At 38.7% G+C, this 144,179-nt stretch overlaps 3 protein-coding genes across 4 annotated transcripts; 1 reads left to right on the top strand and 2 right to left on the bottom strand.

Moving 5' to 3' along the window:
- Window positions 1-57,188: 57,188 nt before the first annotated feature.
- Window positions 57,189-101,878, bottom strand: EFNB2 (ephrin B2). The gene is made up of 5 exons (XM_015851459.2): window positions 100,782-101,878; window positions 79,591-79,874; window positions 62,924-63,016; window positions 62,051-62,164; window positions 57,189-60,498 (listed from the first exon to the last, which is right to left on the bottom strand). Exons 1-5 carry the CDS (start codon window positions 100,907-100,909, stop codon window positions 60,116-60,118), a joined length of 1,002 nt encoding a protein of 333 aa, XP_015706945.1. The 5' UTR covers window positions 100,910-101,878; the 3' UTR covers window positions 57,189-60,115.
- A 374-nt stretch (window positions 101,879-102,252) lies between these two features.
- Window positions 102,253-108,685, top strand: LOC116652749. The gene is made up of 2 exons (XM_032442010.1): window positions 102,253-102,708; window positions 103,122-108,685. Exons 1-2 carry the CDS (start codon window positions 102,459-102,461, stop codon window positions 103,421-103,423), a joined length of 552 nt encoding a protein of 183 aa, XP_032297901.1. The 5' UTR covers window positions 102,253-102,458; the 3' UTR covers window positions 103,424-108,685.
- On the bottom strand, window positions 108,118-119,888 carry ARGLU1 (arginine and glutamate rich 1). 2 transcript variants are annotated; one of them, XM_015851458.2, is made up of 4 exons: window positions 119,022-119,888; window positions 112,486-112,711; window positions 110,034-110,117; window positions 108,118-109,013 (listed from the first exon to the last, which is right to left on the bottom strand). In XM_015851458.2, exons 1-4 carry the CDS (start codon window positions 119,375-119,377, stop codon window positions 108,849-108,851), a joined length of 831 nt encoding a protein of 276 aa, XP_015706944.1. In that variant the 5' UTR covers window positions 119,378-119,888; the 3' UTR covers window positions 108,118-108,848. The 2 variants fall into 2 exon arrangements, 1 of the variants encoding a protein (XP_015706944.1); XR_001552577.2 differs by having other exon boundaries at window positions 108,122-109,013; window positions 110,550-112,711.
- Window positions 119,889-144,179: the final 24,291 nt, after the last annotated feature.

Genomic DNA, 144,179 nt, shown 5'->3' with positions numbered 1-144,179 from the left:
TCACTATCACTCCCAACCAAAAGTAATTCCTTCAGCTCCATCTGTTATGGAACCAAGAGGGTTAAGGAAGCTGTAATTTATTTCTACCAAATGAATAGAAAATTAGGATCTCTCACTTTCTCTCTTTCTCATGCATCCTTAAGAAAAAAAAAAAAAAAAAAACTCACTGGAAATTATGATTTCATCAGCTGAACTGAAAATCAAGAAATAGACCACTTTAAATATTCACATCATCTTGATTAAAGCAGGTGTCTCCAAGCCCTATTATTGCGAAGTGATTGTCAGAATTTCCATTGTAAATCTCTTCCCTCCTTTTCAGTGGTTTTATACTTGAGCCTTGGCTATAAGAGCACATTCCAGACTGGAATTTAGGCTGTCTGATTATTAAAAAGAAGAGAATTTTCCTTTATAAATGACATTAAAAGAATTTTCAAACTAATAAAATATTGGCTTTCCAGAAAGAAGGAAAGACAGGGCATGTTTTTCTATATTGATCCAAAACTGTAGCCACAATCTGGCAAAGAAAAGCAGAACCGAAAAATTGTCACATTTCCCCAGATGGTAAAGGAATACTCTGAGTTGGTAACCCATTTTCCTCCTTTATTCCGATTCATTCCCTGTAACTCCTGGAATGGAAAGAAAAAAGAAAAAAAAGAAAAAAAAAAGAAAAAAAAAAAGACAGGAAACATAAAAGCATGCAGTTATATTCTCTAACACAAAAATCATAGGTCTCACTATCATATTCCTAGTCTTTAGTGTGTTGGTTTTCCTGAGATCACACAAAGTGAAGAAGTACTTCTGTTTAGTTTTAGATGTGAAATAAAAACAAGAGTTTTTCGCCTTACAAACTCTAGGTGGAACATAAAGGCACTAGCCAGATATTTTTGTGTATTCAGTATTTAAGCTATGTTCACACTAATAATTTCAATTGTCCTAAACGATATGGTCCCAAGAGACATAACTAAACATAGAGAGCCACCTGTAAATGCTGTTTGAGTACTATTGTCACAACAACCTGTGACATGTTTTCAGACTATGACAATTAGTACCTTCCCAAGGAAGTCTTAGACATGACTCAGGAATTAGCACTGAAAGTGAGAGAGTTTAATGGTATTGGCATTAGTTGTTCCCTGTCAGCTGGCTAGAGAACAGTCCCAGACATGTTTGATTTACTACTACAGAAGATGCCAGAATGGTCAGAACTAGCTAGCATACGGCATGGAAGCCACATCATTGTACTGAGTGATGCCAAAGATAGCAGAGCTTTTCTCAGTCTCAAAAATTAGAATATCCTCCCTAGTTGTTATATTTTGGAGTACTTAAACATAACTGTGAGTATGGTCTTCTTCGCCCTCCTTTCCAACTATGTTAAGATTATATACACATTATCAGTATTGCAGGAGTTTCTAGTGCTGCTCTGCTGAGAGAAAAATTCACATGCATTGATTCTTTTACAGGAGTAAGAATATAATTGCTCAAAGGAATTGGCTGTAAGATGCAAACTGCTTTTTCCATGCACGCTCTGTAACAACATTTCATAAGTATTTTATCCTCTTTTAGTGAAGATTTAATGTTACAGGTCCATAAAATGAAAACATGTGTTCTCCTTAACGTGCATTCAGAGCAAAAATCACTTTACTCACATAAAACCTAATAATTGGACCTTCTGTGGGGAAACTCTGGGGAGAAAAAAAAAAAAAAGAGAGAGAGAGAGAAAAAAAAAAAAAAAAAAAGAAAAAGAAATGAAGTCTCCCGTGAGGTGGCACTAAAGATGTTTCACAGTCCTGACACCAGCCACAAAAATGTCTGAGCCATCATCCTGCACTGGCCTGGGTAAACACTTCATTTTTTCTTTCATTCACATGCATAAAATGCTAGGACATTTATCTACTTGCGACTGAAATAGGTTGTGTAATGATCTATTATTAATGAAATCCACTGTTCATTTGTTTATTTGAAAATTATTTTCAGGCACTGGTTTTCATTATTTTAATAGTATGTGATTAAATTACATTGGTGCCATTGATTTAAATATCTCTGTTGAATCCTTTTTATGTGTCCAAAACCACAGAGGAGGGAAGTGTACTTCTCTTTCCTAAGAACTCAAACTCCTACTAAAAACTTCCCATTCTTGCATACATTAGAGAAATGAGACTTGGATTTTCTTTTTTAATGCTGGGAAAGTTCGGCATGAATCAATGAAGGAATTTGTGTTCTGGATTCTCCATACAACTTGGTTACATACCCTTCATTTTACATTAAGCTTTAACATTCCAACCTGCAGTCCTACCAATACTGATGGGAAGCTTTTATCATTCTAAGGAAGTTGAGCCAAACACTGACTCAGAAACAGCTTTCAAAAGGAACAGAATGAAAGTGATGTCAAATTCAAGCCCACAATCAGCTCCAGAAGACTGCTTATTTTTTCATTCTCCCCTTTAAGATCTATAACAAGTGGTACTAAAAGTGCTTTAATGTTTAAAACACAGGTTTGTTTCAAACTCCAGCTTTGAAGGTAGGGGGCTGCAGATTCTGTAATGTCATTGAAGCCCTTCTATGAAACCACTGTGGAAATGTTGAGGGAGCAATATGTCTCAGTAGGATTACATCCTGGTAAGAAGCAAAATAAAATACCTGATGTGATCCCACTGTGTGCTAATCACATAGTTAATTTGTTAAATTTGCATTTCAATTGTTTCTGCAGCTTGGCAGAATTTTTATTGATAAGGTTTCTTTTAATTGTTTCGTTTTGGTTTTGCTTTGTTTTCCTTTGTCTTCCAAGAGATTCTGTGTTGGTCAATCTGTTTTCTGTCCTGAACTCCATAACAATTAGTGACTGAATACATAGCTGAGTAAGAAGAGTTAATGATAGAGCATAGTCTTTTTGTAGTCTCTTATTGTGTAATTGTTGCTTTTCTGGGTTCATAGGTTGCATGCAATTTGCTTTGGTTTTGATCTTATTTTCTTGTGAAATTGCTTTAAGATAAGCCTCTTTCAGTGATTTTTCAGACTCTTTCTTCTTTGTTTGATTAATTTTCATCCTCTTGATTTCCTTATTTTCTTTTATATAAAATGAGTGGGGTGGGAACTCTTGTATGGGGACACTAGAAGAATCCGGCTCTCTTGCTCCCCCCAGCTGCTAAAGAAAAATAGCAACAGCAATATCAAGCCCAGAAATGCATCCATTTCTCTGCCCAGTCACCTTGACAAGTTAAAAACAGTCAATTCTGAAAGAGAATGAATAAATAAATTCTGCATTGTGACCTAGACACCCGGAAGTGACAATTTTCTGCATTGCAACAACATTAGTCCTGTGATGAATCCCAAGTAATCCCTCAATCCAAAGGAAAATCTAAAGCTAAACCAAGAATTTCTTACGCAAATTCCTACAATTCAGTGCAGCCAATTATTAGTATATTCTTGGCTAGATCACAGTCTGTCTAAAATGTAGGATGCTGTAAACCTTTTGGAGTAGCTGAAGAAGTGATAGTTAGAATACAAATCGGCTAGAGTTTTGAACTTCATAGTTGATATAATGAAATATCCTTCAAAGAAAGCAGACAACTAGTCCATGCTTGTGCATGTGGAATCCTCTAGAAGTATGTATTTCTAAGTACCCTTTGTCTTACAGTGAAGTACCAGTACTACATTTTGCACTGACTAAAAACTGTAACAGCTTTTCAAAGACAGATCCAAAGAACAGTGTGCCATATAATGAATTATCCCTCAGGTATGGATAAAAATCACACAGGTTTTGATTGGAGCAGAGTCTTGGGTCAAATATTCAGCGGGGGGTGGAAAAGGAAAACTAATTTTCAGTAGCAGACCTAGTGTCTCCAGGTCTCATAGAGACTTTTGATTTCTCCTTTTTTTCTCTCTGCAGGACAATCATACATCCCTGAAGTTTTTTGTTTTTTTTTCAGACAGACTAAGAGGTGTCATTTACATCCTCAGTTCATTGTGACTGAAGGAATCTCTTCTGAGTAAATACAGGGTTTTACCTTTCAGTTGTTTCAGCCTTCTCTTGCAATTAGCTTCACCGCTTCACTCGTTGACATTCCTTCTGACACTCAAGTTTCACTAATGGATTGGCAAGTTCATTTTCAGTAGGCTGAACTGTATTCCCACCCAAAAACATTTTACAACAAAGAAACCTACAGAACTCAACACTCACTGTTGAGTCTGGAAGGGTGAAAATTGCTGAACTAAAGTCCCCAGTCAAAGCCATGTTAGTTCTTAATCAAGGGTGTGAAAAATGGGGAAAACTACTTCCTTCTGAGGAAGGAAGATGTTCCTCTCTGTATGTATGGCATTCCTTTATTCTCTGGTATGACATTTGCCTTCAGGAGATATTCTCTGCCAGGAGAAATCCTTCAAGAGGATTCTTCAAGAATGATCTGAAAGGAGACTTAAATATACAACAAAGGTCTAACAGTGTTCTTGCAAGGGAATTGTGAACTGAGAAAAGTGCAACAGCGAGTGCACTGATCCTGTCTTTTCTCATCTTTCTAGAAAGAAGGTAAGTGGTTTGGGCTTTGCATTGTCCTTTACAGAATAATATCCACAGTGAACCAACTGTGGACATCTAAGGCTGCAGTATCATTTCTGACTGGCATACTTTCCAAAGCAAACATGGTTAGGAAACAAAAGTGTTCAGCATGGGGAGCAGAGCTTATAAGGCTTTTTCACTTTCTGAGAGTGAAAAAGCAACTTCTAATAGAAGTCAGTGCAAAAACAACAGCAGGACAGTACCTCAGTGTCTGCAAGATCAGGTGATAAGTCACGTAAACCATATTTGACAATCTGGAGTAATTATCTTCTGGGTTCAATGCTAACATTGGTTCAAGATATCTTTTAAAGTCAAAGCTGATAAAAATCAGACACAAGTTGTAAAAGGTGATTACTTGAAAATCTGGTGCCACATTTTACATCAGTCTTTGAAGAGTGACTGCAGTGTACCTGGTGTTTCATCCCCTGTGGATACATCGATCTTGGACCCAGGAGTAAAGATCTCTCCAAGAAAAGCATTGCTCTTGTTCATAGAAAATCCAATTAAGGAAAGGATATTCTAAAAAATAAATGTGAGGAAGATGTCACATTTTTGTCTCTATTAGAAAATGTCCTGTAATCTCAACAGTGGATCCATTATTTTAATCATTCTGTAACAAGGGACTTGCTATAGAGATACATTAAGAGGGAAAAAAATTAGTCCAGTAGTGTCTGCTCTTTGTGAACTTGTATCTTTTCTACATAGAAGAAAATGCCCTAAAGAAAACTCCTAAAAAAGTGGTTAATTAACACATAAACCACAAATGTTGGAGTATTATAAATATTCAAGTAGTGATGGATAGTGGGATAAACCCTGAGTGCATGCCGTAAGTTTTTTATCTTCATAGATATCTTGAGTTGGATATTTACAGTAAATTACAGCTGCACATGCTTTACTCCAGAGCCATATGTTTTATTATTCAACCAGATGTAAGCCATAAAACTGTTTTATCTATTTTGTGGTTCAGCCTAGTACTAATAAAATAAACTACAAATACCTGACTTAAAGCTTTGTTGGCATTTTTGTGATCCAGTGAAGTGCAGCGCCAATGCCTCATGCAGTGAAAGTGATCTAAGAAAATCATATGTTCTTCCCATTCCTTAAACTTTCACAAGGACCTTAAATATTTGAATGAACAGCTATAACTTGTTCTTTTACTGTTTTTCATCACGCAGACTATCACCGTCACTGATAGTTCATGTATGTTTCCTGCTGATTGTAAAGGACATTGCAAGGGGGCTGTATTTTATCTTAGCATTTACATCACTGATATTTCTTAAATGTTCCTTAAGGGTAGCATCAAATTACAAAAATAATCAGCTAACCTAGAAAGGAAGTATTTAGTTATATAAAAGAAAGATAATATTGCAATTAACGGGACATTCCTCTTACTGTTTTTTGGTGCTTTTTTTCCCTCATGTTTAATCTTGGACTCAATAATCAAATAGTACTAATTTATCTTACTGATATTTGGGGAGCAAGAGTCTTTTAAGCACCTGTGAAAGCTGTCCTAAGTGCACTGACAAATGTTTTCCATTTATGTCAAAAGTGGTGGAAGACAAATTTGGCTTTCTTATTGTTGTTTTAGCCAAAAAGATTTCTCAGAGGTCATAAAATCCTATTTTTGGTGTGGAATGTGACCATAAGCAACACAGTGTATCACGGGGGTATAGAAGACAGAGAATTTAGTGAAAAGATCACAAAATACAGTCAGTTTTAGTTATACTAGTGGCCGTGGTCTACTATGCTCAAACTTAAGGTTGTCGTGGACATCTGCTAATAAGCCTCCTTTGCCAAACAACATTAATTTCACCCTCAAAATGCATAACCCTAGCGAACTAATGAGGAACAGAATCCTGTATGTTTATCAAAGGGGACTCTATTCCATTCCATCCACCTCTTGCATACTTTCAAAGAATTAATCTATTTTAACAAGGGACCCTCTCCCTATTCTATGGCCTCAATTCAATCCCCTAAAACAGGGGATTAAATCCAACATTCTGCCAGTTGAAATTAAAGTGGTTTTACTTGTTGTTTTTCAAGCTACTCTGAGTGTTAATTGGGGTAAAATCTGCAGCTCCTGGATTACCATTCACATTTCTATTAACAGAGAAGAAAACTGCCTGAAGTACCACAATTACTAAGAAAGTCCATTAACCCTTTCTCAGTGTAATAAGCAGATATCACACAGGCAATTTGAAATGTTTTCATTACTCCAGAAGCAATAATAAAATTGAAGGGGAAAAAAAAAAGTACTGTGTCATTTTTCACTCCTTAAAATACTTCAGATTTCACTATGATTGATTAGAAGGAATTGAGCAGATGTTACAGGCAGGAATGCTTTTAAACCCGTTGTGCTGAGATTTAAATCTAAAATAATACAGATAAAGGAAGTGTGAAGGATTTCAAACCACGGTCCCATAAGCATTTGTAAAATATAAATGCTGGTTAGATACTTTCTTATGCCTGGTACTTTATCATTTTTATGCTGCTGCTGAAAGGATAAGGTCTCAAGTGTGAGTTCCTGTGATAAACACATTTTCTTTCGGCTCATGAGTCATAGACAATGTAAAAAGTCGTTTTCCTCTCAAAACGCCAATATTGTGAACATCTGGTTGATACCCTTCTTAACAAAATTTGTTCCACTGCTCTGTTACATATAAACATCTGTCATTTATATCAACCAGTTGACAAATGCTCTAGCGTGCATTCTAAGAACCATCATCCTAGATCATTAAATATCATTTTTATACAAAATGAAAACTGTTTTTGTGTGTTGAAGACTGAATCTTATTCAATCAAAGTGACTTCTTTACCAAAGAGGAAAAACAGTTAAGTTTATATTGATAATCTACTTTTTCTTTTTTTTGTTTTTCTTCCAACAACAATATTTAATTGCTCTAACTCACTCTCCACATAAAGGACGATGACATGCATATTTTGTGGCAATACATGGGTACTGTGTCATGAGCAGGTTTATCTATCTGAAAGTCTGAACGTTTTAAGAAGCTCCAGACCTTCTTAGTTTTCCAGATATGTATGATTTGAGATGTAATTTATTTAAATACATTTATATATAGCTTTCCACTGATTTTGAGGTTAACAGGCTGCTTTTGTTTTTGTTTTGCTTTGTTCAAAAGGGACAACCATAGCCAGGAGGAGAAGCAATACATTCCAATAAACACTGTTCCTTTTAAAGAGTTTCAAAATCAATTCTATCTTTCATTTTTGAAATTTCAAGGAGTGTGAAAGCAAAATCTGAGGGTGCTATCACTGATTCTTAGTCTGCTAGCTACTACTCAAGCAAGAGGAGATCGGCTGAGTTTCCTGAGACCAAATAGCTGCTGTGTGGTCCATTCTGTGTTTAGGAAAGAGAGAACTCTTCCTTGGTAGGAGGGAACAAAATCTCAGGAGGCTTCAGTCAGAATCTCCACAGGGTCCTGTCTGCTTGAGTATTTAAAGCTGGAACAGAGGCCCAAATAGGAAGGATTTTCTGTAGTTTTGTGATTCATGGCTCCAAGAAAATTTTTGTATGACCTCCAAACCAGCTGTATTAGGTAAAGAGTCCACTATTAAGAGCAAGTCAAGATGTGTAAATGAGGTGTCTCCTTCTCTCCATTGACTGTATAGACTAAACAGAGAGTCACCTGGCAACAATTAATAGAAAAATGGATTGCATTTCCAAAATGAGGTGCATAAAGTGGGCAGTCTGCACCTGGCTGTATGAGCTTTAAATTTGCCATCCTTATTCAGATAGTATGAAGCATTTTTCATAGCTTTTCAGGACAGACATTGCACAAGACATTTGTAACTAGCTGAAAACAAAGAAACCCTGTGATTCACTGAGAAAAAGGATATTTAGCTAGATGCATGACAGAGCCAGAGGCAACTTTGGAGCTGCAAATGCAATTACTGCTAGCCAGAGGCATTTGCTATCCACTTAAGGAAAGTAAAAAAAAAAAAAAGAAAAAAAAGTCTATTCTGATTTCTCTGATTTCTGACCAGAGAAGAGCAGCATAAAACATGCTCAGTCTTCAGAGAGATCTAGAAAATCTTCCCTAAGAGAAAATATCTGGAAAAAGACCTACATTTGTAATACAAAGAATGTACTTTCATCATCATCTTCCTTCCCTTGCCCTCTTATTAAAATAAGCTGAACGTTACTTACTTTGTGTAGGATGGGTGAAAAATATGGGACAAGATGATGTGCATCCTATGCTAATGATGAGAAAGCCAAATCTAGTGTCCTAATGAAATTGAATACAATACAAAAATCGTGTTTATTAATAAGGCAGAACATTATTAGATTTTCTTATTGAGCTACACAATTTCAAGGCCATTTGGTGCAGGGAGAGAGCAATGCCTTTACAGTACATTCTTTGTTCCTTTAACGGTGATCACCTGTCACACTTGATTCCCACAGTGGACTTTTTATAGCAATTTGCTATTCTGACCTTTGCATACATTTTTTGCAAGCTTTACTCTGGGACTGTTTAAGTTGGGATGGGTGGGCATATACTGAGTAGGGCAGCAAAGAAATGGGGAAGGATTAAATTTCAGTTGTGAACTAGCTGCATCTCTTGAACCATTCGTTACCAGATTCCCTAATGTTTGAGTTCTCAAAAGGTGATGAATTTTTGTATGGAAAACGGTATTTTGTTGGCTGGACTCCACTGAAGCATATTTTCAACATTAACTCCCTATTGGCAGCAGTTTCTGCTTATGATTTGTTTTAATGAACACCAGTTTAAACTGAGCTGATCATAATGCCTCCTGGAGTAAGGTTAAACTGCAGTGTATTTTCTGAGCCTGACCCAAGCAGAGCTCATGCTGCAGATGGCAGCCATGCAAAATGACATTTTTGAGTGTAGGAATTAAATCTATACAGGATATGATTAGAATACATAGGGGAAATTAACATTTTTCCATTTCTATTTTCTTCCTTTTACCTCAGTTCCCCATCTCCCTAGTCACTGCATGTACCCATCACCTTCTTTCTCTTTGACCTTGTCCATGTTTCCCCTATGCCTACAACCTCTTCTACATCCCCCAGCTACCTCAGTTCCCTCATGCTCAGTTTGCATCCTCTCACTGTCTTGATCTTACTGCTCTCATCATCCCTCTGACAAATTTTCTCAGCCTCGCACCTTTCTGTGATTTCCTAAAGCCTACTTGTCATATCTCAAGCCAAACAGCTGTAAAAAGAAAAAACAACAGGTTCTAATTAAAAGCCTCCAATAGTAAACCTCATACATTTAACATCACTGAATCTCTATGAAATGTCCATAACTCCCCTTGAAAATACTGAAAGATCTTCTCCCACCAAAGCTCACAGAACAGAACCAAAGCAAAGTTATGTTTATTACTGATGTCACGAACTAAAAAATCATCCTTCATTAAAACTAAATAATAACCAAATATTATAGCAACAATAATTTTAATCCGCGTTTATCAGGCTATTAAGAATGGAATGTAAAATGAAGAATTTCTGAAGAAAATACATCATTCTGATGAAGTATGGGAATCAGCAGATCATCAGCATTGCAAAAGGACATCAGCTCAACCAACATGGCTACAGTGCCCAAAACACTCTAAATCTGGTCTGCCTCCATTTTGCTTCTACTGCTCTAGAAGTGATAGGGATGAAATATTCTTTTCTTTAGAGGTGTCTGCCAGTGTTTCACATATTTTGGTTAAAAGCAGGTTAAAATTAACATGAATCATAGTAGAATGATGAAAATTCTCCTTGGAAATAGTATCCATTGCAAATTGGGGACAAAACTGAATTGATTAAGCTTTAAATAGAAAAGGCTAGATCCACATATAGCATAAATTTTTATTGCTCTTCCACCGATGTCATTACAGTTGTATTGATCAAGCCCTCACAAGAATATCCTGAAAAACAGTACCACAACCCACTGGCAAAAGGAATACTGAAAAAGGAATACTGTCCCTTATCACAGTACAGTTTGCTTACAGTTGAAAGTTTTTTCTTTGTAAATTTTATCACTGGAATATTTCTCTCAGAACTACCTTCAACTCCCTTGGAACCTATTCCATTTGAAATGCATCGGACTCACTGTTTCATTATTGCAAGGAACAATAACATTATGCAATTTACATGTATAACTAAGCACTTGGATTTCAAACCTCAAGAGAACAGTATCAGAATAGTAAAAGTTCCATTTAGAATTCACAGCCCATTTTGATTATACCTACAGTAACTTCATTTAGTTAAGAAAATAAAGAAACATTTTATTTTTGGGTGTGCTATTTATTCTACTTCCTTCTTCTTTCTACTGCAAATATCTCTCTATGTATTGCTTTGTTTAGTAACACTAATAGATAAGGCTGTGGAAGCTGGAAAGCTGGAAATCATGCCTTCAGGATAGTTTAAAAAAAAAAAAAAAAGAAAGAAAGAAAGAAAACAAAACAAAACAAAACAAAACAAAACAAAAGAAAGGCTAAAAAAGACTCAAAGGAAGCTGAGAATATGGAGACCAAAGACAAGATTTCTAATGTATCAAGCATGCAATTGCATTAATTCAATACAACTATTTGAAACAACAGAGGTGCAAGAAATCATAGTGGACCAAAGATTGATAAGAAATGGGTTGGTGAAGGAAATAGGTTTGGAATATTTTGAAGAGCTATCTGTGGCTCTGAGGAAAAAGATAACATTAAAATACAACACACTGCTATGTAGTGTTGCTATTTTGTTATTAAAGGAAGACGTCAGAAAACATTATGAGAAAGGATAATTTAAAGATTTCATTTAAAGATTTTTAAGGAAAAGTAAATAGTTCAGTTTCAGTTCAGATATCAGTCCCTCAGCTTACATACTTGAATTGAAACAGTGGAGAAAAAATTCTGAAAGACCTAAAGTCAGTGGTGTATTTAAGAAGTCATTGAAGGATCTGTAAAATATTTCCGCATTAGCACCACAAACCTAATGTTCAACCCAGACAGCTAAATCACGCAACTTAATTTTCATGTCTGCAAAGGATTCCTTGTATTTAGATTTCTTCCTGACTAAAGTGTCTCCCTCAAAATTGTAAAAAGCAAGTCATTACCATAATCCAAAAGCTCGTTATTATCACCAGTCTTGAAAATCAACAGCCAAGCACAGGAACCTTATTTCTCATTTCCTGTCTTTGTTGGTTGTGTTCATATTAGTGCTTTGTTCTGAAAAGAGGTAGCCCAGAAACAGAGTGAGGAAAGTAAGCTCCCAAGATAGCTGATATGTGGTTGAGAATCATTGTTTCTGGTATGCAGAGGAACTGGTAATGAAATGCCAGTGTCTCTGGAGAAGGTAACATGAGACTAGTATGCTATCAAATTCACTTTTCATTTCCTAATCTTTTTGTGGATATATGTTCACTGGACTACGTATTAATGTGGATGTTCCCTAAAAAAAGTATTTAAAGGATTCAGCAGAAGATGTCTACTGCATGAGGAGGGAGGAGTGGGCTAATCCATGACAAAGGTTTACAAGCAGCCACTGATAAAAATGAATTTATGTACTAGCAGCTGCTACAGGTAAGCATTTGTATTCCAAAAATTATAGCTGCACATCATAAAACTTCTTCAAGAGTCTACCAATGGACAATTGTCTGAATCTGCATTTTTGTTGTGAAATATGACTGCAAATAATGACACCAAATAATCTTTCTTCCATTATTCATTTCTTTCATTATTCATTTTACAAATTTCCAGTTGCTTCAGATCTTTTAGAATACACTTCTCTAAAAACACAGTGGATGCAAACAATACCTTGGGGTTGTTGTTTTTGTTTGTTGGTTGGTTGGTTGGTTTTGAACTATTTTACCATCAGATGTTTAAGCTGCTACTGTAGAATATGGTAAATTCTACAACCTCCCCATGAAAAGAAGAGTAGAAAGAAAAATAGCATGATCTATAATGAAAAAATATTACACAGAATGCCAAGCAATGATCTCAGTTTGAACCTGCTCAGGGCAGCTTTTTCTATGTAGGAGAATACTAGATCTGTGTTCATTTTCAATGCTTGTTTTAAGCCATATAGCCCTATAATGTCTTCCTCAACACCTTTCAACAATCTGAACTAGATATTCAACTTTTGCCATACCATACCAGACACCAGAAATGGGAAGTGGTATCCAAATGTTTCCCTATGTCCCTTCTGTGGTTGTCTGAAGAAAGAAAGTCTAGTTTTGTCTCTTGGCTAATTTTAGCACTCCTATGACTTTTACACAATTAATTTATTTACAGCAGCCTAAGGAGCTTCTCCAATGGCCTGTGTTTGCATTTAGACAATAGGTCTTTCATTTCGGTCTCTATTCTCCTTGCAGAATTCCCCCAGATAACATCACCTTTCCTTCACTTTTTGTCATGTTTTGTGGCCCAGTTAGTGCCAAACTGCATCTCAAAAAAATCTTAATCAATTTCCATATACCAGTGCTGATTGAAAGGAGAAGCTATGGCTCACTGAGCCAACACTGTTGCTTTCTGGCCTATTTTAACATCTCTTAGAAGTAGAAATCATGGCCCCACACCATGTTTCTTTTCTGAAAACTGAAAGGAATACATCACAAAATAGCATGGTTGCAGTCAGAACGGTTGCGATGTGTGGCAGAGGAAAGGGAGATGTAGTTCTTAATATTATGTTTATACTCCAAATTGCTTATATTTGGAGCTTTCTTGTGCTTAGCTCCTTTAATCCCCCTGCTTGAAGAGCTGCATAGAGGAATACTTTCTTTGCATATAATTATTTTCCTCAGCAAGTTCCCCTCTGAAATTTGCAATGTTGAGTCCTGGATATTCTACATAGTAGTTTTATTAATATCTAGAGGAGTACCTCCAGAAACAGATTAAAATGTCTCTTCACAGCATCTCATTTTCTGTCCCTCTGGTCATCCAAGGCCTAATTTCAGCCACCAGTAATTTTATGTTTTCCCAGTTTAGCAGCATGTGATAGAACACCTGGTGTAGGGAGAATGGAAAGTATCTAGTGAGCAGTATTGGTCTGCATGTTTCTGTTAAATGGATGTATCTGTCTTACCATCACTCACTCTAGTGGCAGTGTCTGGGAAGTAGACTTTCCCTCAATACTAATTTACTTTAAGTTCAATGGATCGAGGGAAGATTTTGGGGATTGAGGGAAAGACTCCATACACTTGATTTCTTAAGTCCAAGCAAAGTCAACATAATATGTACTTTTTAATCAAAAATTTATTGGAATATTAACTTTCGATCATTTCTCCATGGGAATTTCTACAGGCAAGAAATCTTATAACACGGCAGCACACACACGCACAAATATATAGATACAAATTGTTTTCAGGTGATGTATTTATAAACATTTAGCTGTTACAGTTAGAATCATAATCTTTCTTTTTTGAAATGTATTTCCCAGCTCTTGTGGAACTATCAAGGCAGTCAAAAGATGGACTTAATGGACTGCCCAGGGAGGTGATGGAGTCACCGACCCTAGGGGTGTTCAAGGAAAGACGGGATATTGTGTTGAGAGACATGGTTTAGTGGGAGCTATTGGTAATAGGCAAACGGTTGGACTGGATGATCTTTTAGGTCTTTCCAACCTTGGTGATTCTATGATTCTAAGATGCTGCGGTGCTGAATGAGAGTATGTTATATTTTAAGACTTTTTTTTGCATTTTGTCTGAATACGTGCAGTATTGTTAAGACTACTAGACCTATAGCCTGTCTAGTAGAAGGATCTATTCCTTCAGTGAAATAATTTGGAAAGTCTACTAGAACCCAAAAGTAACCTCAAAGAACTCAGAAGACAATGTTCATTATGCTCTGTAATATCTGGTGGATAAAATGTCATCCTTTTTGCCTAGATATTCAAAGTATGACAACCACACCAAGAATACTAGCCAAAGAGCAATGGGAAAAGAGATCTTCCAAAATCTCATTTCCGTGGTTACTGTAATCTCAGTAATCTCCCTTCAAGTTTCACCATCAACCTAAGACTCATGCAATATACCAAGGGCCTACCTAAACCTTACTTTCTTGTCCGAACACGACATAGCTTGAGATCAGTGTCCTACATTATCATCCTGGTCAATGGCAATAGCAAGAAAACAGTGGTGAAAAATGAGTGGTTAAATTTCTTTTACCAAATGCCAAGAGTGACCTACTTTGTGGCTTTTGCTGGGGAAAAAAAATAATTTAAAAATATCAAGCCATAGGGTATGTATCATGCTTGGCCCATAGCACTGCCTCTGCAAGTTCCCTATTAGGGAAGGGGGAGAACAACCGCAAATAACAATTGTTACTCATGTTGATTAATAATACATGGTTAGAAGGTGCATATTTGCCCTACACAGAGAATCCTGTAAAAGCACAATATTTGCATTCAGCCTTCAATTTTCACTTGCTCAGACTTTTCAGACCTATTTTTTTTTCTAAATATCTGTGTTCACAGATCAAAGGCACTGAAGATACTCTATGTTCAAGCTCCTTTCTCTAGTACTTCAGATTAAACTCAGCACATACATCTCCTTTGTAAAGAACATTACTCCATTCAAGGACTGATGTCAAAATGTGAACACCTGAACTATTTCAAATTAAAGAGAACATAATATTCCATTTTGCTCACTCTCAGAAGACACAAATGTATGTACATCCATTACAGGCCTGCATAAAGAAAATGCACTTGAGAGCTTTCGTCTCTTAGGGAACCAAAAGACATAACACTAAACTACAGCTGTGATATCAGAAAATGCTCTACTCCACACTATGGACCCACATTATACTCCTCCTAGAGAAGAATGCAAGAGCATAACCATAAGTTCCTGAGTGTCCCACCTGCTCTGCAGTGACTTTGGTTTCTCCAGAGGATGAACTTGAAAAAGACCCAGTAACTTTAAAGGTTTAAATGTGAATTCACTCTATGGGTGATTGTTATGTTCAGTTTCACCAGTGAAGGCACTGTCAGTGTTTCACATGGCTTATGACAGACCACAGAAGGAAAAACACCTTATTAAGTATGTCAGCCTTGGGCAGTGGCAGCAGACAGACTCCTGGTCATAAAACAGAAAATCCACAGATGAACCTCAGACCCATCACACGATATAATATTAAGGTTTCTTGCTCTTAAAACCACACCAAGACTGTACTTGTGTTTATGGTTTACACGAGAGGAGAAGACTCATTCATACTCCTACTTGGCTAGACTCAGACTATACAAATTTACTCAATCTGTCCATGTGTTCACACCAACAGCATTTCCTTGCCTAACAGATTTTCTGCCAGTATTTCTTTTGAGGCATTTTCTATTCTGCTATCATTATTAGGCATCTTTTGAGGTTGTTCTTTCTTCCTTTTCTCTTAAGACTGATCTGCTGTGAATTGAACAGGCTTCTTCATATCCGGCTGCATGAATGAGAGACTTGAAGACTTTGCTGATTCAAGGAACTGCAGTGATTGACTGGAACAGCAGTACAGTAATAAGGGGAATCACTAGGGGTATGTTGGAGCAGACAGCTGTTATATTATTTTGGACAGGCAGTTTTCCTTATAAATATTTACTGTATAGAAAAACAGACAGCTATTGTAGTAGTGATCTGGAAAAAATTTTGAGAAATGACTAGGATTTTCCCTGTGAGACCAACATCAAAAGATGTAACAGAATACACCCATGATCCAATATTGCACAAAAATTTGGGCTCAGCCTGTATTTAGGCAAAATTTCCAGTGAAGTATTTTCAGTGTGAATTTTCTTGAACAGGCATCTCAAGACTCACACCTACCTCTTGCAAATCTCACCCACTCTGAGATATGTGCCTGACAAAAATGACCAAACATTCCTCTGACATAAAGGAGCCTTCACAGATCTCACCACAGCTGGCTTGATTTACACCAGTGCAACATCTGATCCAGCAGTAGAGATCAGTAAATTTGCTAAGAAATCATTTAGATGTATACGAAATATTTTATCTGAGTAGTTTCTTCTTTTAGCATCAAGTTCTGAACATCTAGAATATAATAAACCATTGCTAATAACCACACAAACAAAGATTACTTGAAAAAAAAATCACACTAGGAAATTTCAATAACTTGAGAGAGCCATAGTATAATTGTAGTAGTAGTTGTTGTTGTTTTTAAATTGGCTCTTTCGTTATGTAAAACGCTGTACCTATGAGATAATTGACTTTTCCCCGTAATTAAGCCTGCAATTAAAAAAATGTTATCATCACTTAAATAACTGCTTGGGAAACAATTCAATGAAAAGAAGAGCTAAAATTGAATGAACGGTCTTTTCTCAGAGTGTGAATAACAACAAGGTTTCATAGTCTGTCAGTCACAGTATCAGCAAGCCTGTCTTTGAAAACGTTTCCATTTTTCAAGCTGTTACAGGGATTGCTATAGATCCTGGGGGCATAAGCCTGAAAGAAAGATCATAATTCAGCAACAGGAGGTCTGCTTATCTCACTCAACACTAAGCTGGCAGAGGATAGGGACCCACACTTTGTTTACACAGGGAATAAACAGCATACCTGTTTTGTGCCTGAACTGGCTTTTAAACCCTGATGGTATAGAGGTGGTGGATGAAGGGAAGAGTGACACAGAGACAGTGAGGAAAAAGCTGTGTGCATGAGTGTGTAGGTGTGTAATTAGTGAGACTATTCACACCTTCAAAATAGAAAAAGGAATCTGCCTTGTCTTTACAATATCCCTTGAGCTCTTGGTTAAATTGTATTTTTAGGATTCTATTCAAATGTCATTCTGGAAACAACATTCAGCTTCCACTACAAGAAAAGAGAGGATGGTATTAAGTGACCCATCTGGTGAAAGAAAAGTTGTGACTCATTTTATATTATTCTTAATTAAACATGGATATTTACCAAAGAGCTGACTGAAAAGAAGGAGAAAAATAAATAAATAAACAAATAAGGTAACGAATTATTGATTCTTTGTAGACTATCGGGTAAATAAGAAAATAGATGGATAACTGCAGCCAGAGGGTTGTGGTCAACACAGCTATGTCCAAGTGAAGGCTCGTGATGAATGGAATCCTCAGGGTTCTGTCTTGGAATGGGTGATCTTCAGCATCTTTAATAACGGCACAGAAAATTCAATTGAGTGCACCATCTTCAAGTTATTAGGAAAAAAAAGAAGCTGAGTGGTACAGCTGATACAATAGAAGGAAGGAATGCCATCCCAAGGGGTCTGGACAGGCTTCAAAAGTGGGCCTATGAGAAATTAAGGAGGTTCAATAAGATCAAGTGCAAGGTGTTGTACTTGGTTGGGGCAATCCCAGGCATGAGTAAAAACTGGGAGAAGAACTCATTGAGAGCAGCCCTGCAAAGAAGGACTTAAGGGGCATGGTGGACTAAAAGCTGGACATGAGCCAACTATGTGCTGTACTCTTGCATCCTGGAAGGCCAACTTTATACTTGGGTGGAAAAGGGGGAATGGTTTTAAAATAAAAGAGGAGATAATTACATTAGGTATTAATAGGAGATTTTGCATTCATACAGTTGTTAAGCACTGGACCAGACTGCCCAGAGAAGTTATGGATGTCTCATCTCCAAAGCTGTTCAGGTTGGATGGGATCCTAAGCAGCCTGTTCTAGTGGGTGGCAGTCCTGCCCCCACCAGGGAGCTATATGATCTTTAAGGTCCCTTCCAACCCAGCCATTCTATGATTCTATAATTTTATGAAGCAGACATTTCACTGGGCTAAATTCTGCTACACCTAGTTATCACAAATGGCTCTTCTATATGTGGAAATTCATTTATTTCAGTGGGTGGGTCTACTTGCAAAACAAAGTATTCCACTAAAAATAGAACACAACCAACAAAGGCACCAGGAGAGGTTAAATAGATTATAACTAACTGCAGTGTGCTAATTTGTCTCATAAAAACAGCCCATTTCATTTTTTTAGAGCAACTGTATTTAAAGTTTGATTATAATGATAGATTTTAATTTTGAGTTACAGGTGACATTCACCATGAAGAAATGAGTGTTACCTCAGATAGCTGCTGTGAAAAAGAAAACCAAACCAGGCCAAATCAAACCAAACAAAAAGAAGTTCTGACTAAAAAAGAAATATAGTAGGAGAATTTAGGATTATGCTAACACAACTGTATCAAAGACTTTTGACTCTTTTGTTTTTCTCTGAAGATTTCTAAATAGATTCCACTGGATATTACAAGAAAGTAGATTTCAAAAACAAACAAATTCAAGTATACCACCTCTAAAAATGCCCCTTTACAAGTTACAAACTGAAGATAAAAATTATTATTTATATTATGCTAATTATGTTCCAAAAGACAATCTGACTCTTAAAGGATTTTAAAAGTTTAAAAAAGTAAATATTTCTGCTTTCTTTCACATTTTTACTGCAGCAAAGCTAAATGAGTGTAAAGCAGTTTTAACTGTTTTAAATAATCAGCTTGACTGTCTCATTCCCTCATGAAAGATAATGAAGTGTACTTGATCAGAAGATTCATTAAAAATGATTACATGAAAAAAGAAAGTCATTACAAATGGGATTACTAATTGGAAAAAAAAAAATGAGTTAACATATGACTGAAGTTTGGATCAAAGTTCAGAGTCAAAAAAAAAAATAAAAAATGTACAGCAATTTGTTTTCCCATGTGTGTTGCTTCGTGTGATGTTATGACACTAAGTTCTTCCATAATATCAACTTTCATTTCTCTATGTGATGCAGAAATAATTTACATTTTTCAAAATTACATTTGAGTTGCTGCATATGAATTACCCAAGGAAGTAATTGACTGTTTAGAAATCAGTGTATCTAATAACCAAACAAGTGTTGAATCATTATAACTTTCAGAGCCAGTCATGTTCTTTGTATGATTTCTGAATTAAGTATGTCATATCACTGATACCTCATACCCTTCAAATTGGATTAGAGTAAAAATGGTAGCCAGAGAAAGGAATCATTTTTCACGTTTCATTTGCATAGCTAATATAATCAGAGTAAAAAGTAGTATGCATTCTTTACCTTATCTTGGGCACATATTTCTTAAATTGCCCTGTAAACCTCATAGAAGACAAACCTCTAATTAAGATTTCCTTTTCAGAGGCAATAAAGCCTTATATTTTCAGACATAAGAAAAAGCATTGCTGTAACAAGAATACTCATAGCTTAACAGTTAACATACCAAAATAACAAGGTAAAGTAAATGCAAGGGGAAATAGAACAACATACAGAACTCCTCAGAAGGAGGAGGTTTCTGTTGAAATATACAATAAGATTTCAGATTTCCACTGAAATATGTAATAAGATTTCAGCCTACAGGGACTGGATTATGCAATGAGTATATTGAGCATATAGTGAATAATTTATTCTTCCTCAGCAGATTATTTAGTGTTTTTGAGTATAAATCGGCAAGAGGACTGGGACTTCCTCTCCAAAATCTAAGTCTCCTAAATGCCTTGTGAGTATAGAATAAATGGCATATAACTCTTCATTGCCATAGAGATATCTCAGATAGCAAACTTAATCTAGACACCTACCTTTTGCACAGCAGGTGGGTGAGATGAACCTTGAGTGCTCTTTGTTCATGTTTAAGGTTTTGCAGAAAGTCAGTAAAGTTCATCTAATTGATTGGGACTTATGGAGAACAGATTTTCTTTTACAGTCTGTATTATGTGGCATTTTTTGGAAAATGGTCAAAGCTTCAGTTTGATCAAATAATAATGTGAACGTGCAAACTTTTTGTGCACAATATAGAATCATAGAATCATACAATAAGTAAGGTTGGAAAAGACCTCTTAGAACATTGAAAGGATGTGGAATATAACAAGAAGTACTTCTGCAGATGCATTGTTCAGAAGAGGCAAGCAAAGGAGTGTGTATCCCCTTTAGTAAATGAGAAGGGAGAGACAGCACAATGGATATGAAGAAAGTTGAGGTATTCAATGAGCTCTTTACCTTGGACTACACTGACAGCCAGGTTTCTCATGCCTCTTGTGTTCTGGAACCTCTAGGTGGGGGTCAGGGGAGAAAAATCCTTCCCACAGTAAGAGCAGAACAAATCCAAGTCTACCTCATGAGGCTAAATGTGCACAAGTCTATGGACCCAGGTGACATGCATCCCATGGTTCTAAAGAAACTGGAAGATGTGGTTGCCAAGCCACTCTCCATCATATTTGAAAAGTAATGGCTGTCAGGTCTCCATTGACTGGAAAAAGGGTGACATGACTCCAATTTTTAAGAAAGGGAGAAAGGAAGACCCAGAGAACTAAAAGCCAGTGAGCATCACGTCAGTGCTTGGGAAGATCATGAAGAAGATACTTCTAAAAGTGTTAAGGCACATGCAAAATGAGAAGGTGATCCAAGACAACCATCATGGCTTCACCAAGAACATTTCATGCCTGACCAATCATCTGGTGGCCTTCTACGACAGGAGTAACAGCATTGGTGAACAAAAGAAAGTAAATTGGTATTATCTACCTGGACCCATGGAGAGTCTTTGCCACAGTCCTGCACCTCATCCTTAACTCTAAATTGGAGAGATAAGAATGTGAAGGTTGGACAATTAGATGGAGTAAGAGTTGGTTGGATGGTCACAGCCTGAGAACAGTTTTTTCCTAACATCTAATCTGAACCTCCTTCGGTGCAACTTGAGGTCATTCCCTCTTGTCCTACTCCCTAGTTTCTGGCCAATCCCCTGAAGATCTTTCATGTAGTGAGGGGTCCAAAACCAAACATGGTACTTGGCCTCACCAATGCCAAGCACAAGGAGAAGATCAATTCCCTAGTCCTACACTATTTCTGATGCAAGCCAGGATACCACTGGATATCTTGACCACCTTGCACACTGCTGGCTTATGTACAGCAATCTCTTATCTAGTATCACCCAATACTTTTCCTCCATGCATCTTGCCAGCCACTCTGCCTCAAGCCTGTACCAATACATGGAGTTGTTGTGAACAAAACTCAGGACCTGGCACTTAGTCTTATTGAAGCTTATACAGCTGGCCTCAGCCCATCAATCCAGCTAGTTCAGATCCCTCTGTATAGCCTTTCTACCCTAAACACTTCCTCCTGACTTGGTGCCACGTGAAAACTTACTATGAATGTACTCAATTGTCCACATAATCGGTAAGGATATTAAATATGGCTGGCCCCAGTACTGACACCTGAGGAACATCATTAGTGACTGGCCACCACCTGGATTTAACTCCATTCACCCCCACTCACTGGGCCCAGATATCCAGGCAATTTTTCATCCAGAGAAGAGCATAGCTGTCTAAACTATGAACTGCCACCTTCTCCTGGAGAATGCTGTGGGAGATTACTTAAAATAACTTAAAAAAAAAAAAAAAAAATTGTCTCTGTGGCAAAATACACCACTATATCTCATATTCTCTGTTAGATGGAGGTATGTATAGGTTTCACAGGACCTTTCAAAGCTAACTTAGAAAGTAAGTTTGTAAATTAACTAAATTATTTAATTTAAAATAATTATTTAAAAAGAAATGTCATTCACTGACGTGTCTTTAAGAGATAGAAATGCATTCTTTATCAGGAACATTAATCAAGGAGCAAAAAAGAAAAATGCTGTGAAGACAGTGTGTATTCTACTTGATATAAATGTTGTTCTTGTATAGTTATAACTGACACTGTGAAAAGAAGGAAATTAGGTCACTCTTACTATTTGTGATATTTATTTCTGTGGGTAAATAACTCAATTGTACTCTATTTAAGCATCTGGAATTTGATGGTTCATTACATTGCCCTTGAGTACGGGTGGTTTTTGTTTTTTTTTTTTCAATTCAGTTTGTACAGGGTAATGAAAATGCAAGATACAAGAGTGTAAAATGTACAATTACCGCATCCTAAGGCCTGGAATCTGAAATAGTCTGTTTGTAAGCAAACTTCTCTACACAAAAATGCTGGACATAAATATTGTTAAACAGACATTGGACTGAAGTATGACTTACAGGTAGAAATTGTACTGCTGATATTTGTCTGAGGAAAGTTTTTTTTTAAAAAAAAAAAAGAAAATGTTGACAGAATTTATCAATTGATGTTAGTTACATCACTAAGCTGCAGATTATAGCTTTACAAATAAAACAGTTGAAAAGTTTGTTGGGATCCAAGGAATCATCAACATGATGAGCCCCTTGTTCTGTGAAGTAACACTTCTTATTGCACTTGTCTGGAAAAAGATTCTGCAAAGAAACATCTACACTGTACACCATTGTAGGCTGCAGATCCTCTAAAAAGGCATGGTGAACTGAATATTAACACCATTTCACACATTCCCAAGATGTATGCAATTACCTCAGGGAGAAGAGCTGGGAATGTGAGGTCTCAAGGGCTTAGATAATGACATAAAATAAATTGCAACGATTACTCGTATATTTTTCCAAGAGACATATTATTTAAAACCTGTCTAGGCTTTTGAGAATGAAAGACAGAGGAATGTCCACTTTATGAAATTGCTATTAATGTGTGACCTAGAGTTGAAGACAAGGTTAATTATGGGTTTTTAACAGAAGTATCATTCTGGTTTAATATCAGTACCCAGGCCTTAAATATTGAAGTAAGTCACATTTTTCAGGGACAATTGCCTTTGAATGAAGAATGGCGGGGCTCTGATCTCTGCTGACCCTTACGGCTCCCACTGTGCAAGCCATAGCAACAGTGTTGCTACAGCAACTGGGGAACACAACGTAAAATAGAATAAAACCATGAAATCTGATGTCATACTTTCATGAGATACAAAATTGCAAATAAACTCCTAAAGTAGATTTATTATGTGTTTGATATATTGTATAAAAATTATATGAGATGAATCTGAATTGAAAAGGGATGGTGTTGCTGTAACACTACCAGCAGAACTAGGAGGTAAGCCAATATTCCAGGACACATAAATGTCCTTGTCAAATGTTTGGTGCTTAAGGCTCTCAAATCACACATATCTTTTCTCAGTGTTTTCATTCTGTGGAGCTTTTAATCTTAAATATAAAAAGAAAACAATAAAACACCAATACACATCTGTGTGATGATCAATTTTTAAATGGCGATGCCTTTATCAAAAGCACAACAAAACAATCTCAGAACAAGCCCTATTTATTGGAAAATATTCTTGCCACTCAACACTAGATTTGAGAATTAATATAGCTTTTCAGTAAGCTTAAGCATGTTCACTGAACGGATGGATTGTGCTATGCATATTATAATAGGCTCAGTAAACTACACAGCACAATGCAAGACATTTTTTTTAGAAGGATCAGAAGGACTTATACTGATTAATTTCAAACAGGTTTGGGGATTTGTTTGTTTGTTTGTTTGTTTGTTTGTTTTGGGTTTGTTGTTGTTTATCCTGTGTCTCACAATCACACAGAATCACAGAATGACCCGGGTTGGAAGGGACCTCAAGGATCATGTAGTTCCAATCCCCCTGCCTAGCAGGGCCACCAAACACACACATTTACTATATCAGGTTGCCCAGAGCCCTGTCCAACCTGGTCTTGAACACCTCCAAGGATGGGGCATCCACAACCTCCCTGGGCAGCCTGTTCCAGGACCTAACCACTCTCTTACTAAAGAACTTCCCCCTAACGTCCAACCTAAATCTTCCCTCTTTTAACTTAAAACCATTTCCCCTAGTCCTGCTATTGTCAGCCTTTTCGAAGAGTTTACTCCCCTCCTGGGAGTAAGTTCTCTTCAGGTATTGAAAGGCTGCAAGGTCACACCTTCTCTTCTCCAGGCTGAACAAACCCAACTCCCTCAGCCTGTCCTCATAGGGAGGTGCTCCAGCCCCCTGATCATCTTTGTGGGCCCTCCTCTGGACCCTTTCCAAAATCTCCATGTCTTTTTTGTACTGTACAATAATCAAAGCTGGATACTTCAGAAAACAAACAAACAAACAAAAACCTGTAAAAGTAATATTTTATCAAGCCATAGATTTCTATACCAGACAGGTAAATTTCTACCAGAACACATATGGTGATCTGCCTATTTTGCCAAACATAAGTTTGGTGGCTCCTGTTATTTGATTCACTTTCATTAGTATGGTTACTCAGTGAGAGCATTTTGCTGAAAATTTCAGCTTGTGATGCTATGCTCTATCACACATATTATGCTGAAGGTATTTTGCCTTCATAGAAGACTTTATAAGTATAGTGGTCCAAAATATCTTCTCCAAAAAGTTATCATTTCTAATCATTTCTACTCAACCAGCTCTAGCACACCTAAAGCTATAACAGAATTATCACTGAAAATACAAGCTTATATTTGCCTAAGTCTTTATTTGGAAGAAAAAAGTTAAGAGATTCACAGCCTTGCTTTCCCTTCTGAATTATATGTCCACTATTATGTACACTAGTTGGTAATATAGAAAAATCTTCTGGAAAATTTGTTTAAAGAAAAAAAAGAATTTTTTCATGTCCATTAGCTGAGATTTCAGTTTTCCAAGTTCAGCTGTCTGCCATTTATTTTATCTGTTTCTCCACACTTCAGATTTTCCTTCCAGTTTCATGAGAACTACTCATCTGTTCTGCATTTTCATATCTTTCGATACACACTTGTACACACACACATGCACTCATATAGGAGATCAAGCATCATACTGGGGATCCACAAGCAGCAGGAACATCTAAATAAAGAAGCAAGTCCCTTCTCTACTGCTTCCAAATACAGGACAAAGTCAGAAGATCTACCACTTCATGTACTTTCTGCAACCAGTAACTCATAAGCTTTGTTTTCTTTAAGTGAAACAAAATCAGTCACATGTCCCTTAAGGATTAAAATATATTCAGTGCACACAGTTTAGTTTGTGGATGACATTTTTGTCTGCACAAGTTTCTCCATTCTCACAGAGGTCCCCTGCCCTGTTACGAGTGTTAGTCTGTGTGAAAAGCAAGCAAAATTTATTGTTCATTTTATGTTTCCTGTACCATTGGCATCAGGAGGAACTTTGACATTAAGCTCAGAGATTTCTGGATCCAGCCCTAAACAGACTCAGGTACTGCAATAACATCATTTCCTCATGTTTTCAAGAGTATAGCTTGCTCTTCCTATTAATGTTATCCAACACATCAATGACTGAGCAAATCAAGGCAGGTTACATCTAAAAAGAACATAATACCCATTAACAATGTTTAAGGCTAAAGCTGTGACCTATTTTGACTAATAAACAAAATGGGCTTTGCAGGTGTCAGAATTTCACTGCAATCAACCCCTAATCTTTGTTTTGCAAGAGTGAAATGAAAACAAAAGTAATTTATCTGTAAAATGTCAAGTTGACTCTTGCCAGGTTCATGTTAAAACAGGAGATGTCTGCAGGTATTTTCAAACATATTTTTAATCATAAACTTTTAGTCCTTCACATACATGATGTAGGGAGAGTATATTGGTATTATTTGATTTTTTTTAATCCACTTTCCAGACTTCATTATTTAATTAGCTGAAAAGCTGGAAAATATACTTTTGACTAAATGACTTTATGTTTATGGTTCATTTTATTTTTTAGCTAGTATCCATGATAACATTGCAATTCTGATAACATTGATAGAACTGGAAAGAGCTGGAAACTTTTACATTAAGTTATCTAGTAATACTATTCACTGAAATATATCATCATGTATAAAAAACAATTGCCAATAAGCCAGCATAATAAACATATTTCATAATGCACAGTTCTAATATATCCCAGTCCTTCTTTTTATCTGTTCTAAATTTTCATAGATTTGCACATAAGCATTGGTTCTGTGTAGAACAAATCTTAAGATAAAATCTGGTTTCTATTAAACTTTCAGATCTCTAGAGCAAATAATCTTGTTTTTATCTGTTTGGAAAGATGTACAAGAACACTTGCCTTGGCACCAGGAATAAATAAAGATCATCTTCATTTTCTTTGTATTTTTCCTATTTTGTAACTTGTTACCATGTAGACTTACAAAATAAGAGAGAGTCTTTATCTTCCATGTTCCATAGGTAAGTTGGATTTTTTGCAAGCAGTTTTTGTGGCAATTAAATTTTGATGGTCTGTCAGACATCTGCAGTGAGTAACATAATTGGCTCTAATTTAAAAAATAATAATTTTTGCTGTACAAGTAGCCAAAGAAAACAAAGAAAGGGGACAAAGGGTTAAAATCTCAGCCAACTGCCTTTCCTCAGGAAAAGCCTGTCGTTGAGACAAGGGGAAATCATATATGAGAATCATTTTCCCACTCTACATATAAATAAAGAGAAACTTTACTGTGAAAATATTAGCCATGATGTTATTTCTGACAGATGTCCTTACATCTTGACTCCATCACAGCCCAATGTAATGTTTTTGAACTCTACCTCAATTCAATACATATTTACTCAGAGAGAAGGGAGAAAGACAAGAAAGTGTAATATTCAGAGTACAGGATATGCAGATAACCATCATCCAGCTCATTATCCAACAGGGCAAGGCAGGTAACACAACTTTCAGTATGAGCACAAATGGTTTCCATTAAAATCTGATAGACTGCATAGTACCTACCATTCAAAGAAGAAGGAAGGGGAAAGGATTATAAAAAGATGTGGAGCGAACTGTAAACTGTTATGCCTGTATTATTTGCTCCTGATTACCCCTGCATATTTGTAGGAATTCAACCTCTCTTCAGGCGGCTGCTCTGTCTTTTAACAGTATGTAGCAGAAGAGATGGACACTGTTCCCACATGAAGCGGACAGACTTTTGCTCATCCCCATTCCTTTGTTCTGTTTATACACGGCTTCATTCCAAGTACAGCTTTCTGAAACAGGTATAAGGAAGCATGCTGACCACAGCATGCATACATGCATGCAGTGCATGTGGTCTTCTTCACTCTCTTGTTTAGTGCATCCCTTATATGTTGGTTTCAAGTGGATAAACCTTGACTGATAAGATTTATTCACTTCAGTTGGAGTTTGCCCTGAAAATGATGTGTTTCAGTTAACATGCTTCTGCATGACTCATGAAGCATTTTATCACATTCCTCAAAAAATCGTGGATTCTTCATATTTGCCCCTCAACTGGGGCTCTCAGTGCCAGAGTTGTCTCTTTCAACTGTAGCATCTCACTTTTCAGGCAACCCTCAGTGGGAATCCTTAACAGGAGCCAGTGCTGTTGACCTTTCTCATCTTCTCCATCAATGCAACACCTTGCAGTGAAGATTTGGCTGTTACTGCAGTTATTGTAAAAAGAGGGTTTTTGATATACCCAATTGAAGTCTTACGTTAACCGGGAAGAAACCTCTTCTCTGCACTGCAGAGTGACCAGGATCTACTTTTGACTCCTTGGGGTCCATGGACTTGACGATTGCATTCCCCATTGCTTCATATCTTCATATCTGTGTTTTCTCTAATTACAGGATACCTTTTTTCTGAATAGATCTTCTCTATAGTTGTTTGTGTTTTTTTTTATTATTACTAATTCTTTTTTTTTTTTTTTTTTTTTTTTGTAAATAAAGATAAAGATATGGCCATAAATGTGACAGTTAAGGAAAAAAAAAATAAATCTTAAATCTTACCATGTGGAAAAAGCAGGGGGAAAAAAAGGATCAGAAAATATACTATTGTTAGTTTCAGAAGAATCTCATGGAAAGGACCAACTTCACCTAGCAGTGACAAAGTCAGGTTAAAAGAAAAGAAGAGAAAAGAAAAGAAAAGAAAAGAAAAGAAAAGAAAAGAAAAGAAAAGAAAAGAAAAGAAAAGAAAAGAAAAGAAAAGAAAAGAAAAGAAAAGAAAAAGAAAAGAAAGAAGAGAAGAGAAGAGAAGAGAAGAGAAGAGAAGAGAAGAGAAGAGAAGAGAAGAGAAGAGAAGAGAAGAGAAGAGAAAAGGAAAATAAAGGAAAGAAAAGAAGAAAAGAAAAGAAAAGAAAAGAAAAGAAAAGAAAAGAAAAGGAAAGAAAGAAAAGAAAAGAAAGAAAAGAAAAAGAAGAAAGAAAAGAGAAGAAAAGAGAAGAAAAGTAGAGAAAAGTAGAGAAGAGAGAAGAGAAGAGAAGAGAAGAGAAGAGAAGAGAAGAGAAGAGAAGAGAAGAGAAGAGAAGAGAAGAGAAGAGAAGAGAAGAGAAGATGAATCTGTTTTGCAGTCAGCTCTGTATGATTATGAAAATCCTCTCTCACTCACCAGAAATTTGTTTAATATCCACAAAACAGAACTTAAGGAAACATCATTGTTTAACATGATACAGGCTGATGCAATGATCTTAATTTCCTTTAAGTGTAATAAGATCATTATTTCAGATATCCAATAAGGGTCTGGAGGAAAGAAAATGAAGAGGTGCTGAAGATTTAGATTTCTATCTTTAGAGATTCCTTGGACACCTTGTTAGTCTTTCTGAGATGTGAAGAACTTTTTTCAGCCCTTCAAAATACAATAACCAGAAAGGTTGACCAGAAGGTCAGGATAAAGTTACTATTGAGGTTTGGTTACCCAAAGGGATTTGCAAAACATCCAAGAAAATAGAAATGTCTCTGTCATCCTCATAATGAAGAAAGTCAGAAAAGCCTCTTCTAAGCAGGAGGTAATGTAATTTCAAACATGCTCTTTAGAACACTTACACTTCCACTACATTGAACAGGAGTGTATGATTTTGATTGTTCTATCTTTGTGCAGCCATGCCTGGTTTTTTAGAGGACAGATCTTAGGCATTCAAAAGCACTAAGTCAAAAATCTGTTTTCTGGCACATATAGCAGTACCTTGAAGAAAATGAAGTTCTGCCATCAGTTATCTTAGACTGCTTCCTAATTATCTCTCTTCCTAGAATATGGCTGCTCAGAATTGAGTTCCCTGAAGCACAGAGCTATCTGGACTAACTTAACCTAGTTAGCTCAGAGATCATTACTGCTCCAGTGGCAGCAGTCTGAGCTAATTTCTTCTCCTCATCAGAGCAAATTGCTCTATCTTCAGCAGAGATAGGCTTAGAATAAGAAATTGCCAGTTTCCATAGACATGGTGTACAACCTCTTCTTAAAGTTAGCTTTTCATGTGGGCACAGTTAATCATCATTAGCATTTGTACAACACACTGGGGATTTTTGAGGTGGTGACAGATTTTCAGCTATGCAGCATTTATTTATTTATTTGCCCATGAAGGGATGAAATACTGAAGCAACTGAACATTTACAAATGTTATCACTCATGGTACTGAAAGATCAAGTAGCAGAACTAAAGAGACAAGCAGATGCACTCAGAAAAAAATCAATGCATATGAGATATTTCTTTGATGACACATGCCTGGTTTTAGACTCCAAAGAGGTGACAGGAGAGGGAGACCAGCTGCAGGGATGGAAAAGATGAGTGAAATAGAGATAAGGCACAAGAGAAACAGGATAATAGGGAAGATAACGACTGAGTAATTGTGAAGAAAGATATTAAGAGAGGAAGGAAGCGTGACAAAAACAGTGAATGCAGTAACAGTGTCTAGTGTATCAAATATTGGATTTCATAGATGGTGAATCAGAAGTTCAAATGTAACGCTGGAAATACATAAGAAATGAAGTGACAAAACTGTGTAATCGGCATGAGGATATTTCTCACTAGTTGCAAAATCAAAGCAGAGGAGGTAGGTAACACTGGGAAAGAGGGACATTTTGATCTTCACTTCTTCACAAAATGAAAAATATGGGAGAAAAACAGACTTTTTTCTTTTTTCTTTAATTGAAATTCATCTTCCTTCTTTTGTCTAAATCATCAATAGATCCTGATTATTACTGAATTTTACTTTCACTACCAGATCGCTTTTTCATTGCTGTTTTTGTAAAGCTGTGCTCAGTTAATAGATGCTTTTGTTTCACAGACACAGTGTTGCTAGGAAGCATTTCATAAAAGCTACCTTTGTTAGCAGGTGCTGCCTGTACCAAATCTACCTTTTGGATACTGGCCTCCTGTGGGTATGCAGGATTGCACACCCTCAGCCTGGAACAAGTCTGACCGGGTAAACACTCCCCTACATGACACACAATTCCTACTAAGGCACCAATACACAGCACACCTGCATGATGGATTTGTGCCCCAAAAGTGACAGAAGAGGAATTCAAGAGCAATGAATGTAAGCCACATCAGGTAGGAGGGTCTGTCTCACAAAGCTGTAGCCAGGAAATATGTCTTCTAGAGGGAATCCTTTTTGCAGAGCCTGATGAGAAGGCACCCTCCATTGGTATTTACACCCGACACCTCTAAACTTCATTGTCTTCAGGACCACAACACAATTCCTCTGATATCATTGAATTAGCTACAGGTTGGAGTGATTGAACAGATTGCTCAAAACGTGAGATCTGGAAAATGCACCAAGATTTTTTTCTCCATTATTCTTCTTAGTGCACTTCCAAGAATAAAAAGCCAGTAATATCAACATGGATGTGATCAGGCTTGCACTGTGGGGAAGGAGGGTAGCTTATAAGTTCTATCTTCCACTTAATGTCTAATACAAGACCTGATTTGTCACAGACAATGATATCATTATGAAAATAAGCCGCAATTAAAATAGATCAGAAATCATGACTTGAAATATAGAATTAAATAAAAAATATCCCATGGCCCATTACTCAATCTTACTGAATTTCTGAACTGAAATATAGAGAAAAAAAATGTCAAAATGTGCTTTGAGAATGTTTTTTTCAGCTAAGAATGTAATTGTTACCTGAAAGTAATAAAAAAGACACCAAAAAAAAAAAAAAAAAAAAAAAAAAAAAAAAAAAAAAAAGCTAGACTGAAGGGGGTTTTGTTTTTTTCTTCCTCTCTTGAGCATATATATGTATTTATTTATATATATATATAAGGAACAATATTCTACAGTTCTAATTCAAAATAAATCTAGTACGGAGTTCTTCATATATAAAGACAGGAAGGCAGGAAGTGAAATTAACTCATTATTTTTCATATCTTTATTATAAAAACCTTCTAACTAGCTGCTTTCCACCATTAATTCAACTGTATATCATATAAAATGCAAAAGTCAAATCAATTTTTCTGAAAGCTCCACTGTACTGCAAATACTGAAACTACTGGATATTCTGGTATCCCACACTATTTTGAAGATCTGTAATAGTTACTGTTTGTTTTCCATACAAACGAAGCTGAAGCACCAAATTACCATGGGATTCACTCATTATTATTTGCATTTATAGGAAAGGAAACAGAAAGTTTAAATTGTTTGAAACTAAAGCCAAAGCTGCAAGTTTTCCAGCTAAAGAGAACTTTATCTTAATAGCTGAAACTCACACCTGTTCAGAAGGCCAAGCCAGGCACTTAAAATCAATTTAATTCCTTATAATATTGTTATAAATTTAAGCAATACGTTAACACACAAGTCTTGATCTGGCTCCAGCCTGAGGAATGAATTTCACCTGTGGTGAGGGTTGTGTGAAGGGAAAAAAAATGTACAAGAAAGATTCTGCAGCACTAAGCAAACTGATAAGTATGAAGACAGGCAAAAAGCCTGCTATGAGTTGGTCATATTGGATAAACAGAGTGAAAATGTTGTCTGAGGTATTTTAAAAGCCATTCTTAACCTTTACCTAGAAACAGAAGAGAGATAGACTATGCTTTCTTTGTGTTAGCCAAGAATAAGGGGTGAATATATAGTTGTTCCATTCGTGCCTTTGTTGAGGCTCTGAATTTTCAAACACACTGAATTAAAGCCAGAAGAAAATCTGAGCTTTAGAGATACAAAACAAACTTGCAATAAAGGAAAAGACTATCACAGGATAACTATTAAATGCTATTTTCCACCAATTAACATCATAACAGATACATCTCTAATAGGATTAGAAAACGTAGTTTGATGAGGCATCTCTGTGGTATAGAATGCAGAAAAAAGGACTGCGCTGAAGAAAATCAAATTGTTGGGTTTCATGGCCCAGCCAAATAGATTAATATGTATAAAACCTATAGATATTTAATTCAGACAGGGATTTATCTACTTGCATAAGACAAGTTATTATGTCTTTACAACCCAACCACACAAGCTATGTGTTCAAATGAAGGCTGAATATCCATCTTCAAGCTCTTAGTAAAGGTCAAGTGAATTATCATATTTATCTGTTAACTGAAGTTGCAAGATAGCACTGTGCTTATAGAAGTGTATATTTCAAAATAAAAGATTAAGGGTTTCATATATAAGAAAATCAAATAATCAATGAATTCATTTGTCAAGTCTAGTTATACAGATATTTTCACCTTAAAAGTGAAAAGATAGAGGTAGCACACTTGTTAAGTCTTCTAGGAGACTCTGGAATGTTGAAAGTTTTCTCTGAAACTTCTGTTGTTACTGTTTTGTTTTTGGTTTGTGTGTGTGTGAGAGAGAGAGAAAAGCAATTTAAATTAATAAGGTAATACACATACTTTCAAATGACCTTCCTTTCATCTTGCAGTGACAACAGATAATCTGATAAAAGACCAGAGCCAAAATGAACAGAAAACAGACAGGAATTCTAGGTAGAATGGCAGCTGATTTTGGAACATAGATTCATATTTGCAGGCACTTAAATATGGACTTTGCTTCAGAAAAAACAGCATGCAATAACAATATAACTGTCTTAATATTACTCCTGTATGGCAACCATATTTCATTCTCCTTTAATGTACAACTTCTGAGATAAGTTTCAAAGCTGTGCTCCAGAAATGACTTAATTTCTAGCCACTTTATGTTGGATATTATCAAATACAATAAGGACCAGTTACTGATGAATATGATATGGCTGTTTTCTGTGTATCTCTTGTGATAGTTACAAGACTGGTTAACCAAATTAAAACTTAGTGTGTGATGGAAAAAAAAATAATAATAAAAAAGAAAAACAACTTTAAAAAATTATATGAATTTATACCATCTGTAGTGTTAATAAAATGCCTTTCTAAATATCTATAGGGATTTCATCCAATTGCTTAGATTAAAAGCAGCATTTTGAGGATGCAATTTAATACTAGTGTTCTATGGGCAGAACTGGAATTGTCCTTCACCCTGCTGTACCTGAGCAAAGCTTGTGAAAATGAGCTCTAACTAGAAAAAGTGTTGCAACCTGTCATGGACTAAGTGTACAGACCTTCTGCTAGTGTGAATGTGTAACATGAAAAAAATTATAATAAGCTACCTGTTTTTACTTGCTTCTTAAATGTTCTGCATACTCCTTATAAATTGCTACTGTTCTGAAAAGGAGCAGTTGCAAAAAATTGTCCTCCTCATTTCCTAGGTATTAATTTAATGAGTTTTAATTAAAAATGAGCATTTGAAGATTACATGAGTATGGACATGGAAGAACATACTGTGCCACATACACGTATACACATCATTTGTGAGTTTCACTACACCTCCACGTGAATGATAATGTCTAATTTGAGATTTCTAATTTTCATCTAATGTGAAGCTAAAACAATAAATAAATGAAACATAATTTGAGGTAAAACTAAATGCATGCTTCCTGGGTCAAGCTGTCCTTTCCTCCCCAACAAATCATAATGCTCCACAGGAATAACAGTAGTTAACTCTTTCAGCAGTGCGCAGTGGATAAAAATTGTTGAATTAATATTTCTTAATGTTAGTGTTTAATTTGATTGCAAATTATGCCACAGGAGCTCACTGGATTTAATTATCACTTTATCCTAGAATAATTCAAGATTTTAAATTTTCAGAGCAGAACTTTCCAGAGTTCTCCTAAGGGGATCCCATTTTCATTATTATTGTTTTTTGACAAGCCACTGTTGAAGAAGGCTTAACATTTCATTACTCCAGGACATTAAACTGCTCAGCAGACTGAGCTCATTCCCCTCTCAGTACGTTGAGTCATGCAGCTTCTATGCAGGGTTTGCAAAATTCCTTTATCTCAGCTAACCTCTGTGACCCACTCCAGTGACTGACTGGCACCTTCCCTGTGTGGGGTTAGGATACCTTCAGGCTCTTTGAGGAGTTTTAGTAAATTGTTCTTTTAGAAGATTAACAAGGCCTTCACAGTTATGAAGTAATCCAGGAACCTCTTCTGCCTTCATAAATTGTTGCACAACAGCCTGGCGTCAATGAATCCATGTGTCTAAATGAGCTCGATGACAAAAAGAGATAAAGATTACAGTGGTAGTGTTTAAACTGACCTGTGATTAGCTGAATTGAATCTGACATGGATTTACTCCACGCTAAAAACTGGAGCGGCTACTGTCAGATTACTAAACCCTGGCAACTCAACAAATATTTTCATTTTAATCATATAAGAATGATGATCCTGTTCAAATCTTCCCATTTTTATCATCTGAGTTGGAAACATCACTTGATAATGTTGTCAGTCAAATAAGCTGCCCTAGCAATAAAACTGATAGCCCCAGGCTAGACGGCTTCTTTCATTTAGCACTTTGCTTTGCACAGTTGGCCCATGCATAAACTGACACTCAATGAGCTAAATTAGATGAGACTGAATAGCCGAATATGTGTGAAAAGATTATATTCATCCTGACCAACATGCAAAAACAAACTGAAACAAACAGTGCTTTGCAGATTAGGAACTGTGTGACCTAGTGGACAACAGGTTGGCTGTCCGCCACCAGCGTGCCCTGGTGGCCAAGAAGGCCAGTGGTATCCTGGGTCCATTAAAAAGATCATGGCCAGCAGGCTGAGGGCATGATCCTCCCCTTCAACTCTGCCCTGCTAAAGTCACATCTGGAGCACTGTGTCCAGTTCTGGGCTTCTCAGTTCAAGAAAGACAGGGAACTACTGCAGGGAGTCCAGTGAAGGGCCACAAAGATGATTAGGGGCCTGGAGCATTTCCTTTAAGAAGAAAGTGTAAGAGACCTGGGACTGTCCAGTCTGGAGAAGAGAAGACTGAGAAGGGATCTTATCAATGCATATGAATATCTAATCGATGGAAATAAGTGGGTGGGGTCATGTTCTTTTTGGTGGTGTCCAGCAACAGGACAAGGGGCAATGGATATAAGCTGTAACACAGGAAGTTCCATTAGACTCCAGTAGGAGTCTCCTCTGAAGATATTCAAAATCCACCCAGATGATTTCCCGTGTGACCTGCTCTAGGGAACCTGCTTTTATTAGGGACTTGGAAACAATGATCTCCAGAGACCTCTTCCAATACTTCCAGTTCTGTGATTCTGAGAAATTGTAGGATTTTTTACTTATTTATTTTTAATAAAATAGCAGTGTAACAATTTGCATAGCTGTTCTGCCTCAGGGAGTGGATATATGTAAAAAGGTGTGGACTTGATTAGTTTGGACTTGATTTTTTTTTTTTTTTAATAACTGCCCAAATACAGGTCTAAAGAGGAAAAAATAATATATAATCATCTAATTTTTGGCCATGCATGAAAGATACAAGTTTAAAGTGTGAGACATACATGTAATTACTTATGTTCAATCTATTCTTTCATTTAAATCTTTTTGAAGTTGCACAATATGTTACAGTGTGAGCACACCTAAAAAATAAAAAGAAAGGGAAGTTAGTGGTTAACTGCCTGCCCACAATAGTTGCATATTGCCTTAAGGAAAATAGCAGATATTGCACAAATTTAACAAAAACAGTAGTCATAATTCTCCTGTAAGAGGAAAGTAATGTGAGCCTGCAGCGACAAAGCACCAAAGGGCTTTTAAATCATACAATTAGCCTTGTGGTAGCATGCATATGTTTCCTTGATACAAGACAACACTAATAGAAACTACTGTGACATTTGCATTGCCAGAAAAATATCTTTAGAAAATGTAATGCAAAAAAGATGTAATTAAACAACAAAAAAAGAAACAAAAAACTCATCTGTTCTATATCTTTTTCATATGGCATTACAAAATAGATATGGTATCAAATATAGCCTATAGCCTAAGATTACATTCTGCCTTTCCAGCACTCCTGTTGTCAGTGTCCCAAGGACTCAGATATTTCTGATTCACAAGAAACAGTTTCTAGTACCTCCATGCCACACCCTGCAAACAGTCTTGCCAATTTCAAGCTGCCAGTGCAAAGGAATAGGTAGATACTGACTTCAGTACCTACCTGGGAAGACCATTGCAGCACCTGACCACTCTCTCAGAAAATAAATCTTTCCTAATATCCAACCTGAATCTCCCCTGGCACAACTTGAGGCCATTTCCTCCAGTCCTATTGCTAGTTACATGGGAGAAGAGGTTCAATCCCAACTCACCACAACCTCCCTTAAGGTAGTTGTAGAGAGTGATGCAACCTCCCCTGAGTCTCCTCTTCTGCAGACTAAACAATCCCAGCTCCCTCAGCCTTTCCCTGTAAGACTTGTGCTTCAGATCCCTCATAGCTTCATTGCCCTTCTCTGAACACACTCCAGGGCCTCAATGCTTTTCTAGTAGTGAGTGGGTCAAAACTGAATGCCGTATTCAAGCTCCAGCCTCACCAGTGCTGAGTACAGAGGGATGAGCTGTCCCTGTTCCTGCTGACAATACTATTTCCAATACAATCCAGGACATCATTGATCTTCTTGGCTACCTGAGCACACTGCTGGCTCATGTTCAACCAAGTACCAACCAACACCTCCAGGTCCATTTCCTCTACACAGTCTTCCAGACACTCTGTCCCAGTCCTGTAGTATTGCCTGAGGTTGTGACCAAAGTGCAGGACTTGGCGCTTGGTCTTTTCAAACTTCATCCCACTGGCCTTGGCTCAGTGATATCATTCTTCATTCATCGTGTTACTCCTGGCATTTTCCTCATGAACATTCTTTTCTTAATGTTTGTTCTAAGGTTGCCAAGTATGCAAGCTCCCTTTTATTTCTTAATTCCAAAAGGGAATATGGAAAGTGCCTGCTTTGCCTTTCTATTAATGCATACCTTACAGTGGAGATAAACCACATGATCCAAGGAGCAAAACCACCCACTTCATGCAGGTGTGTGGGCATGGCTGAGTTTCACTCTGCCGCCAGAAATCTAACACAGGCCTTGAGATATATACTCACTGGATAAATATGCAATCCTTCAAACGATTTTGCATCCAATATGTTGGAAGTAACCGCGGGAGACAAGTCTCATGCTATCATGGTCAACAAGCCTCGTTATATTAGGTGTTACAGCATCTTATTTATACAATCAGTAATAAGTTCATGCCTATTGCAAAAGTAAAGCTCAGGATTGGTGAATTAGACATTACTTCATCTGACCTTTGTGGTTAGTCTTATAGATACTTTTTCTTTGCAGCTTTGTCTACACCTTGCTACACAACTTGCTTTTCCCTCAGGCCGTCCTTGCTCCTAGATACATATTTCATCTTTAGCTACATACCCTGTCTTTTCACATACTGATTTCTCCACAGCTGCTTAGCCGTGACCGTCCCTAGATAAACCGTCTTTGTCTTTAATCACGTTCATTCTTTTACAATTAACTAGTGGAATCTCTTCATGTCCTTTCTCATGAACCATTCTGCATAAACACTCTCCACATTTCCCCCGTTTCTTTTAAAATGAAAAGGCTCAGTCAACGACCGATTAATCATATTTAACAAGCAGTTCAGTTCGTTTGTTCAATCAGTTCTCATGTAGTTTTATCCTGCTCCATAGCTGCTGCTCTGTGAACTTCTCATCTCGATCCATGGCTGCTGCTCCATAAAATTCTTCTTGTATTACAACAATTCCAAGATTCTGCCTATAGAGTAACAACACTACTTAAATTAATAACATAACTATTATAACTAATCAGACCTCGATTGACAATACTCTAAAAGTGAAAAAAGAGACAAGTCAAATACAACACAACAACATTACTGTTAAACCTACTAAAAAGAACAAACATGTTGTACTGCAACTAAGTTTCTGCAACCTAAAATAAAGGTCCATTGTGTTAATCTGTAACTGATCAGGAAAAGTCTTCAATTTTTAGTATACTCTAGAATATATTTTAATGAACACTTAAAATTTGTGCAATAAATGCTTTTAAGATGGTCATAACCATGCTTACTGACTGAGTTATCCGGAATAATAATTGATTAATGATCGTGCACATTTAATGAAGTAGCATTCAAATAGAACCAATTTTAAGAGGACAAATTCTAGAGTATCACTAGGGCATTCATTACTTATTGTCCTTGAGAAACAGCAAGCTGTGTGTTGTGATGCACAGGTGGTGAGTGGCACAAATGCCAGCAGGGCGTCCCCTGCTTCAAGGTGCACATTTCCTCTCTCATCCATCACAGATTCTCTCCTGCATTCAGGGTCTGAAGGATTCTTCCAGTGTACACCATATCCGCCATGGCCAGTGCGTGATATAGAGCCCAAGCGGAAACACTGCTTAGAAACAGAATAAACTATCAAATTTAGTTCTATTAGCGTGCACTTTTGTCTAAAATGAGCATGGTTTATTTCCAGATCCAATTAATTGGATGTAAAATAGGTATCTCTTATATGATTACAGGGTCATCTCTTTGTCTGGGTTCCTGTTCCAGGTTTTGTCTTTTGCAAATTAAGAAAAGCTAATTATAGGCTAATAATATCATAACCAACAGTACTAAAACATTAAAAGATCTATTCCTGTAGATTCTAGCATTGATTACATCACAATCCTGTTTAAATACACATCTGATCTATTACCTAAAATAGAGAAGCACACAACATCCTAGCCAATGCTTTAAACTCCAAATCTTGAGACTGCATTGAATTAAAACAGAAAATCACACACTATGTCAAACTATTAGTAATATTATCTATAACACAGCAAGTTACAAAGCAATACCACTAAGTAAGAAACACACAATTACAATTACTATAAAGGCTGATGCTATTTTCTGCTTCAGATGAGACCGAAGATATCATGCTGAAACCCACATAGGGCCAGTCCCTGTGGAAATTGAGTATATTCACAACCCCAAGTTGTCAGTAGTAGAGGACAGTCCCAAAGTCCTGTGCCATATTCCAAACATTAACCTAGCTGTTCCTTTAGCACCGGGGAAGCCTCAAAATGACAATCCACATAAGCTGTATCTCTATGAACACGATTCAAAAAATTCAGCACAAACAAAACACGCAAAACCTTGCATAATATTTCTTGTAGTGTGCCTCCCTATTCCCCCTTTTGTGTTTATTAATAAGAATGGATTTCAATGTTTGATAAATGTGCATCAGTGATAGCTTGTCAGTGGAGAGACATGAGCAATGGCTCTGTAGTATGTTAACACACCCTTTCTTGGAGAAAAGTTTGAGTGCCTTAGAGGCTATACGCAGCCCATTATCTGTTTTTGTAGTATGTGGGATTCCCATAGCAGCATAAGCAGATAACCAGTATTTACGGTGTCATGACTGAGTTCACCTGTATGTGCTGTGGCAAATAGTAAGAAGAATGAATATCTATTGTTACATGTGCCTATTTACACGGCCAATTCAGGAAGTGAGTGACATGTCTGGACACAGTTGAAGAGGTGCTGTGCACATGGATTTGTCCGAGTCTGAGGCAAAGAGTATCAGTCAAATTATGTAGCCGGTATTCAATCATAAACACAGCGTATTGCATAGGAGAGAGGATGCATTCTTAACACAGTTTTCCAATCGTGAGGGTCATAGCGTAAGTGTCACTGTTGTAACCAAAAGATTGTATGTAAAGGCTGAACTGAACTCTGTATGTTTCTACATGACTCCCTTAGCTCCTTCACTGCCTCATAAGGCAGGGATTCCCAACAGGGGACCTGATTAGGAAAGCTTTGCAACGTGTCAGCATCACCCCTTAATATTGTTTCTTCTCTGCATTGCTCTAAGACATCACAGTACGCTGTAGGGAAATTTGTCATTCCTGCTTCCTTCAAAGTATCATCAGGAAGAAATGCGTCCGATTCTCTTTCTGGATCTACTGGACCTGGGTCATAACGATCCCCTGGTTCAGTCCATCCGTGTCTTTAACCACGTTTACACACGGGCTGCAGAGACACAGCCGACGAGGGAGGGCGATGGCGAGGTTGCAGAGAACGACGTGGCGCAAGCAGCAGGCGGGGCGCCGCTAGAGACCGACAACGCGACGAGCGACGTGTGCGGTGGGCACGCCCGCTGGCTGGAACGGCACGCTACGAATGTATCGGAGCGCGGCCCGCTTTCTTTCGTGCCGCATGCTTCTCACGTTTCGCCGACTTGTCCGTATGCACTACATGCTAGCTGTTGTGGGTTTGATTGACATCATTGCTGCGCCCAATCCAGTGGCTTGCAGCTCGTGCACGGAGTGTGCCGTTTTCCACAACGGGAAACATTTCAAATGAGATGCATGATTCTGCGAGGAAAGGGTGTGTAGCGTAACTTGCACTTGAGGGGATGCGAAGGGTGCTAACACTTGGATTCTGAGAGAAAGCCTCAGCCCTGTGCTTTAATCCTGACCTAGCTTCTTAATAGCCTTCAACTATGAAAGCACCTGAGCCCCGTGGGCACGTCGATGAGTCTGTTCTAACCCCCTCTATTGTCCATTTACTCCTCAAAAGTAACTTAGAATTGCCACGACTGTAGCATTACAATTCTGAAGTGCACAAGTGTTTAGCATTATTTCCCTCATGTACTCTGGTACTCCAGACTTCTCTATGGCTCCAGCTACCTTATCTAGAAACACTCCAAAATCCTCATTTCTTCCTTGCTGGATTCCCATATAAGATGACAACCCACCTGGTTGCCTTGATCTTATCCAAGCCTGCATGACTAGATACATTGACTCCCTACATTTAACTGGTCCTAATAAAGCCTGGGCCTCCGTCCGGATGAAAGGACCCACCCCTAAAAGCTTTCAACACGTGACATTATACAAGGATCTCCAGGCTGCCTAACTATCGCAAACTCTCTGTTGCACATCTCTTCCCAATAAGCATTAATAGCAGGTGTTCGTGCCTGCGAAAAAATCAACCTAGCTATAGCCCCACAATCAGATGGCAACAAAAACCTGAGTACTCCAGATATAACTCCAAGTATCTGTCTCGCTGGCTCACTTTTTACTCCAAACTGACTGACCGCCAGACCGCAATTTGTAACAACAACTTCCAATCTAAAGGCACTGATAGCAGCCTGTGTCCCGCCTGCAGGATCAGGCGAATATACCGCCCCGGCCAGCCCACCTCGTGCACCGCCTTCCAACGACGCTCTCACGCGTCTCCTGCCTCCTAAACAAGCCCGCGCCAGCGCAGCCCAAGCCCCCCCCCCGTTCTCCGCGCGACGGCCTCCGCCAGGTCACTCTGTGCCCCAAGGAGCGGCTCATTGCCAAAGGGGGGTCGAGGGCCGCGTGTAGCGCCATTGGTCGATGCGAGGCGGATCCTGTTGATACAGACGTGCAGGGAGACGGAGACGGGCACTCGGCTCCACAGCACTGGCAACTCCAGGCTCGGCGGCCGGCGGCAACTTTACGGTGGGACATGCAGGGGGCCCCGGGCAATTTGACCATTCATTATAATTCTTATCCTCCCCTGCACAGCACTAGCTTTCTCTACCGCTTCCTTTTCTGCCTGATATTGCAACAAATCATTTATAAACAACACGCCACCACTTCCCGCCATTTTTTAGCCATTTTTCCCCATCTATCATTCCCTTTGAAAAATTGCATCTCCAAATTTTACGCCACTCAGACAAGATCATGCACTAAATGCGGATTTCTGAAATAACCCTTTTGAGCTACCCATTACACTAATGAACTTAGGGAGTTCCTTTGCAAGTCTATCCCCTTAAACTGTCTCCGCTTAAAGAAAGCGGAAAATGAAATTCATGATGCTGCTTGCCTGTCACATTTTACTCACGTCGGTACCGTTTGCAGCCCTCCAGGCTTCGGCAGCACGTGTCGTCGAGCCCACCTGTGTGGTCATCGAGACGCGGAAGCTCCAATTTTAGCTCTTTCGACTCGTCCGCGGCTGTGAAATCCGGACCCGACCCAACGCAGTTTCTTCACCCGTGGCGCCCTTTTTTCCTTATCACGTCGGTCTCACCATTTATGTTGGAAGTAACCGCGGGAGACAAGTCTCATGCTTCATGGTCAACAAGCCTCGTTTATTAGTGTGTTACAGCATCTTATATTATACAATCAGTAATAAGTTCATGCATATTGCAAAGTAAAGCTCAGGAATTTGGTGAATTAGACATTACTTCATCTGACCTTTGTGGTTAGTCTATAGATACTTTTTCTTTGCAGCTTTGTCTACACCTGTACTACACAACTTGCTTTTCCCTCCATGCCGTCCTTGCTCCTAGATACATATTTCATCTTTAGCTACATACCCTGTCTTTTCACATACTGATTTCTCCACAGCTGCTTAGCCCGTGACCGTCCCTAGGATAAACCGTCTTTGTCTTTAATCACGTTCATTCTTTTACAATTTAACTAGTGGAATCTCTTCATGTCCTTTCTCATGAAGCCATTCTGCATAAACACTCTCCACACCAATACATCACTAATAATTTATAAATATAAATAAGCAAGTGAATAGCTGACGACACTTAGTGCAGCCTTTGAAAAGCCGAGGTACAATAACCATTTATCTTGTTAACAAAGGGAAAATGATGGCTACTACCAAGTTGTTAACACTTCTTTCAAGGCTTTTAAGCGATCTTTAATTTTTAATTTATCCCAGTGACAAAAGAATTCTTCATAGATTTTCATGCGAAATCTCTAAGAAACTATCCAAAATCTGCAGGACTTTCCTACCAGGGCTCCTCCTCCTTCTGTGTGCAATTCTATTTGTCTCTGCTTTTATATATTAATATGAAGAGCCACTTTGGAACAAATAAAAATTTAATTGAAAGCATATAAATTTGCTGATGTGATGGTATATCAAACACACTGGCTGCTAGTATAGGCTTTAAAAAAAAACCCACAACATTCTGTAATAACTCAAGGCTATGCTAGAAGATGTACATGCCTCACTGCATCTCAGAAACAAAACAATTTCCTAACACAACAAGAGAATTAAAATGAAATATGTACACATAATACTTGAGTAATAACTGCTTGTTTCCTGACCTGACCTAGTTCCTGGACAGTATTGCCTCTTTAACAGCTACTAGGCACCTGCCATGTTATTTGCTCAGGTGCAGTATGTGAGCACAGGGAGCTAGTGCAGGCCACAGGATACTGTAGCTTTCTTTCCCCTGGACCAGCACCCTGCCTAGTGAGCCGTATTATAACTAGAACTGTCAGAGCATGTGAGTATTAACTTCGGGTAAAGGTTGTTCAAATTGAGCTCTAGATATACACACCACATGGTACATGATCTGAAAAGCTTGGCCAGGTCTGCGTTGCTCCTGTGTGACCACACATCATGGTTGTACTCGTGGTTGACTGCAGGAAGTCAAAGTTTCCTTTCAAGAGAGCTGACTTTGTGTGTGAGTGGTACATGGGAGGAAGGAGAAAATAGTGATTGTCAGCAGTTAGTATAGTTAATGGAAACGTTACCACCTTTATCTCCAGATCCACAAAGCAATGTGGTAGTCTTTAGACACTGCTCTCTCTCATCTTCAAATGAAAGTGTTGGACAGACAACTTTTGCTCGTTCATTCTAATATATTTTAATTTTGTACAGTAGTTTGCTACACTTATCTAAACTCACCCTACAAGTCCTCCCACTGATGTTATTAAAATGTCTGTATGCAGTGACTGGGCTACTTTGAATATCCTTCCTGGAAAAAAAAAAAAAAAGAAGAAGAAGAAAAAGAAAGGGGAAAGAATTTAATCTGTATAAATGTTATTAACTCATACAGACAAAAAAAGCCTCTCCAAACAAATGCCCAGTAGAACAAGTATCGTAAAAAATTATGTGGGAAAATGATTCTGGTAACATATTGTTATTACTACCTTTTCTTATTTCTAAACCTTCACATATTAAGACAGACAAATACTTTACTCCTCTAAACAAACATCTGGTAATCTTCACATTTATAGAGTTCTAAAGTAATGATTCTCACAATGCAATAAGAGCTGCAAACAATGCATGAGACAGAGCTTTTGTTTTCAATAGAAGTGAGTATCCAAACATCACAAGGAAAGCCTGAAAAATAGAAGGCCTCAGTAGGATGTAGAGCGATGTGTGGGAGCATATAAAATCACAGGGAAAAGGTTTTTATATTTAACATCTGTGTATGGTACATAAATACATGATGTTTTAGGAAACTTTTTTCCATCTTCTATTTCATTTCTCCCTTGCTATATCACATTTCTCATCAGACTGCAATACTTCTGAGGGAGGGCTTACATCTAGCTGAGCCACCCCCAAGGTGCTATGGAAGCACATATTTTTAATCCCTACTTCTCCATACTCATTCTCATCTCTGTTTATTAACTGCCACTCTTTAGAAATCCTGGTCTTGAAGATTTCTCTGTGTTGTTATTTCCCTATTACTCTACGTTGCTATATGCTGCTTTCAATTTAAGCAAGTAAATTAAGTCAATGGCACCCAGCTTCTTCTCTCTCCAGGCTTTCACCTGCTGCTTCAAGGCAGGAAAAAAAAAGAAAAAAAAGAAAAAAAAGAGAGCAGTTCTCCCCAGTCTGCAGCTGTAGGCTAATTATCTCCCCCGTCTGTCAGCAGAAAATTTAAAGAAACACACACTTTTACTGTTTCTTCTTTTCTTTCAAGTAACCCACAGGCCAAGTCTTCCATCTAATTTTTTATTTAACTCCTCTGACTTCAGAGCCTGCTCATAATAGCAGAATTTAGTTGGGCAGATTATCACTCACTCATTTCTCCCCAGGCGCTAAATGGGGAATTCAGGCACCATATTTGTGTCTCTGGATTCTACCACAGAAGTCAGACACCTAAAATGTAGGTTTGAGCATTGCCATACCTACAGCTCTCTGTATGTGGGACATCCCGACCTACATCAGCAGTGCCTAAGGCTGCTTTTCCCTCCCACATCCCTTCAGCTGTGGTTAACTGGCCTGCATTCACAAATAAACGGTGAAGGATATTAAAGACACAGAATCTCTCTTTCAGATTATGTTTAAGCTGGAGTCAGTGTTTTAGGGGTGGAAAAAAAAAATAAACAACAAAAAAAAACCCTGTCTTTTTATTTTCTAGAGACATATTTTTCTGAAAGTAGGAGTTAGATAAGACCTCCAGATATTCAGGTTGGATATTTGAAAGAATTTCTTGTCAGAAAGAGTGGTGAGGTATTGGAACGTGCGGCCCAGGGAAGTGGTGGAATCACAAGCCCTGGAGGTGTTTAAGGAAAAGTTAGATGGTTTTGTGGGACAATGGGGACTTAGGGATATGGTTTAGTGGGCAATATCAGAAATGGTGGATGGCTGGATTACATGATCTTAAAAGACTTTTCCAACCTAAATGATTCTATTATTCTATGTGTTAGCAATTTTCAAGTTTATTATTCTTCTTTACATTATCAGGAAGAAATTAAAACAAAAATTATTTCAGTAGGTGATAGTTTCCGTTAATGACCTAATTAAATATGAAACAATGGGGTGACCTGTAGTTTACACCTGTTCTGTCTGAGCAGAACTCAAGACAGCATATAAAACAATGCTGAATTCTTTCCTCAGCTAACAGTAATTTTATTCACGTTGCCATGGGAAATGCATTGCTCATTAATTAGTTTACTCATCCTTAATATTTTATTTATTTATTTATTTATTGCAATAGCTTGTAAACAGGCTTTTCTAAGTAAAATCAATCATACGTCAAGGATCTGATTGGCTGGCCATGTCTGCGTTGGAGAAAATGGTCAGCACTTGATTGAGAAACTAAAAATTGTCATCTCTGCTAATGGAAGAGAGTCCAAATCTTCTGGAATTAATTCTAAAATAACAAGGCACACCAGAGAGGCTTTCGTACATTTATTTTCCACCTCGTAGTGGAGAACCAAAAGTGGTTATAGACACCTAAGCAACTGAAGCTGATGGAAAAGACATATGGCATTGGATACAGTGTGTGTTTGCCTGAACGCAAAATACTGAAGACATCTGAAAATGTCATCTGTGAGTCTTGAATGTTGGTGGGAACATCTCTCACCCAGAGATAATCTTTTTGAAGTGCGAGGCCTCAGCTGTTTCCTCAGCACTTCCTGCTGACATCGTCTTTGATGCCAGCTCTGGCACTGCTGCTTTTAGCATAGAGTGTCTTTAACATGAGCCTAGATTTTATTCATTGAACCTTAAACAACATTTTTCTCTTGTTCTGTTTTTCCAACTGTATGTAGATGTCATTTGTTTTAATACATTTCAGGCTGTGACTATTAGAATATAAAGTCCCAAAAATGCTAAAATGGGATAGTATATATTTATATATACTATACTATTTATATATATGTATACTTTTTTTTTTTTTTTTTTTTTTTTCCCAGTTATTGTACACTGCATAATTGCCCCTTCTGCCAGACTATTATTTACAGGCCAGCTAGTTCTGGCTCTTAGGGGTTGAAAACATACAAGGAAATTGAATTCATGAGATACATTTACAGAAGTCTTCCTTTCTGCCTTTCCTCTTGTTGAGAAAATGAAGGCTATTGATTTCCTATTATTTATTTTCTGCTGTTCTGAGTTTAAGATGTTCATAGTTAGAACCTCAGAGGATCTAAAACTGCAGTGCTGAAAGAGTTAAGCAGGTTTTTAAGCAAAGAAAATGTGTGTCCAGACTTGCTGAAGCCTTCAAAATGCCATCTAAAAATCAGTGTATAGGAATCAGCACAGGCTCAGACACAGCACAGAAAGCAGTACTTTGAGAAGAGCTCTTTATTGTTCAAGTACTTTAAAAGTGTATTTTTAAACATCTGGAGATGTGAAAACTGTACAACTGAGACTGTTTGTTACGGGAAGAGGCAAGGGATGGCAAGCAGCTGTGAGATCAACAACATAACACCTGGTTTCTGACCTAGAGTGACTAAGAAACTGAAGATCTCATCATTGGCAGCCACAGCCTTGCAACATGATCTATCCTCTGATATATTTGTCTAATGCTCCTTTTAGGCCTCCTGTAGGCTGTGGCTGCAGAAAACAATCCCTCTGAGTTCTTTTTTTTTTTTTTTTTTCTTTTCTTTCTGTAGAAACTGGCAAAGAGATAAGAAATAAAGTAGGAAAGATAGCAAATGGATCTTGGGGGAGGGTGGTGTAGGGGGAGCCCTTCTCCACATATAAAGAGCAGCCTTTTCCTACAATAAAGAAATCCAAGATCTGTCTTTAAAATCTCCAGGTGTCTCCTAGACCTCATGGATTTCCTAATTTTTCCTCAGTTTCTACTTTTAGCATTCACACTTCCTGCTGCAAGAGACTAACTGCATCAAAATGTTTTTAATCTGCCAGAAGGTTAACATATAAGCACTGTACATTTATTTCAGTCCTACGCACATCCGTACTTTTTTTTTTTTTTGGTGCAGACGTGTTGCAAAGTCAGTGGGAATTATGCCTGCATATGCCACAGCTGAATATGGCCCTAGATTTACTGTGTCATCAAGTATTTGCAACACAATAGCATTTGTCAAAATGCCAGTGTGAAGTGCAAGTGGGTTTCAAACAGCTGTAGTACTGACATATGCTGCCCTTTGGTTAAGCCATGACTTAAAGTTCAGCTTCCCATTTAGAACAAAAAATTGACAGATTCCTCTTTTCCAGATCTTCAGAAGTAGTCAGACTTTCAGCTGTGCCTTTACTCATCTAAATCATTCAGACGGGCACTACGAACACCCCCTACTCCTGTTGAAACAAGTTGGTAGCTTGATTGCTGAAAAAAAACTCCTAATAGAGTTCTCTTTCTATCATCAATGATGTGTTTGGGATCTCAGCTCAAGCCAAAACTCAGAGACCTTTCAAATACGTGCATTGCCAGTAAGATATATACTGCCACTTATAATGTATACTGAACTGGGATAATGTAACAGTCAAAGTGAACAGGCTTTGGACTGCTTAGGAGTATTTGCATTCTCTGCTGTGATGTGAGCTTTGTCTTCAATATTGAAAAGCACTTCCCTAAATGTCAGGTTTTTAGTTGGTTTCTCTTACCAAAAAGCAACAGGGGTGAGGCTCGATGAGCAGGTAAGGATCTCACTCCCTAGACTACTGTTTAATAAACTGCTGTATGTTAGAGACTCTGCACTCTTCCTGTCTGTTCAGCTATCAAAAGTGTTGGTAATCCAACAAAAAAGAGAGATAAACTGAAAAGACTTGATAGGGCACTTACATGAAATCCTATACTTATATCTCTGCTCTGAATCACACTGGCCATGTATGTAAAAGCAGGACTCTTGCATCCCTGGTGGATAAACTAAAATGGAAGGCAAATGAGTCTCTTTAGAGACACAGGAGATGGTGGCATTCTGGCAGTGACACCTGGTACCTAGGAAAGTATCCAGCCTTTGCTTCAAGCTTGATGTGTCTGCAAAAGATGTATTGAGGACTAAGGCAAATTGTTGGTGTGTGGATGATTCACTTGGTTTGTGAGTAAGGAAACAGATTAAAGTGGATATTTGAAAAAGGAGTTTTATGCCTCAGGTTGGACTGTACAGTGATAGAGTATACAGAGAAATATTTCCAACGAATGTATTGTGAAAGAAATCCTGATTTTGTTGTAGAGAAATACAGGTAGAAACCTTTAAATCTTTTTGACAGTGGTCAAAAATATAATCCTCTCAGGATAAGTTGCCTAAGAGGTGCTGAGTAGTTTCAAATCCAACTACTATTAAGGCAAGCTGAAAGTGCTTATCACCAAGCAAGATACAGATGTTTTACAGGAACAGTCTGCCACAGTGCTGTGGACAAAATAATTGGTCACGATGGCAGCCAAACTGTTTCATATGTAATTCCTACTCAGACAGTGTAAGATTGCTCTATCAGAAAAAGCCGTGTAATCTCCACTAGCAAACTATGTATTCTTGGCAACTTTGCTTCGTAAGGATACAGCAGAAAGTAAGAAATATTTTAAAGTACAGAGTAAATAATAGTTTAGGGCAAGCAAAATTCCATAAATGCAAGTAGACTGAGAATAAAGAAAACGTACTATCAGGATGAGAAGGAGATGAATGAAACTGTCAAAAAAAAAGAAAGTCTAAATATGCAAAAAAGTGATAGAATTTAGGAGTTTTCCACGTCTCAGAAGACACTAATAGAGTTAAGTACATTAAAAGTGGAATGCTAAAAGCCAATCAAAGAAATCACTCTTCTTTATGATGAGTGACTGAACTATAAAACGCAGCTCCACAGAAAGCCACTGAGGCCTAGAATTTAGTGTGATTTAAAAAATCAGAATTCAAACACCAATCAAGAACTCTCAGAGTCCTGACTTTCACTGCTTTTGGAGAAAAGAACTTGCTACATTCATGTTCACCTTAAAACACTGGATAACAGGCAGGAGTTTTACAAGAGTCATATTTGTAAGAAAACAAGGGCTCGAACCATTCGTGCTACTGAAATCAGTCAGTGGCGTGAGTGAGAAATTCTGCTTCACATCTAAGAAATTCCTTTTGCTCCAGCAGCAGCACATGGAGTGTGCCCATACTGAACACCAGGCCTCCCTGCACCTCCCAGCAGTATGCTGTGCTGGTAGGCTGGTGCCCACCCCCAGGTCTGTGAAGGCCTCACTGTGATGCTGACATCTGCTCCTTCCTGCCTTGGTGGTTTGCACCACGCAGGCTGGTTCTGAGGATTTAGTCAAGCCAGTTCCTCCTCATTTATTGTTATTTCTGGCAAAATAAAGCTTGCAAAGCAGTACAGAGGGAGAAGTCAGATGAACTATGGCATGCTGAAAGCCCTGCATCAGCCCCCACCTGCACTCCTTAGATGATCAGTCACTTTGAGGAATCTTTTGATTTCCAAGTGGTCCCTTTGTCACTGTCATTTGCAGAAAGCTGAACTGCTTGTCACCACCGCTTGGCCTCGCACTTATCTCTGCTCAGTACAACCACCAGCACTGTCTGCGGAACACAGAGCAGCTCTTTGCTTTGAGAAAGAGCCATCAAAGCACTCAGCACTGAGGCCTCCCTACCTCCTATCTGCCTCCGTACAATAGCCTGGGCAACCCAGTGTAGTCCCTTATTGCTGGCGACATAGAGAAAATAAGATCAGTCCTTACAATGCCTGCAGGCCTGGACAAGGCCTTTTGGCACCAAGCTGTTGTGGTGCTTCAGTCTGTCAGTGACGTGGCACGAGTGAAACGTGACAGTTAAGTGGCAGTAAGAGATTTCCCAAAGCCTTAATATAAAATTAGCACAAAAATACGTTCTCTTGAGTCTCATCTACATATTCGTAAGCTTTGCTCTATTAACGGCGCCTTCAGTGAAGGGATGCTGTGGAAACATTGCAATCATCAGTCAGCTACAGAAAGAAACAAAAGTGTTATATAACATGACAAATACAGTCCTATCTTGAAAGTACTGAGGCTGGGGAAAAATCTGTTTGCCGTTTTAAAACACATTAGAAAAGGGTGGATGGAGGGAAATGGCAAAAAGATTTATGTTTCTCCTGCAGATACGATGTCTTTGTATAAATCTCTTGTATTGTGTGTAATCACATAGGTTACACCTACTGGTGGCCAAAGCAGTCAGACTTTAATTTCATCACTGCTCATCATAAGAGACTTAAAAGCTACATAAATAAGCCCCAAGGTGGATGCCACCAAGCTGTTGCACAGACAGCAAAACCAGCAGTGCTTTCTGCTTCTTTGTATAGACAGAAATAAAACAAAACAAAATACTGTCTACTGGCAAAAGTCATTACAACTTTGAAACATTTTCACTCTATTCTGAACAGCGCACCAATCACCATTCCTTAATTCTGCTCAAATAATTTCCAAAGGAAACTGCTTACACTTTTCTGTATTTTTAAAAACTTAGCATTTTATTTTAAAGCACAAGAAATAGGAAAATATAACTTCAAATATTTTATAATATATTGATGAATGGAGATGTAAAACCAACTGGACTGAAATGAGTTATATTTGAATTGTATTTAGAAATTTCACTGTATGCTATTTTCCTTAAGATGCAATTGAATAAATACAAAAGGAAGATAGAAAGCCACATAAAAATTCAAACCAAAGCTGATTGGAAAATAAGGGGCTTAGCAGAAAACACACTCTTTGTACAAGAGCTGTTTTCCATCAGAATGTTTTCTTTACGAAAATGTTGTTACCAGCTGAAGTCCAGACCCAGTTACATAAAAGAAGGAAAGTCTAGGGTAACATTTGAAAAGAATCTTTCATAGTGAGCAACAAAAGCTTTGTCCAGAAGTGAAACCTTATCTTGGAAGATAAAGGGCTTTGAAACTGACAGGGCTAGTATACTGAGCAGGTGATCAGGGCATGGCATCAGGGTGTGTGATTCCGTAAAGGCTAAAGGAATGCAGCTACTATTTTCTCAGTCTTGGAAAGTCAGTAGTACTCCAGAATTAACAGTATGAATTTTACAGCCTGAAGCCTGTTTTGCAGTCTGGAAAACTCACATCTGCTTTGTAGGTTATGGACAAAGAGGACACAGAGCACATAATGGAGAAAATGTGAAACAAAGACAGTCCATATATTTCTTTATTTTTTTATTTTTTAATTTGTGTATCATCATTCGGATTTCCCCAAACCTTGAGATTTTTTCAGACTGACACACAAGGAGACATTCTGCATCATATTCTGACTTCTGAGCCTTCTGGCTTTACAGAGGATCATAGAATCACTTGAGTTGTAAAGGGTTATCTAGTCCCTGTCATGGACAGAGACATATACAGCTCAGTCAGGTTGCTCAGAGCCCTGTCCAGCCTGACCTTGAATGTCTCCAGGGATGGGGCATTCATCACCTATCTAGGCAGCTTGTTCCACATCCTTTAGTGTTCTTCACTGTGACAAAGGCTGAAATGCTATTTCTTCTGAATAATTACTGAATTGTTCATGTCTTCCAACATGCCAAATTCCAACAGTCAAATTTAAAGAAAGCCAGCATTCAGTATTTGGAGCTAATCGTGAGATTCAGAAATATTGGGACAATGGTTTGAGGGGATGAATAGAAGACATGAAAACAGCAGACAGCTGACCTGCCTTTTATGCTTATGGAATAGGACTGAATGTGGGAGTAGGAAGGAATGGGTTTAAAAATTGCAAGAGAGGACAAAAAGGCACATTAAAATGTGAACTATTTTTCATTATATATTTGATAGTAATCCAACCTATTTTTAATGAACAGATACAGCAAAATTGCTGATGATGTTCAATACTGTACAAATTACAATAGCTATAGCATTTAATAGCAGTATCTTAGAAAAGCATGTCATTATTGATATGTTTTTTAGTGCAGCCCTTATAATATTCAAGATGACACTCTTATAAAGCACTTTCTCATAGTGTAAGAGGTATAATAAAATCTGTATGAATATTGCTTATGCATGTGCACTTCTGAACTATGATAAGTAGGATCAGATAACAAACTGTACGATGCTAATTTATATCTACGGAAGGCCTGACCTAGAAGCAATCAGTTTTCCTACCCTCAATGGATTCTTCATATTACTAAATTTATGACTCCTCTTTAACACCCTAAGTATACGAGGCTCTTTCAGTGTACTTATGAAAATACTGATTTTTGTCCATAGGTTTCAAGAGCTACACATAAGCTTCTCTGCTGTTCAGACTTTTAATAATCTACAGTTGCTCACCTTTTTTTTCTGCAGACTTTTGATCCCTTTTCACAGGATCCATCCCTGCTTGCAGACAACACCAAGTCCTGGCGTCCATTCTCCATTCCATGTAGTGTCTTTTCCCTCTCTGTGTGTAGCAGAGCAACCTGGTCTGGTTTCCATACATTTCCATAACAATAGCCAACACAACAAATTACTGTGTTTATTTCCCTTTCCTCCAACATTTTTCTTCTACTTGCTGTTACCTGTTGTCCACCGAACCCTCTATCAGGGCTGTGAAGACACTGCCTCTCTTCCTCCTTCCACAGCTGAGCTTGTCTTCTTGGTCTGATTTTTGCACAGGAATTTGTCATTACAAATGTGCCCAGACCTCTTCCTTGGGCAGCTGTTCTGGTTTGCTGGCCTTCTCTCTCCTCTCCTACTTCCTCTGCTCTGCATGAAGCCTTTCTGCAGGAAGACCCACCTTCAGCTTCTCTCCATCCTCAGTCTCCTGCCCATAAGTTGTAAAACTTGCCAGTCACAATTTAGAATCATAGATTCCCTTAAGGTTGGAAGGAACCTTTAAAGGCTGACATCCATAGCTAGATCAGTTTGCCAAAGGCCTGATCCAGCCTCACCCTGAAAGTGTCCAGGGATGAGGCATCTGCCATATCTCTAGGCAACCTATTTCAGTGCCTCACCACCTCACTGTGAAAGATTTTTTCCTAGTATCTTAATGTAATCTAACCTCTCTAAGCTTAAAACCATTTCCTCTTGTTGGCAGACTCTGCTAAAGAGTCTATCCCCTTCTTTCTTCTAGCTACCCTTTAGATTCTGAAAGGTGACTGTCAGGTCACCTCAGAGCCTTCTCTTCAACAAGCATTTGCCAGCACCTCACCTCTTATTGCAAGATCCAAGCACAGGCAAGGATCACATCTGCACACTTCCAATGGTAACTCTAGTTCCCCCATGAGTCCCACAGTTTTATGGGCTGCATTATGCTTTAATTAAGCATCAAAGTATATCTGTGAGTCATGTGAAAAACAGATATTATTTTATTTCATAGATTATAGCTCAGTCAGCTGAATCTGGCACCATACGGATTATGAATGGCACAACTATGAATACACTGTGGTATATTCTTCAACCTTCTTCTTTTTCCAAAACAAATATTACTTGATTTTTGATCTGATGCATCATGTAATGACATGCCAACTGTATAATGAGTACATTTGGTGTTTTTAAAACCCTGGGCTTTTTCCCACTACAATTTCTATTTTGGCTACAAAGGTGAAGAATGTCTCTGAGAAAAAATGAGTTTTTGTTGTCTTTTATTTTGCTAACCACTACGCAATTTTAAACTTCTCTGCAAAAAAAGGAAATTTACTGTGCACACAGAACAGAATAAGCATGCTGCTGACTGAGCAAGCATTTGATCAATGCATCACAGCACGGATAAAGAAAGAGGTACAACCTCTTAAACATAGGTAGTAACACTGTTATGCTTACATTGTGAAGCAGTTTTTTATGTAATAGAATCTTATTCCACCCTAGATGGATAACAACTGTGAATTATAATTTTATTTTCCACTTAGCAAAGCCTATTGACTTGGACTAGTTCTTGCCAGGGAGCCAGTTTCATAATAAAGGCAGTAAATTCTGATTTTGTGCTTGTTTGATAATTAATAGTGCAGTGTCAGCAGCAGTGCAAAATGCAAGTATGATGTTTTTCTTCCTCTGCAAGTTATAAAAGACAGGTTATAAGTTAATAGCTTTATGCTATTTACTAAATAGCATTTACTATCATTAACTAAAATGAGTTTAACAGAGTCAGTGGGGGCTCAATTTTATGTGTGAATGCGTGTGCAAGGCCCACCCATTAACACAGCATCCTTTTCCCCAAGTATATCTATACAGTTGCACTGCCAACCATTCATTCCCCATTTATAGCTACACTCCATTGCCTTATTGCTAAAACAGTGACAGAAATAGGTGTGTGGGGGTGTCAGTATACATGCTAGATATAAATACTGTAATTATATAATAATGTTTATCATGGATGGAAAAAAAGAGGCCCAGAAATGAAAATGACGTGTAAGCTTGACTCAATCAAATTAATTTTATCACTGCACTCTGGTTGTTTATCAAGGCCGAAAATAAAGCAATCAATTTAAACCTTAAATAAGCTAAGGACTTGCAGATCTAACAGACAAAATGTATCAGAAAAGCTTTTAGCGTGGATCACAGCATTAATGAGAGCCACACAGTCACATGGCAACCCTCACCGCAACCCACCAAGATGAGCAAGTAAAATTCCCCATGTGCAGGCAGAAAGCGGGGAGTGCAGTCTTGATACATCCAAGTCTTCATTTGAGTTGACTCACAGCCATAAATGCAGCATTAGGCCCAAGTGATTTACATGAGAAGTCAGCATATGCTCACACACTCCACCATGGGCACAGTTTTCTGCTGGATGAAGGAATTCTCCCAGGGATATACGTGGCAGAGGCAGGAGGGGAGCCTGAGTTTGAATTGCCCACTAAGGTCAACCTCCAGCACTGATTCTGTAAGCTGGGTTGATAAAATGAGCTCCACCAGCAAGAGGCCATGCTAGCCCAACTGTTAGTAGTCTCTAGGGCCTGCATAAATCTGCTTTGAGAACACTTGTGCTACTGCAAAACACACACAATGCCTTGAAGTTTACCTTTGCAGTCAGTCACTTTTTCCCTGACTAGTCATAAAAGAAAATAATTTGACAAACAGGAATTGCAGGACCGATACTATAATAACTTGCTGCCTTTCTTCAATGAAAAATGTGTATCAGTTGCTACAGTGACAAATTCATCTTTCCCCTATGCAGACCTTTCCCACTTGTTAGTCTGTGGGTGATCATGCCATTTATGCACTGCTAACTTGCTGAAAGATGGTTCCTTCACTTTCAAGGTGATTGGAAAATCCCAGAAATTAAGGTATTTGTTAAGCCCAAGAACTGATTAACCAAGTGAAAATTAGAGCAACACAAGGATAAAATTTGTGTTAAGGATTGTGTCACCTGTATACATTGGCACCAATCTTCTTTAGCTTGGCTTTGACAACGGGTGACTTCAGAGTGCCTAATTCACAGCAGCAAAGCAGGGACGGGACATTGCATGGCCCCACTGAAAGACACACGCTCAGATGTTTTGGCATCATGTTCTTTTTAATCCCTCACCATTCCTCCCAGCTTCTTCCACCTCCTTTCCCTCCTTACTCGGTCCCAATGTTCCAGGCTTGATTCTCCTATTTATGAGCAGCAACCGCGCCCAGAAGTGTCCACATAATGTTTTGTTTTGTTTTCCTCTGGCTCTGCCCACAGTATAAATCCTCCACATAATTTCTAAGAATCATTTGTGTGTTTATAATCTCATCTCCCAGATGATCCAGACAACCTGGTTACCGTGCCTGCTACAAACTCACTGACTTCTGTGTGTTTTTAATCCATTGATATGCGCAAGCAATAGTCTGAAAAATAAGGTTAACGGAAGTCTGTATGCTGTAAGGAGCTTGTTTTGCTTATGAACCAGGAGAAACGCGAGGTAGAGAGATGCGTGAGGAGAGACAGGGAGGAAATGAAGGAGGGGCTTGCAGAGGCATGCCTGATTGCTTTCTTACTTAAATATCTGACAAAAAGAAGAACATACTTAGAAGGCGAGGTTTCCATAGGAAAAAAATATTTTATTTTTTTAAGAACAAATTCAGTTTGAAACAGACGTGGAATGTGATTTTCATAATTCTCATTTTCTGGGAGCTAATTGCAGTGTGGAACTAAAGCAGATTTCAAACTTATTACCGGCTAGTTTAAAAACAGAACAAACAAAACAAACAAACGAACAAACAAACAAAAAAACCCAAAATAAAACAAACAAAAAAAAAGAGAAGAAATTATTTATAACTCAAGCATAATACTGTGTTACTTACAAACTGGACAAAGAAATTCTTAAATAAATATTCATGGTACACGATTTCAGCACAAATATGTGGCAATTTGGCAACCTTTTATACCATTTTTTTCCTCAATACAGTGCAAAGGGGAATGACACTGCCTTTAAACAAGCTGTAGCTAAATACATTGCAAAATTTTATACAAAACATCTTGCTCAGACTTTATAAAAAACCAACATTGCTTTATATACACAATCTGGTTAAGAAAAGCCATTTTTGTCTTGTTTTCACGTGTTTTTTTTTTTTCTTTTTTTCTTTAAAAAGGCGAATAAGGCTACTGTAACACCCCAAATCCATATACAGTAAATCTGAACCTATTTACAGCATCTTCACTTAGACATGATGGTGCAAATTTCAAGTCGGGTGACTAGGGATGATCATACAAGCAAGGCATTTACAGTAATTTTCAAAGCTGAACCAACGTCAAATAAAGGAACAGTTGGTAGATTGTCATAATTCTGCACCAGACACAAAGCAGACACACAGTACATTTTATTTTCAATTGGTTGCAGGTTGCTCTTGAGCAATTTGTCTGATTTTCTTTATTTATTTTTCACAGTTTAATACATAACTAGAATGTAGCCAGCTGATGATGAAGCATAGGTTCAATTTGATAAAAATCAGGATCAGCAAACCCGCCCCCTTCCTCCCCCTCCCCCAAAATAAAATCTTAATGACTTACAAGAGAACCTTGTATGGATGGATTCACAGAAAGGAAGGGTTGTTGAAAAGAATTACATATGTAGTGTAGTTAGTCACCATGGTAACCTTCCACAGATCCATGGGTTGGGATTTTTTGTTTTGTTTCTCTCATTTGGACCAACATCTCAACCTTATTTTCAGGTCCAGAAAACAGAGAGTGATCATTTCTATGACAGATTTTTTTCTTTTTTTTCTTTTTTTTTCTTTTTTCTTTCTCTTGCAGGTGCTCAACAGAGATCTAAGAACCCCAAAATGCTGTTGCTACATTTTCTTTCCAAATCAGAAAGCAAAGCGTTACCATAGTAACGTGACTATGTTAGAAATGTCTATTTGCATAGCACATATAAAAGTAGAGTTTTCTTATTTCCTCCCCAGGGTGGGAGACGTAGGGGAACAGCCGTGCTAAAGAGAAAACTTTAACCTGAACCTCTCCCTCCCCCTACGAATCTCAATGAAATCTACAGAACACTTCAGTCCATAAGGCAAGGGAAAACACAACACAGAATATATATGCCGGCACACTTTGTTGTTGTTACCTTTGTGACTTCACAACGCTTTGGGCCTATTTCCCAATTTTCTCTTATGTGATGCCATTAAAGGGCTTTGGATTTTTTTTTTAATTATTTAGTTTTTTAATATGTTCTCATTACCATTATTTTTGGATAGTGGTTGTTTTCCCCAGAATTGGTTTCTTTTTTATGTATGCATACACATGCATACATAAAGATATATATATGTACATGTACACACACACAGACATCTGTAGAATGATGGCAAGTTAAGACTATTTAATTGCCGCACATGAAATTCACATCTTCTGGTGTAGATTCTGTGCAATCTCAAAACATGTATTAGTAAAAACAAAACAAAACAAAACAAAACAAAAAAAAAAAAAAAAAGGAAGAAAGAAAAACTCTCACTTTGTATCCCTTGTGTTCTATACAGCTATTATAAATAAGACATATCTTCCTTCTCCATCTCAGTGTCATAATTTATTTATTTTATTCTTATGGACTGCAGGAGGTTTACCGTATGTGCTTTAACTTTGCCACAGAGCACCAACTAACTGCTGTGCCCATTACAGTACCTACAGGCACTGTGCAGGCACAGCACTAGGATAAACCAAAGTGTCAAAAGGCTCAGTCAGAAAAATATTGTTTTACTCTTAAGAGATGAGAATGGTTTTGTTTTTGTTTTTTTTCCCCCGAAACTTTACCGATGATAGCATTACAGCTCATTTGACCTGTTGGCTTATAATCACCTTGGTTAGATTTGGCTCTCTGCTATTTTCTTAAATGCTTTCCCTGTGTTTAGTATAACGCGACAGTATAGCAGCTGAGTCTGCTTAAAAGTCTTCCAAAGCAGACTACATTTTTGCTACAGCTTCGAAGCTGTATAATTTATTGCCAGTACCGCAACAGCCCTGCCCTAATATATCCTTGCTCTTGTCTTGTCCCCTCCAAGCTTGTTCACTTCCTAACAATACCCCTTTGTTCTACTGTATTGAAGGTACTATTTTTTACTGCACACTGGTATTTGATAACCATGAATTCCTTCAAATTCAGCTCTAAGTCACTGCACGTGTTATTGTGTCTCCTACTTGCCTCTTAAAACGTAGCATATCAAAGTGCTGTGCTACCTAAATGTGTTTTTTTTTTCTTCCCAGCTTTTATTCTTGAGGCAGCGACATTCAATCACAACCGCAGTCAGCCCTTCCCTCCACCACCCAGTCCTACTCTTGACTTGTTGACAGCCTAACTTTTTGGCTGGAAGGCTCCTTACTATCAGACACAATTTCTAAAAATGCATTACCCATTCAAGTGAGGCTGCTGTAGCAGATGGATGGAGCACGCATCTCTAAACATTAATGTTCCATTAGTGATTCAGGAGGTGGAGTGAAAGAAAATCTTATGTGAAGGATGGCAGAGCCCTGAATAACAAAAATAAATGGAACAGTGACGGACTAAAGCAAGAGAACTCTAGCAAGTCTTAGACACCAAGGTCTGTGTGACAAATCCAGTATGCACTGAGAGAGACACACAAAAGTCAGAAGATTGCATTTCAAGCTTGATATCCTACAGCACCTTCACAGGATGCCTAGAGCTATTAACATCCACAGATCGCTCCATCTTCCCTTGGCTTTTGTACATGCCTGAAGGCCTGCAGCACATGGCTTTGAGGATGATGAATGTAACAAGAGTACAGCAATCAGAATGGGCATCTTCTACATAAAAGTCTTCCAGCTTTTAGTGAATACCAATTCACTGAGATAGGAATTCTACAGACTAGGTTAGCTGTCCAGCTCGAGTTGGCTCTCACAGAAAGAGCTGTTGCCTTCTTCCCTCTGTGCTTGAGTCAATGCTAGCGCACAAGGCGTCATCACAAACCCCAACAGAAAGCATTTGACCAGTGAGTGTCCTCTACGCCTCAACTGTACCACAGAATTGCTGGAGTGTTTCTCAGACCTTGTAGTAAATGTTTGCTGGACTCTGAGGAGGCATCTCTTGAACTATGTACACTGGATGTCCATAGTCACCGCTGACCTTTTCATAGTGGGGGCAAAAAACACTGTCTGCAGTCCTTAGAGGAATGATAATGTCACTGGGCTCAGAACCATTGTTGTTGCCACTGCGTTTTGGGGTGGCTAATGTACTAAGTGAGAGAGTTGTAGTGTGTTGTGGGGAATGCTTCCTGTGTCTTCTCCGGTACTTCAATAATAGAACCACCAAAGTGATGATGATGACGATGAAAATGATGCACCCTGATGCAATTCCTGCAAATAAGGCCACTTCTGAACCCAGTATACTGGAATGCCCAGCCTTACTGCCATCTGTGCTAGATCCTGGAAAGAAAAGAAATACAACAGACAAAAGTTATTGCCATCCTGTGACCTGTTTACGCTGCTTAAAAATGTGTAGAGTAAGCAAAGCTAGAAGAATTAACTGACAGCTATACTTTGACAAACCAATTACCCTGTTAGATAGCTAAATGCAAACAGCCGAAGTCAGCAATCAATATTAAACAAGACTTTGTGTCTGTTGGTCTCACTTCTGTGCTGCTCCCAAGCCACCCCGTTTCATACATCATCATCCATCAGCAGTGAGGACTGGCACTGACAAGGCAGCCTTTGATGCACACGGCATCTTTTAACAGATGCCGGCCAGCTCAGGGCAGCAGAAGGGGGTGGGATAGGACTGCAAGGGGAAAATTAACAGAGTGAAATGGTAATTCTCAAAACAACTGGTACTGTTTAGTGTCACACAATTCTGCTATTTTGTTCTTCCGATATTGATTTAACTGTCATTAGTGCCTTTCTATGTGGAGTTCTCATGCTTACAAATGAAACAAAAGAGCTTGAGGCAGTGTGGAAGATGGGCAAAACAGTTATGGACTATATCTGTTTATATTATGTATCTTACATTTATTTAAAAGAAAATAACAGCATGTATTAGGTAGTCAGGAAGGGCTCAATTGCTGAACAGCCTGTTGAATACTGTCACATTATTTGTCACAAAAACAAAATCAACATTTACTTGAGAACTCCTCACTTGAAAATCTGAACTGACTTCCCTCTCTTAATGCTCTCTTACAAGTGGAACAATGCTGCAGATACTACGTCCTCATAACATCTGGAACCTCAGCAGGAAATGGCAAGAGCCTGCCCAGTAACTGTCATATCAAATGATGCAGCTAGCAAGGAAAATATGCAGCCATTTTTGGGAACCCCAAAATCAACTGTCAGCATATTTTGCTTTGTAACACTTCCAGCTCACTGAATTTTCTTCCAGTGAACTTGTGTTTTAAAAGTTATTCATTTTCTTGCTCGTAATACCAGAAATGCATCCTCAAGATTTTTGTTCCTAAACACCCCATCTGTTTATCCTTTTTTGTTTTTTTTTTAATCTTTACATTTAGTGAAAGACTGGCCAATCATATGTTGACTTTATATTGTCAGTTAAAAGATAAGGATATGAATTATAGATGTCTCGAAATAAACTTTATAAATGGCTGTCGAGAACCACTTGATAATGTATTGTGCGGGAAGAGAAAGACAGAAAGACTCGTTCATCTGCCAGAGTACTAAATGTAAGGCAGCATTTACCATCGTAAAGCTGCTCAGAGAATGCCCTATCCAAAAACTTTCCTGTAAATGAGTGATACTCTTACAAGATGTAATTAACTTCTACTGCAGAATGAGGGGAAAGAGCAGCCGTTGCCAAAACCAGGAGCTCCAAAGGTCTATCCATGAGAGCATCAGAACTGGCTTTTCTGTCATCTCAATATGAAAACATTTGCTTTTCTGACATTTTAATGCTTAAAGAAACTCATATTTGGGAACAAACAGGAATCTGCTAGAGCCTTTCTGTTCCCAGGGGAAACCTCACAGAACCTACCTGAGTGGTCCTTCACAAAGGGACTCGTGGTGGAGCTCTTCCCGTTTGTACCAGCTTCCTGTTCAGGGCGCCTGGTCGGGTCTGTGCTCCGAGGTAACCCTGCAGAATTGGGATCTGTGGGAGAGAAAAATGACTCACTGCAGTTTAGGCGCCTAAAGATATTAAGCTTTATAAGCCGGCTATAGGTATCTTGTGAGACACGGATAGCTTTGAACAGAAGAATCTTTATGCAAAGGACTAGGAGATACAAGAATGTAATTTTCTTTTTAAAGCAAAATGGTTGTATTAGTTATTTCAGAGGTTTAAATTGTAAGGCCATCTGCAGAAACTATAGGGACTCCTGTAATTGGCAAGAAAAGCTTTGCAGATGACATTTCATTTTAACTGAGGAAGTTGATTGACTACTAAACCAACTTCAACTTAGAAGAATAATTCTTTCTTTCTGCACAATAGGTTATCTATATATGAAAAGAGACAATGAACAAAAACCTCTCTGTAATCAGAGTTCATAACAAGCAAACTATAGAAATATTAGCTTCCCTCCTTTCATGTATTTTAAATAATTTTGAACAGCGCAGTAGTGGCTTTTGTTTTTAAAATGAAAATAAAAATGACTGAAACGTGTAATTCCCAGGTGACCTTTCCTTCTAGGGAGCTCTCCAGTGAAGAGATCTTATTACACCAACCCTTCTCCTGCAGAAATCTGTCAGTAGCTGAGGAGCAGAAAACAGGCTTTGCTTTCAGACTGTAAGGGAGGAACAACCACACTAGACTCGGCTGGCTCTCTGCTCTATGCTTGCACAAGAAGCCTGAAAACTAAAAGGACACTGAGACTGATCAAAGTGGTTTCATGAAACAGCAGATGGTCTTTACCTTGTCCAACTTTCATGAGGATCTTCATGGTTTTTGTCTGGCACACCCCTCCCTCCTGGTTATTCAGGCCCTCCAAAGACCCATTTGATGTTGCTGATTAAAAAAAAAAATAAAATAAATAAAATAAAAATAAAATCCAGAAATCAACAGGCAAAGTAATGTGAACATGAGTGTCTGAAAGCAGAAATCTTTCAATCTACTGAGATCTGTGCTTCTTGCTCAGGCTGACCTATGGAAAGTTGTGAAATGTTGAAAGCCAAAGGAATGAATACATTGGTAAGCTGTACAATACATACAAATGGAAGAATGTGTTATCAAGGTTTCAAATTTACCCAGCAACTTTTTTTCTGCACACAATTGACTGACTGACTTGGACGAAAACACAGCACCTGCTAAAAGGTAATGGAGTCAGCTGAAAGGGAAGCCCTGGCAGCCTCAAAAGAGCAAAGCATTGGAAATTCACCCCGTTGGTTTTTTTTTTTTCAACAATATCTTTATAATCACCACGTTACACCTGCTTCCTCTATTACAAATCTCCTGCTGGAAGAAGCAAAAGCATACAAAAGACCCAGGTGAAAGCTGAGATTCTGCACTGATTGGAAAACCATTTAATATTTGAAAGTACAATCTCACTTTTCTCAGCATTGAGGAGCATTCCCTGTTGGGGGCAGGCTGGTGGGGACACACACGCTCTCTTCTCACAAAAAACCTTCCAGCTCATGCAAACAAACGGGTGCTTTCCCCTGTGTTTATATTGTTCTCTCTTATCTCCACACTTGCTGGGACCGCACACCCCCGCGCAATCCTGTCACTACAAGCTGACGTGTGTGCAAAAAACAGCTCCTGGGGAAAGTCCAAAGGTTTGAGTCACCACCACCACAACCACCACCACCACCATAATGAGGGCTGCATATCTTATCAGCTGCCAGAAAATCCTTCAGCAGCTCCTGGGCACTGGGCACCACAGCCACCATGAGCCGTACCAGGCCCCAGCTGCCGTCAGTGTGTGCTGATGCCCAGCCATGATGCTGGCACAGCAGACCTCAGTGGGTTGCCTACAGAGAGACTGGGCCAGACTCATACAATGGGGACACCTCACATGAGCCAGGCAGGGAAACGGCCCCTCAATGACCCCCACCAGCAGGTCTCAAATCATGTGTTCTCCTGCACCCTTGTCATTTCTTGGACCTATGTATGCAAGGCCCCAAATGCACAAGCAAGCAGACACATGCTCGCACACCGATACCAGGCCACCAACTGGAGAAAACAAATGGAAAACGAGAGAGCAGAGCTCACTGCGGTTCTGGCAAACAGCTTAAGCAGCACTTTTCTACGTGTGCCTCCCCTCTTTTCAGCTAGGGATCTGATTCAACAAGGGCTTCACACTGCTCAGATCTTTGTTTTTAATTCTCTCTCCTTCTCTTTCTGCTTCCTTGGGGATTTTCTTTCAAATGGAGGCAATGTATATTTCCTTATGCCTTCACAATGTCTTCCTAGCCCCATGGCAGTATTTTTCTTGCTCTAATCTTCTCTCTAGCTGTAAAGATATAAACCCCATACTGCTGAACCCTGCTTCCTAGCCTTTGATCTACTTCTTGGTTTTGTTCCACTCCTGCCTCTTTTGTGACTAACTCAAATTACAGCCACCATACAAACTTCCCAAACCAATCTTTCTTCTCCTAAAATTCCCGTTTCCCTGTACAGAGGTCTTCCCAGTTCCTCCTCTTGTTCTCTCCCTCCCCCCCAACCCAACCCCCTCATAAAAGGGAAGTACGTGAAACTACTGCTTTTTTCAGACTTGGGAAGACTTCTAAAATACAAAATAGCACAATGAGTAATTTAAGATAAAAACAGATCTGAAATGTGCCACTGCATTGCCAGGCTCAGAAAATAATGGAGACATATAGTTTTGTTTTCTTTTGTTTTTTTCCAGAGGGAGAAAAAAAAATCAATACTAAGAACCAGTTCTGGACATAAATCAAATGTGTCTTTGCTGAAAGTGTTTTTTATGACCTATTTGCCAATGTACCAGAGCACAAGGACAAGGGAAAAAAGCAGTAAATAGAAATACCAAAGCTGAGCATCAACTGAAAGTACAACTAATAAACACTGACTTTGTCTTGCTTTTTTGTAATTCTTCGTTTGCTTTTTAATCCAGGCTATGGGGGTTCACAGCTCTTTAACCACCTTCTACTTGATTTTAATTGAATAGAGTGCTGCTTCTTCTGAACATCAATGCCTTTTTATTCTTTAAAGGCTTATCCATTTAACCTACAGAGCAGGAGATCTCAATAAGATGCAGAGGATGCAGAGGATGCAGTCTGACCTCAGTACAGAATAAGAAAGTAAGACAGCAAAAAGAATGCAAAATTACTTCAAATACAATCTCCAAATGAGAGGGACCAAACATACAATGAGTCTGGTTGTGTGCCTGTGAGAGTTCAATCTGCCTCACTTGCTTGCTAAAAGAATGCTTTCATAGCTTTGATGTCAGATGAATGAATTTGCAGAAGTATTCACTTTTTCCACAGTTCTTCAAGGGGTTTTCTGAAAGCTTATGTTATAGCTCAGAGTAGAGAGCGCTACATCCTGAGGAACAGAATTTTCAAAGAGGAGTATTTCAGTGACAAAGCAAAGTTTCCATCTCAGCTTCTCCCTGTAATTAAACCGACAATTACCCAAGGCCACTGGAGGAAATTATTTTTCAAAATTCATTAAGACTATCGAAATATAACCTCACATATCCCTAGTGTACCAGGAAGAATGTGGGTAGTTTTAAGCACATACTTCTAAGCTTTGAAAAGTGGCACAGAGAGAGAGAAGTAATCTGGGACATCAGAGAAAACGGTTTCATACTGCTAATACCCCTTGACAGTATAGTGTGCAGAAGTCAAACAAAGGAACAAGTACAAAATATTCCTCAAATGCTTTCCACTGTCTTTTTATATTGATCTTCAAGTGAAAATTATACTTGCTGCCTTCCAAACTCCTCAGTTACACTCACACTTCCGCAGGGAAGCAATGCTGTACCTGGATCTCTGCTTATATTGATGTGATATTAAAAAAGGAGAAAGAAAAGTGACTGTGGATACATATTTGGGTATGAACACAGAAACGTAACACAAGATCCTTGTGTTATGTTAAGAGGGAAAGGCTACTCTTCAATTGTTTACACAATCAAATTTTAGAACCTCCATTCAGTTTATTTTTACATACATGTGTATAAATAAAAGAACATTTTTTTAACTTATAGGTCCAAATATGGATATATTTAGAGGAATTTACTCACATACACATGACCTTGTGCTAAGACTAGATATTACTTAAATGTTAACATTAATAAGAATAATTAATAATTACTGTGTAGTTTCTCATGAGTATTAGATTTTCTCAGGATCCCACGCTTCATTTTATATTAATACAGAAAGACACAGGAAACTAAAACTAAGTATCAATAACAAATTTTTTGTTAATCTTTTGATGGATAGGTACCTCTGATTTTCTTAGACCTGTTCTGTTCCACTGGTGTCAACTGCAAAACTCATTACAGTCAAAAGCACACTAAACTATTTACAGTTCAACCACACCTACAAATAAATGCACGTAATTGCCCTAAAATATCTATTAAATTTAAGATTTTTTTACAAAATCATAATTTTTAGATGATATTTTTTCAGTAGTAAGTAAAAAATGATGTTTGAGATCTACATAAACTCCATGTGTCTACATTCCTCAAATACAACTGAAGCTGTCATTCTGTAAGAAATACAAGTTCAGGCTTTCAACTTTAAGAGTTTGCCAATGCGGTCTTACTTTGGAGAAGAAACTATACATTTTCCATTTCATGAAGCACTTCCTTAATAAATAATCTCATTTAACACAGGCAGAAATAAATTTATTTGAACCAAAGAATTTCATGCCAGCTCTGCTTTCCCTTCTTTGAAATATATATATATATATATAAAATATATAATATATAATGTAATATATATATATGTTGCTAAGGAGGAAACTCATGTAAATCAATGACTGATGCTTTACATTCGTTTGCTTTTAAAACTTCAGAAGCTCTGTTTATTGTATGAAATGCATTAGTCATAAATGCAGGGGCAGAGAATCACTGAGCAAAACAGAATCAGCTGACTAGAGTAGTTTCTGGCTATGATTCTTATACAGTCCCCATGGAGAGGAAGTAATATTACATTTTAATATGTCTTCATTTGATTGTTATTACACTGCCTCCCAGGAGGCTAAGCCACTGCACAGATCTTGGCTGTTTTCGACCTATCGGGTTGGTAACATTGCTCTAATCAGATGGAGAATTAAGCTGCTGGATTTGTGCCTGTATAGCTTTTCATTCACAAAGAGATTAGAAATGAAGGCACAGTAACAAAAATTCATCTTCCCTCACTCTTAAAAATACAGATTACAAAATTAAAAACACCATCACAATTACTTAACAGGAAACACCAGTAAACTAAAACCTCAACCACTTAATTCTGTCGCAATTATCCATACTTTTATGCTTTAGGATAGTGAAAAACATTACCCACTTGCCAAATTAAATGTCACATCCTTTAAACCAAGACAACTTCATAACACATGTATTTCTGGACCTTGGATATGAAATGAACTACATGCCTGAGGAGGGTAATTCGGACCATCGTACATAATTTCCCTGTGAAAATTAAACAAATCTTAAGCCACAGACTATAGGAAAGAGTAAGTAATCTCAGCGTGTGGGTTAGGACAAAACTGGTTTCATGCGTGTGGACAACATAAGCCTTTCAGCATTGTATCAAAATAAGAATTAATTGTTGCTGGTGTGGGTCTGTTAAGAAGGAAGGTGAGAATTACAAATTTCTTTGAGTTAGATCAGTACTATTTTAATAGCAGTGACTGTCAACGTCTTTTATCTTAGATTCTCCTTCAAGTCAGCATCAGAAAATAGGTTTCTCAAAAGCAGAGCTAAATAAGACGTAAAAACTCTATCCATCTGCACTTGTTCACAGCTGTGCTGTTTCCGTGCTTAGAATGGAAAAGCCTACACACTGCAGGAACAAAAAAACACAAAAGCTATAGATTCAACAGTAGTAAGAAGTTATTCTTAATACAAAGCTGCACTTGATCTAATATGCAGTTACAGCATTATTAAGAACATGTAAAGCCTTTTGAGGTTTTTCTTTTTAAACTGTATGGAGTTACAGTACACTGTTTTGGCCAGGCATCATGTATTTGTGCTCTGACTGCTTTCATCTGCTTTCAGTATTTTTAATGACTTTCTTAGTAAAGCATGGAATAAATAATTCTTCTTTCACATAAATTATCTGAATTTATGGGACAAGTTTAAGAACACAAGAAATCACACACTGAGAAACCACAAATCACAGATCACAACACAGAGGTTGTTTCTAGACTAGCCAGGGATGAAGAACAAGGCAGCTGAGGTAATAGAGTGTTTTAATTAAATGAAATTAAATTCCTTTTTTTTTATTTTTTATTTTTTTCTTTCTCTTTTCACTTAGTAGCAATGCCAGACCTGTACAGAGATCTGAGGCAGCTAAAAAAAAATTGCTCAGGCCACTCACCAAAGAACAGGTAGTCTGGCAAACACTTGGTATTGGATGAGCTGCATAAAGTTTAAACAGAGAAGATAAATATACAAATTTAAACTACTAGTAACTAATGGTCTACCCTTGTATGTTGTTACAAAAGTTTAGACTGACTATGAAACCTTCATTTTTTGCTTTAGAATGAAAATGTCTCCCAGAATGTAACTAGGAGTGGTCTCAAACATGGACTGTAAGTGGTTATATTTCAATGCATTAAGAACAGTTACACAGAGTATTGTCAGCGTGTTGCCTGCATTTGTATCTGCAGGCTGGGACTGTTTAACTCTTTGTTCCTGAACAACACAATTGCATCCTAGCTTTTCTACTGATCTTAGAGCAACAAAGAGAAGATATTTAATTAAAAGAATAATAAATAAAAAAAATTTAAAAAAAAAATATATAATATATATATAAAATTAACTGCATTGAGCAAATTAACAGTATTTGCTCAATTAATATTTTCTAATGTACGATACCAAAATAATCATTAAGCATCTATAAACAAAATACAATTTACCAGTCATCTTTCATTACATTTTTAACACCTCTGCTTTTTGTTTGTCCTACTTGCAAAGTCAAAGCAGCAGCAAAATTTCATGAGGACTTTCTCAACCTAAAGATCATGTCACTGGTTCAATTTTATTCTCTCTATATATATTTTTTTCAAATTAACATATAATTTCTCTTAAAATAAATACTATGGTATATTTTAAATATTTTGCAGTCAGTCTTTTTTCCCACTCTTCGCATGAGACAAAACTGCTACATGAATGAAGGACAAGAAGAATTTTCCCTTCTTTTTCATATCTCATCATTTCTTAAGTTATGTCGTATGTTCTATCTCTCCAAATTGATATCTAAACAGGATCCACAAACTATACGCTGCACAGCAAGCAAGCAGCAATGCCCACTTCAGTCAAACTAAAGCCAGAACAAAATGAAGTAAAATAAAAAACAGGCCTCTTCTTGCCTGGAAGAAGGCAAAGGTTCCGCAATGGAATTCTGTGATTCACTTCCCTAACCACTACTCTGAAATGTATCTTGTCCAAATGCAAATGACGTGACTGGTGGTAATTTGAATGGACTTGTGGCTAATGGGGTTCTCTATAAAAATTTTCCTAAAATTCTCTACTTATATTCATATGACATGAGAGGGGTAGATTTTTTTTACTGTTTAATTCTTTGAGGGTGCAGTGTAGCGGACACAACCAAGACAGAGCCGATCGGTCTGTACTGTAGAATGTACTTTAAAATGCCTTAGTATATATCTTGTAAATGTAAACTGTTTAATTACAGGAACACCTCTGGAATTCTGTAGTCTCTTTACTGAATCTCTCATTGCCTGACTAAAGAACACCCAAAGACCAAAGAATTAAGCACAAAATAGGAAGAGGGTACTTGCAGTTTCCCTCCTTTCCTATACTCAAAATAACTCTATTAATTCCATGTGGACATGGCATCACACAACAAGAGCACAGGTAAAGGAAGAATACAATCCCTTCATTTCATTTTTTAAACACTTTCCATTAAGGGAAAAAGTGACAATGAGCAACTTGAACCAAAGAAGCTGTGAGCTCTAACTGGTTTCTGCAGCCCATCATTTTAAAAACAACACCGCTTTATCTCTTGGTTAAGGAACATCACATGGTAAGTGTTCTAAACTGTACATCCTATGTTACATTAGTATCCAGAAGGTCGCAGCACCTACCCATCTACAGCAAAAACCTACTTACTTCACTGCTGTTGTGTCCCTTTTCTTTCAGAAAGATTTACAGATGTTGAAAAAATAAAATAAAAATTAAAACCATCTCAACATTGTGCCTCTACAGATGACAATTTGTCTTTCATTACAGCTAAGCATTTCTAAAAGTATGTCAGTCGTACATTTCACATACTGAGAAATGTTTTCAGATAATGATCTACCGTACACATGGTTGATTCTAGTTTGCATAAACAAATTATATATTTGTGAGCACTGAAGAAACTGTGGCAGATGTAAGCCCACTAATTATGATATATTCAGTGTATATCAGAATGTATACATTTAAAACAGATCACTAGCTAGTTAATTTCACCAAGCACAAGCAGTGTTTTTTATATAGTTTTATCCTTTCTCCCAGCACACTGCAGGCAAAGGGCTCTCATGGATGAGAATACCTTCTTGCTACCACAGAGAGCTTTGCTTCAGCTGAACAGAACTAACACAATTAGTTACCATTCAAGTTACACTGATTGTCACTAATGACAAGTGGCCTTGCACGAAACAAAACCTTGTTTAATATTAAACAAGGATCTGTATTCCATATCATATGAACTCAATGTTATTCTTCGAAGATGTTCATCTGTCCTGAAAATCTCATGTTTCTGTCTGCAGTATTTGGATAAGAAAGGGTTATAGTGAAAATTCATATTAAATAAATAAGAAACCTCTTGCTCGTTCTACTGTCACTAATTGCATGCAATGATATTAATGACCCAGTAATTGCTATACGAGTAGCACTGAAGTGGAAAACATCATTCTGAGGCAGAGTTCATCTCTAGGTGGTAGGACTTCACCACTGACTGAGTTAATGCCAAGTGACAGTTCAGAATATAACACTATAGATGAGAAAATGCACCAGTCTCATGGTTATAACAGTTTAGAGGGACATGACGTTATTTGCTTTGACCACACAGAGTCCAGCAGTAACCCCAATAAAATGCCACAGTCAGAGTGTGCCCTATAGATGAACCTCATTCCTTTCAGGGGAGATGCTCTGTACTATAACAATCTAGAGCAATTTTCCACATGTTTGCTCCAATAAAAGAATACCTTCATCTCCCGCTTTTACATCAAGCGCAACAAAAGTGTGCTTTATTGCAAAACACAAAAAGCTATTTACATCATCTAACTATCCTTCAGCAACACAGAGTTTGGCACCTCAGTACTGAGATCAATTATGATACTATTGGATGACTGCGCACTTGGCAAAGATGATCAGAAATGAAGCAGTGTTTTGCTTGCTGCGTGCTTCTTTGTGCTTAGAACTTTTAAAAAACTTCTGAGGAACTTAATGAGGGAACATTGCTGAAAGAAAACAATCTGAATTTTCAAGATGCTACAGGACATTTAGTCCTCTTTTCTTTTTCTTTTTTTTTTTTTTAAACAACAGTAATGTCTTGATTCTTCTGCTATGTCAGTCTGACATAGCAGACTGTGGAAGATGGGTGGAATCACAGAGCTGCAACACAAGCTGGGGTAACCACCTGGGAAGAAGCTCTCCAGAAAAGGCTGTGAGGGTTCTAACAGACACCGAATTGATCACAAGCCAGCAATGCACCCACGCAGCAAAGATGGCCAACAGCCCTGTATGGCTGCACTAGGCAGAGTGCTGTCATTAGGTCCAGGGAGGTGATCCCTTGCAAGTACTCAGTCCTGCAGAAACATCTGGAGAGCTGCAGCTGTGCCTGGGCTCCCCATTGTGAAAAGGACAGAACACAGCAAAGAAAATCCAGCAAGTGCCTGCAAAGATGTCGAAGAGACTGATGCAGAGGGTGAGGACCCAGGACCGTTCAGCCTGGGACAGCTGAAGGAGATCTTAGCCATGTGTGTACCTGTTATAGAGAGTAACAAAGATTGAGGCTGCTTTCAGTAGTGCCAGAAAAAGAGGCAATGGGCACAAACTGAAATACAGGGAATGCTGTTTAAATTAAGAAAACCTTTTTTAACTGTGAGGGTGACTGAGCACTCAAAACAGGTTGTCCTGGCATGCACCAGAGTTTCCATCATCAGACATGATCCTGGACAGCCTGCTGTAGCTGATCCTGCTTGGGGGTGCCATTCAAATTCAACCATTCTGTGATTCTGTGAACATCTGCACTTTAGCAGTATAATGCATTTACTTGCTAAAATGTAATACTTGAAAAACAGTTTCTTCTCAGTTTCCCTGGCAGGATTCAGATTCAGAGTTGTTTCTCTCACAGAAGATCAGTGAGCATAAAGACAAGTCTGCTGTTGCAGTTTAGTTATGTTTTTCTGTCATCTAATCAACAAATTCTGCTAACAAAGGCCTGAACATGCTTTTAAACCAGGCTTATCCGCTTACTAGAAACTGTTCTTCAAGAAATGCTAAGACAACCTTAAGCTTAATCCTGGTTTTACTCACAAAAATATTTGCACAATTTCTTTGGGATTGAAAGAAAAAAAGCATCTGGAAGACTGCCCTTTAGGGCTCAGTCTTATAGTTACACTTACCAGAAATTAATCCTGAAATACTCTTCCTCCAATGTTTCCAGGGCCGAGTAAAATCAGGAAAGAAAATATAAACTGACATGTAACCCTGTTTTTAGCCATTTCAATCCTGTGCTTTGGTTAATGCAATTCTCGAACAAAAATACTTTTCCCATCAGTTCAACTACGTAAAGACTTCAAAGAGGAAATAGACTTCATGTATTTTAAAATAAGTTTCATTAAAACCTTAATAAATGCTTATGTTTTCATGGTCTTTTATTTCAGGAATTAGAATACTGTAATGTAGATATATTATCAGCAACATGATACAAGAAAGACCTATCACCCCTCTTTGACAAACATATGCTCATCACCTAACTAATGTTAAATGAAAGTTAAAAGAGTTTCAATACGGTAGTGTATTTCTCAGTTTCAGTTCAGAGTACTTCCTTCATAGCATGGTGTATTTCCCCACAATACATCCCCACTATTCAAACAGCTACTTATAGTCTGAATGTAAAGCATATAAACGACATATTCATCCCAACCCTCTCCTACTGCACATAATCATATCAAAGATATCTGTGTAAATGTAAGAATATATACAACCATTGGAGATCAGGGCTTAAGCTGTTTTTCTGCAAAGTACTATGTGTACTATACATATATATAAAGACCTTTAAGTAAGAATATTGTGTTTTTCTTTGTTAATGTACTGTATTTTCATTATGTATAAATTGTTTATAAGGAACTAATAAAAACAGCAAAGCGACTAAAAATATTAAATAGCTTCCTATGAAATTTTAAATCCTGATTAATTCTTGAGTATTTCCAGAAAAATTCATTCTTCCTCACAACTAATTATTCTTCATTTTCATCCAATTCCATATCTGTTTGGAATACCTGGGGGATGTGGAGGAAGGATAAATGTATTTTTTCACAACATACCATCAATTAACAAACGGAGCATTCCTATCTTTCATTTTGTTCCCTAAGGAATAGAGAAATAATAACAGATTTTCTGCTCAACTATCTCTGTCTACTTTAAAGGAGATAAACGGTCGGTATTGCCTAGGTAATGGCACTAAATATGAACTAAGTCCATCAATCTAAAATTGCCTTATTCTCTTACAAGAAGACCTGTGTGGTCTGGGACAAAATCCCACAGGGCCATGATTCCATTAATCCTGTAGGTCTTAGACACTGTTAGAAATCTGAAGCTGCACAGACACTGATTTTCTTCTCCAATAATATTATTTGTATGAGCTGTATTTATATTTAATTCAACAAGAGCTAAGTGGCATTGCTGATATATCCCTTAAAAGACTCTCAGCAAAGTCAGTGACTGACCTCTGGATATCATTTTACACTAAGGAATCATTTATCTAATTTGCTGAAGGAGGAGGAAGAGAAAGGAAAGAAAAAAGCAGACCTTTGTGCAACTGGAATCAGGGTGGCTATTATCACATAGGCTCTCCTTAATACTACCAGCCCCCCGCCAAAAAAAAAGAAAATATATATGTATATTAGAAAGCTGAGATGTGCTGTCTTTAAGAACAACAGTAACAACAACAACAGCAACTGTAATGTCTGTGTTGCAAAAGAAACCAAACTGAAAGTTTGATACTGTTTTTGTCCTGGTTTTAACGAGTTGAGAGTTAGCCTCAAAACAATGGAAAATCTACTGTTTTCTTTAGAGTAGATCTTACTGGGTGTTTGAAGAGGAATGAAGACTGAATTCTATCTCAAAGAGGTGTCAGAATGTCCAGCCAGGAAGATTAGCTGGTGTTTGGTCAGAATACTAAAATAGCATTTTAATGTAAATCTATTTGGCCATGCAAAGACACTTATTCTTCCCAACTGAGCTGTATTTCAGGGTGCAATCTATATTGTCCTTTAATGTGTTCTTCCTCAGACAGTTATTGCCCTTTAATTGTAACAGAATGACAAAGTGAAAACATAAAAGCTTTGTGAATTTTTAAACCCAGCTAATGCTAAAGTTTCAGAACAACTGTTTCCACTTTAAAAACCACCAGACTATTACAAGAATTTATCCAAAACAAAGCACTGCTAGCCAGAAGAACCCTTTAAATCAGTCAGAGGTTGAATATGTATATTTTTTAATTTAAGCCAGAGGCCATTTATGTATGTGGGTCATTTGAAAAAAAATTGACGAAAAACATTTAGGGAAAGCTGTATATCGCATTTTGCCAGTGTCAAAGCCAATCAAAATCACTAGTTCAGCAAGCTTGGCTAATGAGGTGGCAGGCAGAGCAAGTACTATAGAGAAACCTTTTGCAGGACCATTCCGCAGCCCCTCCCTAAACACCAAATTTTCTTCACTGATCAAAATCTACAATTTCAGCAAATAAATTTTGAGCAGGTAAAATTTCATTTTAAGCGATGTATCATTTTTTTTTACACTGATGGTGCTGGCATATAACCCTCATTTTAAACAGAATAGATGAAGTGAGAAGATGATGGGCTTGCTTGGCCAAACTATCTCAGAAGCGTGATGGTGGTCTGAAGGCAAGTGGCAGCACAGTTCTCCTTTCCCTCAGGCTATGAAGCTTCTTGCAGGCTTTCCTGAGGCACTACATCAGTGCAAACTCAGCATACTGAAGCTCTCCCCATGCCCTATGACTAAAGGCCAAGTTTGTTGGAAAGAGATCAGGACAATTCCCATTCACCGTAACAAAACATATTTGGCACAGTGCGTATGCCTGTATTGCTCTACCACATCTCCTATCCAGAGAAGAAATGCTGCAGTTGAGTGGTACTGAAGCAATTACACAACAGACCAAAGATTTGCAGAGCCTTCTACAATCAAAGGAGTCCCTATTCGTTCTGAGCAATCCACACAGCAAATTATAATTCATTCCTAAAACACTCAAAGACGTAAAAGGACTTTTTGTTTCAAACATTAGAATTTCAAATCTACATACCCTTGCTCCGCTTAACTTTGCCCTTTGCACAGGTATTTATGTTGTTGGGCATGGTGTATCTTCATGCATTTGATTAAGGATTTCCTTAGAGACTTATGATATGTTGGCTAAATGGTTGAATATTTTAGGATAATCTAACATTAATATATCCATGATCTCAAGGGCATTTGACCTTCTGCTGAAAAGAAATGAGGTAGCTATTGGAAAATCAATCTATTAGTTTCCCAGGAACCAAAAACTTATGATGGTAAAAGAGAAAAGCAAGGACATTCTGTTATATCACATATTCCCTTACACAATACCATTCAGTATCATCTTTCTAAGTATTATAATTCACAGAATTAACTCTTTGAATCCTAGAACTTGTATACAGAGGAGCATACTGCCCTGCTGTTGTTGCAAGAAATTTATTAGAAAGTGGAACGGGGAATGAGAAAAGTTACATCTTTTATGTGCTTAAACCCAGGGAAAAAGTGAGTAGAAAAGTTCTTCTACTGTATCTGTCAAAAATACATCTAAGTGACATAAAAAATTATGGCTTGAAGAATTCATGTACAATCACATTTCCCTAAAGGTACACAGGGTTCAGGAAGCTTCTTTATCCTGTGTTATAACCCCTATGCTTTGTTACTTGAAGGCTTCAAAAATGACTAACACCTTAATCTAAATAGAGATTTTACTGTATAATACCGCTTCACAAACCACATATTATTACTTTAAAAAACAAAACAAAACACAAACACAACAACAACAACAACAACTAAAACATACCATGATTTCAAATAATGACAAGATGATATGGGTACATGATAATGCAGAGAACCTAAGGGCTGACAGCAGCATGCCTGCGTAAGCAGCACAGCCACAGCCAGTGTTGAACCAATGCTGGACTCAGTAAGCTGGCATCTCAGGCTGTTTGATGCCCCTTACTCAGGGGAATACAAGATCCAAGAATACCTCAAAATCAAAAGCTGGCAGATAAAATGCACTGATGTGTTCGCTTCAAAGCAATCCCCCTCACCTCCAAATACTCAAAACATCATCAACAAAACCAACAAAATTCCCAAACAAACAGAAAGGAAAGAGAAGAAAGAGGAGCAATGTTTGTGTTTCTGAGTCAGTGGGAGGGAGATGGAGTGCACTCCTCGTTCGGGTCTGAGCACACCTGGTGATTTACAAGTCTGGTAATAAGGATTAATACAAATGATTTATGGGCCAATTTACGTACTAGATTAAGATGCATTGTATTACTTAAAAAAAATGACAGTAAACAACCTGACTACCAGAACTTGAGTCTGACAAGGCTGCATGTATCAGGTCACAAGCTTTGGAAAACAAACTGTTAAAATGCTAGGTAGCTCTAGTGTCTCTGTAGAGTCCCAGCTGAGCCATAGCCTAATTTCCTGCCCCTCTTCAAGTTTTTAAGGCCAACATCACTGACTAGGTTGGGTTATCATGGCTTTTTTGTTCAACTTATTAATATGTATAGGTAATCTGCTTCAAATGAGTTAGCACACTAGCAATACATGATAAATCAGTCATTTGTTTATGCCAGATTGGGCAAGGAAGTCCCCTAGAAGTATTCTAAGGCAGTCCAGACCTATTGCAAGGCCACTGTGACTTTTGAGGCATTATACTGAAGTCTCAGCAAGTTCTATCAACCAAACTATCCTTTCAGGAAGTGCAATGTCTATTATGTCTTCTTGCTGTTATGAAATAATTATGCAAAATTAATGAAAATGAGTCATACTTTATAATTCTGTGGGTAAACCCATGACACGGATAAGACATAACTGACGGTGTGACAGAAAGCCCTATTTGTGCCCACAGTTTTCAAGCAATAACTGTAACAGTGCCATTCACTCTATTATAGCTGGCCTGTTGTGGGTTTTCGAAAAACTAGAACTCAATAATGTACTTCACCATCAAAACCAATGATTTGAGAATGATCATTTTTATGCTGCATGTTCTCCGTGGAGTTTCAGGCAACTACCTCTCAGCATCTAATCATACTTCAGTAAATCTCACTGGATTTCAGTGGGAACTTTGACAAAGTTAAATGCTATGTAAGTTGGATCACGCTTTTATATACCCCCTGACTAAACTGAGTTAAGTGACTGCTTTGTCAAACCTTAAAAAACAACAAGTAGTGTTTTATATCTCCCACAATTGTTGTTTTTTCTGTATATATTAAATACCATGAATTCTTGCTTTGTTTTTGTGACACACAACTTGTATTCTAAATAATGACACTGTGTGTACCATTATGGTAGTAACTAGAAAGTGATCATTAATTTATATTTAAAGTATTTCCATTCCCATTTGTAAAGTACTTACTTAGAGCACTGGTAAAATTGCCAGTAATTTAAACTAAGAAATTAAGAAACATATAATGCGGCAGATATTATATGAAATAGTTATCAGCCTCTTTGAATGGTCTGATTTCAAGAAGGTGGGAGAAATAAGGCATACCAGTAGGTGACTTTATCGTAAATGCAGATCAGCCAATGCATAGAATCACAGGAAGACTTAACTCAGAAAAGCCCTCAAAAACCAACCAGCTCCACGGGCAGGGCTGCCTCTTGCCAGATCACGCTGTCCAGGTCCCAATTCAACCTGGCCTTGAACGCCACCAGGGACAGGGAATCCGCATTTCTCTGGGCAACCTGTTCCAGTACCTCACCACCCTCTGAACAAAGAATTTCTACCTAACATCTAAACTAAATTTCCTCTCTTCTAGCTTTAAGCCATTCCACTTTGTACTATCACTATCAGACCATGTAAAAAGTCTCCCTCCAGCTCTATAAGTCCTCAAGCACTGGAAGTCTGCAAACAAGCCTCCCCTTCTCATAAGAGAGATGCTCCAGCCCTCTGATCGTCTTTCTGGCCCTCCTCTGGACTTGTTCCAACAGATCCACAACATTCTTGTGCTGGAGGCCCCAGGCCCCGGAGCACAGACTTTGTCCAGCTCTTACTAACTAGTTGGTAATTATTGCTCAAGACTTCAGAAGTCCTCAGAGGACTAAATTAAATCTGCAGGCCACACAGTATTGAAATGACAACAACTAAAGTAATGCAAACTTGTTGTACTACTCTCAACTTCTGCTGTCCCCTGATCTGTTAACACAGTAAAGTTATCTGCAATCACAAAAGTAATTTGAATCCCAAAATTTAGTGGTTACTCCAGATTAGCTTTAAGGCTTAAATCTTTGATTAACTTGAAACTCTCACAAAGCTGAAATTGTTGGACAACAGGCCAGTGTCATGAAAATCCTTTTAACAAGTCTAAGACAATACAAGAGGAGGAAACTTAAGATCATGCTGCATCTGGGTTTTGTCCAGGAGCATTCCTAGCTACTGCATGGACACAGTAGGTAAGTATGCAGATACAATCCTACCTTTTGGGGAAATCTTACAGACAAAATTGGCAATCAACATGGTCAAAACATGTTTCCCAGGAGAATCCCTGTACCACTTAGAACAAGGCCATGCATTTCTTCTAAAATATCTCAGCGTACAAAGGCTGTGCCACCCTAGTCTACATCTGGCATAAAAGGCACCCAAGGGAAAGGCCAATAGTTTGGCATACTATCAGAGCCACACTGAGGAAACACATCAATTTAGCTGCACACAACCTTTCAATATGAATGCAGGACATGAAATGTTGTGCAAAAGGAGAAGTTCTTTGAAGGCATAGAAGTACAGTCTGATTTGATTTGCACAAATTAAGGAAAAAAAGAGACAGAGGCCCTGTGAAAATCAGTAATAACATCAAAATGTTTCAGGTAAAAAAAATACAAACCCATTCAGAATCCTCTTGGTTTGCTTATAGCAAATGAGACAAAACACAAAGGAACAAACAATGATATTATAAGGAATAAACTGTTATTTTGAACTTACATATGACGTAATAATCTTTGTTCTTCTGAAATTCCAGGCCCCAAAGATTAGGGCTGAATTCTTGAAATTTGATGGTAAACTTAACATCTTGATCTGGCTTGGCACAGTTGAGTAGAGGTGTATTGTCCTTTCTAATAGCACAGCTATCTGCTTGGTCTTTATCAACCATGTAGACCTTATAATATTCATACTGGCCAACAGTTTTAGAGTCCACCTTTGGGCATATAATATCCAGTTTGTCTCCGATCTGTGGATATAGTACCAATCCTTGTCCAGGAAGGAATCTAAAAAGAGAAAAAAAGAAGAAAGAAAAAGGGGAAAGTGTGAAACACTTGACCAAATCTCATTCAGAAAAGCAGCAATTAAAATGGACAGAAAAGAACAAACACACAATTTCCAAAACCAGAATGACAGAATGAACAAACCAGATTTTAATAGTCTGGGCCTGACTCAGTATCAGCACGATGTTTGTTTAGATCTTCAAAATCACAGATGGATTGAAATTTTAAGCCAAAGCTCCCTGTTTTGGGAACTTTAGAAGGTTCTGTACCTCTGGCAGGCACCACTGTTTCTTCCACATTTGGCCATTTGCAGCAGCCATTGTAATATACGAGAGGCTACAATCCTGTCTTTCCACTTTGGTAACATTTCTACTATTCTTGCACATATTTTGCTAATTTTGGATATGGGAGAATGACAAGAATGATTGCTCATTTGGAGGAGCCATGTGGGAAAGGAAGCAACTTAGACTTTCAGACTTAACATATTGAAACGTTGATTAATGTTACTGGTGTAGCACGAAAGAACATCAGTCACTCATCAGGATGATTCTTACAGATCTAGGATGGACTGGAGACCTACTCAAGCCAAGGAGAGCACATGCTTCCAATAAAACACTCTTTCAAGATAGTGTGATTGCTACACTACAGTGATTTCTTTGTAAACTCATCATTATCTTTTTTTTTTTTTTTTCCCTTGTGCTATAAATGAAACATGGGTATACTTTTGCCTTTGTATACATGGAGACTTCTCACACAGACTGGCAGAAAGCTTTAGTATTTGGGGTCAGACTTGATATTTTATCTTCCTCATCAGTATTAGTCACCAGGCAAATGTCACTACTTCTTCACTAATGAAAAATATAAGTAATTATGTATAGTTCTGTTTTATCCACAAAATGAGGAGTCTCCTTCTTAAAAGTACAAAAGCCACAGCAGGTTTGTTTGTTCATTTCTTTTCTCCTTAAGATATATTTGCTCCAATTAAGGCCAGGAAGCACAGTTTTAGAACTACAGCCAATGATACAATGTCCTCTAATGCACAGACCTAAAAGTCTGACTTTCTTTCCTCTTTCTCTAGTCTGCCAGTCTTTTCCAAAGAGCTTCCTTAATGGGGAATCAGCCAGAAAAACTGACTGAAACAATTGCTGCCTAATGAACACCCTTCTGCAAGAGCTAGTGCTAAACAGCAGACATAGTAAATCTAGCTTATTCACAGGCAGCCTTCCTGGAAACTTATTAGAATATTAAGGCTCAGGAACAAAACTGTAGGCGTAGATTACTCCCAGCCTTTTGCTTTGCTAAAGAAGCCCACCAGCAAGGAGCAGTACTGGAAGAGAACCTACAAAATGAGAAATAAAAGGAGGATGCAATGCCCCAAATTTCAAACACATCATTTGCAACTGCTTGCTCCCATACAATGAGAGTTTATGATCTGTGCTAATTGAGTGGGATTATTTTCACTCACAAAGCCTGTGTAAGAATTATATTTGTTGTGAAGCAGCAAGTAGCAGGACAAAGACATGTAATTACAGATTTAGGGGAAAAGAACAATGAAATGTTGTGGCAAGAAGGGAGACTGTTGATGCATAAATCACTGTGCTCCTTTGTGTTGTGCAGTGTAATTTCTAGACTATAGAAACCAGGCTTGGCCTCGGCTGTGCAAATAGAGGTACTGGAGACAGGACGAAGCTGCACCGCCTCCTTCAGTTCCCAGACGCGACATAGGAATGCAGTGACTACCATGTCCCTGAAACTGAAATGGCACCAGAAGTGCAAAGGTGGAAATACATCCTCCTTGGAGTCGCCAATCCTGTGAGGAGTTACCAAGGGAGTGTCTGGCTCTGAAAGGGCACATCAGAAATGCGGAAAGAAATAATACCACAGTGGGCAATGTTTCCAAGAAGGTAGCACAGATTCTGACTCAGCCCCTCCTTTGGGAACAATTCTGCCCAGGCAAACAAAGCAACAACATTTCTGGGCTAACCCAGGTCACTGACAACTGACTGTTATCATCTTGTCTGACCACAGCCCAAACTAATGCTGCAGGAGACAAACATTACCCCTATTTCTCCACCTGCATGCCAGGACAAATGCAAGCTCCTGCTGCAGTTCCTCATATCATGGAAACGTTTAAGGCTTTTCAGGGGAGGCCCTTTGTTTTTTAATTGACTAACTTAGATTTGTGTGCTTAATAAATGCAAAATTTATAAGGTTAGAAATGTGCACCTGTCTGTCAATATCAATAAAATGACCTAAAAATGCCATGAAAAAAACAAACAAAAAAAACCCCTAATATCTAACCTCAGATTTCTTAAATAGACTTGTATAATCAACTAGCATCAATGCATATTCTCCATGGAAATTCTGACTACAACCAGGACAGGTTCAGGGATAGCAGGTAAGCAATTCTCAGAAACAGCTACCAAACAGAAAGCACACTCATGTTGGTTAAGCAGCCAGGAATGGCCCCATAAAAAGCAAAGGACAAAACCACCCCCAGCAGACAGCTAAAGTACATTTTACAAGAGCTTTAACCCAAGAGCTCGTTAGACTTTACGGCAAGGGAATACTCTCACTGTGCGCCTGCAGTCTGTACAGTTTTAGCATTAAACTCGGTAAATCTGCTTCCACTTCAGTTTCTCAACTTTTAAGATCTAACGCTGATAGGATTAGGAAAGAAAAAAGGCTGAAAATGAAAGGATTAATCTGAGAACTTGATCATGTTGATGTTTTTTTCATATATATTTTTGACAGCTTGTAGTTTTGACTGTAGCCTTTACAAGACAGATAGTTTTGTTATCTTCAGTATAACTAAAACTAGTTATCCTTAGTATAACTTAGTAAAACTAGTTTTACTTTCCTTACTTCCTTACAACAATAAAGCATAAATATGGATGGAGAAAATAAAAAAACTTTACCTCATACATTTCAGTTTGACCACAGCAACTCAGTGACCACTCCTAACTAGACAGCATTGCTACCCCTCTGTTTGCATTGTACCAGAGCTACTGTATTTTCATAAAGACTTAAAAGTAAATTATTTGCTGGGTAACAAGCATTTCCTGAAACTACTTAATGACAAGGAACAAGATTAAGACTACTGTTTTATGATGCTTCTTTTGACAACTTTACATCTTAGAAAAAAAAAAGGCAGGGGGGAGGACAATGTACACTTGACCTTGGTAGAAGCTAATAAAAACTTCACTGAGGCAGAATTTATCCTAAATCTTTATTTCTGCAAGTGCTGGTGTAGCCTTAAGCGTTCTAGGATATAAATATGCCTGCAGGGCTGCATCTGTAAAAAATAAAGTTAATAAACTGGATTTAAATCTGAAGTGAGTGTGCGCCTTCAGTGACTAAAAAAAACTTCTCCCTCTCCCCCAAACAGAAATATATTTTTATATAAATATATATAAATATAATACATATATATATATATATATTTAAGGATGGATCAAGAGGTTTCCAAAGTCCTGAGGATGACACTCAGGGAGGCTGCACTACACCCATGGTTGCTTAGGATACTCATATGGCTCTTTGAGCAGTTGGGAGCAGTGACAGCGCCAGAGCCATTGCTTTCTGTATAAAGCTAACTTAAACTTTCTGCTTCTCTAATACAAATTATCATCACTGAGAAAGATACATACCAGTTGCTGTACCCCAACAGAAACTTAAAAAAAAAAAACTTAGCTAGTTTCCTGACTCATTTGTTCTAGCAGTAAGATAAAATGACAGGGGCATCTGAACAGTCTTACCCACAATTAATAATAGCATTTTCTGTGAGAAAGCACAGGAAAGTACATGAAGTACAGTAAAAATGCTGTACAATGAAATTAATCCACTTTCTGTCTGGCACTTTTGGATACAGAGGGCATTTTTGCTGGTAGTCCCAAATGGGTGTACTGCGGGTGACATATGACATCTGTGCAAAGCCCATGGATGTGAAACCCTCCCACACGCATCCAGCTAGTCGTGCCGCTTAGCAAAAAACAGCAAAATACCGAGTTCACAAAGCTTTTAAAAATAAACTTTTCCTAGCTCAAAAAATCACATGCTACAGGAACTGGGGAAAAAAAAACACATTAAAAGGAGGAGCAATCTCTTCCTCACTCCCATCAATGTTACAGTAATTTTCAGCACTGTGCTTTTTTTAAGGAGCCACTGTTCCTGGGCATTAATGTGTCCTAACTGGTCCAAGTCCTAGAAAAGTTAAATTTTATTATTATTATTATTATTTTTTTTTTTTTTTAAATTAAAAAATACAGTTTCAAGCAGCTTTCATAAGGACATCACTTTTGTTGTATAGAAACTTAGCACATTCACACACACTAAATATAAATGGAACTTTCCTTAATGATAACCATTCAAAGCTGCCTAATTGCGTAATAGTAAATACTCAATAAAATTAGAACTCTTATCTGCCAAAAGATTTTTTCACTGAGCATATCAACTATTCCTCAATCCACAAACATTTCTGAAAGTGTCAACATATTTATATATTTTTCTTTCTAAGAAATAAATTTTAAATTTAGATTTTAAGATTTTGTTAATCAACACTAATGTAAAAACTGTTGGCATACTCTTCATAACTTGTAAAACTACATATATATATAGACACAAGCAAGACACTTATCTTTAACTTTTAATTATAAAATAAATGCAGTTTTAGACAGCATGTTACTACTTGCTGAGAGTCTCTTACATTTAACTGGGGAAACAGTGCCAAAATTCTGTGCTTTAATACCTTACCTGAACGGTGTAGGCGGTTAGTTTTAAATTAATATAACAAAAACAACCCTAGTAATGTGAACAATCAAGATGTTTCTTAAAATACAGCCTGAAACCTTCTGTTGGAGAATCCTACCCACTTAGCTTTATGAAGTTTAACTACCAGCTTGACTATAAAATTATTCATTGAAAAGCTTTATTAAGGAAATGTCATGAACACTAATAGCACAGTGTGTTAGTCCGTTACTTGTGCAAGTGCAAATGGAATACAGAATAGCACGCCCCACACTTGTCTTTATTGTTTAAAAAGAATGGTTATTAAATAGTTTGTGTACTCATTGTCTGGCTTTTGAGAAAAAAAAAAATAGATCTTGAACATCATTTTGTCTACAGCAAAATAATTAAGCAAAGCAAAAGTCCTAACAGAGCTTGATGCAAGGAACATAAAAAGTTCTAAGAAAGGGTCCTAGTAATTCCAGTGATGTAGCAGTGCCTAACCACAGCCTGCTGAATGAGCTGAAAATCTGTGTACTGATTCCTAAAGACTTTGAACTGAAAAAAAAAAAATCCAAAAGCACAGACCAAAGTTCTCTATAAAATGAGTCTTTTGCTTCTTGCAGAGCTTTCATATTAGTTTCTGTCATATTCAATATTAGATATAAAGATACGCCATGTGGATATAAGGCATACACCCAGCTATAAACCCCAAATGCTTTTTTTTCCAGATTCAGTGATTGTATAGGACTGATCTCATGCCAGTTTAAATGGATTAAGCGAACAAGAATTCAATGAAAACAGGATCAGTAACTGCTATGGAACAGACAGAAAAACAGGCTTCATCAAAAAAGATTAATGTGGAGTCTTTGTCTCAAGATGAGTAAGGAACTCAGTTAAAAAGAAAGGAGCTACTCTTACATGAACTCTCTGCAAGAAAAATTACCATAATCTTAACACAGTAAAATGATAGAACTGGCTTTACACAGAGACTAACAAATGAAACTTTGAAAACACAAGAGGAGACACAGCATCTAATATTATTAACATTCTTTTAAGTGAGTTTTGGAAGCTGCTTTTCTTTGCCAGCACAGTATTATTAAATTATTTTAATACTATAAAAAGGCTTTTACAAAATATGTTAAATAGGTATGTTTTTGAATTTCAATAAAATTTAAGAAGTTTAATCTGCTAACCTTTATTTATATGTAACATTTTTCCAGGCAGTTAATGAAACTAAACCAATGGTTACTTACATTAATAGGAATTGCAGAATGGAAACTAAATGGAATTCAAATAAATAAATAAATATATTCACATCCCTTAGAATCTTTAATGTTAAGCACCACATTATACAAAGTCAAATTATGAAATACAGTAGCACAGGTTTCTGAAGCTACAGCTCTTGTGTTTCTCATTTCCATTGGAATGGAAGAGTCTCTACAGGGGGCTCAGCTGCTTCTGTAGTTAACCCCTGCAGAAAGCCCATAAATACACTGAAACAGTTCACTGAAACTGTAACTCAGCTCAATTCTGGGTATTGCCATGCACCACTTTGTCCTTCCCCTTTTTTCACCCCCGCCACGGCCCATCTTTTTTTCACCTCCCCAGTAGCCCATCTTCTTTTGGACCTTCTGGGAGAAAGGCTTGCAGTGCCCTGAAAAAGGGAACAGTCAAAGGTTTATTCTGTTTTAATCACCACCCTGGAGACAAAGTGGTTTAAAAAAAAACAAAAAAAAAAAGTGCTACCATTTTGTGTCTCAAGTAGCCACACAAATTGATGCCACTCTCTGTGCCTTTTCCTGAACCCTCATTGAAGTCAGTTGCAAAACATTCATCGACTCCACTAGGGCATGCTCATGTAACACACTTACAAATGAATGCTTAGCTACCTGTACAGAAAGGATTATTTAACATATATTCTCAAAATTCTAAGTGGACAGAGAACAAAGCATGTATGAAATTTTAGCTGTTTAATTTATGCCACCCTTTGAAAAATACCACAGGAAAGCATTCAAAATACAACAAATAATTTTTTATAGGCATAAAATAAGAATTTGCTGAGAGTGCATATGCTTTTCTCCAAATAAGACATTTTTTTTTGCATGGATCTGCAAGATTTGACAGTCAAATTGCACCATGACATCACAGTCCCTAAGGCACAGAGCTTGCAGTGTATAGTGGGACACCCACGGACACGATGACTCTTCAAACACATTGGGAAATGCCTCCTTGAACAATGTGTCACGAGTTTCCTTTACCAAATAACTCCTGTGACTATTGCTGCTGCATATATATATATATATATGCCCACGTCTACCTTCCATTCTTTTTAAGAGTCACAAATCTAAAGCAGCCTTGCACTTGACAGAGCCCAATACCTGCAGCTGTGACATGTCTGGTGATAACCATACCAACTCCTTTCCCTGTGTAGATGGAAGGTCACCTGCAACCTGGCACGAGATACATCTTTTTGGAGGCTCTTCGATGAAGGCCTTGCTGTACAGCAGAGTTCCTGCTGCCCAGAGATGGGCTAGCTTTGCTGGAAAACTGCCCCTTCCCTTGCTGCTTGATTCTCACTCACAAAGCAAAGCAAAAAATAAAATGAAAAGAAAAATAAAAACCACCTAGTTATATAAATAAAATCTTCAGATCATCTTGTGCTTTACCCGTCATCCCTCAACATAAATTCCAGGGTGTGAAATGAATGTGCAGTTTTCCTCCTGTAAAAGGAAAGCACATTTTCCTCTGAGAGCAAACATCTATCTAGTGGTTTTTTTGTTTGCTTGTTTCTGGTTTTTTTTGCCTCTGGAACAGTCAGCCTATATCAAAGGGAAGCAATATCTGGGCTTTTTGCACAAAGCAGTGTATACTTACTGCACAGATAAGGCTCGTAGCACTGAAAATTTATACAATTTGATATTTTACCAATGATGGCAAAGGATTTTTTAATTAGGTTTTATATTAAGCTTTTCTACATGATCTTCACATAAAGCACTATTATTACCAATTAACTTTTTGTATTACTGTGCATAAAGCTGTTACCGCTTTGCTAGAAGCACATACAGCACTACAGAATTGTGATCTACTTACTAAATGTAAATGCTGGTTATCACCAAAGAACCCTAATGTGCTTCAGAACAGGATGCTAATTAAGGAAGGAAAAAAAGAAAAAAAAAAAAAGAAAAAAAAAAAGATAAGACCAATATTTAACCTGTAAGTGTATTATAATATAATTTCATCAGCATTTACAAAAATATGAACCATCACAACAGTGCTGGACTTATTTAACTTCAACAAAGAAAGAATTACTCCTCAATTTGTTGCCTGCTATCTCTCACGCACAAGCATGCAGACACACAAACACACTCTCTTTTATTGCAGTTCAGCAGAAACATACTTTCTACGTAGAGTTTAAAAACTGCAAGTGGCTGCACTGGAGAGCAGAAGCCAATCTGTATAAATGGCTTATTCTGAGGAATTTCTGAAAGAGAAAACACTCAGTAGGTGCATTGTAATTAGCTGCTCTTTCTAGTTACCTCTTGACAAATGATGCATGTGGGTCTGGATGAGAGCCCAACTCTTGACCCATGCCACCACTACACACTTTAGTACTTCAAGCAGAAACCCCTAGCCTCAGCACTCTTTTCATTTTGTTTTTCCAGAAAGGCGGCATTGGTAATGCACAAAATGAGAACTAGACATGATTAGCAATGTTGGAATTCTTTCAGAAATGCTTCATATAGCTATGCCCTAAATATATCTGAGGGCAGCCTTCTGCCTTCAATTCCTTCCAAATATATAGCATGTTTCAGGATTAGGTTAAAGGACAGAACATGGACACATATCCTCCAAGCACTGTTCCCACAGCGCTTAAAGACAAACTTTTGCTATATTTACAAGCCCTTCAAACAAAATCTATTCATATGATCATTATTCTAGATACAGAAGATTATAAGCCCATTGAGAAATACAACTTCTGCCACAAAAAAAGCACCCTTTAAAAAATAAACATTTTTTGGATAGCACTTTACTGCCCCCTTTTGCACTTTAACATTAGAACAGGTTTCAACATATGCACGCTTTTATGAAACGCTTGTTAAGAAATAGGTTAAGACGACAGGGCACAGTGTTTATACAGTAAGAGATTATCCCCAGGCACTGCTCTGGGGACATATTCCACTTACCTGGCCTGTAAACAAATGAAACATCTAGCTTTCATTGTCCCTAATTTTCCATGGAAGAGATCGGTAAAGGGTGGTTTAAATGACCATTTTCCATTTCAATCTGCATGTACATAGGCAACGGAGAAAGAAAGCTATTCTGCTCATTAACACTAGTTGTCCTTCTGTCACAATTTTCTAAAGCACAGATCATCTGCAACTTGAATTTGGTTTTATTCAACAGGAAGAAAAGAATGACAAAGGGCTTTCTAGTCCGAGGCCATTCATGTGTTAGCAATCTCTTAACTGAAAGGATGGGTGTATCCTTCAGAAGAAAACTTCACAAACTGGCAGGCAAGGATATTTTCATGAAAGGTGAAGACAAGAAGCCTAGACATTCAAATACCCCGCAAGCCTACAGGCATAAACCCGTTCTGCAACTCCACATTGCAATTACAGTCAGTGCAGAATTCATGTGTGTCTGTGTGTGTCCCCATATATCTACAAAAGGTAATAAATCTATAGTCTAGTGGCCAGTTATTTACAAAATACTAATTCATTATGACAGAGCCAGAGGGGGACTCGTCCTGCCCTCACCCTCAGCTTCCATTTGACAAAGTCCATGTGCTGCTGCGTACGCTTATATTTAAACTTAATCCATTTTCCTCTGTCATCCTACAATTACAATACAAGTCACAATAATATTAAATTTCACTGCCTACAGCATTGCACAATTGAACCATTACTGTAATGAAAACTGACTCCCTTTGATATTAACACTGGTGTTTTCTCTCATTTGCTAGCCATGAAATACAGGAAGAGACCAATGTTGTTTTAATTAAAGAATTGTTGTTCAAAATATGCTACTGGGAATATTAAAGTAGTTCTTTACTCTCGCAGCAAAGATAATCAGGTATTTATATGGCTTGGGTTTTTGAAAAAAAAAATCAAAAATAAAAGAAGTCTGTGCCATGGATTCAGCGTAACACAAAACCACTGCTCTACTTGTGCTCGCAGAGGCAGGGTGTGCCAAACCGAAGAAACATGGCGCTTTGTTGAAAAGATGCAGAGCAGTAGTTAGCATGGAACACAAAGTCAAACCAAACCATGTGTGCTTCTTACAGAAGTCACTGAAGTCTTTGCTGTTAGAAAGCTAACAGAGACCGGCTGGCACTTGCCAAAAAAACACTTTTCAAAAAGGGCACTGTAAATCACAAGCTATGGATGGGAGAAATAAACAATGAAAACAGATTGTTCTGTTGCTGTGCTGTTCTGAGCTCCTCTCCACCATTTTTATTGCAGAAACAAATCTTATGTCAGCCACAACACAGGGATACAAACCAAGGTTTTTGGTCTTCCTCCTCTTGGCTACAATTTGTTCACACCTGTACAGTCTTGTTCCAAGACATGCTTCAAGCAAAGTCTATAAAACAGGGCAGGGACTGTCTTCTTTCTTGATGAGACATTAATTATCAGTGATGATATCTCAAATTCAAAGAAAAAAAAAAATCAGCTGCTTTGCAGTTGTTAAAAAAGATATTACTGCATACCATTTGCCTGCATAAGGAAACAGTGGAAGCGGAACAAGTTGTTAACTCGCAACATTTAGGAAAAGCAACGCCAAATCAACTACACCATCGGAAGACAAAACAAAATGCATTTTGGCAAACCTTTGTTACACAGAGATTTCCAGAATCCAGCTACAATCTTCTTCAAGGCCCATACTGCATCTTTTTCCTATTTATTAAAAAAAAATACAGGTCTAGATGGGAAAAAATGACCTTGAGCAAACAGAAAAACCCCAAACAAATGAGACACCTGCACCTCACATTAAACCCCAGATTAAGCCAGGTGTAGGGATACTATGTTAAATACCAACTTTTTTAAGGTCTGACTTGCAGAAGCAAAATGAAGTATATTTGCTGCTGCCACTTCCAAGACAGCAGTAACATCAGAACTACTAAAAATCAGCTTTTGGCCCACTGCAGCACTGAGCCTCTCAAATTAAGATAAACTGACTGCACAATAGTTTATACACTCCTGCAAAGGTCCAGAGGTTTACTCATCCCTACCCAACTGCAAAAGAGGGTTCACCAAGCAGCTGGAGTCCGCAGGAGCCTCAGCCACTCTATTTGACTCTGCTCTCTGCCCTGCATTTGGCAAGGTTTTGTGTCTCAACCTCTTGCACAGGGACGCTCAGAATAGCCATTTAGAAACCAACTGGATTATCTTTCAGGGAGCAAACCTGTACTGCTTTGGGGACCAGCAGAGCTGCTCACAGCAACGCTGCCTGTAGAAATACACTGGCATCACACTGAATTGCAAGCAAAAAGGATGTAAGACTTTGTACTGACAGAGCTACTGGTGCAGAGACAGACCTGCTCAAGCTGTCCCAGCCAGCAAGAAGGATCACCACCAGCATGGATGCCCTGACAGCTGGCAAGCTACATGGAAATTAAGAGTCATTCCAATTGCAGACAGAGCTGTAGCTTCTGACATCACTTTCTGATAGAAAGAAATGTAATGAAGCTTCAGAGAGATGTGTATTTGTTCAACCCCAAAAAACCTTTTCACACTGGCTTTGGTTCAAGACAGCTCATGCTTAAATTCGTCCCGCTTCAGCAAAAATATTCAGCATTCAGCACGTGCTCAACATGAGCTCTTCTGAATGAGGACAGTTTTCCAAGTCAAGCTCTAAGAACACAGCTCAATCTTGTTCACCTTGCGGCTGTCATGCACTGAGATTACAAGGAGCAATAAATTTGTAAGATTTGCCTTTTGTTTCTCTCCAAAAACAATGCAAACACTGTCTGACAAAAGTAGAAGGATCAATGATTACCACCAAAAAGCACATATTTTAGAATATTGTGCAGACCAGGAGTCTCGTCTGCCAATGTGACCTGTTCAGCTAATCCATACAGCTTGAAAACACCTAGATAAAAAAAGAAAAAAAGAAAAAGAATTGAAAAAACTAAAGGCCAAGTGTTGTGCAGTGATTAAACTAGACTGCTTCTGAACTAAACTGAAATTAATTAAAAATGACAAAAGCAACTTAATATGGACAGTGAATGCTATGAGACCGTAAAACCTCAAAAGAAGTCAAGATGTGCCTCACTTCAAATCTACACTTTCATCCCACCAGGTATAGAAACCAACCACTGCTCAGGCGGCAGGTAAGCAGATGGCAACCACCAGCAAAAACGAAAATGCAAAACGATGCACCACTTGAAGAGTAAGAACTGTAGTTATGTGTGCTTTCACCAGCACTCACTGCATAGGTTCCTTAAACAAACTGCTTCAAACTTGCAGAACATCAAAAGCCAGATGGGCCTTCCTGAATGAATCCACAGGCAAGGAGCCAGGATTCCCGTTTGCTGCAGAAATAGGCCTGGACTTGATTTGAGTCTTCTCAGTTCTGACAGCCTGGTGTCTGGCAGATCTCCCAATCCAAAATAAAATAGCTTTCAATTGCAACTGGGCTTTAACTAATAATAATAATAAATTTTAAATCCCTCTTATTAGTTTTAACATGCACTTCCCTTTATAGGGTATTGTTCACTTTTCCCACCCATGTTTTTGGTATGGGTACCTCAGTAAATACGCCATTCAAACAAAAGCTAACAAAATAGTGAGAAGTAATTTACAACACCGCAGATATTTCAGGCTAACATATCATTCCAATATCTAACCTATTCTCCTGTTCAAGGTAAGCCATATAATTTCTCATTTTTGTTGATATGCAAAACTTGGTTAATCTTTGAAGTGTACACAGCTCCAAATGCTACTAAAGAGAGTTCTGGAAATTCTATTTTGGCCAATAATTGAGGCATTTTAAAAGAACACTATAGAAAAAAAAAGAGGAAACTTGTATATGCTCCACATAAGGAATGATTCACCTAGCAACATAATCCTCTATCAGCCTTTATCTTTTCTGGCTTGGGACCTGTGTTTAATACCAGAAGAAAGCACAGACTATTACATCAAAGTTTAAATCAGCTGCATTATAATTATCATGCTGATACCGCAATAAACAGTGGGTGTTGGCTGGCCAGGATTGCCAAAAAAGATAGAGGTCCTGCCCTTATTCGCTGTATTTGACAATGTATATAATCACATCAAAGGAAAGTTCTCTGCATCAAAACTGGCAGAAAGAAAGGAACGTGGATATTCTCTTCCTGAATGAAAATGATAGATTTTGTTCATTGCATGAAAATTAAAGTTTTTGCCTATAATAATAATAATAATTTTTAAAACCCAAGCAATTATACCGTAGAGCCCTTGAAGGCTAATGTAATTCTGAAGTCACTGGAGGTATTTTCATGGAGTTGAACAGGAGCTAGTCAGAAGCCTTAAACATGCTTATCAGCTTAAAAGTGAAAATACAAATCCTTAAAGACAGATTCAAATATGGAATTTAAAATTATCGATTGTTATCCTGTATTTAAGACTCCTAGAGGGTTTCTGAATATCTGGCTAGCCCCTAACATGCATTTATAACAACAAAAGTAACAAAACCATCAACTAATTCAGACTGGCACTGTAGACATTATTATTTTAAGGAATTTCTATGTGTGCTTTACCAGTTCAGTTTTGAAGACCTAGCTGTCCTTGAGGGCAGAGGAGCAACGGCAAAACTGTGTTTTGGTCTGCCATTTGATTTTCATACTTGGCGTTCAGAAAAAAGACTGGTGCAGCAAATATACTTGTTTTCTTACAGCCTGAATGCTTTTTTTACCCCCTCAGTTTGGGAAACGAAGTGCAAACTGCAAAATCTCCATGTTTTAAGCGCATCTCTGGATTGATGAGCAACAGAATAGTGCAACTGGTTCAGGACAGTGGAACCTAAAGGCTGTTTCGCGCGGTGGGACACCGCTCTGGTACCCCCAGCACAGGAGGCCCTCCACAAAGAATTACCTACTCCTTTCTGTGCCCTGCCAAACGGACTGAGTCTTATCTCGCACATTTCTGAAATGTGACATGACAGGCAGGTTCGAAAGCTAAATGTTGGATAATGGTTGGCAAACAAAGGACATCGGTTTTTGCATTATTTCTTTAATTACTTTAACCCTTGTTCTAACAGAAAGCATAAGGCCAGAGTAATTCAGCTTCTCTCTTTGTCATTTGCCTGCCATAAATATGCACCAGTCTGCATTTGAAAAGCTGAAGGAGGCCGCAAGCTTGCTGGACATTTATCATGCTCTGTTCCCTGTTAACAAGCAAATACTTTAGTTGAATGGCCCATTAGCAATCATTGTCAAATGCAGAATGCAAGGTGCTTGGATGTGACCGGCCTGTAAATTAGATGAGGGTGCCCCTGCGCTTTGGAGAATTTCAGCAAATGAATTGGATCTTTTGATACAGATTTCTGAAGGTTAAGCTGCGAAAGAGGAAACATATCTGAGTACTTCAGACATATGAAAATCTGTTCGGCTCCCTCTACGCACTTGTTTATTTTTCGTTTGCTAAATCACATCGACATCAGCATCTTGACAGTTTGGATTCTAAAGTTCCCTTTCCAGTCAGAATTGTGAAGCATTCCAGCTTACTATGGGGTAGGATAAGAATGATAAATTCAAGCATGTAATTAACATCTTCATAAAAAAATAAAAATAAAAAGAAAAACAAAAAACCTTAAAAAGTGTCCAAGCCACTGCCAAACAAACAGCATGAATCCCATTTTGCCGAGCTCATCCGAGGCTCATTCCCACTAAAGAAAGACACAACTGTTATTGTAGGCTTGGTGCTTTTTTTCCCTTATGTCTAGACTGCCTAACAAATGCAGAGTACTTTCTTTTTCCCTTCAGTAGACAAATGAGCAGGCAATAAAGTAAATATTTCTCTTTCGAATGGTAACCCCGATTTGCAATGTAATGCTGACTTGAAGTTCTGGGCGTTTATGGTTGTTATTTGGGTAGAAAAGCAAGCCTTAACTACTTGGAAGGCGCTTTATGAGAAAAGGCAAGAAAAAAACACACACAAGCAGCTGCACTGGGAGAGGTATTTTACTACCTTTGCAGCTGCAGATCGCTTAAAATAAATGACAAAGCAATGGCTATATTCTGCAGCCTGAACCAAGAGGCTGACAGCAAACTCATCCCAATGACTGGGGATGAGGAGGGGGGAAGAAGGAGGGGGAGATACTTATCTCGGTTCATTCTAGATTTCAGGCAGCCTTTCAGAAGTAAACACCACCTAGAGACTAAGCCAATCAATTTGGTTATCTGCAAGCTTCCCTGATAAATAGGAAAGAATGCTGTTTTTGGCTTTAGTTTCTATTTTTCCTACTACTTTTTTATTATTTTTGCACAAGAAATGCCTTCATATCACCTGGCTGAGGCAAGGACAACGCAGCATGATTGTGCTGCTCCCACAGAGTTTGGGATTGACACCACGGCCCAAAACACAGCCGAAATCACAAAGTCTCTGTTTTCTGGGCAGAATAACCTCAGCCCTGCCTGCCCCTGTGCTGGTGGATGAAGGCAGGCACATGGCTGCTGCCAGGCCAGGCCTCAAGGATCAAGGCCTTCCCAGCCTCACCACTGCGGCCTGCAGCTTCAGCCAGCCCCCTCTCCAGATGGAGCAGCAAAATGCAATCTATCTTTACCATATTATACACCACCAATGAGTAAGAACTGAGCAGCTTTTCTTTGCTGCTTTACCCAGCCTGAGCCACAAGTAGGGCTTTCATACCTCCTAATCCCGCTCCCAAGTTCTGTGAGGCTCTCACATAATGCCCTGCAGCCCCGAGCAAGGCCCTTAGTCTCCAGCACCCCTTTCAGAGACGTGTCATTTCTAACATCAAGCTAATCTATATGTTGCCATGGCATCACCCTTTATCTGCCTTTGCATCTTATGAACTGCATGGATTTACCACATTATTTTTATCTGAAAGACAGAAAATGGTGGTTTTATTGCCATACAATCAGATTACTGCTGCTAGTTTCTCTATGCCTTTTTACCATACTTCAATCAAAAGGGATCAGTTTCTTTATACTCTGCCCTTGATTTACATTACATCTGTAAAGACCTAGTCTGGGTTGTAATCCCCTTATTAACTATGACCAGGGTTGATTTGCCTAAAAATAAAAGCAAATTGTGTCAGACCTTTTCACTTTGTTTTTGATTCGGAACTACAAAATGGATTACACTAAAGAAATCTTCAGAGTTCACACGGCTGGTATAGTGCTGAATTTAAAATGAGAATTAAACAAGTTAAACATGGAAGCTGTGTCAACGGTTTACATTTTCCATCATGGGAGAAAGGCTGAGCTGCGTTTTGTCTTTGTGTTCCCCAGCTTTAAGGAGACAATGAAGCCACAGGAGTTTTTCCAAGCTCTTCTGACACCGTCCCTTTGCCATCCTCCCTTCCTCTGCTTTTCAGGCAGCTCCCTCCCAAACTCCGCTCCCCCGCCACTCCCTTCCCCCCTCCGCCCCCAGAACAGCACTTTGCTTGAAAGTTTATAGTTCCATGGCACTGCATATTTTAATCAAAATATTTCAAGCAGTGTAACATTCCTATTTAAGTTTCCACAATGCCTCACAAAGAATGAGCTCATAAGCAAATCCATGTAGATGTATGATAAATGACCTGAAAAACAGGTTCCTTTATGTCAGCAGTCAAGGCAGGCAGACATTAGGCTCACATGAATAACATTTTAATCACTACTTTCTTTTTTTTTTTTTTTCCTCAGAAGAACACTTTCTTCTCATTTGCAATAAGCAATTTCAAGTACTGCAGGTTGTGTGACAGTGGCAGACCAGATCCTCCAAGAAGCTACTGTGCAGGCCTGCAAGGCCAGTATCTGTGCCAGCACATCACCACCATCACTTCAGGCCCTCTGCCACCTTCCCACTGCAGGAACCTCAGATGAATCTGAGACCATCCTAAGTATCACACCTCAAGCAATGAAATCAGGAAGGAGGAGGAGAGATAAAAAAAAAGGAGGGAAGGAGGTGTTCTTGTGTGTGGGAAGACAGAACTTTGTGATTCTACCTCAACTTTTAGTCACTGACTTTCTAAAGGCAATTACTTCATTAAACAAAGTGAAACGATACAGCACAGCTTACAGATAACATACATTACAATAATTGCTATAAGTCATATAGCAATTATACTTCACATATGAAAGGCTAGAGAAAATAACCAAGTGGAAAAAAAAATCAGGCTGCCAGCTCGTTCCAAATTCATTTTGTTAATTCACTTGTCTTAAGGCCTGGCTACAAACACCAGAGATATCAAGTGGACTGGAGGCCACCACTCACTGCTTGTATTAGCATGCCAAGTGTCAACAGCTATGTTTTGGGTACAATCTAGAAGCATGTGTTTAAATCGTTTTAGCCTTCCACTCCTGTTTCTTCAGCTTGAAGCTGCAATTGTTGAGGTTAGAAAGTGCACTCCCATGACATTCGATTCCCAAATAAATTCTTGTCTAGCAAGAGGCTACCAAACATGTTGTGAGATATCGTTTTAGCAAGCTCTTTGTGCTTTGCCAGGCTCACTTGTCCTGTGGAACAAGGACTGTCCATTACCTACAGTTTATCATCCTGACAAAATGTGAGGAATGTGGATGTGAAAGCACTAACAATTCCACCCCTGGTGCTTTCTCCTTTTTTCTCTCTATATTAAAACCGACAAGATTAACCCAAACGCAGACTGCAGAGCATAGTTCAAGGGGCTATTCAATCGGTAGTGAATGCGCATTTGTTTACCTACAAAAATAAGAATTTCAGATACAATGAGAAGCAGACTATTCTATATGCCGCTGAACAGACCATTTAACAGGGTCATCAATTGTAGTTTATTTTATTGGTTTCTGACATGTGAGCATGCATTCAGAGATAGACTGTGAAATATCCCATATATAATTGGTTATCAGAGATAGAGAAAAACAGCTATGTAATCTAACTTAATCAGTGTCAAATGCAGCAGTTCTGAGGATAAGCTTCCACATGTTACCAAGGAGAACCGCTTCGCTCACCAGCCTACAGCAGCAGCACGCAAGGCATAGCAACACTGAGACAGAAACAATGGGTTCTGAATGAGACTTCTCTGAGGTTTGACTGAAATGCACTCCACAGTGCTATGCTCCATCATACATTTCAGAGGCTACACTCAGCGCCTGGGAGGTGTAACAGAGGTAATCTATACACATTGTTTATCTTGGCAGAAACGGCAAAGGCAGAAAGTCCCCAATTAAAAAGTATCAACAGGAGTTAAACGTACAGAATACATTTTTCACTGTACTTTCAGTATCATGAAATCTACTGTTGTTCAAATGAGAAGTCTGTAACACCTACAAAGACATCTGTAACAATGACACTTAGCCTCCCAAGCTATAAAGTCACAGGTATAATTATCCTGTGTGTGTCACTTAAATACACCTCCTGTGATTGGGCTGAGGCAGTGAAAGCAGAGCTCTGGGAAGGGAGAAAAGCAGGAGAGCAGGGCAGGGAAGTCTGTGTTCAAACAGCTACCGCATGCTCTCAATCCCTGCCACCTGCTAGAAATTACAACCTCTAAACTTCAGTGCAAAACCAATTCAGTTTGTATGTTCACCTTAACCTAAAATTTATTATTTCTTACTTTATATTAACCTGACTAATAACTTCTCCCAGCATTTAATTGCCTACCTGTTCAGCAGATTTATGTGCTGAGGCTTTCAATAGAGTTAAATGCATAGCTTCCCTGAATAAATTAACCAGCACTAAAGATAGTTATTATTTTGAGCCTGGAAAGGAGCTTTATTATGCTATGCTGAGATCCATTCAGCAGCTTACTTCTCAAGCAGCTTGAATTCCGAGTGAAGACAACCTTGTCTAAGAAGAAATTATTCAGTATCCTTCGGGCAAACAATTGTGACAAGAATTAGTAAGAAATCCTGCTCTGAGAAGTGGAGCTGTGTCACCGGCAGCAATATCGGTAATGCATTTGTAAGCTTCCTCAAAGTAGAGGCCTCCGAGTGGCCTATAAATCACTAGCCCCAGCAATTGAAAAGACTAATTTTAATAGTGTGCGTCTTCACTGTGGTGATTAAGCCTCAATGAATCACTCAAGAAAACTCAATTACATCAACAGCAGAACCTATTTTTAAGCATGCATTTAAGTTGAAAAAGTAATTAGATATTATCATTAGATCTACCATTAACAACATTCAAGCCTTAAAAAAAAAGCAAAAAACAAACAAAAAAAATCCCAACAGCTTAGAATTAACCAAATGGAAACACAACTTATATATGATAAAGGAAGCGTATCCCCAGGCTCTGTAAGATGGGTTGAGTTCAGCTGCTTTGGATATTTTCATTTCACTGGTGGCCCATAAAAGCTACCACGGTAAGTTGGAAGGGGAAAAAAAATTAAAAAAAAAAAAAAAAAGAAAAAAAAAGAGGGAAAGCATGTTGGAAACGGAGGAGCTGCAGAGGCCGGAGCAGCGGCTGTTCTGTATTGGAAGAGTGACCTCTGTAGGACAACACTGCATATAGGGCTGGGGAAGCGCAGCCTTCCCCTTCCTGCCGGGCTGCGCCCCGAGCACAGCAGGCCCACTCGTGCAGCACAGCCCGGCCCACAGCTGCTGCTTCAGTGAGCTCAAAGTGCACGGTAAAACCACCGCAAGCCGGGAGGTTGGCTTTATTCTCTGGTGTCCTGCCATACTTTTCCTTAAGCCAAATAAAGGCACTGGCTGCACGCAGCATGGAAGCACAGAGCCAGAGACCGGAGCTAAACTTTGTTATCTTAACAGGCTTCCCACCTGGTGTATATGTGATGTGGTCATTTGTCACACAGTACTGGGAACAAAAACATAGCAGTGGGTAGCCCACGGTGTTCCTGTCAGTTTTCCTTTTTCTTAAAAAAAAGTAATAAAAATAAAAATGAAAGATTAGAAAACTTATCCAGAAAGAAGTCCCGCAGTAAACATTTTTATTACTGCTGATCTCTGCCAGTGTTTTTCAATGACTTTTTTTCTCCAATGAGAACAGTGATGGGGAATGATGACATCGAAGTGAGACTACTTGGTCAACATAAGCTGCCACTTTGAGCCCAACTTGGAAACCTTCCCCAAGTTTTCAGTCTGCCACCCTGTAGGATTAAACCCCAAATCCAGGAAATTCTCCTTTCTTCTCATTTTTGCACAGTATTTCCTCCAAAAAAGTCCCCCGGGAATACAGACGAGTACTCACTGGATTTAATGGGAAATTTAAAATTCAATTAATGCAGTGTATACAGTTTGCTTTTAAATACATACATCATTAAAGATGCAGTACGAGTTAGATGAAATTACTCCAACTCATTTCTGGTGGGAAGCTTCCTAAACTCATTACAGACTTTCTCCTAGCGTGGAAAAAAAACGTTGCTAAGGTGCTGCTCATCACTCAAGTTCAAAGGGTTTCACCACTGGGGAAAGCCAACTTTTACTTTGCATACGTCAAAAATGAAAGGGACAAAAGTTCTCTCATCCTGTAGACTCCTCCTCAGAAGAACGGCCCACTTTATAAAAAGTTCCTGTTCCCCAAAGCATTCATTATTTCTTATGCTCAAGTTCTTGAAGGACGTGCTCCTATTTTAAGGGTGTGCTTTGATAGCAAAGCTCGGTGAGCGCATGTACTTTTTTTGCCTGGGTTTGTTAATGAAGAATGACACTAAATGGTTGTGTGATGGGTAATGCTTAGTTCATTACTCACTGCCATGTGCCTTGATACCATCAACTCCACAACCAAATTTAGCCCTGCTATAAGCAGATGGAGCTTCGCTGGGCTCAGTGGGCTGAGCGTGCATCTGCAGACGGAGAAGTTGAAGAGGATCACCCCGCAAGAAGAGGTTCCCTCCCGCACCCCGGACAGAGGGCGGCGGCCCCGCAGGGTTAGGCTCAGGGCCACCGCCCCTCCCAGGTTCCCTCAGCCCTCCTGGCAGGGCCAGGCGGCGGGGATACCCCCAGTCCCGCTCCCTCCCGGCAGGGCCGAGCCCCGCGCCCCATCCCCGGGCTGCGGAGGGCTGGAGGAGGAGGAGGGCAGGAACAGGGCGGCCACTTACTTGGGGTTGGAGGAATTCCAATAGATGGGGTCTAAAACGATGGACTTGGCCAGCGCAGTTCTCCATAAAACCATGAGGGCTCCCCAGCAGTACTTGCAGGCGGAGGCGTCGCGCCGCCGCGCTGCCATGGTGCCGGCGGGCGGCCCCGAGTCCCCGCCCGGCTCCCCCGCACCTGGCGGCGGGGGCTGCCGCTGTCCCCGGCCTCCGGGACGGGGAGAAAAGGCGAAAAGGACGCGCGGCGGTGATTTATCGGAGGCTGGGCGAGAACCGCCACCGATCTACTGAGTCATGTATGCCAGCCGCGTGTGGGCACTCCTTCAGCGGGGTAAAGATCCAGGCCACCTCCGGAGCGACGACGGCAAGAACGGGCAGCGCCTCAGTCCTTCCTCCTGCTCGGGATCCCCCGGCTGCCTCGGATGATGCCACTCACAATGCCAACTCCCATTTGGATCCAGTGCGTCGTACACATTCACAGTGTCTAAGGCTCGCGTGAAACGAAGTAGAAATAATAATCATAATAATAAAAAATAAAAAGGCGGTGAAAGAAATCAAGAGGTTAGAACACTGCCACGACTGAGGCTCCTCCCGAGGCTCACTCTCAGCGCTCCCCGCAGCGTATGGTCCACACGGGCACCGGCCCGTGCTGCTCCGGGCGGCTCGGACGCAGCCGCGAGTCCATAAATCCACTCCTGGAGACGGCACCCGCGCTGCCGGGCAGGCGTATCCGCAGCGCTCCGATCCCCGGGGGCTCCGTTGCTGTCCTTAGCGCCGGCACGGACCCCGGAACGGGGCAAAGAACGACAGTAATAATTAAAAAAAAATAATAAAAAATAATCAGAAGAAGAGGGGGTCAGCGGCGTCCAAACCTCCCTTTCTCTCTCCCTTCCCGAGATCCGCAGTGCGTGTCGCGGCGGCGAGAGGAGGAGAGCCGTGCGCGTACTTCAACGCGGAGGAGGCAGGAAAAAAGCGAAGAAGAAACGGCGCCCGCCGCCGCCGTTACCACCGCGGCGCCTTCAGCCGCGCCACCGCAGCTGTGAGCGCTCCACTGCCACCGCCGCCAAGTCCCCGGCGCAGGAGCGCGGCCGGCGGCACAGCGCCGCCGTAGCCATATAAGCGCGGCCCCGCCGCCCCGTCTCCGCCGCTCATAGGGCCGCCGCCGGGCCGCCGCGCTGGTTGGGCGCCGCGCGTGTCACTTAGCGGCGGGGCTGCGGCGGGCGGGGCCGCGACGGGCCGGGCTCAATCGGCAGGTAACACCCCTCGGCCCCGCGGGCGGCCGAAAGGGAAGGAGAGCAATCGGGAAGTGTAGAAAGATTAAGAAATATAAATAAATAAATAAAAATCAAGAACTAAAAGTCATTGCTCAAATAGAGCGATTTGGAAGCACAGGTTTGCCTGGAGCTGGGGATGGGACGCGGGCTCTCCTTGTCCGCTGCCGGCCGCCCGCTCCCATACGCTCCGTGGGCTTCCCAAGTGCCTCCGGTTGCGCGACGACCCTGCGGCCCGGCAACCCGGGGCCGGAACCGGCGGAACCCGTGGTGGTAGTCAGGACCCCGCAAGGGTTTACGCCCCCTCCGTTTCACGCCCGCCGTTTTCTCCCTTTCCGCGCTGATAAGAAGCGGATTTTCGGACCCGACTTTTTTTCAGTTCCTCACACATCCCACTTGGCTCTGTTATCTCATGTCACCATTCGTTTTAATTATTATTAAGCCCGGACATCACAAGATGCGCCAGCCCGGAGGCTGCGGAGGACCTACAGAGGGACACCGCCGCTCACCCTGGCTGCGCCCCCGCCGTTCTCGGCCCGGCGCCGCTTGCACGGCCCCACAGCTCCCACTAGCGGCAGTCGGCGGCCCGTCGGCTGAGCCCCTCTGCCGTGCCCTGGCCGCGAGCCCACGCGGTTCTCCCCGAAAGGAGCTGCGAACTACGGGTGAGGGTCTCCCAACAGGGCTGGAAACAGAACGGACCGTGTCCAGAGCTTCGCGGCGGTGAATAGCCGCTATGTAAAACGCGAGAGGACCTGCAGAATTTCTTCCGGCATGGATTTCATGCCAAAATAGTATCTGCAGAAAGGCTTAAAAGTTAAATCCCAGGAAATTACGGCGCCGCTCCCTCTGTCGTTTCCCTACCGTTTAGTTCAAGTGAGCAAAGAGCGCGCGACAAAGGATTGCAAATAAAGAACCAAATTCGTGTAATTTTATTATCAGAGGAATATCTGCCTACGTTTAAAAATCGGCGGGCGAACGCCGCGTAGACGGGCAGGGAGAGCGGCTGCAGTTTGCTTTTCTCACCAAACATCGAACGCCTTCTAAGTAAACTGCTTAATTCAATTTGAATTCGCAGGCGGGACGGGATTGCAGAACCGGAGACTCGCTTTGCTGGGAAAAGGATCCGCTCCCCAGGATGGGGGCTTAGCACCCGAGTGGGAGGCACAGATTGCGCATCGGGGGCCGCAACGGAGCGAAGCGCTTCGTTATCCGAGTGTGAGCAAACGCGAGGCGCGGAGCCCGGCGGGAGCCAAGGTAAACACGGAGCCCGACAAATGCTCCCAGCACCACCGACGTGTAAAGTGGGTTTGCCTCGATCTTGTCACGCTGCCGCTTCTGTTTGTTTGGAAGCAAAAGGTGATGGGCGGTGTTTTGTGAAAGCTGTGAGTAAACGGTGACCTCTAGCTCGCCGTATCCTTTCCTTAAGTAAACCGGGGGAAATGAAGAGCGCTGGTATTGTCTGAAAATATCCTCCTGCGGCTAAATATATCGCTTGACTCCTATTGTGCAGCGGCTAATCATTCTGCGTAAATACAGCTGTTTTCGTCCTCACCGTGCTCGCCATAACCCACAATAACAAAACCATCTTGACTTGGGAACCCGGCGAAAAATGGGAACTTATTTCTGGAATACCCCAAGTAGCAACGGTTAAAAAAAGCCCAAAGCGATGCGGCTTCGGGTCCCCTCCTTGCCAGCGGGGCCGAGCTGTTGCAGGTCGCGGCAACGAGCGGGGAGCGGGTGGTGCTCAGCTGCCGAGGGCCCGGCGTGCTGCTCCCCGCGGCCCCGCTGCTTCCAAGGGCATCGCCTCGTACAAGTAGACATGGGAATACGAGTCGGGAAGGGGGTAAAATAATAACTGAAAAATAAATTACAAAGTTAAGGGGTTTTTTTTTTCGTTTGTTTTAACGCGGGGGGGTTATTGCACGAGGAAGGCGAGGAGAAGCGCGTTTTGGGATTCGCGGGGAGCGAACGTGGTTTCCTGACAGACTAACTGAGAAGGGATAGGTTTTTCGGGGAGGAAATCCTGCCGGTGCCGTGGGGAGCGATGCCGCACATCCCCTCTACACCCCAGCTGCCCGTGCTGGTCGGTGGGAGGCCACAGGCAAGGACCGGCAGGCGATGGAGTGAGAGCCGCCGAATGCGGGTGACCTTCAGGGAAAAAGTAACGATAAAAATCAGGGCTGTGTTGTTTGCACTGCTTAAACCTCTATTTCCTTTACTTCATTCAGCTTCACGGCAAAAGTCGGGTTTATCCTGGAATAATTTGTTTTGGCTTCTTTTCGGCACTGAGGAGGGAGATGCATAAATATTTGCTTTGATCCTAAGAAATCTGTGACAAAATTTGCAGCTAATTTGAACCGGAGCAAGGTTGGGCCCGTATCCCGTGTTCACTTTTAAGTGCATATCAGAAATAACAGCTAATATTCCCCTGCCCGTGGCGGGGGGTGGAGGGTTTGAAACAAGATGATCTTTATGGTCCTTTTCAACTCAGGCCATTCTACGATCCTATGAAATAAGAATAACGTGATGGGAAATTTTAAATGGAAATTTTGAAGTGGAAAAGCCCACCCTCATTTGTCATGACTCAAAACTAATGTTTCGGTAATCCAAAAGAAAAGTGGAAAAGATCTAATAAGTATTGCCACATTTAACAGAGATAAACGATCGCTGCTTCTTTAAAGCGATTTAAATGCAGCCTTTATTGGTTGTACAAAAGGCCAAGTGTTCTGGATACTTGAAGAAGCTCCTAAAATATCATTAACACCATAACAATGTATCTTCTGTATTTATGGTAGAGTTAATGTATATTCAGATGTTTTAGTACTTCTCCACGTCTGTTTTATAACTGCAATTTTGGTTAACCAGAGCTTTTTAGAAAATGAGCTTGGCTCTCCCTAAATATAGCCATGGAACTGAAGCAGTCTTGTAATAAAAATCGGAAAAGAACTTGGTACATTCTAACCATGCGCTTCAGTCCTCTGTTTGATTTATTTTTATATGGTCTCTCACTGCCATTGAGTGAAAATAGAAATTCTTATTTATTTGCGGTCTGCAGCAAGACAGGGTGGGAAAGAAACGGACTAAACCACTACTACACAACTCCTCTTTTTATAAGGGTTTATGTTTCCTTGTCCACAGCTGACCACTGAGCCAACATAGCCTAAATGTCAGTCCAGGAAAGATGATAGGAAACATTAGCTTGTTGAGTATGGAAATGTCAGGAGAGACGCAGTACTCCCCAGCTGGCTAACGAAGCGATGGGATGGCGAGAGGGAGCATAATCCTGATGTCCATGCATTAGGTAGCACTAGCATGAAAATGAAACAGAGATGTGTGAAAAAGTCACTGTTCAGCTCTACTCGGTTCATTCCTGGTCCAAAACTATGCAAGCCTGGGCACTGCTACCATATCCGTATCGGAAAGTCTTCGGTACACAGATACCTTTGCAATTCTCTTTCTGAAATAAATCACCCCTGCAGTGCAAACTGAACAGTATTTATCAAACCTGAATTTTACTTGAACTTAAGTCAAGACTCTACAAGAGCGCAGCTAATCATTTCACCGCCGCTTGCCAAAGTACACAGCCCCAGATACTCCGAGAACACTTAACAAGGCCTTTCGTGCAGTTGAAAGTGAATCACAAACAACTGAGAGCAGACCTCTCTACGTTTGGGGTACACTTAAATAACAGCACAGACATACTCAAATAGAGGGCACATTAACAACGTCAGAAAGACCGTAAGAGTAACAGACTGTAAAGATGTACACTTTTGTTTTAAAACAAGAGAATGGGTGAAATATTGATACTTGAAGGTTGTACAGGCATATTTTCCTATATGCAGTATGCAGTCACTCAGCAGCCTTGTGAAGCTTCTAGTACACCAGCTCCCCAGTACATCTCAGAGCATTCAGCCTCCCACATTGGTAGAAAAATAATTATGAATGATCATGGGAAGCCCAATGGGCAGTTCAACCTCCAAAGCAGCTTTCTGCTTTGAAATAGAGCACGGACTAAGATACCGCTGCCACGTCCTCTGCTCTTTCCTACATCTGCCAGAAGGATGCAATAATTCTCCAGGATGTTTATGATCAGGGGTGAGAAAAAGAAAGATCTCCCCTGGAATCAAGTATGGAAAATGAATACTGCTCAAGGCAGCAGCAACTGAAAAGGGCTTACTTGCCTCCCTGGGAATGAGGAGGGGAGGAAAAAAAAGAGGAACACAACAAAAAAGAGGAACAGCTCGAGTAACTGAAAAATGGAAGTTTAAACTCCCAACTGTAATATAATAACAAATAATCACCCGATACAATTTCTAGCAGCAATTTCAGCAAGTTTTCCGGGTAAGTTAATACCTTAATGGAGACTGACACCCACTCAGATTAATCATTAGCTAAATAAGAGTCTGCACATTAACAGACTTTACATCAGATGTGTATCAATGGAAAATAAATATATCTGAAGTTCTTATCAGATGTCAGTTTAACCATCCTCAAACTGTGCCCCTCGTATTTCCCTAGAAATCAAAAGCAGCCCTGAAGACCTACAGTAAAAAACAGTGGTGAGGACCAGAACAACGCAAATATGTAGTTCACCCGTGCCACCTCTACAAGATACTAACACCTAGAACAGTTCCCACCACCTGCACTTCAGCCCACCCCCAAAAAGTATCTGTCGGTACCTTCTTTTTCAGGACAAAGAAACACAAGTAGGAAGTTGTGGAATGGATTAATTTTAACTAACACTTTGTCCACAAAGTAGTCCTAAAAGTGTGAATGGAAATAAACTTTCACAGTTTAAGTCTACGTGACTTTAAGTGTAAAGAACAAATACTACTCTTTAACAGAAAACCAGTGATTAGAAACCAAAATTCCTAACAGCACAGCTGCATGTATGACAATGTAGCTTCTTGCTTTTAGAAGAGGAAACAAAAATGCATAGGTCTGTTTGAGTATCCACTTTTAATAGCTTGTTTCTCTTAAGGGAACAGGGGTTGTTTTGTTTTAGAAATACAGGTATCAGTTGAGCTTTAAATACAGCCTGCTCCTGCCAACAGGTCACGTACATGATTTATTTGGTTTCAGCCTTTTGTTTTTATGCATTAAGAAACCTTCAACCTTCTTTTTTTTTAGTACAATATATAGAAACAAATGTAAGTACAGTTAAAGTGTAGGTTTTTTACTGTCTTGGCATTTTTCTTGACATAGTGGACAAAGCGATACACATCCCATCTACCCCCCAAACCCAGGCTTCATACAAAGCACGCTGAATGCTCACACTCAACTTGCTTTACATTTAATTTGGCAAATCTACAGAAACAGATCCGTAGAGAATATCAGGAATTATTTCCATCTTTATCCAGCAACATCCAAATGTTCCAAATCCAAATCCAACTCCTGATTTCTTTCATTTTACGTATACTATAGTTGTTGCATACTGGTAGGAGAAATGTTTCAGAGCTGGACAAGTTATAGTAATTTAGGTTCCAGTAGAAGAGTTGTATACCAAAAGGGGATTTTTTAATATCATTTTCAATCTATCATTTCATTTTTCAAAATAGCGGGTAACATTCAAGATCTTGTATACGAGTTCGCATTTGCAGTCTGCTAAAACAATTTATTTAAACAGAATCTTACTTTCTGCTTTCCACTTGTGGAAAAAAAACCTTCTATTTCTAAATCCTTTAGGATCTGATTCATTATATGGTAATGATATCAACTTATAGCAGTATACTGTGTTATGAGATAAACTGAAGGGGATTCGATATTTATGTACTGGTGTAGGTGCAGTAAGCCATACAGCTGTTTAAACATGATAACGCAGCTGAAATAAGTCTCTGTCAGAAGGAAAAAACACAACAAAACCAACATTCATAAAAACAGCAGCAGCCATCAAAAACATTCACAACTGCAGGGATTTTTTCTGTGTGTAATTTTGCATTGTAAGTAGGAGAAGCCACAATAGTTTAAAAGCAAAATTAAAAATATATCACTATAGTCTTGCGCTTAATAACGTGAATTGTCATTCTCACAGCTGTTTATAGAAGTGTACTAAAAAAATTTACTTAAACATATGAATTTAAGACTTTCACTTTATTCAGCAAATTGGTTTATTTACACAATGGGGAACGCTGGTTGAATGCTGTCAATGTAATAAAAACAAATCTAACAGAGACAATACTGAACTCTCCCTATGTATTCATAGCAGAAATGACAAACTATTTCCTTACCTGTATCAGGAACATCAAGCGCAACAATGGGACAGTATCATAGGACACTGATTTAACAATAAGCCACAGAGGTCCAGTAATACCATGGCAATTTACTCATGTATTCACTGACTTTTAAAAAAAATAATTAAGAGTCAGCAATACCCAGTATAAACTTCTGTCAGCTATCAGAGTCAAACTCTGATGAGTAGGTCCGTAAAACCTTATCAGATCATCCACAACTCATAGTGTCCTGATGTGCTTCAGACCACTAATACAGAAACGAATACGTGAGAACATATTATTCTCTAAAAGGCAACAATGATCTGATAAGGGTTTAACTTAATGGAGTTAAAAAATAAAAATAAAAATTAAGAATTGCAGAGCACAGCCCCTATTAGAACAAGCTAACTTTCCAGATTTTCAAAAAAAATAAAATAAAATAAAAAGACAAAAAAAAAATTGAGAGAAAAGAAAAAAAACAAACAAACACTTCAACATGAAGCTACCATACAAAGTTTTTTGTTGGTGGTGTTGTTTTGTTTTTTTTTTTAAATGTTTTTTTTTCTTCTTGTAAGAGAGTTCAGAGTTGTATTTTAATCTTGGCTCTTTAGTGAGAAGGACAGTTTTGGCCTAGACTTTCCTTTGCCCAAGATAATTTTTTGCTCTTCCTTTTGCTGACGTTGCCTCTCTTGTTCTAGTTTCATCCTCTCCTCATGAATCTTTCTTTGTTCTTCAACAATTTTCAATTGTTCTTCAGCCTACGTATGAAAATGGCAGAATTTAAGCCAGCATATTTAGCAGTCATAAAAGCAATTTAAAAGTCTGCAACCAATTCCACATATTTGTGCCAGCATTACCGGAGCTAGATGCCACAGTCACTTTCAACTGAACTATTTAAAAAATGGTGGCATTAAATAAATGCAGAAGAAGCGCCAAAAACTTTTTACAGATTTACAGCTAAAATATCAGAATCTTTGATGCTTATTTGAAATATTTTTCAGTGCTGTTTTGCAAACAATGTATTACATGCTAATTAAGGAAGTCAGCGTATAGAGAAATTTGCCTGACACCTGTCACAACAGATAAAAGTCAGTATATAATGAAATAACAGACCTTCAACAAAGGTCTCCCACCTCCAAGACCCTCCTAATTCAAAGCAATTTCTACATGATTTTTACATCCTTACACTGACTTACAATCCTTACAGCTCTTCCTATAGTCTCCTATGAGGCGCTTATTTTGGTCATTACACCACTTAATAACTTAAATTTTATCATGAGGTGATTAGAACCAGCTAAACCACACTGAACATCATAATGAGGCAAGAACTCATTTAAATCAGTTTGGATATCAACATAATCGACTTTCAAGTCTTAGACTTCCACTTTAAGTCCCACTCAGCAATTGTGCATCAATATTACAATAGTCTCAAATCCAGTTTACACTTGTCCTGTTCAGTGAGAAAAATTAAGTCATTTCTTTTGTCTTTGCTAACTTACTTCACCTCTTCCTGTGAGATATAAAAACATACTTAATTCTAAAGGCAGCAATTCTGCTCTAAATTAACAAAGCACTCGAGCAATTTTTTCAGACTACTGTTACTGTTAAAGAACTGGTTAGTTACGCTCGAGGGCAGGAGTGCAACGGCACTGCAGACATAACCAGCAACAGACAAGTAAAATTCTAGAAAGCATTGATTTGTTTATTTTAATACTGTTGCAAATCAGGCAGAAGGACCTGTATTTCCCTACAAAAATGTTAACTACATCTTTACATACCAGTTTAGCTTGTGCTTCTGCAATTTTTCGATTATTCTCTTCTAGTATTCGTTCTAGTTCCTCACGCTTTGCACGCTCTTCTTCCTAAAGGGGAGGACAGGGTAAGATGTTAGTAAAGTAAAACATTCATCTCTGCACTTTCACTAATCTTTCTCACAATTCTTTTGTGAAGTGACTTAAAGTGGCAGCTTTACAGCCACCTATTTTGTCTCACAACGGTAAATTGTGCAGCCACTAAAAATCGGTCTCATCTCTAATACTAAATTTAAATCATCCCGCCCAGTCCAAACAGCAACCAACTAAACCCTCCCTAATCACAGAATCCTGACAATTTATTACTACAACTTTAATACCACACAAATCAACAAGGACAACTACAAAAACTGGAAAGTATTTACCAAATTAAAAGTAATATATAAAATATAAATAAAGTGAATAGTTTGTCTCACCAATTAAGTATACCTACGTATTCTTTACCTATACTCCTTTAATCAGCATTAAAAGTTGAATATTTACTGTCTTGTCCAGTGTCCTGCAGAGTGTGCTCCTCGGCTGCCATACGCGCCAGCTTCCTCTTTAAAATGATTTGTACTGTTAGCTTGGCAATACCTGCATCAGCAGCTCAACCATTTATAAAGAAACAACATACAAGGAAGGCTGAGCTGAGGAATGCAGATGTTTATGATAGGAAGGAACAAAAATATGTAAATCATTCCTAAGGCAAACAATTAATAAGAAAAATACATTTACTGTTAGTGGAAAATACAAATGGTAATCCATACTTCATGGAGCTATGGGCTTCCTTCATGGGGAGAATGGACTTTACATTCAGTATTTTGACAATTTTAAGACAGTTGAAACTGTCATTAGCAGTCTGAACTTGGAATTCTGGAATCCAGGGAAGGCAAGATCAGGAAATAAAGCCTTGTAATTGTTGTTTTCTTGGTGAATTTTATGGAACTCTGTTATGCAACCCATAAATATGAAGACTGCGTGAAAGATTTTGAGGTGTTTCAGTTTACATAGTATATATCCAAATTATTTTAATATGTGGAAGATTTAAAGTAAGCCAGAGGTTTGTGTCTGTGTAAGAAAAAAAAAGTTAATATGAACAAAGCAAGCATACGAAGAGAAAACTTCTTACTATGACTAGTAACCAGCTACTAGCTAGCACACTCCACTCCAGGCATAGACGTTTATTCTGTACTGCAAAGGAACTGATGGGGTTTCTCCGCATCATATTAAATGTAACAAAAATACTTTAAAAAAAAAAAAAAAAGTCATGAATATGATTAAATAAAAACCTGTATCAAGCATTTGCTGAGTATACACACCTAAATTCAACTTCAATTCCTTTATAGGTGAGGTCTGAATTTACAGAACAAGTATAATTTAATATCCCTAATATTTGTTATAACTCAGGCTTTTTTTGTTTTAAAGGTGCTTGTGACAGACAAGTCATATTCAGTACAAAGGTAAAGCTTCAACGCTATTGTATTTCCTTTTGTAAGCCAATCAAAATATTAATTTAAGACAAATGTATGCAAAGTGAAAAAAGCATTTGACACTCATGACTGCTTAGTGCAAGTTTTCTTCAAAATTTAAAATTTGTCCTGACATTTCTGGATCCTGGAATGATTGGTGCAGGCAGGCATCAAAGCCTTTAGTAGCAAATTACTGTCTCACAGAAAGACATTTTCAGCTTCTGCTCCAGCTGCTGATTTGGAAAAAAACCAAAACAAAAACCATACAAAAAAAAAAACAAAACAAAAAAAAAACAACCAAAAAACCCCAAGTCGCATGTTCAGCTTGACTTGACTTCAGACAAGGGCAATCTGCTCTTTTATTAACTTCTAGGGAAAAAAGGAATTGTTAGTAGTTATTAAAAGTGGATATAATGATTTGGACATAGATCCTTCATGAAGACGTGGATGGGCTTATGCTCGAAGTCCCAGAATTAGTCCATGTACGCTCAAAGAAAATGTTTCAAAAGAAGAGTAAGAAACCTATTTGTTAAAGACAGGCATTGCAGCTCAGTGCTGGACCCTGCTCTTTGCCTGACTGAAGGCAAAAGCCTCTTACAGTCTAGGTAAACAAAATGAAACAAATGAAGGATACATAATTACAGATTTTTTAATACCCTTCCCCAGAAAAGAAAGGACCGTTGATAAATCCTGCAGCCATGGCAAAAGTTTCAAACAATACTGAAATATGTAGGTCAGTTCCATTAAAAATCAAGTATCCTTGTTCAGGTTTTAGGAGAATAACTGTTTAAGTATCAGTGAGCTCCTCTGAATAGGCTAAAAATTAAGTTTCGCAGCAATGAAAGTTTATACGAGAAGGGAATTAGATTTGTTGTATTCCATCTCTTTCTGAACCGAACAGGAGGCACAAACCGACACTGAAAGTTTTGCCATGGACTGTCTCTACTTTCCAAACGACCGAGCGTTACCTCTCTGGCTTTTTGTGCTGCAAGTTCAGCTTGTCGCTGTCGCTCGAGTTCTTCGAGCAACTGTTTTTCCATGATGCGCTTAGCCTCCTCCACCCTGCGGAGAACCTCTCGCTCAATCTCATCCTTCCGTTTCTCCAACTCTTCTTCCACTCTTTTAGCCACAAGCTCTTCCACTCTTCGAGCAGTTTCTTCCTCTATGAGTTTCTCTTCGATTTCTTGTTGACGACTAGAAAATGCAAACATGAAGATAAACTTTTTAAAATCAGTAAAAATGGCTGCACTGAAACAAACTCATACATACAAAGCACCAACCACACTACCGAATCAACTTTTCATAGTTTTATTTCACACACACAGCTATGTGTATAGACCATATACTTCAACAATTTCAACCAATGTTGAAAGGTGCATTGAAATGAACATTTAGGCAATCATAAGGACCTTTAAGATCATATCACATTTAACATCTCTCCGTATCTCAAGACATTAAGCTGAGAGAAGCTTAGGACGACAGCTTGTCATAGTACTTCTTGATATGAAAAGGCACCGTTTTACATGAAAAAAAAGACACCTCGCATCAAAGCTTGGTCATTCTTCACTCTTAATTTTATACAAAGTAAGGCAACATGACCCTGTAAACACTTGTCTTCAAATCAGTATCAAACAAAACAGATTTTAGTTCAGCAACAAACTAAAAAAAAGTAATACAAGTTATAAATCTAATATTTCAGTGAGAATTTATGGCGTAGTTTTTGTCATTCAATACTCTATCAAATTTTAAATACTTTAGCTCTCCTTTGTTTCCCACAATTATCAAAAATTCAGCATGCCAAATACTGCCCCATCTGGAGAACTACATCCAGGCCTGAGGCCTCCAGCACAACAAAGATGCACAACTCTTGGAACAGGTCTAGAGGGCCTCTAAGATGGTCAGAGGGCTGGAGCACCTCTCCTATGAAGAAAGGTTGAGGGACTTATTTAGCATGGAGAAGAGAAGGCTCCAGAGAGACCACATTGCAACTTTCTAATAAACAGGAGAGAGAACAGCTGCTTATGAGAGAGGAAGTGACAGGACAAGGACAAATGGTTTTAAACTAAGACAGAGGAGGTTTAGTTTAGATATTAAGAGGAAGTGTTTCATACAGAGGATGGTGACGTAGTGGAACAGGTTGCCCAAGGAGGCTGTGGGGTCATCCTCGGACGCATTTGAGGCCAGGCTGGATGTGGCTTTGGGCAGCCTAGTCTGGAAGCTGGTACCTTGCACATAGCAATACGGTTGAAACTAGATGATCATTGTGGTCCTTTTCAACCAAGGCCATTCTACAAAATGCACTCTTTGATTAGGTCAATTTGCAGGTTGAATTTTCCCAAATGAAGAAAACCTTCTAGGTAGTAACCAACTGTGTATGACAACTGGATACCCAAAAATTAACTCTGTTGTTGTTTTTTGTTCTAATATAAAGTGAATGCTGTCTAGCTGTATTTCATATAGTTAAAGGAAAAGGTTTCGTTTAGTAAAAGGAAAAGGTTGTTTTGTTTTGTTTTTTTCACCTTGAAACTGAACTTCCATTTTAAGTACTCAGTGTATAACAAAACAAACTTATCAACTTACCTTCTGGCCTGTCAACACCAGGAAACCATGATTCAGAATAATACCAATTGTTTTAACATTCTAATATCCTCTCATTTTCAAAATGCTTACATTTTCCTACCTTATTTATGTTCATAAAATATCCAGACTTGGAGGGGACTTTAGGCTGGACATTAGGAAGTATTACTTCTCGGAAAGGGTAGTCAGGCATTGGAATGCACTGCCCAGGGAGGTGGTGGAGTCGCCAAACATGGGAGTGTTCAAGAAACGTTTGGATGTTGTGTTGAGGAATACTGGATTTATCTGGAGGTATGGTTAATGCGTTGGACTAGATTATCTTTCTAGGTCTTTTCCAAACCTTTGATTAATTCTGTGATTCTGTGACTTAGAACCACAAAGTACAACTCCTAACTACTCACAGGATCATGCAAAAATGGAGGCACACAAAAGTGCTAAGCTAGATAGTCATCTAAAATATCAGGGTGAAAGGCTTCCAGATACCGCCTGGCTCATGTATCCTCTTAACAAAAGTATTCTGAGTGAAGGATGGATTCCTTCAATAAAAAGCTCTTGAAACCCCAACTCAGACATTCAGACCCAGAACATAAAATTTCTCCTTCCATTTTTCCAGTGGCAAATCGGGTCAGCATTCACTTTCAAAAAAGTAGTACAAAATCTCCTGATGTGATTTATTAAAAATAAATAAATAAAATAGTCAAAAATAAAAATAAGTAAATAAGTTTTTTTTTAAAAAAATAAAATAAATTAAAAATAAAAGCTCCTCACAGATGTTCAGAAAAATGCATCAATCCCATTTTGTTACTATTCTTCTCCAACTTATGGTCCTTTTTCAAATAGAAGTTGGAGAAAGGGTCAAAGTTTCACTCTTTTTTTTACTTTTAAATACTCTTTATTTATTATTACTCTAAATAATGCTGTATTTTTTGAAACTTTTATTCCATTCTTGGGCTATTTTCTCCGTAATGAGTCCCGTAACAACACACAAGAGGCTCTATTCTACAGAAATTAATTTTTCAGAAGCTCATATTCAAGTGCTTTATTCAACTATTTTAGTTTTACTTTTAACATTACAGAAATCTAGAATGAAAGTTAGCTAACTGAATAAAGACAGTATACAGCTATAGAAAACCCTGACACTCATATCTCAAATATCCTCAGAAACTGATGATGTACTCAAAATAAACACCATGCCTTACACACGTTTTATTCTTATATCTCTTTTCAGTAGTGCATGGGGATAGGACTAGGGGTAATGGGATGAAAGTACAGCATAGGAAGTTCCGCACGAAATGTACGCAAGAACTTCTTTACAGTGAGGGTGACGGAGCACTGGAACAGGCTGCCCAGGGAGGTGGTGGAGTCTCCTTCTCTGGAGTATATTCAAGACCGCGCCTGGACGAGACCTTCCTGTGTGACATGGCTGTAGTGCAGCCTTGCCTTTGGCAGGGGGGTTGGACTCCATGATCTCTAGAGGTCCCTTCCAACCCCTACAATTCTGTGATCCTGTGATTATCACCTCCACAAATCCCATCTGTATTCCATTACACTAAAAAAATACATCATCTCACATAGAGCATCTTTTCATGAGCATAAGCAATAACAGTGTTATAAATTTATAATAATTGTTTGGTATATATGACCAGATTTCTTCAAACACTGGAAGCAAAAAGAAATAAAATAGAATAAAGTCAAAATTCATTTTCACTATTTGTTTATGAGACTGCCTTGTGCCCACTGATAATTATATCAAATCACTGCCTGGATATCTCAATAAAGCCAAGTTAAAACACAGATGTAAACCTCAATCTAGTTGAGATCAACTATTATTTTTTCTTTTAATCACAAGTACTTACGGTACTTTACACACAAATATCACTCTCAGTAACAACTCCATATAAAGAGAAAACCATTAACATGAAAATACTTTTAGTCTCTTCCTTTTACTTCCTGAAGACCAGTTCTACAAAATATGCTTAGGCAATAGGCAGACTTCTAAGGGTGGGGGATGAGGCAAAGGGGACAACCCACCAGTTACACATGGTTGACATATTTTTTTTATTTTTTATTTTTTAATAGAATCACAGAATCACAGAATTGTAGAGGTTGGAAGGGACCTCTAGAGATCATCAAGTCCAACCCCCCTGCCAAAGCAGGCTCCCTACACCATGTCACACAGGTAGGCGTCCAGGCGGGTCTTAAATATCTCCAGAGAAGGAGACTCCACCACCTCCCTGGGCAGCCTGTTCCAGTGCTCCGTCACCCTCACTGTAAAGAAGTTCTTGCGCACATTTGTGTGGAACTTCCTATGCTGTAGTTTCATCCCATTACCCCTAGTCCTATCCCCACGCACTAAAAAAAAAAAAAAACCCTAAAAAACTGGAATCATATTAAAAGCAGAACTTATGGTATGTATTAAGGCTTGAATAGAATTGAAAAGTCAATTTCTACATGTGATCTGTCCACTAGTTAATTTGATCAGCAAGTATTTTTTCTCCCCAAACATGACTATACATAATACAAATTAGGGATGTCTTCCACAAATACCATAGGTACATGCTGTGTTGAGATTTACTGCTTGATCTCTTTGAAATATGAAGCGTGTTCTGGAAGCATCATTTAATGTTTTCCAGCACTTCTTCTCACTCACAAGTTTATTATTTGGTTGTAAGTGCCAACCAAACGTCACATTCTTCCTATGCGGGCCTCAGGACTATCTTCAAAATACAAAGTTTTCTGACTTGTACAGATAACTTAGCACATTAAAAATAAATAAATAAAATAAATAAATAATTAATTAATAAAAGCCCTTGAAATACTACATCAAATTTTACTTAGCGAGCTACAGACTGGGTTGCCTTCAGTGAGTACGCTACAGAAACAGAGCAGAAATGTCAAATACTTTAAATATACCTTTAAATATTATTAATACTTCATTTTCAACTACCTGAACAGATTCTCTCTTTCACCTTCTGAATTTTGGATGCAGATTGGCAATAAACTTCATAACAAAGACCAACACCATTTAACACTAAGTTACATAACATCTGTTATTTATTTAGTAGTCTTTAAAACCATTTAAATAATATTTTTAAAGCCATTTAATGTATTCACAAGAACACATATGAAATAAGATGTGTCACAAGGAATACCATGATATATTATTCACTGTATTTCCAAATAATTGCTTGCATTCCAACTCTTCATTCCAGAAGTAGAGTATATATATTTTTATTAATTTAGGTACTGAAGAAAATTCTGAACTGCAAAACTAGTGTCAATGACTCAAAGAGCCCTTAACATTTCTATGCGTTCACATGACACCAGTGTCAAATTCTGAAGTTACAGAATCACACACACAGAATCACAGAATGACCCGGGTTGGAAGGGACCTCAAGGATCATGTAGTTCCAACCCCCCTGCCTGGCAGGGCTACCAAACATACACCTTTACTAGATCAAGTTGCCCAGGGCCCCGTCCAACCTGGTCTTCAACACCTCCAAGGACGGGGCATCCACAACCTCACTGGGCAGCCTGTTCCAGGACCTAACCACTCTCCTAGTGAAGAACTTCCCCCTAACATCCAACCTAAATCTTCCCTCTTTTAATTTAAAACCATTTCCCCGTGTCCTGCTATTGTCAGCCCTTTTGAAGTGTTTACTCCCCTCCTGGGAGTAAGTTCCCTTCAGGTATTGAAAGGCTGCAATGAGGTCACCCCGCAGCCTTCTCTTCTCCAGGCTGAACAAACCCAGCTCCCTCAGCCTGTCCTCATAGGGGAGGTGCTCCAGCCCCCTGATCATCTTCATGGCCCTCCTCTGGACCCTTTCCAAAATCTCGATGTCTTTTTTGTACTGAGGGTTCCACACAAGTTAATGAAGGAGATGACAAAATTGAAAGCGACAACTCAGAATTACAAACTGTGTATCACCAGAACAACATAGTTGAAGAAACCCCTCAAAGTTCCACCTAAGAATTATCAGAACTTGCTGGCCTCACACATACAAATGCTACCTCTGACTAGAGAGGGTAGCATCCAAAGATGAATCGCTTTAGCACAACTGTTACATCCCGTTGCTGAAGAAAGGTCGCTTTCCTAACTTAAGAAGGTTGCTAAACATCCTAAGGTAACACAACGTTACTAAAATGAATCCTCTTTCTACGGTGAGGGTGACGGAGCACTAGAACAGGCTGCCCAGGGAGGTGGTGGAGTCTCCTTCTCTGGAGATATTCAAGACCTGCTTGGACGCCTACCTGTGTGACGTGGTGTAGGGAACCTGCTGTGGCAGGGGGGTTGGACTCGATGAGGTCCCTTCCAACCCCAACAATTGCGATTCTTTCTGCAGACTTTATGAATACCTACATTTCCCACGACAAAAACTTTAAAAGGAAAAGCTTCAATTGAAGCAACTCCCCGGTTTTCACCGTCTCCCTTGCCAAGGCACAACCAAGTACAACAAAGTCCAAAGTTACCATAGCGACTGTTCGGTATAACTTCAAACCTAGAGATGGGCCACCCCGAATGCCTCCACTCGACGCACAACAAGCGCCACGCAAAGGGGAGGAGCGCGGAGCGTGGCATCGCAGCACAAAGCCTCCGGGCGCGGAGGCCTCACCGTAGGACTAAGTTTAAGAGCACCGTAGCAGCGCGGCACACAGTGAGCGTTGCTGGGTGACACGGAGGCTGCGTGCAGCCGGCCCCGCTCGGAGCGGGCGGCCTCAACACACCCGACAGAACAAACCCTTTGGGAAGGATGGCGGGAAAAGGCAGCAGTAGGCCTCAGCAAGGCCTCAACGCCTCCTCGCCACACAGACGGCTCCAGCTTAGCGGAGGAAGGCACTGCGGCACGGAGCATCCCCTGCCTTCCAACTCTCCCCCATTTTCCTCCCCCCTACACCCTGCAGCCCCCAGCCCAGATCCGACACTCACATTTTCCGCTGCCGCTCGAACTCTGCTTTTTTCTCCTCCTCCTCCCGCTTCTGCTTCTCGTCCAGGCTGCTGCGTTTGCTCACCGTGCGCCCGAAGATGTCGATACGGTCCGGTGGGGACGAGGCGCGTTCGCGTTCGCGCTCCCGATCGCGGCGGGAGGAGGGGGCCGTGTTGGAGCGGGAGCGGGACCGGGACTCGCGGCGCCGGTTGCGTTTGCTCTCCCGGGACTTAGAGCGTTTCCGCGCCCGCTCTTTCTCCCGAGAGCGGCTCCGCGAGCGGCTCCGATTCTTCTTGTTGTGCTTTGAGCTCTTGGTATGCTTGGAGCGGGATGAGCTCCGGCTGCGGGACCGACCCATGCCGGCCGAGGAGAGGAAAGGCCGCACCGGAGACCGCCCGATTACCCCCGCCCCCTTTTACTAGTGGCGCCCGAGTGAGGAGCGAGGAGAGCCCGCACGCATCAGCACCACCCGGTCGTACTCCGCGTCCTCACTCTCTCCACCGCTTCACGCGACGAGGAGAACAAGCAGGGCCCGAGAGCGGCAGCGGGTCCGGGCGCAGACAAGATGGCGGCCCTAACAGAGCGGTGACTCTCTGCTTCCGCCCCACAATGCACCGCGCCACACTCCAGCCGTTTGCTCCCCCTCCCCTTCGCCCCCGCCTTCGGCTTTTTTTCCGGAGGTGTACGAAGCCGCTCGGCAATTCTCGGTAACCAATGGCAGGCGTTGCTCAGAAGAGGAAGCATCGTCGAGCGGCGCTTTTTCTTGCGCAAGCGCACAGCAGCAGAGCTGGTTGTTAGTGCGGCGGGTTGGGTTGGCTTTTAACTCTAATAGTTTTGCTATCTGGTTTGCAAGTTCCTTTTATTAGGCCGGCAGAGCCCCCACACCCAGTGAAGAGCTGCTCTGTGGCTGGGGACTGGTTGTGTCCTCGTTAACCGAGGGTTTCATGGAGCTTTGATTCTTTTTTAATTCATTTTTTTAAATTAATTTATTGTGTTACTTCAAAGTAGGAGTCAGATGTTATGTCTCACAGCCCATTGTGGAAGTTGTAAAAGCTATTTAAGTGTTTCTTCATCCTCTCAATAAAATTAGTTTTTCTGAGTCCTTGCTTGAATTACATAGTTTCTGGAATCTGTTTCGTTGTACTATGTTACCAGTGAACGTTTGTTTGGACATAAATTTACAACATTTCTCTTGCAGATGATGCTGTCATTTGTTAACTGTGGGCATGTTAGTAAAAGTAGGTTCAAGTCAGGTGGAAAGTGTGAACTGGTGACTCAGGGAGCATAGGTGTGTGAGGTTCCTTATCTTAATTCTGCCTGGTAGTTGTTAGTTCTTTCCACCATAACAAAACTTGTAATTGATGCTGTCCATAGTTTTTGGTGAAATAGCATGGGCTGTAGGTAGATCAACCTCTTAAATTTTGGCTTCGTGTCTTTCAGAATTATTTTTTTTCCATTCTCTTGTCTGGGAGATCTTAAGCAACAGCAGGTTGAACATGAGTCAGGAGTGTGCCTTGGCAGCCAGGAAGGCCAACTGTATCTTGGACTGCATCAAGTAGGAAATCAGGAAAAACTTCTTTACAGAAAGGGTTGTTAAGCACTAGAATAGGCTCCCCAGGGAGGTGGTTGAGTCACCATCCCTGGATGTGTTTAAGAACCGTTTGGATGTGGTGCTCAGGGACATGATTTAGCAGAGGGTTGTTAGTTAGGGTAGTACGGTTAAGTTGTGGTTGGACTTGATGATCTTTGAGGTCTTTTTCCAACCTGAGAGATTCTGTGATTCTAAGTGTGTCACTAGTAGCCAATTGAGGGAAGGGATTGTCCCACTCTGGTGTAGCTTCACTTCAAGTGCTGGATGCAGTTCTGGGTTCCAGTGCACAAATGTTGCTACAATTATGGTGAAAGGTCTAGAGGGGAAGGTATATGAAGAGTAGCTGAGTTTATTCAGCTCAGAGCAGAAGGGCTGAGGGGAGGCCTTATGGCAGCCTATGGCTCCTCATGAGGGTGGCAGAGGGGCAGTGCTAATCTCTTCTTTCTGATGGCAGTGATAGAAACTAAGGAAATGGCATGGAGCTGTAGGGAAGGGTCAGGTTGGGTATTAGGAAATGGTTCTACACCACGAGGTGGTGGGCATGGTCACAGCCCCAAGCTGCCAGAGAACTAGGAGTGCTTGAATAATTTAATAATGCTCTCTTGTTTTATTTTGCTTTGGAGTAGTTCTATGTGGAGCCAGGAGTTGGAATCAATGATCCTTATGGATCCAACTCAGGATATTCTGTGGTTATGTGATTCTAGTTTTGGTATTCAGGCTTTCTGTAATTAGTATAGAAAAGAAATAAAATTGAAACATCTTTCTGATATGTCAGTGGGCGAGTTGCAACGGAGTAATGGGTGGATGCTATGAAGGCTGCGTGGCATGACAGGGATTTATAGAGCCATAGACCTTGAGAACATTTGCACATTTCTAGCCCTGGCATAGTTCATGCAACAGATTACTAAGGAACTTGACAATTGGATGTTTTAAATCAGGACTGGGCTTGTGAGTTTTCAGCTAGCATAATTACTATGTCAACTTGGCTGCACTCAAGTATTGGAACTTTTAAATTGATGTGAAGCAATAGATTCTGGTTAGAAGCTGTTATAATTGTATTCATACTACTCTGAGTGCTGGATGTACCAGACCATACTTGAAATACTGAAAAAATTGAGAAGCCACTAATTGTTTTACCATTAGTTATGAGTTAATTACAAATTAATTATAAAACTGATTGCCGTGAGCTTAGTTGGTTTTGTTGTTTTTGTTTCTCCCTGTCCTGTTCCTCCCCCATTCCCTCCCCCCCTCGGTATGTTTCTATTAGTAGCTTCTTTACTTGGTTTCTTAGTTATTTGAAGAAATACAGATTTGAACCTCAGAATTCTATTCCTATTTAACAGCATTGATTTTTATTTTTTTTTTCAGAAGTATAAAATAAATACAGTATTTATCTGAAAAATTAATGGTGCATTTCGTTGGTGTTCAGAAATAAAGAATGTGGTATAATGAAATAATTTCCCCAATTTATTGTTATATTTTTCCATCTTAGTTTTCATTTAAACCCCTGAGTTAGTAAGAACACAAGTATTTAAATACCGATAATAAAATAGTCATTAGTGATTTTACTTTCATATTTATGGAGACTAGTAATTCGGGGGAAAAAATATTCAAGAACTATGCAGTGCTGTCAAGTTAAGAGACTATTTCTGTCTGTGATTTCTGTTTTACTTTGAAGTTTGGTAGTTTTTTTATCCTGTCATTTTCCATAGCTTAATAATAATAAAATATTACTACTTGGTCTTTTTTCCCAGGTGTTTCTACAGTGGATATGAAATTACAATACAACGGGGAAGTTATTTTTTTATGAATTTAAAACTTAAGAACTTGTTTTCATCAAGTATTTTCATTTGTTGTATTAAGTTAATTTAGGAGTAAGATGATCATTTCCTTGGTAAATCCCCTTTCAAAACTTTCAAATTTTTGAGTAAAATCTTGTAGTTTTATTCTGAATTAAATTTTTAGAATTCTTGAGGGTTTTCTTTTTGTCCCTTGTGAAGCACAGTATTATTCATGGTTTTCTAGCCACTAGCCATGCTTGATTTCTGTGAACTCTTGTATTTCATCTTTTTTTTTTTTTCTTTTTTTTTTCCCTCCCAGCATATTAATATATTCAGTAGATTAAAGCACATAATTTGCTTCTTAAAACTGTTGCCTCAGAGTTGGAAAGCACCTTATTTGATATCCAAATGTTGGCGTAATTAAAACACCTCACCCTTCTGTAACATGGCTACTATCATCATATGAAATCTCTCAACCTGTAGGCATTTGGCAGTAGCCCTGTGGAGAGATTCTGTATTATGATAATCTGTAGATCTTATCTGCTCTCATGCCATCACTTCTGTAGTAGCTGGGTCAAAGGGAATCTTGGGAGATTGAAGGTGGATTACTTTGGCTTGTGTTAAGAGTGTAGCACAGCTGGGTATAAGATCTTTGTAATAGGTCTGAAGTGGAAGGATTCTGGAGGGTAAGTAGAGACAGAAAGCAGTAGAGCAGGATATGACAGGATAAAGCATTTTGTATATAATTTACTATGACCTGGCATAGCCTTGCTTCAGTAAGAGGATGGAATAAGCACAGAAGAGCTAAGGTGGTGGTGTTGTTTGTGGGGGAAGGGAACCACTGTTGAAATGTCAAGTCTTTCAAAGTAGCTGTTTCAGCTTGAGTTTGTTACGAGGTCAGAAACTGTATATGCAGGGTTTTTAAAGTATGAGTCAGCACTGAGATTCCTTCCACGCTGTGGATTAGAAAAATTATGCAGATGTAGAGGTTGTATTGCTTAATTGCGTTTTTTCACACCTGATGCCAAAGTGGCTAATTTTACTGAAGCATTTTCTGTTAGTAGCTTTGTTTCTTTTTTAGTGACACTATGGCGTTTGGAGCTGCTAAACTAGAGGTGGGGAGATGAAGCATCTGGGAGACTCACAAAGCATGAGGAAGGCATTGCAGGAGCATGGAACAGCTGGTAGAAAGGGAAACAATCTTTTCTAAGGCTTGAGAGAACCACATTAAAACTGTGGTTTCAAATGGCTCCTTTGAAAAGGGAAAAATCTCTAACTGAAAGAAAGAGGAAGTATTTTACAATGGGAAATTGAATGGAAAGGGCTTTAACATTGTATCTATGCAAAAGACCGTGTAAATAACTATTGCAAATATAGCTATTGGCTGAACATTCAGAAAAGAGGGATGTTTGAAATGATGATCATATGTTTGGAAAATGAACAAAACGTGCAGGACGCTTCAAAGTTTTCTGTAATTTGGACATGGAAAAATGGCACAGCTGGAATAATCAGGACTAACGTGTGGACATATGGCAATCAAATTAACATAAAACAATATCTACTTTCATTTCCAACTAGATTAAATTTTAGAAAATAAATGAAATTACCAAATCATGATTGAAATAGTAATTTTACTGTTAATGTCAAAAGACAGTCCTCTTAGCACTCTTGTCCTCTTAGCACTCTTTAGTAATACTGGGCTATTTCACTCTCCCATGGAAGAAAGGAAGAAGAATGTTCATTTGCTTGCTTTGCTTGCATCATGTAGTGCATTTATCTACTGAATAAAGCTCTTGAACACTATTAGAAGTGGTGAACATAAGCTTTGATCACAACTTGAGACACTGATCAGCAGGGTATGCATCCATATTCAGTTTTTCTCACAGTGAATAATTTTTAAAATCAATGTTACATAGAATATGCAGATTTAACATCCCATATAAGTATTTATATCTGAACCTAAGGCATGGTTCACAGAAGACTGGCAGTAGTAAAAATCCAAACAGTCTTGTTTAGCAGCTGTATAATTGTGGAGATACTTCAGCTTCATAGGCATATTCTGACTTATCTGAAAGATTTCATAGCATTTGCAGCATTTGGCATGTGAAACTAGAAACATATGCCAACCAGAAAGGAGTCAAGGTGTCGTCCAAGTTTCACGAGGGACTGATCCAATAGGGGTATGTGGATTTTTTTTTTTTTTGATTTTTTTTTTTTTTTAATTAGAATAGCAACAGACACTGTTACTCAAAAACGGGTTGCTCATGATCAGGAGGTTAGCATAGTGGTTAGACTAGTTGAGCAAGTGTGAAAACTGGATTCAGGTGTGTCCTTATTCATGCCTACATCTCCTTCCCTCCTCCTTCCCCCCCTCCCATGACAGTATGTTAATCACCAGGTCACTGTCTAGGCTGGAGGAAAGTGAGAAGAGGGTTAGGAGCAAAGTCCTCCCTGCTTAGCTGAAGACAAGTGAATTTCACAGTATGCACAGGTTCAGTGGCAGGAGGCAGCATGGCTGCAATGTAATGACCTCGGTACTCTGGAAATGGGAAGTGAGTCACCCTGGATTTTGGTCCCTATTCACAAGGCTGAATTTTATTAAATAGGCATGGTGGAGAGGGAGAGAAATAGACAATCTTGAGAGTTGGAACATAAAACTTGGTGGGTCCTGTAACCATTCGGATATTACATAACTACTTCCACGGCAGCTGTGTTTGAAAGTGGGTGAGCCATGCTCAGTTCTTCAAAGGCTATTGTAGGAACTCCCTCAGGAGAGGGCTCCCGGGTTTTGGCTTTTGAATAGATGAAGGTGCCACCCTTGTGGTGCTGACTCATACACCTTAACACAGACACCTCCGCATAAAGCATTTCCGCTTGGCTTTGTGACTCCTGATTAGCGTGCATATTTCATGAGTAACTAATTCTTGTTTGATTTTAAAAACTGTTTGGTTGAAGTCCTGGCAATGGAAATTTTATTTATAACCAGATTTTTTTTAATTTTTTTAATTTTTTTTCCTGTTTCTTCCCTTCATTTTATTAAGATGCTAATCTGTCTGGCAATGCTACTTTTCTGTATGAATATGAAAATGCCTGGAAGTGATTACTTTCTTGGGGGAACATAATCAAAAAGCAGCATGTGTATCACAAAAAGAGGGGAAAACATCCTGTCTGCACTTAAAAATAAAGTGAAGGCTAAAGTAATTAACAGGAATTGACCTGGAAGCAGCTTTGAACCTTCAGCTCTCAGCCACATTGTTAAAATTTTATCCAAAAGGGTTAGATAAATCCTTTTTCTTTTCTTACCATCATGCAAACTGATGAGCTTTAAAATGGCAGAAAATTCTAGATAGTACTTTCCTAATATGTTCTTAAAAGAAGCATAAGAAAATCATGATGTATTATATGGGCAAGCCAGTTTAGCAGGAAGTTTTCGGAGTGCCAGATTCTGCCTCCTGTATTCAGAGAAGTAATACTTCATTTTGCAAGTTGAATAGTTAATTTATTTGTCTGGTTAAGTAGGCTAAATGTTGAATGAATAAATCTTTGGAGCAGGATGCAAATTTATTTTACAGTGTAGATTTTTTTTGCTCTGTGCAAATGTTATTGAAATAGCAAGATCCAGAGACTGTATTTGGAGAAGTCCTTCCGAGCGATTTGAAGAGAAAGCACTAGAGAGAAAAGGGGCATCTTGAGGTCTGTCTTATTGGTATTTTCAGTAGGATGTCTCTTCTTTCTACTCTTTTTGGAAGACATCGAAAGTGGTACGTCATATTGTCTGGTTCCATTGTTGTTGTTCGTGTCCTTTATTCTGAAATAGTATCAGCAGTACTTGTCTGCAGATTGTTTGATAATTTTTAAACCACAATGATAGCGAGTGTACAGGTCAAACTGAATTGTATTTTGATGAGGGATCTGACTAACTTTGATGTTGTCCCAGCTGACAATCTGCCATGGAGCCGTAATCATGGCTCTTCAGCAATACTGAACAGGGTTGTCTTGAGTGCTAGCAAAGCTAAGAGCATTGGGCATCCTCATCATGCATAGTGTCTAGCCCACTGCTTAAGCAGTGTTGAGTTACAGTGTTCTCACCTGTATACTCTGTAGAATCTATGAACCTGCCATCAGAGTGTTCACTGATTTCAAAATGCACTTGGGGCCTGTTTCTTTTTGGATCTGCATCTAAGATGGCAATGTGTTAGAGTTGGACAAGTTTCCAAGTGCATGAAGTATCCTAATACTTGTATGTACCTCTCTAATGTTGTAGTTGATGTCAGTGTGTATGTGTTTACTGTTCATTGATAGTGCTTTGTTTTGGCATGCAAGTCTGATAAAGTTGTTTTCAAATTTCTATCACAGATGCTAATTACAGCTGTATGTATTCTTGGGATATAATCTCAGTCATGTTGGAAGCAATGTGAATGTGGAAAGGAGTCCTTTATTTGCATTATTTTAAAGTTTTGGATGAGTGAAGCATATCTTTCTATGGCTTAAAGAATTGCAACACAGTGTGGTGATACATACTTTTTGGACACATCTCTTATTAATTTGTGTTGTGTTTTTGGAGATGAGGAAAAGTGCCTATACATGTTAAGGCTTTTAAAGGAATAATATATTGAATACTTTTTGAAAGTCAGAAACTGCTAATAGTGGCAGAACATGGATGTAGTAAAACCATCAGACTATGGGTCAACACTAGCATTTTAACTAGGATAGAGTGTTGTATTTTTACTGTTGAAACAGATCTACTTACTCCACAATACAGATTGATGTTCACCTCAGAGTTGGTAAACTGAATTCTTTTTGGATTAAATAAAAACTGAAGCACAAGTAGTTCTGAGCATGAAGAAACACTTCTTTACTCTCAGAGTGATTGAACACTTGTACAAGCTGTTCAGAGAGCTTGTGGAGTCTCCGTTCTTGCTGATATTCAGAAGCCATCTGGATGTAGTCCTGGGCAACTCTTTCTAGGTGACTATGCTTTGACCAGGTGACTTCTAGAGGTCACTTACAGCTGCCACTATTCTGTGATTCTGTGAAATCTGCTGTTGAGGTTTCAGTTGACAGGAATAATCTAGCCCAAAGTAAACCACTTCCCAAAAGTATGTTGCTTGGGCATTTGGTTCCCAGCAGTAACTATCTTGGTTCACAGACTTTCAATTGCAAAGTACAACTTGCTGATGCAGACATAGCCTCTAACATCACAGAAAGCTGAGTTAGCAAGTCCTTTCCTTTTGGCTTCTTTGCTCAGGAGCATGTAGATATTGCAAAAAGTCCAGGCCAGAATTACATTGTGTGTTGGATATATGCTGGAATAGCTCTTCAAGTCATTTTTTTGCAGGCTAGAAGACTCTGTTATTTGTCTGCCAGCATCTGATAGATAGGCACCAGGCCAATGTGAGTGTGTACAGCATTGGAATATCTAGCCAATCTGAATTTGTAGACTTTCCTGCTAGTCAGTTGATGAGTTAGCACACCTTAGATTCTCTTCATTTAAGCCCTCATTCGGCAATTATGTATGCTTTCTTGCCAAAGGTAAGTAGGAGAAATGAGTGGAGGAAGGTAATACTGACAACGAATGGCAAAGAAGGCTTGGGAACTGATGAATTAATTGCACTGTGTGGCAGGGGAGGATATATGTAGCTTAGGGTTGGTATGTCGAAGGTTCCTCTGCAAACTTAATTCTAGAGCTCCTGCAGTATCTATTAGGTAATGAAGTAATGCACTGACATGCTCTGACTGCTCAGAACAGAACTCCCAGGGCAAGATGCCATCCATACTAACTCACCCTGCTGAATAGCATTGTCTGCAGTTTTTCTCAAGCTGTTTCTACAGGTATTCAGTCTTGATGGTGCAGAGGGACTTGAAATTGTCTAAAAGAAGCTGTGCTTCAGGAAGAGGTGACTTTGGTGCATCTGTATAAAGGTGCTGCTGCAAAAAGCTAATGGAAAAAGAAGTCTAGAGCTTCCATCAGGCTTGAAGCCAAGATTTATTTGATTGTGAGACATCTGTCATCAGTAGGAGTTGCCAGAAGTGAAGCTGGGGGCTACAAATGAGATTGACAGAAGTACATGATGACCTAGTGAAAGAAAAGGAATTTTTAGGATGCAGTGTAGCATAGTGGTTCATGATTAGAAGACAAAATAAGCTATCTATCTGAAAGAGGAGAGTCGTGTATGGTGGGAGGATGGGTAGCTCAAAGACTAAAAACACACCAAGGAATAGGATAGAGGACAGCAAAGTGCATGTGCTGTAGAGAAAGTATTCAGCGTTTTAACAAAATGTGAAGGAAGTGAAGAACAAAAACAGTAAAGAAATGAAGAATGCAAAACCTCAGAAAATACTGCATTAAGGAAAATTAAAAAAAAAAAAAGAATGTATTCTTCAATACTATATTGTACGGTCTGTTGCTAATGTTGCAAGAATGAATGTTAAACACTTTAAATGGACTGATGTCTGAGTAGAATTCTCTTGAGCTGTCTCCTAGGCAAGTTCGTGAGAACTGCTGATCTGTTCATCTTATTCAGATCACATGAATGTGAACACAGGGGAGATTTGACTTGGTGTCCAGATCTACAAATACAGAGGGGAAAAAAAAAATGGAAAGAAAAAGCCTCCTCTGAGAAGAAAGGGAGTGATCCCATTATAAATGAGAGTCATACATCCTTTCTGGAGGCGTGTTGAAATTTCCCATGGGAGGAAGAAGAATAAACAAAGGTTGGTATTACCAATAAAAGAAAAATAGTTGGCAACCAAGGAAACAATAATTATTTGATTGCAGGGTCTGAAAAGCTAGCAACAGAAACAATACCAGTTAAAAACAACAGGACAAATGCATCTCACTTGCAACTCTACCTGTCATTACACCAAGAATGTGTTTGCCTTACTGCTCTGAGAGTAGTACTCTGCCAGCAAAATAAATATGCCCTGACTTTTTGCCTTTGCTGCTTCACTCTTCTTATGACCACAATGTTCCTGAGGGTTTATTGTGTTCAACTTCACAACACTATTGTGAAGCAAGATGTTCCTCCCTACTGAGGAACAGAGCCTGAAGCAGAGCTATGCTTACAGCTATACAGACAGCTTATGGCAGGCAAGGGAGTTTCCAAATCATAGACCAGTAACTATTTCTTGCTTACTTTCTGAGTGGCAGGAACAGTAATGGACTATTCACTGGCTTCTACCTATAGAGAGATAGTTGAACAAAGTTCTTTACTGAGGAAAAAAATACAAGAAAACTGAAGCTGTGGCTTCAAGAATTTCTATAGTTTTGAGACAAAGATATTTGCTCATATAGCAACAGGACTATTTAAAATCAGCTGCATTTCACTGTAAGTGCAAATTGACAAAGCCTGCCGAGGCCAGGTTATAGTAGGCATTATTATTCCTTAAAGGAAAGGTGAGGGGTGAGCTGGCAGTCCTCTTGTGTTTTCTGTCAGTGTGACTCTGCTTGAGTCCTAACTCTGTACTTCCTCACTGAATGGCACCATCTAGCTTAGCTTTGTCACAGTGCAAATAGCTGTTCTGCTTTCCCAATGATGTTATCTTCACTAACAGTGTACAGCTGAGCTGGGGGAAGATTTACTCCTAGTTCGCTATGAGTTACTTTCATCTGGGTATATAGGCAGAATGAAATGGGCTACTCAATAAGCCTGGGTTTGCTGTGAAGGTTTAGACAGCTGTGAGTGTTTCCTGCCTTTCATTATGTCATGTTTGCAATTTGCTACAGCTTTTTTTCCAACTGTTCAAATCTATATGCTAGCTTTGGACAGCAGACGGAAGACCATGTAATGGCAAACATGACTTTCTCAAGTCTCAAACTCTGCTGAAAGTGACCAAGAAGCAGTGCTCTGATAATAATCCAACTTAACTTGTTTGGGAAGAGCTATATTGGGTAATATAAACTAAGTCCTCCTTTGGCTAGAGAAGGGAATTGATGTTCTCCACAAGGCACCAATTACCACTCACCTATACCAGCTGTATCACATGGTTTTTAATCTACAAGAAGACAATGCCATTTGACTAGATCTTTCCTGATTAATATTATTCTTTCTTTGTTTCAGTGATGGTTGTTTCTTACATTGTCTTACACTAGAGCAGGACTTCAAGATCTTAAAAGTCTTTTTGTGCTCTCAATTTGCATCTCCTTTGCTTTATTTTTACTGTATCTTTGCATTTTTCTTTATCTCCTTTCCATCTACATTTAGCATCACTACCCATTAAATGAGATTGTAATCTCATTGTTACTTCCTGTTAGTTACTTCAGAGAAGAGAAAGAGAAGCATCATTTTGAGTTCTCAGATTTTGTTGTTATCCTCCACTCCCCCGGAAACAGACTATAAAACCAAATGTTGGCTATAAAAAAGAGCTGTCTTAAGACTTAGTTGCAGCATAGGAGCAAAGAACACTGATTGTACAAATAGTGACTTTTACTGTCTCTATATCTTTCTAGGTATTTTAATATTAATTATTATATTTTCCTTATTGAAAGAAAGAAAACCAAACTTGAAGCTAAGCTTATCAACTTAGTTCAATAGACTGATCATCTTATCTGAAGACTGATAGAGATTGTGCAGGGGTCTTTCATGTGGCTGTGTATGAAACTGTATTCTTTGTTTTTTAGCAAAACCCCTGTTAATTTATGACAGGGATTTATGCTACAAATGAAATTAACTGCTCTTTTTCTGACATAGCTCTGAGAAGTCAGATAGCATCAGCAGTATTTTCCAGTGAGGTTAGAAATATTTATTTCCTTATGCATTTGCATGCAGCTATTTAAAAATGTCAACCTATTGAATTAGTATAGAAGCAAGCAGTTCACATACAGTGAACTGAATAATGGCCTGAAAAAGGAGAATTTCTGAAATATTTTTTTTCCCTTTTCAATGACTGCCTCATTTGTAAGAAAAAAAAAAAAAAAAAGCCACGTTTCAGCTTCCTCTTCGGGTTTTCTTCTACGGAAGATGGAGATAACAATACTCCTCAGACTCCTTACAATTCTTTAAGATATGTAGATGGAAAATGCAATTTAAAAAAAATCCAAATATTTTGTAATAGCTTTAGACGTAGTTTATTTTCCTTTGTCCGTAAAGTATATTTGAAAATCTGTTTTCTTGCCTCTTTCAAGATGGAATAAAGAGTTTTCCCTATGAGTAAGTACTGTGCTGAGCATATTTGAATTGCAAAGACCATTTTCAGAACTCTAAATAGACTTGTGGTGGTTGGCAAAAGGATTTGCACTCATGCTTGTGGATATTGGATGGTGGTCTGTGTGCATTAAAGATGAATGCCAACATGATTGTATAAATATTACATTAGCATGCCCTACTAAAACAGTCTGCAAGACACCCTTAGATTGCCCTACTCTAGAATTCATAAGTGAGTATGACTAAAATAGGAATAGCCTGGATAAGTATGTATTTACATGTCTGCTCAGACTTCTCATTGAAGTACTTTGTACACAAAATGCTTGAGCAGTTAGTTATTAAGGTGCCGGTAGGTGGCATTCGAGAATACGTTCCCCAGTTCTATAGGTCTTCTTTTGTAGGATTCATAACTGTGGTGTGGTTGTCAGACTTCTTTTTTTGCATGGTGTTCTTAGTGAAAGTTAAGCCTGTTCTAAATGCATAGCGAAAGCAATGGACAAGTTGTATTTGGAATTTTTTTCTGCTGTAAAGTTGTATTGCATGGTTGTTTTTTTTTGTTTTTTTTTTTTTCAACTGAAGCTCACCAGATTTGTTTCTGTTCTCAACACTTGTTTTACTTGTACAATTTTGACAAAACATAGGTGATTTTATGTGTGCATTTGAATGTATAAAAGGCTGTGGTGAGAAGAATTGAAATGGTACAATTAGAGGAACCCTGCTTCCCATTCTGAACAAAAGAAGTGTAGACAAAATCTTCAGGAGCAGGTAAACCTTTGTTGAACGACATTCAATTTCCTGTTTTATGGGCACCGCACTAAATGCAGTCCATTGCCTTTGACTGAAATAAACGAACTGTTTGTCAGTCCCAGTGGAAGCAGAATTCTTCAGTGAACCTAAATTTTCTTTTTATATGAAAGCAAGTAAGCAAGAAAAGTCCTCGGTGACTAGTCTGACGCCTATTATTACTGGTTTATCAAAACCTCCACCCATTCCATGTGGATAATGGACTTGTTCTGTCCTTAGCATAATTATTCGTCTAGACTGGAGACATGTCAGGCTAATATTTCCACAAAGGGTTTTTCCCCTTTAAAACCAGATGGTGGCTTGAATCATGGTATTAAATCTGGAAAGTGCTGCTAATAAGACCATGACCTTGTCTCACTGGCAAAGACTGTACTGGGAACCACTCCCAGAAAAGTTAAAAACATGAACTAGAAGTAAGCTGGTCAATTCTCTGTGGAAAACATCTAGTGGAAAAAGTCATAAGAACAGAAGAGGCTAAAGGTATTTTACAGTAGCCATGAATTTCTTGTCGTAGTTGGCCATGTCCTACTACTGTAAAGACATTACTACAGTCAGATATATGATTCATTTCTGGCAATGTCAGATAGTACTTTTTAGTAGACTGTAATGAAAACCGTGCATGATTTGATTAGGTTTCTATTTCTCAAACTTGTGTCAGATAGATAATGTGAAACAAATGGCTTCCTTCAGTTTGCCCTGAAAGGAGAGAATAACTTTGCAAAAACATTTTGGGCATGGAGACCTCTTCAAAGAATGATCTCTTAACAAAACAAACAGTATCACAAAAAAAGTGCAATTTATGCCTCATTAGCAATTCTTATAAACACCTTCACTCATCACTAGGAAGCAGGACTAATTCCTGCTTCAAAGCTATCCTGGAAAGTCATGAAATTTGCAAGATAGTGATTTCTTTACTTATGTCTGTACAGAACTGAAAAGCTGGGAAAGGTTGTCATTCATTTTTTATATACTGAAGCAGAGTTTATCAAAGAAAACTTTAGATTTTTACAGTGACTGTGAGCATTTGTGTGTCTCGCTAGCACTGCTGAAGTTAAAAGTCCATTAGCATTTCCATTACGAACTGCATTTTCAGTGTTTTGTAACAATAACAGTCTCTAAAATTTCTTTCCAAGTGAAAACTTGGCAGGTATATTCTCAGTCCAATTATTTCTGTATAAATGTTGAGACAAATCAGTTTGTTCATTCTTACATTTTATGGGATATCATAAATCTTTATGGTTTCAAATGTTTTATTACATTCCTGTAACAGTAAAAGAATTCATTAAAAAAATCCTCATTGAAAAGGGAGTTTGTAATACTGCATTCAGTTAAAATGAACTGTCTATATTTTAGTTTGTTTTTTTTTTTTAATTTAAAATAGCTACTGTGTACATTGTTTTATTTAGAATATAATATTATTTCTCAGAAACACCTAATGATAGTGAGGCACTTGGCAGTCTCATGTCAGCCATCTGTAATAAAGTACTGTATTAATTGTTAAGTGTCTGAGAACAGTCTTCAATTAGGTCTGCACTAGAACACATATTTAAAGATTGGCCAAGTTTAGATCACCATTGCAATATTATCTAGTATAGACCCTTTTGCTGCCTAAAATCCATGACTTTTTTTCCTCTTGATTTAGCTAACTGGCATACATTTGAAATGTCTGTTACGAATAAACTTGCATAGTTAAGCTAAGTTAAACTTACATCTTAATACAGGAAAAAATTGATGTTAGCTCATGTAAAGACTAAGTCAGAACTGGTGCTGAGTAAATTTTTTACTTCAGATAAACTCTTCTTTGTAATGCAAAGTGTTAGCATGTAACAAGTTGCTTTCCTATCTCTAAACCACTTGAACTCCCTATTGGTTGGTATGCTTTTAAGGCTATTTCCTGTCACTCAACACTGATGCCAGATCAGATGTTCATAAGTAGAAAATACCTTACTTGCGTATACTTGAACATGTCTGCATTGTACTTGCTGACACTTGGATACAAAACATTTTAAATCATTAATGAGGTAAAAGGACCTAAAAACTTATATTGTAAAGCCTAGAAATTAACAAGTGAAATTGCTGGCTAAGTTTCTTTGTATATTAAAGCCACTTTTAAGTAATAACTCCTCAGCATAAATGTTGGAACAGAACCACCGGGAAGTTAACAATTCACAGAAATAAGCACCCTTCCCTTTATTGTCTCCACATTTGAATTCTCTGACAAGCGTATTAACTTCCTTGATGGAGAAAAACTTCATCGTTAGGATAATGTCATTTTTATTTATAGAAGCAAATGGATCTATAATGGCAGAGAAGTCTGTAGGTACAACAATGTGTTTAAAGTCAGCCAACATTTTTCCTGATCAGAATGTGTTCTTTGCCCAATTGATTTCTGTACCTTATTTTAATACGAAGAAGTGAAAATGGTAGCAATAATGGCAATGAAAGCAATAAAGGATTAAAATGGAAACACAAGGCCTTGATTCACAAAAGCCCTTGAAATCAAGTACATTCAGAAAACTGGTGCATTCTGTTACTTTATTTCCTGATTTGTCTTTTAAATATGCCCCAATCCCCATGGAGTTGGCAAGCTTCAACACACTAAGAACCCCAGAAAAATAGGTATGATGATTGGCTGATTATCTGATTTTAATAGTTTCCATGGATATAAAGACTATCGGTCTGACAGAGAACAGAATTTTGAGTGCCCCACTGGTCTGATTCTTACAGAGACCAAGTTTTACCAACTATCTGATGTGATTCTTCTCTCATCTAGTGTCACAGAAACACTATGATAAATTTAATGTCAGCTCTGGCGTTACTCCATAAGCTGCTGGGTTGAATGTTCCTGTAGAAATGCAAATTTTTTTTTTAGTATTGCCATCATCATCATCATTACGGAGATTTCAAAATCGAGCCTCAGACTGGGTAATCCTGTACAGCCCAGAAGTCTTGCTAGTGAATGTCTCCTCTGCACCTCCCATCACCCAGTTTTCCTTATATATGCAATTAGGTTAGGCTGCCATAGTGTGAAGGATGCCATCTGAATATTTTAGGTTAAGGAAATGCGGAAGCTGTTTTTACTAATTCAGACACAGAGAATGCTTTTATGCTTTTTGTATCATAAGGATGCACTTGTCCTAGAGACCCAGCACTTCTTTGATCTCTTGTTAAGCTTAGTAGCATTTTCTTTACATAAAATGATTGTTTTTGTAGTATGCTGTCTCAGTAGCATCATTACAACATCATCTGAGACATAAATGAGCATCATTTGAGCTGGACCTCTTCCAGCTCCATGATAAATGTATTCTTGAATCCACCCTTGACCATTGCAGCCTTGCTGCAAATGAAAGAGTGAGAGACTTCATTGTGATTGACATCAGGAAGGGATAATCTCCCTGGGGTAGTGCCTGTGGGTGAATCACTGTTACCCTTCCCTGCTGGACTGCAAATATTTATAATAATAGAGCTCTGTCAGGGAAGAGACTTTCTGGCAAAGTGTTACTTGTGTCAAGCCACAGGGGTTTCAGATTTTCTTATGTAACCTTACAGTAGTGTCTCTGAACTGGCAAACACTGGTGGAGGCACAATTATTCCAGTGAAGCAATTGCCTCAGTAGTAAAAAATAAATAAAAGGCTCTAGGCATACAGAGTGGGTGGAGAAATTCTGTATTTTATGTAACGATATCATTTAATAACATTTTTAATGTGAAATCCATAACTTTTTTTTTTTTTTTTTTTTATCTGTGTTACAATCATGGTGATGCGATCTGAAGTTGGTTAGGAATAGGAGCACATGAAATATTTCAGAGTAGGTAAGTTCACTACACAGAACTTTGTTCTTAGTCATCTCTTTTAAGGGAGCTTGTTGTTTCAGAAGATGCCATTTTAAAAGTGTTCACTGCAGTATGGTAGCCTGCACAAGTTATTAAACCTTTCTTTGCCTTGTCTGTAGCTGCTATTGCAGTACTGGTGGTAGGAAGATGATAAAGAACTATTTTTCTTGAAATCATTTTGATTTTGTAACAATACAAAATTTTAGTGATTTCATAGTCCTGCCTAGAACTGAAGATTAATTATTATTATTATTATTATTTTCAATTGGGATATATCTTAATATGTATTCTTCATATGATTAGTTCGTGATGGTATAACTTCAAAACTTCTTTAAAGTATTTATGCACACAAGATTTTTTATTGTTGTTGTTCATTTGCTGGTTGATCGGTGTTTAATTCTTAATTTAAAACTTGGTCCAGAAGGTTTCTCATGTAACTTTAGCTGTCTGTGGGGAGATGGGGATCTGCAAAGATTCTATCTAACTTATGGAAATGTATGGTAGCGTAAGTGGGTAACCACTGTTCCTGGCAGCTGTCTTTCTTTTGAGTGGTGTGGGATGTGTATACCATTGCCTTGGACAGGATTCTAAATTGAGTAGTGAATCTCTCTTCAAAATTACAGAAATCAGGAGACTGCTTTAAAACATAAGACATAAGATAGCCCATGCTGATATGTAGAGATAACTTTTGGAGTGGCCATTTGACTGACATATTTTGTTCTCATTGCTAGCATTCATAGTTATTTTACTGATGGTTTTTACTGATTATTATTAATCAGTATTATTTAAAACAACAACAAAAACCCCAAAAAACAAATGCAGTGAAAGACCACATCCACTGTTACCACCAGAGCTATGGATCTAGGCTAGGTTATCTTCTGCTCATAGGAAACAATTTGAACAAAACAGAGCTTTATTTTATTGCCTTGTCAATGTGGCTTTTCATGGTTTCCTCTAGTCTTGTGGAAAGGTATGATAAAAAACGGGGACAGTTTTGCATCTCATTTTGTGACTGGAACTGGTAGGGGAGACTAGTATCTTCATTCTGGATCTATGCAACTTCAGGTGATATTAAAATTTTCTCCCTATGGTGGGTGTTGTAAACTGAAGCCACAAATGGTCTGAATAGAAGTCCCATGCTACATGATTTCATATAAGTTGTTCTTGAAGAAAGCCTCCAAAGTTAGAACAGATGTGGCACTGCTCTGAGGGATTTTCCTCAAAATTAAGTGTCTCTAGAGAGGCAGAACTTTGTAAGAAGATTCTCATAGGGGACCTATAATAAATCTCATCCTGTAGGTTTTACGAGGAGAAAGGGCAATCCAAGCCCAAATGTGGTATATCCCCGATGTTTCTGTTCCCACAAATAATCCTAGTGATTGATGACATGGACCATGAAAAGAAAGTTGGCAAGCAAAATAAAGTTAAACAACATCGTTGTTCCATAAAATAATACTAATTCTACTACAAATAAAAGAGTCAAATAACTGCTATTTGTGTAGTTTTCCTATAAGTTTTGCTATCTGAAAAAAAGTTCATTTTCAACAAGAACAATTAGTAATTAGGAGAGGATAGAAGACCAGAAAGTATTTTTGGTACTATTTTATATGATGGAAGATGTAAAGGGCTCACTTAGAAGTGGGTGAGTTGCATTATTCTTTGTTTATTTCGGGACAGGAAGGCAATTTTTCCCTTTCAAATCTATTTTTCTCATAAATTTACATTGGTAGATTTTATTTATTTATTTTCCAGTGGATTTCTTCATTTCCAGGGTCAAAATCTGCTGTTCCCCTGAATAAAAATAATTTTTCCTTCAACTGTTGTTGCAGGAACAGAATAAGTAGGGGATGTTAAATAAGAATTGAGATAATTTCCACACTTATTTATTAAGTTTAAGATATAAGGGCATGGCCTGCTTTATGTGTTAAAGGTGTTAAGAATTTGGCCAGTAAACACCCCTTGGGTGTTTGCAATTTCCTTTAATTTATACTGACTCTATATGGTGTTATAAACTAGTTATGGGGAAGAATAAAAAGTTTTATAAATAATGAGATTCTGCTTTTATAGAGTGCAATTTTTAAAAACTTGAAATTTTGTCTGTTTGCTGAGCTCTTTAAATTGTATGTGAGAAGTGTTTGTCGCAGCTGAAGAGATAGCTAAATGTAATTTCAAATCATCTTTCCACTCTCACGAAGTAGAAATAATGACGTATTCTAAGCAAACTAGTTCCCTTGTAAAACGCTGCAGAATAAGGAACTGCATGACCACAGTACAGGCAGTGTTGCAGTGCAATAGACTGGCAGCACTGGAACCATTTTGCATCACCACAAATCTTCATGTGCCGTGAGGAAATAATCGGATGCCCCTATGTCACATCTAGAGCACCTTTACAACTGTTTTATTCATTGATTCATAGTACCATTGAATGTCTTGGATTTTAAAGAGCACCAGAGATCATGTAGTTTCAGCACCCTACTGTGGGAAAAGCTGCCGCTCTCTAGGCCAGACTACTCAGGGCCCAATCCAATGTGACCTTGAGCACCTCCAGGGATGGGCACCCACAGTTACTCCAAGCAACTTGTTCCAATGCCTCACAACCTTCTGAATAAAGAATTTCTTTGTAACATCTAAATTAAAACTGCCCTCCTTTAGTTTAAACCCATTCCCTCTTGTACTCTCACTATCAGACTGTGTAAAAAGTTGTTATCCCTTCTGCTTATATGCTCCTTTTAAGTATTGGAAAGTTGCAATGCAGTCTCTCTGGAGCCTTTTCTTCTACAGGCTGAACAAGCCCAACTCCCTCTGCACTTTATTGTAGGAGAGGTACTCCAACCCTTTGATCATCTTCGTGTCTCCTCTGGATCTGTTCCAGAAGCTCCACATCTTATTTTGGAAAGATGTTTGGTCTCAACCATTTGGAGTACTGTGATAGCTTCAATTGTCCTGCTTGACTGCTACTTGATAGTATGGAGTTGTGTAAGATGGAATTGAGGAGTACATTCTGGGAAACATTCATCATTTCACCAAGCATGAGTGAAAGCTGCACTGCCATTAAGCTCTGGGGATAATGCAGTGCAGGACTGCACTCTGTTTTGTTTATTTGTTTTTGTTGTTTGGTTGTTTTTGGTGGTTTTTTGTTGTTTTTGTTTTTGTTTTGATTTGATTTTTGTTTTTTATTTTGGTGTGTGAATAGGGCTGGGCAATTCTGAATCAGAAAGTTGAGTGCTACTAACACTTCCCCTTTTCTATTGCATAGAAACAAAATGAAATGTATGTTTTTATTTGTATTTATGCTCTGTGTCCAATATGTGTTATTGTCCTAGTTGCAGCTTACTACCTGATTTCTGATATTTAGGAAAAGCCTTCTCTGGGTTACCATCTCTTAGGCAGAAGCTTCTTTCCTCTTTATTTTGTATTATTTTTTCCACTGTAATATATTTTCATTGTGCGTTTCAAACAGTGGTGAACAATAACTCTGATTACTCCACGCAGAGTGTGTCCCTCATAATGTATTATCTCAGTGGGGACTCATAGTGAAAAGAAAGTTATTTCCTTGCTTTCTAGCAATAAGTCAATGGTCTCTTAAGAGGACAAGCTTTGCTATAGATGCAATTCTTGGGCTATGAACAAGCAGAAGATAAAAGAGATCAAAAGCTTCAGATTCTGGCTGGTAGGGGGAGAGGGAAAGCTGCTGTAAGCAAGGGGCCAAAAGCTATAGCAACACAACTATTCTCTAAGAAGTGAAAACTTAAAAGGAACTTCTAAAATGTGTATCAAACAAAATCTAATGTATGTTCTTTGTGGACAAAGGAGCATATGTAGTCTCACTGCTTTCTATCTCTCAGTGGAAGGTAAACAAAAATCTTGTTTGATTGGTTTCCTTTGTATTCACTTAGTTACAGAGAAGACAGTGGGGGAAGGAGCAGCTTTGAAGCTCCACAAAACTGTTTTTATTGTTCAGGGTGCTGAGTTTTAACTGCTGTCTTGAATTAGTGCATAAAATACAACTTTGCAACAACTTATGTTTTATTAGAGGACTGTATTCCTTTTCTTCACAGCTCTGTTTTTAAGGATTCACAACTTTAGCTGACCTAAACAGCAACTGAAGCAGAGAGACCACTAAATTATCACTGGTACTAAAGCGGCATTCAGGCTGTCATTTGAAGTGTCTCATATTTCTTTCTTGCTGTACATAAAAGCATTTACTGCAGAGGACTCTGAGGTTTGTTAGACTAACAAACACATTAAGTACTGAAGATGAAATCCATCTTCCTAAAAACATAAACGTAATTATGTAATTCATTTACATTTAGATATGCAATCAAACATAATTTGTGAGTCCTTATAGACTTCTGTACCTTTTGTACAAAGCTAGGTTGTCGTTACATATACTCAGGGGATGCAGTTCTCATCAGTGGAATATATGCTGGAATTCAGAGATACCACCTCTCATACCGTTCTTGTTGATAGCATTAGGAATAAAACCTTTGCACTGCAGTGACATTCATTTTTTCTTCCAGATTTTAGTTTAAGTGTCGTTTTCTCTGGTAGCAATATAGCAAGGTCATTTTCCATTGCAGGCAAAGAAATTGTGGAAACTGTTGTGCCTCTGAGGTCCTAAATTTGAAGGGAAAATTCTAACTAATTAACTGCTTTTTCTCATTAAAGGGAAACGCTTTCCTGTTCATTGCAGAGCCTAGGCAATGGTAGCTGCTTGTGGAAAGAGATAGTCTCCAAGGCAGATATTTGAGAATGTTACCAGAGGTTTCACAAAGACTTTTGCATGTTGAACACTGAGTTTGAGAGAGAGTGAGCTATAAAATATTGATTAGGACTCCAAAGCCATTATGCTGCTTTTATTTTTTCTTTTCTCCAACTGAACTAGATTAGGTAATGCTGCAAATCTTTGCACCTTCTTTCTCTTATGAGCAGAAAATATTTTACAGCCATCTATCTTCTGAAAGACCTGTAAAGCCTGTTGCCTGTACTAATGCACCAAAAGTCTGAGTAGGTAAATATATGCAAGATGTGTTCATCTTAATGAAATGGCACTATCTGGTGAGAATCGAGTAAGATCACAATATATTTTGTTGGTGAGAGTTTCAGTATTAAATGAGTGAAAAAGACTAATCCTTTTTCTTTTTTTTCTTTTTTCTTTTTTTTCTCTTTAAGCCTTCATAAACACAGCCTTTTATAAGTCCAGATCAATAACTCGCATATCATCAGCAGGGAAAACGTTCTTCTCCTCCTGTTCTAATATCTTGTATGCTATCTGTGGCAATAGACCCTTCATTTAATAAAGATAAAAGCACTACAGCTATGTTAAGTAATATAGAACAAATATCAACAGTCCCGGTTTAGCCTTTTGTTGAGCCTTATTGATCTAATTAAAAATTAATTATCCACATGGGTGAACAGGTCTTCTATATAGTATATCGATCTTTTTAAATTTCTCTTCAGATCTGCATTCCTTTAAAACTTTTGGAGGAAAAAAAAGTAAAAATGTTTATGAGTCAAATATCTCACTGGTATTCATGGTCCAGAAATTCTTAAGTTCATTAATTACCTTGGCTAAACATCCTGCTTGGAGCAATTTCATTACAGTGATAAGCAAACAGTGTCCTTTATTAAAACCTGCTTTAGCCAACGGAAATAACCTAGGAACTGAAGCTTTAGACCTTGCAATCTATAGCTTAGGAAAGACTTTAGAGAATGCAATATGCAACATTGATGTGGATTTGCAGTGTCCTGTTTGACATCACCTGCGTAATTATAATTTGTGGAGCTTTTCTTACCTAAAAATACAGGAGAATATCTGCTTTATTTTAAGTGTAAATGGCCTAAAATTTATTTCTGTCTCTTCAAACTCCCCAGCCATTAATAATCAAAAATTTGGTTACAAAACTACATTTATGTAGCTAATATCCCTTTTAAATATTTCTCAAGATGTCTTAATAGTAACATCATGAGGATTGGTTATTTATTTAATTTTACTCCATTTTGTTTTGATTCAAAAGGGAGAACATATCCCATGGTTTTAATCAGGATGTCAGATCTTTTTATGGTATGCAGTGCTCAGCAGCACTTATTGAGTCTCCTTTGTACCTACTAATCGCCCATTGACAAACTGCCTTTACAAGGTAAGTTCTTCAGCATGTTTTTCTTCAGTCAGGCTCTTCAAATTTGACCGGGACAAAAACCTACTCTTTAAAGAATTTACTTAAGTTCTGGCATACTTTTCTTAACATTCTGTCCCCATTTTGCTTTTCTAAGCTATACTCTGAGTAGCACTACATGTGTTTTTGGGGTATGGTACTGGAGAGGTCAAAAACAGAGGCAGGGTCTGAAATAGCACTTAAGCAACATCAATGATCAGGTCTAGTGCCTGGGAGCTCCCCAGTTCTCCTATAATTGTTGCTGTACCTCTAACCCCCAGAGTACTTACAGTACGACAGAGGTCTTTCTAGAAGATCTATTAAGACAGAAGATATGGATTTACTGAAAAGATACCAGTGGAGAAGTTGTAGAATAATTCATGCATGAAATCAGTCTAAATAAATGCCGTAAATAAAATGTTTTGCAGTGTTCCATACAGCTATAACATCTGTGTGTTTTTTTTCCTGTAGGGTTATAGAATTGTGTATCATTATCCTGTACTTCTTCATGTTTTTCTGCTGGTATGTATCACCTCTAGATGCATTCAATTTTAACTACCTTAGAAATATAGATTGCAGCTAAAGAAACAGGGCTATTTGTTCTGGTTCCACTAGTAGTTTGCTATTGCAGATGTTTTTCCTTTTCACACTTTTTGTTCGAGTCTTCAATTCACTACTGTTTTCATCGTCTGTGTGGTTTGTTAGCCTATTCTGTGTCTTATCTTTAAAGTCAAGGCATTGTTTAACATTTTATACAGTTCCTGGCTTGTTACAATGCTACTGTTTGTCTTTTCCAGGCTGCAGAGTTTCATATCTGTGGTTTAAATCATATAATGATTTATACTTACCTTTTATACAGTGGAAATTCTTGTGATTTCAGTAGGAACAGTCACAGGGTATTAATTTTGTGGCATGACAAAATGTTGGCAAAGGCTTACCAATAAGCAGCAGTTTTGGAAATAAGAAAATGTTTTTCTGGATAGCTGTAGCTTCAAGTACTAGAGGCACTTCTGTTGTTTTTTTTTTTTTTGTATTCTTTCTTTCTTTTTCTTCTTTCTTTCTTTCTTTCTTTCTTTCTTTCTTTCTTTCTTTCTTTCTTCTTTCTTTCCTTTTCTTTCTTTCTTTTCTTTCTTTCTTTCTTTCTTTCTTTCTTTTCTTTCTCTCTTTCTTTCTTTCTTTCTTTCTTTCTTTCTTTCTTTCTTTCTTTCTTTCTTTCTTTCTTTCTTTCTTTCTTTCTTTCTTTCTTTCTTTCTTTTCCTCTGAAACTGTATTTTTAATCAGATATACTAGTATACTAGTGCTCATTTGCATTGCTACTGCTTTTCAACCAATGCTGTGGGCCTCTGATGAGATAGCAGGTAGTAATCCTGTTCACGTGGAGGACCATCATTTTGCCTCTGACTTCAAATGGGCCAGGAATTGAGCCCCAGAACTTTATTGATTCAATGAAATGCTGTTGCCTCCTCCTGCCCTTTGCCTTTCATGAGCTGTACATTCTGCAAAGTATTTACAGACCACAGCTGTGAACCAAGTGAGTACCAAGGGTGTGGTTTAGCAGCCATTGTCATTGTTGCTGTGAAAACCAGCAGTCCCAATCCTTTTTTCTTACACATTTATAACCCTGCACCTATTTCTAGCCATATGGTTCCACCTCTTCCCTTGTGCCAGCTTTCGCAGTATGACAATTCGTTTTACTAGTCTGGCAGGAAGATAGTCGGGTTTTCTTCTGCCAGATAAGTAAAATAAATTGGCTTGCCAAGGGATCTGATGACAGCTTACTTTTCATACTGACAACAGTCTGAGAAAAGAGCTCTGAAGGCAAACTGCATCATCTCTGAAGCAAACTTCCTCAC

This window comes from Coturnix japonica, chromosome 1 (assembly GCF_001577835.2).
Source record: "Coturnix japonica isolate 7356 chromosome 1, Coturnix japonica 2.1, whole genome shotgun sequence".
NCBI lineage: Eukaryota > Metazoa > Chordata > Aves > Galliformes > Phasianidae > Coturnix > Coturnix japonica.
Note: the sequence above shows the minus strand (reverse complement) of the source record. Positions and strands in the feature narration are given on the sequence as shown.

Excerpts from the sequence above, each read along its gene's own strand:
- EFNB2 (XM_015851459.2), bottom strand. The coding sequence starts at position 100,909 with ATGGCAGCGCGGCGGCGCGACGCCTCCGCCTGCAAGTACTGCTGGGGA. Across the intron at positions 79,875-100,781 it reads TGGAATTCCTCCAACCCCAA|ATTCCTTCCTGGACAAGGAT; the intron begins GTAAGTGGCCGC and ends TTCTCTTTTTAG. Across the intron at positions 63,017-79,590 it reads CAAAGATTATTACGTCATAT|CAACATCAAATGGGTCTTTG; the intron begins GTAAGTTCAAAA and ends TTTTTTAATCAG.
- LOC116652749 (XM_032442010.1), top strand. The coding sequence starts at position 102,459 with ATGTCACCATTCGTTTTAATTATTATTAAGCCCGGACATCACAAGATG. Across the intron at positions 102,709-103,121 it reads AAAGGAGCTGCGAACTACGG|GCGGGACGGGATTGCAGAAC; the intron begins GTGAGGGTCTCC and ends TTGAATTCGCAG.
- ARGLU1 (XM_015851458.2), bottom strand. The coding sequence starts at position 119,377 with ATGGGTCGGTCCCGCAGCCGGAGCTCATCCCGCTCCAAGCATACCAAG. Across the intron at positions 112,712-119,021 it reads TTCGAGCGGCAGCGGAAAAT|TCGTCAACAAGAAATCGAAG; the intron begins GTGAGTGTCGGA and ends TGCATTTTCTAG. Across the intron at positions 110,118-112,485 it reads CAGCACAAAAAGCCAGAGAG|GAAGAAGAGCGTGCAAAGCG; the intron begins GTAACGCTCGGT and ends CCTCCCCTTTAG.